General features: G+C 38.2%; 1 protein-coding gene and 1 long non-coding RNA gene across 3 annotated transcripts in view; both read left to right on the top strand.

The window, feature by feature from the left end:
- The first annotated feature begins 7,639 nt into the window (after positions 1-7,639).
- Positions 7,640-84,522, top strand: CAAP1 (caspase activity and apoptosis inhibitor 1). Of its 2 annotated transcripts, none has more exons than XM_015093251.3 (6): positions 7,640-8,044; positions 11,552-11,752; positions 13,157-13,241; positions 14,401-14,476; positions 34,684-34,757; positions 83,099-84,522. In XM_015093251.3, the coding sequence occupies exons 1-6, from the start codon at positions 7,739-7,741 to the stop codon at positions 83,443-83,445; spliced, it is 1,089 nt and encodes a 362-aa protein (XP_014948737.2). In that variant the 5' UTR covers positions 7,640-7,738; the 3' UTR covers positions 83,446-84,522. The 2 variants fall into 2 exon arrangements, with proteins under 2 accessions (XP_014948737.2, XP_060266997.1); XM_060411014.1 differs by lacking the exon at positions 83,099-84,522 and adding an exon at positions 35,039-52,978.
- A 30,724-nt stretch (positions 84,523-115,246) lies between these two features.
- The window catches only part of LOC121818661 (uncharacterized), a 346,398-nt gene continuing 332,347 nt past the window's right edge, over positions 115,247-129,297 (top strand). The window contains exons 1-8 of the long non-coding RNA XR_006058681.2: positions 115,247-115,460; positions 115,712-115,888; positions 118,560-118,684; positions 121,275-121,367; positions 121,993-122,061; positions 122,238-125,520; positions 126,071-126,562; positions 129,184-129,297. The exon at positions 129,184-129,297 is cut by the window's right edge and continues 11 nt beyond it. This is a non-coding gene — a long non-coding RNA (uncharacterized LOC121818661). The remainder of the gene's footprint in view (positions 115,461-115,711; positions 115,889-118,559; positions 118,685-121,274; positions 121,368-121,992; positions 122,062-122,237; positions 125,521-126,070; positions 126,563-129,183) is intronic.

Below are 129,297 nucleotides of genomic sequence, written 5' to 3'. Positions count from 1 at the left end.
CATTTTTTTAAAGATTTATTTATTGTCTGTGGTAGGTCTTTGTTGCTGACACAGGCGAGCCGGGCTCCTTTCCAGTTGCAGTGTGAGGCCGCCTCGTTGCAGAGCACGGGCTCCTTCATGTGTGGACTTCAGTAGTTGCAGCACATGGGCTCATTAATTGCGGCTCATGGGCTTAGTTACCTCACGGCACGGCACGTGGGATCTTCCAGGACCAGGGATCTAGCCAGTGTCCCTTGTTTTGCAAGGCAAATTCTTAACCGCTGGACCACCTGGGAAGCCCTCCTTTTTTTTCCCCTTCCTCTTCTTTTTTATATAATTGACTTTAAAGTGTGTTGGCCAATCCAGAATGTGACGTACTCCTGTTTTATATTTGTAAAAAATGTTATTTAAAAAGAATATATTTATTTGACTGCACTGAGTCTTAGTTGTGGCTTGTGAGATCCTACCCGCAGCCCCTGCACTGGGAACTCAGAAGCTTAGCCACTGGACCACCAGGGAGGTCCCAGTTTGTTAAAAAAAAAAAAAATTTTATAACCCTCTATTGCTTATTAATAAATTACTCCAGTACTGAATGGCTTAAAGTAACACACATTTGTTATCTCAAATTTTCTGTGAGTGAAGAATCCTGCCACAACTTAGCTAGTTCCTGATGAGGCTTCGGTCAAGGAGCCCACCATGGCTGGGGTCTCATCTGAAGGCTGGACCGAGGAAAGATGTATGTTTTAAGCTCCCTTGCACAGTGTTCCGTTCTTTTTAATTAAGGATCTCAATTCCTAGCTGGCTGTTGGCCAGAGGCTGCCATCAATTTTTTGCCTTGTGGACCTCCCTGACATGCCCAGTCATTCATGTTTGTTCTTTGCAATGCTGCTCAACTGGTTGTTGAGAGAGAGAGTGCTGGCAGGACCAACAAGAATCTTTATAATTTAAGCACAGACATAACATCCCCTCAACATCAAGATACTCTATTAGTTGGAAGTTACTCAAAGAAGAGTGGATTACACAAAGCTATGAATACCAGGGAAAGCGATCTCTGGTGGCCCTCTCCAAATTTGCTTGCTACACCTGTTTCCTGTAGATGGAAAGCTAAATCCAAAGGCTTGGTTAAATTGAAATTACACTTTTGTGGCAAGAATATTGAGAGGTGATGAGTACTTGCTTTTTGTTTGTGGGAGTTTTCTTTTTTTAACTTGATAGCATCATAACTGAGTTTCCTTAATGATGTTTGCTTCCCTTAACTAAGGCAGGTTAGGAGAATAAAAATGGTACAATTACCATTCTAGTTACCATCTCAACAAAAATGGGGGAATATTATTTTTTTTTAAGTTTTCCTGTTCTTAAATATTTTATTTTTCCCCTTGGAAAAACAAAATAGTTTTCAGATTTTATTTTTTTTAATGTTTAAGTTTAGGATGCTTGCTTTCCACGGATACTAAGAAAGATATGATCTTGACTTTGAGGGCAATAAGTAAAGCACTCTGGTGCCTGTCACTGAGGAAACTAGCCTTCAGAATAAAGCAGGTAATGGAAGTTTTAGAGGAGAAAGTTTACAGCATCCTTCTGTAAAGTTGGCAGGCTGATATTGATCCTAGGCCTAAGATGAAGTCCTGGGACTTAAAACTTTCCCTTGGGTTTCCTGGACACATTATAATCAGTAATAGTTGGATGGCAATGATATTTTCATTAGATATGCTCTGATAGAGATAGTATCATTCTACATTTAAGGCATGTGATATAGCAATGTTTACTCATTGGTTTGCAACTGAATTTAAAACCAACCAGTTGAGCAGTGTTGGAAAGAACAGACAAATTTAAGTAAACTGAACAGCATTCATTAAGCAATTACCTTATGCTAGTTCCTAAGATTATCATTATTCCCATTACTGCTAGTAATCTTTTACAGGTGAAGATACTGAAAAAGATCAAGTAAACCTTTATTTGACAAGTCAGTAGTAACAAAACAACAAAACATATTTAATAAATTGACAAAATTGGATATTAATATGGAGAAAAATCTCAATTTGTAGTCGCCACTTTGCTTGATCGTAATAGCTACCGTGATGGTTGGTAGTGGTATGTAACGTTGATACATAGATACAGGTTGATACACAGATACAGGTTGATACTGAAAAAGGTGGCCTGAAACAATCCCTCAAGCCACATTTCTTTCATTCTTGTGTCTTCAAAGGGACTAATAAATTCAAGAAATATTTGCTCACATCTACATCATTTAAATCTTCAGTAGTAAAAGCAAACAAGATGCAGTGTAATATAGCAAGAGTGCTGGCTTTGGAGTTAAAAATCCATATAGTTCAATGACTTTTCCACCACTTACTAATAAGTTAGGGCAAGTTGCTTAAATAAGTCCCAGTTTACACATCTCTACACTGAGATTTCATAGAATAGAATAATAAGGTATTTGTGTAAAAGCCTAGTAAAATATCTGCTATATATAATGTGTTTACCAAGCATTCCTTTCAAAGATAACCAAGCAAGTCTACTATCTTCCTAACAATGAAAATGACTGCTATATACAAAGAATATTCAAAAGGTAAAGAAAAAGATTAGATTTTATTGCTATAGGGAGAGAATGTGCCCACGTAGGTGGTAGGGGTAGGGTGGGGGGTGTTGTCCTGATGATATTTTAATAAAAGCAATTGGTTGGAACTCTAAACACAAATATCCTTACACTTCTTTTTAACACCACAGAACCTCACCATGAAATACAAAGGTGTATCTGTTAGAATATAAAAATAAGTGGCAGTGCAGCCGTTGAGACTCTGTGCTTCCCCTGCAGGGGACACGGGTTGAGTGGTTAGAGAACTAAGATTCTGCATTCCACACAGCATGGCCAAAAAAAATTTTTAAACCCCACAACTATCCATTTTACAGCTGTGGCACTGAATAGTGACTCATTTGATATCAAATCAGCTTTGAAGTCTCTTCTAATAACTATCAGAGAAATATTGTGATTGATCCAACGTTTCGTTTGGCTTTTTCTGCAATATCTTATGGAAAAACACAAACTGATTTTTTTGTCAACCTCACACAAGGAAAGGGGATGTCTAGAAAGAAGATGAGGTGGTTGGATGCCATCAGTGACTCAATGGACTTGAGTTTGAGCAAACTCCGGGAGACAGTGAAGGACAGGGAAGCCTGGCATGCTGCAGTCCCTGAGGTCGTAAACAGTTGGACATAACTGAGTGACTGAACAAGAAGAAAGTATGCATATAGGTTAACTATACCCACAGTAATATTGCACAGAAAACAATTACAAAAATTATCAGCATTAATTTAGCCAGGAGTTTGGGGTTTGGCTGATCCTGGGTAGGCTCATTCATGACTCTGCCCTAGTCTGGACTTGACAGCTTAGCTGGGACAGCTGAGCTCTGTTTGTCTCATCTTTCTCCTGGGACCAATGGGCCAGTCTGAGTATATAACTTTCAGGTGATGGTGGAAGTACATGCATGGACCATCCTAATGGCCCAAGCTTTTGTTGAGATTCTGGTGCCCATCTGCTTAACATCCCCTTAGCTTAAGTAAGTCATATAGCTGATTCCACTCTGCAGGAATTATGTCGCTAGTTGTGGAAGAAGGACACTATCAAATTACATGGAAAAAGGCATAACTACAGAGAGAGGTGAAGACCTGGAGCCATGAATGCAATTTACTACAGCGGTGATACAGAAAGAAGCTGTGTGTGGATCCACCACTTCTCAATACAGAGTTTAACAAGCATGGAGTCTCTAGCGTGTGTCAGATACTGTATTATATGTTGAGACTACAAAGATATGTAATACTTGGCTTATGTTTATGAGAACTAACAACATTTTGAAGAAGATACTGAGCAAGAGCCTGCAGTAGTGAGTTTTGGTTGCTCGTAGGGAAAACAGTAGAATACAAAGGAAGAAGCTGATAATCTTAGCAGGATTCAGAATGGAAACACGGATTCTTTACTGTCTGAGCTACCTGGCAGATGAAAGACAGGCTTCCCAGGTGATGCTAGTGGTAAGGAACCCGCCTGCCAATTCAGGAGATGCAAAAGAAGTGGGTTTGATCCCTGGATAGGGACGATTCCCTGGAGGAGGAAATGGAAACCTGCTCTCCAGTATTCTTGCCTGGAAAATTTCACGGACAGAGGAGCTTGCTGGGCTACAGTCTGTGGGGCCGCAGGGAGTCAGACACGACTGAGCAACTAAGCACGCATAAGATAGAGCAAATTTCTCACCTAGTGAATCTTTATAAAATTCCAGAGAAGTACTGATTGCCTCTAGCACTAATACATCCTATCCCTAGACAACCACAGTGATTCATGCTTACTGAGTTGCTGAAGAGTAGTTACAAAAACACATGTAAATCCCACTCTGTCCAGCCTACCATGTATTTGTCTTCGGGCAGAAAAACAGTCCTTTGTTTGCTCACAGAGCTTTAAGTTCATAACATTATTCAGTGCTGGGCCTCTTAACTTCTTTAATATTGGGTTGAACCATATGAAACTGCCAACATACAATCAGTTTTGACCTACAACATAGGCAATTCCATCGTGAGGCAGGAGATAGATGGGCTCCAGGCTAGACATTCACAACTAGCTTCTTGTTTACATTTCCTGAGGAAGAGGGCAGGTGAGCTCCAGGTTAGATATTTACAATGAGCCTCCTGCTTGCACTTCGAAGTAGAAATAACAACAGAAACAGGGTAAATAGCCAGATTTTGCCTCTTGAAGACATTTTAAGATAACAGTCAAGGCAGGAACAGAGAAGGGCTAAATCCTGTTTGAGTCAAAGATCAAGAGATCATAACATTTCCTACCTTTGGGGCAAGGGAGACTTCACACATGCACAGAAAGTCTCCCTGGGGGTCAGAAAGGAGGGACAACACCCAAGAACAGGTGATAGCAAGTCCACCACCATAGCCGATTAACAATGTTGTGATAGTTTCAGGTGAACAGCAAAGAGACTCAGCCATACATACACATGTATCCATGTGGGCGTGTGTGCTCAGCTGCTTCAGTTGTGTCTGACTTTTTGTGACTTCATGGACTGTAGCCTGGCAGGCTCCTCAGTTCATGGGATTCTCCAGGTAAGAACACTGGAATGGATTGCCACGCCTTCCTCTAGGGGATCTTCCTGACCCAGGGATTGAACCCACATTTGCTATATTTCCTGCATTGCAGGCAGATTCTTTAACCGGAGAAGCCCGTACAGATATCCATTTTCCCCCAAACTCCCAGGATGTCACATAACATTGAACAGAGTTTCATGGGTTGTAGGTCTTTGTCAGTTATCCATTTTAAATACAGCAGTGTGCAATGTCCATCCCAAACTCCCTAACTATCCTGTCCCCCCATCGTTCCTTCTGGCAACCATAAGCTTGTTCTCTGTGAGTCTGTTTCTGTTTTGTAAGTAAGTTCATTTGTATCATTTCTTTTTAGATTCCACATATAAAGGATGCCCTATGATATTTCCCTTCTCTGTCTGAGTTACTTCACTCAGTAGGACAATTTCTAGGTCCATTTTGTTGCAAATGGCATTATTTCATTCTTTTTAATGGTCGAGTAATATTCCATTGTATATGTGTATCATATCTTTATCCATTCCTCTGTTGATGGATATTTAGGTTGCTTCCACGTCTTGGTTATTCTAAACAGTGCTGCAGTGAACACTAGGGTGCATGTATTCTTTTGGATCATGTTTTTCTCCAGATAAGGAGTGGGATTGTAGGGTCATGTGGTAGCTCTAATTTTAGTGTTGTAAGTAACCTCCATCCTGTTCTCTGCAGAAGCTGTAACAGTTTACATTCCCACCATTAATGTAGGAGGGGTCCTTTCTCTTCACCATTTATTGTTTGTGGATTTTCTGATGATGGTCATTCTGGCTGATGTGAGGTGATAGCTCATGGAGTAATATTTTATTTATTCATTTTTGGTTATGCTAGGTTTTCACTGCTTTGCTTGGACTTTCTCTGGTTGCCATGAGAGAGGGCTACTCTTCACTTAGGCACAGGATTCTCACTGTGGTGACTTCTCTTGTTGCGGAGCACAGGCTCCAGGGCACGCAGGCTCAGTACCTGTAGCAAGCAGACTCTAGGATGCTCAGGCTTCAGTAGTTATGTCTTAGTTGCTCTGTGGCACGTATCCAGAGCAGGGATCGAATCCGTTTCCCCTGCAGTGTCAGGCAGATTTTTATTCATTGTGCCACCACGGAAGCCCTTGATCTCTGATTTTAAAACCAGGTTTGTGTTTAGATCCAAAATACTACAGGGCAGCCTGCAAAGTTAACAGTGATAAAACTCTGATCCATAATCTATTTTCACAAACTCACTTGTCCCTCACGCACTCTATGCAAGAAATACATAATCTCCAGAGGTACGCCCCAAATTCGCTCTTCCACTGCTGCCCTCATACACTTCTCTTTTTCTTTTGCACTTCTTGCCTCAAATCCCTTTTAAAAATGGCCTTGGATTCTTTTACTGGTCACCTTCACTCCTAAACTCTTCTTGCTTTCCTCCCTTTCAAAAAACCAAGAACTAGTATGAAACAGCAGTTTATGAGGAAAGAAGGGAGAGAGAAAAGGTAGGAACATTGATATGCCAATAGTATTTTATTCCTGCTCCCCGTTCCTCAACAGAAAGAACTAATTTACATTTAAAAGATCGATATACTTATTTTCGTAGATAAATGGTACATCAGAGTATCCATCATGAGGAAATAGCGTTCTAATCAGTGGAACAGTATTCAACATTGTAAGCCAAGAATCCAAGTTAAAACTAATCTTATCATATGTTAGAACTTACATTTAAAAAGATTTCAGGTGACATTTTAAATTGCCTCAGCCTTTCTTTTTCAAACAAACTCGATTACATAAAACAAGAAAAATAACGTGCCAATAACTTTTGATCAATTTCTTTTTTGGGGTACAAAATAATGTAATTTTTTTCTTGTTATTTACGGCGGTATTTTTCTGACATGTGCCGGAAGGTCAATAACCAAGACGCCAGTATTTGACTATTAAATAAATTGAGAAAGGATAAATAAAAGCGCCAAGTGCCTTCAGAAGTGAAAAGGAATCATGCCTAGAAAGTAGTGTTAATGGGTAAAAACAAAGAAGCAAGAAACTGCTCTTGTACAACTTCTTGCTGCTGCTGCTAAGTCGCTTCAGTCGTGTCCGACTCTGTGCGACCCCATAGACGGCAGCCCACCAGGCTCTGCCGTCCCTGGGATTCTCCAGCAAGAGTACTGGAGTGGGGTGCTAATGCCTTCTTCATGTACAAATTCTTAAAACACATTAAAAAAAATCGTCCATGTGATGATGATAATGAGTTTCTCCTAAATTTGCCTCATTGTTGTTGAGTCAAACAAAAATTGAAAGACAAAGGAAATCGGAAGATCAAACAATATACCTTCAGCTTACTGTGTATTGCATACTGACAAAGATTGAAAAACAGTATCAACAAGGCAAAAAGCTATTGTAACGCTCCATCTATGGTTCTTTGTATATGGAAACATACAACAAAAGTCCTCACACACCGCTCAACCGCGCTCAAACTCTACAGCCAACCTCCGCAGTAGGCGGAGGCAGCTTGATTGGCCCCCACCCCGCCTTCAGAAACGACTCTAGACGTTTGCGGCGCGACCGGAAGTGACGTCAAGCTGCGACGCCAGCTCCTGCAGCTCGCCGCTGCGGGAGGCTTTTGGTCCATCAGGAGACGGGTTCTCTCACCGGATGGTTGCTGGAGTGGGATCATGACGGGGAAGAAGTCTTCCAGGGAGAAGCGGCGCAAACGAAGCGGTCAGGAGGCGGCGGCGGCCCTCGCAGCGCCGGACCTGGTCCCCGCCGTAGGCAGCAGTGGCAGTGGAAGCACCAGCGGCTGCGGGAGCGCAAGCGGTTGCGGAAGCGTCACCTGCTGTGGGAACACTAGCGTGAGTGGAAGTGTCACCGGCGGTGGGAGCGGCGGCAGCTGCTGGGGTGGCAGCGGCGTGGAGCGCGGTGAGCGTCGGAAGCGGAGAAGCACTGACTCATCTTCCAGCGTCTCCGGCTCCCTGCAGCAGGTGCGTGCGCGTCTTTCTCGTCGCTTCTCGAAGCGGCCGCGGTTTCAGAAGGCGGGCGAAGAGCAGAATGTGACTGCGGGATGCGGAGCCTGCTGTCGCTCCTGTTAAGGCTGCGGTCTTACGGGATCCAGTGTCTGAAGTTCACGTTCCTAAGTTCCCTTGAACCCCACACTCCCACGACTTGAACTTAAAATTTCTGGGTTTGCTGATCGTCTGATGATTGCCTTTAGCTCCTTCCACTCCTGTGGTCACCTTAGTCTCCCTGAAAAGTCTGGGTCAGGAACTAGCCTTCAGTGCCCTTGCAAGCCCCGCTTTACTTCTCGTCATCTACTTTATACAAGTTGAGAAAATTGAGGAGCAAAGAGATTAAGGAAGTTTATTGGTAGTTACCAATTTGTTAATAACACCTACATTGGAATCCAATATCTGATTATAAAAGCCCTCTTTACTGTGGTACATGTACACACGGAATATTACTCAGCTATTAAAAGGAATACATTTGAATCAGTTTTAATGAAGTGGATGAAACTGGAGCCTATTGTACGGAGCGAAGTAAGTCAGAAAGAGAAACACCAATACAGTATATTAACACATATATATATGGAATTTGGAAAGATGGTAACGATGACCCTATATGTGAGACAGCAAAAGAGACACAGATGTAAAGACTCCGTGGGAGAAGGCGAGGGTGGGATGATTTGAGAGAATAGCATTGAAACATGTATATTATCATGTGTGAAATAGATCGCCAGTCCAGGTTCCATGCATGAGGCAGGGTTCTCAGGGCTGCTGCACTGGGATGACCCTGAGGGATGGGATGGGGAGGGAGGTGGGAGAGAGGATCAGGATGGGGAACACATGTACACCCATGGCTGATTCATGTGAATGTATGGCAAAAACCACCACAATATTGTGAAGTAATTAGCCTCCAATTAAAATAAGTTAAAAAACAAAACGAAATAAAACCCCTCTTTATGTGCCTTCAACCTGGCAAAATAATGCCATTAAAAAAAAAAAGTTTGCTCACATTATAAAACAGATGCAGGAAAAAAATAAAAACACAAAAAAACCAGTTGCAGGACTGCATGCTTTAAATATATACAACACACATGATGGGAAATGGAAGGCTTTCTTTATGCTTCCTCATTAATTGTTTGATACGCAGCCCCTTCATTGACTCGTCAGCCTTGATATTTCTTATTTTTTTGTTATTTTGCATTATCTAAGGCTTTTTTCTTTTCTTTTCTTTTTTTTCAATCATTTAGTGTAGTGTTGAACACAGGCATTCATAGCAGGCATTCTTTTCCCATTCCTTTTTGTAGTAGAAACAGTTTTTAACTTTTATATCAGTAAATCTATTTGTCATAGGTTCTGAAAGATATCTGATCAAATTAAGGAAATTTTTAATTCTGGTTTTTCCGAGATTTTGTGGAGTCTTATCAGTTACCTTTGGGGCATTCTGTTGAGGGGTCATACAGTTTTCTTTCTTTAATCTGATAATGTAATTTTATTGATAAATTGTCCTTGCTTTTTGAGATAAATCCTATTTGATTTGTTGATTTGGTGGTTCTACTCGACTGTAATTCAGTATTTTTATTAAATACGTTTGTGTTTATGTTAAGTTAAATCAGATTAAGGTTTTTATTTTTGTAGTTACCCTGTTTTGTTTTAGTATTGGGCTATGGATTGAGTTGGGAAAACTTAACATTTTTTTTTTTTTTCACGTATTCCAGAGTACTTTATACCTTTCTTTCAAGGGTGTACTTGACTGTTGGACCATACAGCTCTTTGGGTCTGGTGGATTTTTCTAGGGGTAGTGTATTTTTCCTTAATGCCTCTCACCTTTTTTTCTCCCCCACTTTCTTTGATGGTTATAGATATATTGAGTTTTTCTATTCCTTCTAGATTTAGTTTTGGATCAGTTCAGTTCAGTCACTCAGTTGTGTCCGACTCTTTGTGACCCCATGGACTGCAGCATGCCAGGCTTCCCTTTCCATCACCAACTCCCAGAGCTTGCTCAAACTCTTGTCCATCGAGTCGGTGATGCCATCCAACTGTCTCATCCTCTGTCATCCCCTTCTCCTCCTGCCTTCAATTTTTCCCAGTGTCAGCGTCTTTTCCAGTGAATCAGTTCTTCACTTCAAGTGGCCAAAGTATTGGAGTTTTAGCTTCAACATCAGTCCTTCCAATGAATATTTTGACTGATTTCCTTCAGGATTGACTGGTTGAATCTCCTTGCAATCCAAGGGACTCTCAAGAGTCTTCTCCAACACCACAGTTCAAAAGCATCAGCTCTTCGGTGCTCAGCTTTTTTTAGGGTCCAACTCTCACATGCATACATGACTACTGGAAAAACCATAGCTTTGACTAGACGGACCTTTGTGGGCAAAGTGATGTCTCTGCTTTTTAATATGCTGTCTAGGTTTGTCATAGCTTTTCTTCCAAGGAGCAAGCATTGTCTGATTTCATTTTTGGATATCACCATTCTTATCTTAAATAGTTTGCATATTTTTGGTACTCTGTTATTATGAGAAGACCAGTAATAAGGATTGTGTAAGCATTTGCATACAGAACTAAACTGTATTTTTATGAGAAGTACTTCACTGGGAAGTCTTACAAATAGGGAGGATGATTATGTGTGCGTTTTATAAAATCCATTTTGGTGACAGTATACAAAACAGATTGGCGAAACCTTTGATTAGATATAGGGAGTCCAGTGTGTGTGAACTCAGTCACTCAGTCCTGTCTGACTCTTTGTGGCCAGGGACTGTAGTCCACCAGGCTCCTCTGTGCATGGGTTTCTGCAGGCAAGAATACGGGAGTGGCTTGCCATTTCTGACTCCAGGGGAATCTTCTCCATCTGGGGATCGAACCTGCATCTCTTGGCAGGCAGGTTTTTTACCACTCATGCCACCTGGAGGTAATCTAGGCAAAGAGGATGTTGCCTTGAATCAGCATTCTGGCAGTAGACTTGAGAGACTGGATAGATTTGGAAAATAGGAGGCAAAGTTGATTGAATTGTCTTAAATTACTTGCCGGCTTTGAATATGATTGGATATTTAACAGTTTTAAAAATGACAGTAGCTTCTGGTAAGCAGTGGTACTTTATTATATATGTGATTTGTAACATTTTGCTGCTATCCTATTTGTTTTAAGAATTAAGAATGACCATACATACATAAAATTCTTGGGTGAATGGTCTACTGGAGGAGTATCATATTCTTCAGAAGTCTGAAATTGTAGAAAATTATTCAATATTGAGTATATTTTCATTTGCGTGTTGTAAGATATTATTATTTCTTCACTTTTTATCAATTTGCTGATGATTACAGCCTGGAGAGTAATGTCAAAGAATACTGAGCAATTAAATAGTCTTTTTTGTGGTTTTAAATAATTGATTTATGCAACCAAAGCATTTGAAAATGTTTAGTAAAGATTTTATTAAATGATGTATGATGTTATAGACATATTTTTATTGTTTAATGGTTCTTTATGTCTTAATTTTAGGAGGCCAAATATCTTTTGCCACCTCTGGAAAAAGAGTTATTCTTGGCAGAGCACAGTGACCTTGAAGAAGGTGGATTAGACCTGACTGTGGCGTTAAAACCAGTTAGTTTCTATATATCAGACAAAAAAGAAATGCTTCGACAGTGTTTCTGTATCATAGGAGAGAAGAAGTTACAGAAGATGCTTCCTGATGTGTTAAAGGTACTTCATGACATACACTAGCAGGTTCCCCACTATATAGAGATATACAAAAACTTTCTTTGTAGCAGTCATTTTACTTAATGGAAATTATAATTGTATGTTTTCAACTAAGCTACTTCAAAAAGATATAGGGATTTTGCAGAACCATAATGGCTTTGTGTCTTGAAAAATTTGCCAGAAAGAAATGGGACACTTAACTGTATTTAGGTAAGGAATTTTTTGACCTTCTGGGAATAATTCTATTAAATATTGGCAATTTAAGTAACTAGATTAGATATACACTGATTCTTTTGCTTTAAGAAGTAGTATACTAATGTGTAACAGTATGTAATAAAAGAAAGAAAGTGAAAGTGTTAGTCACTCACATGTCAGACTCTTTGTGACCCCATGGACTGTAGCCCATCAGGCTGCTCTCTCCATGGAATTCTCCCAGCAAGAATACTGGAGTGGGTTGCCATTTCCTTCTCCAGGGGCTCTTACCGATCCAGGGATTGAACCCCGGGTCTTCCACGTTGCAGGCAGACTCTTTACCAACTGAGTCACCAGGGAAGACCACAGTATGCAATGATAGTTGGTAATAGCCTGTATTTCATTAAAGTCTTAAATATTTTTGTATGTTTATTTCTGAAAATTACTCAGAAACGTATGTGGTGTTGTAATTTTACTGATATGGAAAAAAGACTTAGGCAAGTTAAACCCAACAGCATATATATCTAAGATGAACAGAGCCAGGGCTAGAATATTTAAGCCTTTAGTGGTATTCGCCTAACATAAATAGGAGAAGACTCTTGAGAGTCCCTTGGACTGCAAGGAGATCCAGCCAGTCCATCCTAAAGGACATCAGTCCTGAATATTCATTGGAAGGACTGATGCTGAAGCTGAAACTCCAATACTTTGGCCACCTGATGTGAAGAGCTGACTCATTTAAAAAGACCCTGATGCTAGGAAAGATTGAGGAGAAGGGGACGACAGAGGATGAGATGGTTGGATGGCATCACCGAATCAACGGACATGGGTTTGGGTGAAGTCTGGGAGTTGGTGATGGACAGGGAGGCCTGGCGTGCTGTCGTTTATGGGGCCGCAAAGAGTCGGACACGACTGAGCGACTGAACTGAACTGAAATAGGCTACTATTAACAATATCTGGTCACCTGACTCACTCTTTAGTTTGTTCTTTCATAGTTAACATGACTTTATATGTTCCAATTAAAACTATAAATTATAATGTTTGCATGTTAACTGGCAGGTCTTCAGATTTTATCCTATAAAAAAGATATATGTGACTTTTCTTTGGTTTGACTGCACAACTTTGCTAAGCAAGAATTTTTTTTAATGCTTGCTGTTTTCTAGTTTACTTTCGTGCTGTATTATATAAATGCATTTTTAAAAATATCATTTTCTTTAGAACTGTTCAATAGAAGAAATTAAAAGACTTTGCCAGGAACAGCTAGAGCTCCTGTCTGAAAAAAAAATTTTGAAGATTCTTGAGGGTAAGAATGCATATTTCTACCTTCTGGTAACTTAGTATAGATAGTTAATACTATATTTAGCATAAATCATGAGGTATTTTTACTTGACTTCAGCTTTATTCTTAGTCATTAATTAATGTTTTTACTTCTCTTTATAGAAAATTATAGTTTATATCGTAGAATAGCATCTCAGGAATGGACTTTTTGATGTATGTGTGGTTTTTCCAAATCAGTTATGTAGGTAAGAACATTGAAGTTTGTGTGAAAAAAGTTTATCCAAAATTCTATAAAAAATTATTAAGAAGGCAAAGACTTCTCTTAAGATATTTTTTAGTTTTTTGCTTTCTCACTGCTTCTAATTATCCATTGAGTACCATTTCTGCTCTGCTGCTAAGTCACTTCAGTTGTGTCTGACTCTGTGCGATCCCATAGATGGCAGCCCACCAGGCTGCCCCGTCCCTGGGATTCTCCAGGCAAGAACACTGGAGTGGGCTGCCATTTCCTTCTCCAATGTATGAAAGTGAAAAATGAAAGTGAAGTCCGACTCCTAGCGACCTCATGGACTGCAGCCTACCAGGCTCCTCTGTCCATGGGATTTTCCAGGCAAGAGTACTGGAGTGGGTTGCCATTGCCTGCTTTAATAAGAGCCAAATGCAGAGTTAGAATAATTTCTTGCAAATTCCTGACATTTGTCTAACTGCCTAAAGTAAGACTCTTCTTTGCCATACATTACCTGTAGAATTTTGGATTTTTAAGCTGCTTTTTTTTGACTCTACAAGGATTTTAGTATTAGCGTTACAAGAGAAGGAACAAAAAAATGGAGACTTTCAATTTCTAGAGATAACACCTCTTTAAAATGTAAAATGGTTTAATGGAATCTATAATTGGTAAAAGATGTGTACATGTGTGTATAGTCTGTAAGTATATATATGCATATATATATATATATATACACACACATTCTCATTTATATACATTTTATGCATTTATAGAATAGGTAATAGGACAGATACCCAAAAAGGCATTTTAAATATAAGAATTAAAACTGTCATCTTTCAACAAGTGTCACGTTTCTTAATCTGTCACTTTATAGATGAAACTTTCTGTATAATGATATGTTGCTCTGACTTTTTGTCTTATAAGTGTGTTTTCAATTTTTTTTTTTAATGTCATTCACAAGGTGACAATGGTATGGACTCTGAAATGGAAGAAGAAGCAGATGATGGCTCTAAGACGGTATCTGATTTAGTTAATCAGTAAGTTAAAAGCATTCATTGTAATTTCAGAATTGCTTTGTTATCTCTGGTATTTTTTTACCTCAAGGATGTGATTGTTTTTCTATGTAGTTATATAAAGAGATTCAACAATGTTGGATTGATTTTTTTTTTTTACTTGTAGTGATTGGTCCTTTTCATTTGTGAGGATGGAATTAATTGCTTTCAGGATTAAGATGATTTTATTAAATTACTACTCAGAAATAGGACTATAACAGTGCCAACACTGAAGCAGAATCACATCTCTCATTTGGAATTTGAATATATATACTACTACTGATACCCACTGTTTATTAAGTACTTACTGTAACAAACATGTTAGTAGTTTAGAAGACTTTATCTCACTGAATTCTTCTACATACGTCTTAATGTTTGGTGATAATAGCTTCTTTTCATGGATCAGATAATAAGCTGGTTCATTTGATGTCAGTTCAGTCAGTTCAGTCACTCAGTGGTGTTCAACTCTTTGTGACCCCATGGACTGCAGCACGCCAGGTTTCCCTGTCCATCACCAACTCCCGAAGCTTGCTCAAACTTATGTCCATCGAGTTGGTGATGCCATCCAACCATCTCATCGTCTGTTGTCCCCTTCTCTTGCCTTCAATCTTGCCCAGCATCAGGGTCTTTCCCAATGAGTCAGCTCTTTGTTTAATATAGGTACATTTAATTTGATTATTGTGATGATGGAGAATAGCTGAAGTTTTGGAATGCCAGCTAATGAAGAAGTGACATGCTAATTTTCTAGGCTATTCTGCTCTGCCATGGGCTCATTAAACTTTCACCCACTAATTTTATCACGTGTTCTGATTTTTGAGTAAAATGTTTTTTTTTTTGGTTATCACCAAAGACTGACTTGCATCTCTGTTTGCAAAGTTTGGCTATAGGCAGTAGCCCAAATAAAAACATAACCAGAGAGAGTGACATAAATCAGTAGCACATATTTAACCTGAAACCTGATTATATTCTCATTTCTAATACAGTGCTATTGGGTAAATATCACTGGAAAATGACAATTTAATTTCATATTATAACTATAGAGAGCATCAGCTAATCTACTTATACTGAAGCACTGAAGAAACCATTGTATTTTGGCTGCCTCATAATTAGTAGATTTTTGGTCATCCCATTCATCTTGCCTCGGAATGTCATAGGATGATTTATACTTACCCACAGACTATAAAACGTACACATTTCTACAGTCTTGTTATTGACTTTTCTTCAAAATGTTGGTGGGTGGGTTAGTCGCTTAGTCGTGTCCGACTCTTTGTGACCCCACGAACTGTAGCCCCTCAGGCTCCTCTATCCATGGGATTCTCCAGGCAAGAATACTGGAGTGGATTGCCAGTCCCTTCTCCAGATGATCTTCCTGATCCAGGGATCGAACTCAGGTCTCCTGCACTGCATGTAGATTCTTTACCATCTGAGCTACAAGGAAGATCTCAGCCAGGGTGAAAGTGAAAGTGAAGTCGCTCAGTTGTCTTTACGACCCCATGGACTTTAGCCTACCAGGCTCCTCCGTCCATGGGATTTTCCAGGCAAGAGTACTGGAGTGGGGTGCCATTGCCTCCTCCTTTCTTCAAAATATGTAGCTTTAAATTGCTTATATATATGCTAGTCTAGTTTAGATAGTTAAAGCCTGTCACGTTTTACTTTTACATTTTAGTTTCTTGAATAATCTAAATTAATCATCCTGTTTCTTGACGCTTTTTACAGAGCATCAACTTTTGCTTGATTACTTTTGTTTTGCCTTTGTTTACATGTGTTTATTTTTCCAATTTTTGAGGTGTTTTCAAGGTTAAGTCCTTTTTTGTTCACACCCGAACACTACTGCTACTTTTTTATGTTAGAAGCTGTTTGCTGCTAAGTCACTTCAGTCGTGTCTGACTCTGTGCGACCCCATGGACTGCAGCCCACCAAGCTCCTCCGTCCATGGCATTTTCCAGGCAAGAGTCCTAGAGTGGGGTGCTATTGCCTTCTCCAAGAAGCTGTTTAATGGATAGCTAATTAGATTAGAAATTTGTTTCTTTTTTAAAAGTTATAACAAAGTACAGAATTTGACTTCTGAACTTTTCTAATGAAAAAAAAAAAAGGTGATTAGATTCAAAGTGACTATTGTGGAGAACTGAGTTTTACAATGTTACCATGAGATGGGTCATGTTAGCTTTTAAATGCTACAGTGAGTAGGTTAAGCAATCAGAAATATGACCCCAAATTGTCATTATAGCCACTTGTGGATCTGATAAGTGTCAGATCATTGAGATTCTTTTGAATTATTTGAGTAAAAAATCATATTTGTAAGCTACAGGATGCCAAATAAATAATAATATTAGGAGCATTGTATGCCAGACACTGTTCTAATCACTTTACTTGCCTTCATTCACTCACTGGGTTTGTATACTAGCCTTGTGAGTTAGGTGGTATTAGTATCATCATTTTACAGATGGACAGATAAGGCCTAGAAAGATTTATGTGCCTGAGATCACACAAATGAATGTGGAAGTAGAAGGAATGTTAGTTATGAAGAGACTATAAGTGTTTATGTAAATAGACCTGGCTTTAAAACACTTAACTTTCTCTAAAGTCACCTTGTACCTTTGTAAAATATGGGTAATACTTGGCCCCAATAGGATTATTGGGATAAATGGTAGTGGAGTGGTAAAGAATCCACCTACCAGTGCAGGAGATGCAGGTTTAATCCCTGGGTCAGGAGGATCCCCTAGAGTAGGAAAGCAATACTGAAGCAATCTGCTTCAGTATTCTTGCCTGGAGAATTCCATGAACAGAGGAGCCTGGCAGGCCATGATCCATATGGTCGCAAAGAGTCAGACATGGCTGGCAACACTAATGTGACTTGTTTGTTATTTTTAAGAAATTTTTACTGTTTTGTTACTAATCGTAGTTATGAATAGGGAGATACACTGCACTGTGAAGTAGTGAAGGTAGGACAGGGAAATAATGTGGGAAAATGTTGACCTTAGCCCACATTGCTGACTTGACAATTTGCTGCTTGCTTTGTGCTCAGAGGTCAGTGCGGTCCTATTAATTTCTGTTGAGTTGAACTGAACCTGGTGGGCACGCTCTTATAAACTTAATTCCAGTGCTCCAGCAGAGGGTTAAGTTAGTTAACATGTTTGGTACTTGGTGCTGAAAATTTTCATGTTTTTTATTACCTGCTGTTTTTTTCCTCTAATAGATAACAGTAGTCTGACCTATCTGGATGCTGAGGGAACAGTTATGAGTAGGGAAGAACCTTCAAGGAATTCAGCAATTTGGGGAAGGAAAATAAGGCTGAGTACATTGAACAGGTAGCTTCTGTGGAACACAGGATTAATAGGCAATAGGAAAAGAAACTTTTGCAAAGTAATGATAACTGTCAAAGAAGTAGAGTTAGAACACAAATGTAGTTTCAGGAACTAAAACAATTCTGAATTCTTAAATTTAGGAGACAAATTGATAAAGAGATTAGCCATGACTGGAGGCTACATCATTGTGCTAAAAAATTAACTTGAATAAATAAATACAGAATAGTAGAGAGAAACCACACACAGAAAGTGTAAATCCTTACGTATAACTCATGGTTACCTGGAAGACAGGTTTAGACCTATCTTGAAGGTACTAGAAATCCTGAAAGAGAAACAAATGGCTAGAAAAGAATTAAAGAAATCATAGACTTAACATTCTTTGTTTAAAGACATAAGACTGTAAGGACAAGGATAACGATCTGGTTATGAGCTGAATTGTGTCCCTCCAAAATTCAAACATGGAAGTCCCTAACCCTTAGCACTTCAGAACATAATCTCATTTGGAGATATGGTCTTTAAAGAGATGATTTGTTTGTTGTTTAGTCACTGAGTCATCTCTCATTCTTTTCTGACCCCATGGACTATATAGCTCACCAGGCTCCTCTGTCCATGAGATTCTCCAGACAAGAATAAGGGAATGGGTTTCCATTTCCTTCTCTGGGGGATCTTCCCGAGCCAAGGACTGAACCTGTGTGTCCTGCTTGGCAGGCAAATTCTTTACCACTGAGCCACCTGGGAAGCCCAAAGAGGTGATTAAGTCAGTCCAGTCTGATTCGTGTCCTTACAAGAAAAGGAAATTTGAGTGTACTGAGAGACACCAGGGCTGGGCACACACAGAGCAGAGCCATGTGAAAGCTGTCTGCAAGTCAAGGAGAGGCCTCAGAGAAAACCGAACCTGCAGACACCTTGATCTTCAGCTTCCACCTTGCAGAACTGTGAGAATACATTTTTATTGCTTAAGCCAGCCAGTCTTGGTATTTTGTTATGACAGCTCTAGCAGACAAATACAAACATATATATATGTGGGTACGTGTGTGAATTTCTTGGTGAAATTTTTCCCCTGAACTTTTCATTTTGGAAAACTTCAAACTTCTATTTTGGAGAAGTTTAAACTTATGTAAAATTGAAAGAATGATATGGTGGACATCCGTATACTTTCTACCTAGATTGAGCAACAGTAAGGTCTTGCCAGTTTTACTTTCTCTCTCTCCTTATATTTATCCTTTTTCCCCAGGAACCATTTGTATTAGGTTGCTAGAGCTGCCAGAACAGAGTACCAGAGACTGGCTGGCTTAAACAGCAGAAACTTATTTTCTCACCGTTCTGGAGGATGAAAGTCCAAGATCAGGGAACTGACAGGGTTCTTTTCTCTGAAGCTTCTCCCCTTGACTTGCATATGGCTGCCCTCTTGCTGCCTTTTCACTTGGTTGACTTCCCTTGTGTGTTTCCCTGTTGTCTCTCCCTGTGTTCTGTACTCCCCTTAAAAGGTCACCAGTCACACTGGGTTAGGGCCCACCATTATGGCCTTCAGTCCGTTCAATTCAGTCCCTCAGTTGTGTCTGACTCTTTGCGACCCTGTGGACTGCAACACACCAGGCTTTCCTGTCCATCACCAACTCCTGGAGCTTGCTCAAACTCATGTCCATCGAGTTGGTAATGTCATCCAACCATGTCTTCCTCTGTCATCCCCTTCTCCTCCTGCCTTCAGTCTTTCCCAGCATCAGGGTCTTTTCCAAGCAGTCAGTTCTTTGCATCAGGTGGCTAAAGTATTGGAATGTCAGCTTTAGCTTCAGTCCTTCCAATGAATATTCAGGACTGTTTCCTTTAGGATTGACTGGTTTGATCTCGTTGCAGTCCCAGGGACTCTCAAGAGTCTTCTCTAATACCATAGTTCAAAAGCATCAATTCTTCAGTGCTCAGCTTTCTTTATGGTCCAACTCTCATATGCATGCATGACTACTGGAAAAACCATAGCTTTCACTAGACGGACCTTTGTTGGCAAAGTGATGTCTCTGCTTTTTAATATGCAGTCTAGGTTTGTCATAACGTTTCTTCCAAGGAGCAAGTATCTTTTAATTTCATGGCTGCAGTCACCATCTGCAGTGATTTTGGAGCCCAAGAAAATAAAGTCTGTCACTGTTTCCATTGTTTCTCCATCTATTTGCAATGAAGTGATGAAACCAGATGCCATGATCTTCATTTTTTGAATGTTGAGTTTTAAGCCAGCTTTTTCACTCTCCTCTTTCACTTTCTTCAAGAGGCTCTTTAGTTTTTCTTTGCTTTCTGCCATAAGGGTGGTGGTATCTGCATATCTAAGGTTACTGGACTTACTTTAACTTAAATTAGCTTTTTAAAGGCCCTATTTCTAAAATGGTCACATTCTCAGGTACTAGAGTTAGGGTTTCACACACAAACTTTGTGAGGAAATAGTTCCGTTCATAACCTATTAAAAACTAAGTTGCAGATGTCATAACATTCCATGCCTAAACAATTCAGTGTGCACGTCTTAAAAATAAGGCCAATCATCACTCTTCAGAAATAATCAGTATTTCAAATAGTATCATTTATTACATGTTCATATAAAATTTGCCCAATTACTAAAATAAATTTATAGCATATTTATTTTAATTAATTACCTGGTTGATTCTGATCCAGAATCCAGTGGAATTCATGTGTGATGTTTGATTGTTAGTATTACAAAGTTGAGTTTTCTTTTTGTTTATCTTTGGGTTTGTTGTTGTTTTGTTTTAATTTTGGCTGTGCTGAGTCTTTGTTGCATCACGTGGGCTTTCTCTAATTGTGGCACACAGACTGCTCTTGTGGCACACGGGCTCTAGGACATGTGGGCTCAGCAGTTGCAGGTGCATGGGCTACTCTGGTTGTGGTGCACCTGCTTAGTTGCCCTGTGACATGTGGGATTTTAGTTCTCAGATCAGGGATTGAACGTACACCCCCTGCATTGCAAGGTGGATTCTTAAATCAGTGGACCAGCAGGGAAGTCTGAAAGCTGAGTTTAAAGAGAAGATATAGATAGATAAAAGCTTAATGAATAGTCCAGGAACTTAGTTCACATCTTAAAGGAACTTAAAAAATAACAAACCAAAAGAAAGTAGAAAGAATTAACAGAGGTAAACATTAAAACTAAAGACATAGAAAATAAAAGGATAAGTAAATTTATAAACTTGATTTTGTAAAGACAAGAAAATAAGATGAATTCTTCTTAGATCTGATTAAGGAAATAAGTTGAGAGCAATTAAAATTGAGATTAGTGAGGAAGAAGAGAGTCATGCATTTTATGAGTTTGAAAGAATAGAAACTGCATGTAGCATTGTATAAACAAATTTGAAGCTAGCAAATGGATATTCTATCAAAATACACATTAACCAAATTAACTTCTCCCTAAAATGGAATACCTGAAGAGATTAACAAGCAAGAAATTAGAAAGATGAATAGAGATCTGTTGAAAAAGACAAGGTGAATCCACAGCATTATTTACAAGACTCAATACTTGTAACGTGTTTATAGCTAATAAAATGTTCAATAATGTTATCTGTTATTAATTTCAAATAGATTAGACCTGTGCTACTTAAATTAGTCCGAGCCCTAGAAAAAGATGAAAAGATCTTCACTTTACTTTATGACTTCTCCATAGTTTTAATATCACAAATTTCATACATAGTGTCAAAAAAAAGGTGGGCGGATTATAGGCCTTCTCACTTGTGAATATAGATGCAACAATTATAAGTACAACATTAGCATATAGAATCCAGCAGTATATTAGTGAATAATTATACTACTGACCAAGTATGATTTACTCTAGGAATTTATAGAAGACTTAATTAGAAAGTTTTTTAGTGTAATTCATTTCAATAAAGTAAAGGAGAAAAGTTCAGATAAGTAGATGCTAAAAATGCCTTTGATAATACCCAGCAGTCGTTTCTAATATAAGCAATAGGTAAAAAAGATATAGAAAACTATTCAGATACAGTAATGACCATTTGATCAGACTTAACCACTCACTTGGTGAACTAAAACGAGGAATCAGACAAGACCATTCGTTTTCAACATTTCTTGAAGGTTCAAGCAAATGCAGTTAGACTAGAAAAAAGCAAAAAGCCACACACACGCAACATGAGTGGTAGAAAGTAATTAACTGGTCAACGGCAGCTAAAAAGATGAGATGATGGAGGCCCAGAGATTGGAGTGATATACTTTGAAGATGGAGAAAGGAGCCAAAAGCTAAGGAATGCAGATAATCTTAAGCTGGAAAAGACAAGGAGATGAATTCTCCCCTGGAACCTGGAACTGCCCTGGAGCTACCTTGATTCTAGTGTCCCAAGACTCACTTGGGATTTCTGACCTCCAGAACTATAAGGAAATGTAAGGTATGTTGTGTTAAGCCACTCTTGCCTCTGTAATTTGTAACAGAGGCAATAGAAAACTAATGCAGAGTACTTGACATAAAGCCTGAGTTACAGATTGTTGCCTATAGCCATAGAGATATTTTGCTCAAAATTTAAATATGTAAAGTTTCAGGTGGTTTCCAGCGTTTAAAATTCAGGTGATAGTTCACCAAAATTTGGATTTTTGAATTGCTTAAAAATCAGATCAGCTTTTCCTGAGGGGAGCCAAAAAAAAAAAAAAAAGAAAAATTAGAGCTGAATGTAGGTACTCTCTTTTTGTGTGGCATGTGTATGTTTCACTGTGCCACATAGTACTACATTTGCCTGTATGTTTAAAGTACAGAATGTCTAGAAAAGGAAGCTCTGGTTCAAGGGAAAATGCATAAAGACCAAAGGTTTGCCTTGGAACCAGTTCTATCAGTTTTTCAGGGTCTTATCAACTGGGGCACATACCTTTACCTCTTTATCCCTGTTTTGATGAACACAAAGAACTTTAAATAGATCTGGATAAAGCAGTCTTTATTATTAAAAGCACACGGAAATTTTGATATTTTCTTTTAATGAGCAACTTATGTGCTTTTGTTATAGTGCTTATGGCAAAGGAGATAGTATTAAGGATTCTTAGGATTGCCTAAGAAGCTATAAAATGACAACTTTCAATGGAGGTATTTATGTATATGGTATTTAATATGCTTTATGTGAATTTTCTCATAAACCATTAAAGTTTGAAAATACAGTACACACAGATGTTTATGCACAATTTAAAAAAATTTAAAATGAGATTTTCAGTTTTATATGATTCATATGTTTATAAAACAAACAGCTTTATATGTTTTAGTCTAAGGTCAGCTTTCAAATACATTTTTCCCCTCCAAACTCTTGATTTCTGCTGCTTTTTGAAATTTTGATTGCTTACTCGTACTTAATTTACAATAGTTCTCTTTCTTTCTTTCTTTTTTTTTACGATAGTTCTTTTTTACTTTCAAAAGTAACAAAAAATAGTTATAAGAAAATTATGACAGTGCACTACTTTAAAACTTGAAATTAGTGAGTGTTATAACAATTTTAATAGAAATGAGATGTATTAACTATGAAGATAGGACATTCATGGTTTCTAAATACCTTCAGTTTTAGAAAGGTGAGGGTTGAGATTGTCACTTTTGTTCACCTTAGGTGAATAAGTGAGCAATTTTATGTTATATTGAGATGGTGTAAAACCTTAGCATGTATCATTTTGCAGTGTTTTAAAACTTAGATATTGTCACAAGAGTTGCAGTGCTACCAATTGCAAGTTGCTTACCAAGAACATCTGTTTTAAGTAAATAAGATAATATGCCTGCATGCAGAGTGCTATCTTCATTTGGAAAAGAAGCTTTATTGTAGCTCAAGTAGCACTAAAAATGAGAACAGGTATTAACTTGGCATATACTGTGAGATGATTGCACTAAAGAATATGTTTGTAATGAAATTTAAGTCTTGAATAGTGCAATAAAATAATCAGGATTGTGGTTTCACATAAAAATAAAAATACAAGCACTTTAGGGAAATCTTAGCAATGTTTTAGTATTCTCATAAATACTTTTATGAATTTTAAATTAATATGCTTTCAGTGAATGATATTGAGGGAAATGAAGCTGTATTTCTCTATGGATAGTAAGCAATGTTGAGATACTATCCCAGTTCTGGAAGGTAGAGAAGTTTAAAAACCCAGCTTCTCAAACTTAAGGTATACTGCAGAGTAGATTTGCTAGGAGTGTTCTGGAACTCTAGTCACTGCTCCTTAGTAGAGGATGGGCATGTTCTAAACTTCAGTTACTGAATTCTAGTTCTGGATACTTAACTTTTTGAAAAAGTAAGATACTCCTAAACAGGTCTTAGGATAGGAGATTTTCCATTATACATATAATTTAACAACAACTAGAATTGTGTTTATGACCACTCTTGTATTGTGGACCTGTAGTGATATGTGATAGAACTCTGATGCTGTTTGTTGGTTGAATAAAAGAAAACATTAATTTTTCTTCTGTTTTTGGTAAGGGGAAAGCATCCATGCCCTTTTTGATGAAGTATAGCTATTTTGTGGGTTCAGCTCACTGTCAGAGTACTCAGAGTTTGATTTGTTCCAATTCAGGTCACTTACATTCCTTGAATATGTATGTATAAGTAACTTTCCAAGGGGCAGGAGTACTCAGCCAAATGCTGAACTCTCAATAAGTGTCAGTAAAACTGAACTGATTGGGAATAAAAGACTATTGCTTCATAAACTGCTGTTATTAAGCTTCAATGGGATAAAGTATTTGAATAAAGTTTATAGTGCTCTGAAAGTGAAAGTGAAAGTTGCTCAGTCGTGTCTGACTCTTTTGCGACCCCATGGACTATACAGTCCATGGAATTCTCCAGGCCAGAATACTGGAGTGGGTAGCCTTTCCTTTCTGCAGGGGATCTTCCCAACCCAGATCTCCCACATTGCAGGCAGATTCTTTACTGTCTGAGTCACCAAGGAAGCCCACAGTGCTTTGGAGCATTGAATTAATGGGCAGCATGAATCTACAGTACATGATTAAGTGAGCATTTTTATCAGTGGATACAAAAACGGCATCAAGTAAACCCAAGACCAAGCCTTATTAGGAATAATACCTTCAGAAATTGACCTGTGATTCATCAAACTCACATAAACCGCTCTGGAATGTATGAAGTTGTTTTGTAACAGTTATTTAACAATTTATTTGTTTATTTAACTCTACCTTGAATACCTATTATTCAGTATGTTCCCTCCCATATTGTTGGAAACCTCCTCCTTCAACTTCTGCCAACTTGATAACTTTGAAGCAAATCTTAACCCAGTTCTTTTTAAATATTTAGCAGATGGCCACCTCTCTGAAATCTTTGTATATATTCCTTGAAATGGGAAGGCCTGAGCTTCTCAGAGGTCCTGGATAGGCTTGAATTGTAACTGTTTTCCGTTGGGGAATTTTGAGGGTCTTCAGAAGCATTTCTGATTTTGTAAGTGTCTACACACAAAAAAATTGTATTCTTTGTGTTACAGAAACCTAAGTTTTAAACTATATCTGTTGTTTTTTCATCAGTCGTTTTAGTGCCTTGTCTTGCTGCTCAAGCACTGGATTAGATGTAAGCAAGTAGTTTTCCTATTCTCTGCTCTTTCATTATCAACTTTTTAAAAAAATTTAAGATTTTCTTAATCACTTACCTAATTCTTTGTATTAATTGTCTTTTCTATTTCACTTGAAAAATCTACTGATGTTCAGTGCACTAAACTTGTTTGTTAATGCCTGTTCTTTATGCCAGTGCACTTTTCCCACCATTTGAAGGTTTTACTTTACCAAGAGTCACTCATATTTATTTCCAATAAAATTACTGTAATTTTATAATATAGTTAAATATAAAAACTGATGAAATAGCAGTATGAAAAGATCAGTTGATCACATTGAATGCTTTGGAAAAACTCAAAGTACAGTTAGCTGTGGGATAACAGCAGTAAAAGTTTGGGTGGCATTGTGTGTGTGTGTGTGTGTGTGTGTGTGTGTGTGTGTGTGTATATATATATATATATATATATATATAAAAAGGGTTATCTTTTTCTGCACTCAGAGTTTTCTGTTTTAAATAAGCCAAAAGCAGAGATGTAGACAATGGCTTATGTGAGTAGGATGAGCCTGAACTCTTTTCTGTGGATTCTTATCCAAAGATTGGTAAATGAAGATGCATCCCTGTTTTATGTTAACCTAAGATGCTTAAATTATATATGTAACTTTTAAGCATTTCCCTGTGTAAATTTTTTCTTTTCCAGTAAAGTGATACCACCTGTCTGAGTTAGAAAAAAGTGATTTCACTGTATTAGATTGTTTTTACTCTTTTATTATGAAAAGTGTCATCTATCTAGAAAAGTAGAGAGACTAGTGTAATGAAACCCCCAAATAACTATTTCCTAGATGTAACAGTTATTACCACTTTTCATATTTGTTTCATCTGTTTTCTTGAAGTACTGTAAAGTAAGTTGATTCTAAATGTTTATGTTTGAAATTTCAGAGAATAAGGACATTTTCCCACATAGCCATGTGTCTTGTGTCTGTTATTTAACAGCTTGTTTATTTGAATGGTAAATACATGCACTTGTACATAGTATAATTTTTGAAAGTATACAGTGAGAATTAGTCTCACTCTTTTTTTTCTTTCCCATTCTGAATGCCTTCCTATAGGCAGCCACAATAAACCAGTTTCTTGTATATCCTCCCCGAGATATTCTATACATTTACAAATGTATAAGTGTATATATATTTTTTCTTCTCACATAAATTGTAGCATACTATGCAGATAGATTGTTCCGTACCTTTTTTTATTAAATCTTTTCCATTTAATAGTATGCCTTTTCTTTTCTTTTGTTTTACTTAGTGCATATAAGGCTTACTGTACGTGTGTGTGTGTCTGTGTGTGTATACATACATATATATACATATATACATACATGTATATATGTATATACACATGCATCTGTGTACTATTCCATTATTGGATATAGCAAAAGTTTGTCAATGGCCATTTAAGTGTTTACTATCTTTTGTTACTGCATATGGTATGAATATATCTGTATGTAAGTAATCATGTTTTTCAGTGATTATATAAATACCTGTAAATTAATTGTTGAATTAGATGCTTGGGCATTTGAAACTTTAAAAGGTAACTGCCATAATTGACTTTCACAGAGTTTAAACTAATTTATACCTGTCCCCACAAATGTGGAGTATATGTTTTCATATACTTTAGCTAATATGATGTTATCTGACGTTTTGATGGTTGTTCCTCTGTTAGGTAAAATTCTCACCAATACCAGCGCTGCACTGGGGATTTTAATCTACAATCTCGTGAAGTGAAGTGAAAGTCACTCACTTGTGTCCGACTCTTAACGACCCCATGGACTATACAGTCCATGGAATTCTCCAGGCCAGAATACTGGAGTGGGTAGCCTTTCCCTTCTCCAGGGGATTTTCCCAACCCAGGGATCGAACCCTGGTGTCCCGCATTGCAGGCAGATTCTTTACCAGCTGAGCCACAAGGGAAACCCAAGAATACTGGAGTGGGTAGCCTGTCCCTTCTCCAGGGGATCTTCCTGACCCAGGAATTGAACCCAGGTCTCCTGCATTGCAGGCAGATTCTTTACCAACTAAGCTATCTCTTACTGTGAGTGGATTGACTGTCTTTCTGTATGTTACAGAGCTGTTTGAACTTCCTTTTCCTCTGAGCTCTTTGTCATTTTTTTACCTTTTGTGTGTATGTGGGTAGAGGGTTTTGGTCTTTTTTAATAGTCCATTGTTTGTGATATGGGTTGCAAATTTTTTTTTTTTTTGCTGTTGCTTAACTTTACTTATAGCTTTATTTATTTATTTATTTTTGCACATGTATACATATTTCAGGTTTATATAGTCTGATTTTATCAAACTTTTATGGTTTTCAGGTTTTATATTTAGAAAAGGCCTTCTCCATTCTGAAATTATACAAAGTATTTTTCATGCTTCCTTCTGGTACTTTATGGTTTTTTAAAATATTGAAATCTTTGATTCATTTGGGATTTATTCTTGGTTACCAGTTGTTATTGCTCTTGTGTGTCTTTTCATTGAAAATTTCCATTATAAAATAATAATTCCATCTTGGTTTAATAGCATATCTTAGTTTTGCCAGTAGAAATAAGTATTTTCCTGTGAGGCTTGGGGTCAGTTTTGAATGAAAACTGACTTGATACTTTGAGATATAGATACTGACCCTTACAATTTTTAGTATTACCACTTGGAGAACTAATATCTTTACGCAGAAGAAAGTCTGCATAAATGTGAAAAACGAAGGTTCTCGAGTTAAACTAAACCTGCATTTTTAACAGCAGACCTCCACAGCTTACTATATCTCTGACTTTTGACAAGTTACTTAACCTTTCTGGGCCTGAATTACTTTGTTTGGACAATAGACGTAACATCAGCACCTACTCATATGATTGTGATGATGATTAAATCAGAAAAAAATTGTAAAGTGCTTAGAATAGTACTTGTTGAGAAGCAGTGAAAAATGTTCCTGTATTTGCTGTAGAATTTTTAACTTTGAATTTGTAACAATCACCATTCTTAAAATTCCACTTTACATTGATGAATATTGGGGATTCCTCTCCCCAAATTCTTTTTATGAAACCCTAAAGAAAGCAAAATAACTCATCGTTATTTTTAATTATTACTTTTTACTGTTACTGCCTTTTTAAAAAACAATTTATTACTTAACAAGTTCCTAACTTTTTCATTTATTAAAAATATAGTTTAAGAGAAAACTATTGTATACATATTTTAAAGCATAGAAGGATTTTTTTTTTCCCAACAAATGCGATCAATTTCTTAAATTGCCATTACTCTATGCTCAGTTATTTATTTATTTATTTGTACAGTCCAGGTCTTTGTTTTCTTTACACCCATCATTATGCTCAGTTATTTTAAACTCAGTATGTATTCTAAAGAGCATTGATTACCTGTACCCTACTTATGTCCTTATGTCCTTTTAAGTTGCTATTAGGCTGTGATCCTTAGGCAGACTATCAAAATAACAGGATAAATTTTTCAGAAAACCTTAACAGAAAATGCTACTAATCATTGACAATATTGCAGCTTAAAACTTGGATAGGACTCCAGGTTTAGCGTTAGTAGAATGTTTGCATATCCTACTTGTACCCTTTAAATAAAGCACTTACAAAGTGATCTCATACAACTTAAAACTGGAAAGGCTTGAAAGCAGGAGTATCGGGATAGAAGAAAGAGGAGAACCTCTGTTTCCTTTAGTCATTTTTGTATAGAATAGAGCCCCCCCATTTAGAGAATTGCCTTATTTACAAAAACTTATAATTGTAGAGAGGCAATTTATAGAACAAATTCTTAGAGAATCATGGATCAGAGAAATTGGAGTATGGTAACTCATTTTTAGAATTACATTATTTGGGGAATGGAAATGGAAACAAGGGTTGAATTTTGCTATCTTGAGTAATGAACTTGCTGAGGGAAACGTTAGAGGTATGGATTAATTTGCTGTTTGGAAAAAGCCCTTTGAGAAAAACAGTTTTGCTCCATTCCATGGTGTTCGAGGGTTACATTTGAGTACTATGTAATTTCATTTTTGTGAACTTGTTCTAAGACTTGGCAGTAACCTATTTGAAAAATATTAAAAGTGTAATTTAGAACAAAATTCATTAAAAAAAATTATATAGTTATGTGAGTTTGGATAAATTTATCTACCACAATAAGACCCCTTCCGTCACACTCAGAATTTCCCCCATGGCTCTTTGTAGTCCACTCATTCTCCTGTCTCCAGCCCTTGACAACCACTGATCTGATTTTTGTCCTTATACTATTTCTTTTTCCAGAATGTCATATAGATCAGTACAGTATATAGCCTTTTGAGCCTGGCTTCTTTTACTCAGCATAATGCAGTTGAGATTTGTTTATGTTGCTGTGTTATCAGTAGTTCCTTCCTTTTCCTGGATGGGTAGTTGGTGTTCCACTGTGTGGATGCACCATAGTTTGTTATCCTTTTTCCAGTTGAGGCCATTTAGTAGGCAGAAAAATGACTCTGGGGTCTCTAGAACCTGAGAATGTCTTACTTTTGTATACTGACAAAAGGGATTTTGCAGATTTGGTTAAGGTTAAGGACTTTGAGATGGGGAGATTATTCTGAATTATGCAGGTTATCCCAGTTCTCTTCACACTTAGTAATTTAAAGGGAAAGAAGAGTAGGTTAAAGAGATGTGCCATGAGAGGACCTTGACTGGGAGCTGGCAACCAGCAAGGCAGCAGGGACTTTGGTCCTAGCATATCAGGGAACTGACAGCCAAAGTGAGCAGGGAATGAATTCTCCCCTAGAGCCTCCAGAAACAAAGGGAGTGTGTAGGGACTTTGATTTTAGTGCAGTGAGACCCCCCCAGACGTCTGACCCACAGAGCTGTGGTATACATTTATGTTATTTTCAACTATGGACCATCTATATATGTGTTAGATCTGTTTCTGGACTCTTCTTCTGTTTTGCTAATCTGGGTGTTTATCCTTTCTCTAATACTGTCACTGTCCTAATTACTGTAGCCTTTAGTGCGCATCCTTAACCTTTGTTACTCTTTTTCAGAATTGCTTTGGATACTCTAGTTTCTGCCTGTGTCTCATTTTTAATAGTACAGAACTCAGAAGTTGGTAGACTGGCTTCTTTCAGCCTGTTTTACTCCTAGGATAGTGCAAAGAACCAAGGGTTATACCTATTGCTAGGCTAGTTTGCCTGATTGATAGCTAATTTTTGCCAGAATGGGAAGAATCCTGATGCGGCTCTCTTTCTTTATCATTTTGTTGAGGTCTCTTCCCAGTATTTTTCTTTTGGACAGGAAATTGATTTTTTTTCTTTTAGAAATATAAACCTTAGTAATTCACACGTGTGGTTCTTTTTGGTTAAGTCATGCAGATCTCCCCAGTGTATTACTCTGATTTAAAAGCAAACTCATTCGAGTTACAAGAAAGAATCCTGCCTAGAACTGTATTGGAGGTAAAAGAAAGAAAGGTGGACTGATGTTGGTTTGAGAACTTAAATCCCAAGGATAGACATAGGGCTCTTTTATAATTCAGAGCCAAGACTGTAAATTAAGCTGTTTTAAGGAGCACTGCAGATGGTAGAAGAGAATTGGGAAAATTAAAACTGCCTTTCTTTTTTCTTAATGGGAAAGAGTACAAGAAGCATTGTGCGGTTCTTAAACGCACGCTAACCATGTGTTCCTTCCCTCCCTCCTTTACCTCTCCTCTCTCCAGTTGTTATAAAATTCTGACAGTTTTAAAGTGTTTGATAGAAATATTTAAATATTATTTAAGTATAAATTGGAATTCCTCTAGTTTTCCTACCTCTGACACTTAGTATGTTTTATCATCTGGGGATGACATTTTTTATTTTCCTAAAGCTGGAAATAAGATGTATGTACACATAATTTTCTTATATTTTAAGACATTTCCTATTTTGTTTCTATCTTGCCTTCCTTTTATATTCTTTAGTGAAAATCTTTAAATTGTATTGCAGAACTCTGAATGTATATGGTAGCTTTAGTTGTAAATATGTGAATGGAATTTTTTTCAGCTTCAGATGATACTGATGTAAAAGCATCTAGCTTTTCACTTTTCAGCCACAAGGCGGTGTACTGCCTCTATTGTCTGCAGTTTTTTTTTTTTTTTTTGGTGACTTTCTTCAACAACCAGGTCAAATCCAACTTAAGAAAAAAAGAACATTATAAAAGTACACTTCAGGCAGTAAAAGAGATTGTTTATGACAGCAGATAGTCTTTATAGAGGGGTCTAGTTTTATCTGAAGGTGATTCAAGGAGCTTTCACAGAGAAAATGAAAAATGAAATTAAAATAATTCATAAAATATTTCATTGCTTTATTAATTTTTACTTGGAAAAATTTAAGAGTTATTAAAATGTTGTAGGAATAAGAATAATAATAGAAGTATACGTGAATGCTTTACCTAGATTTATCTGTTTTTAATATTTTATCCCATTGCACATACTCTGTTTATATACTTGTGTATTTCTTTCTGAAACATTTAAAGCTGAGTAACATACATCATGACATTTTACCTCTAAATACTACATTGCATTTTTTCCTAAGAATAGTGATATTCTTTTTCATATAACCACAATACATTGTTAACTTCAGTAAATTCAGCTTTAGTAAATTTAACATTGATAAAATAGTTTTGTTGAATCTGCCATCAGTATTTCCATTTGTCTCTTGACTCAATAATATGCTTTATAATGTTTTTCCACTTTAGTTGAGGAGCCTCACATCAGTTGTAACATTTAATTGTCACTACTCTTTAGCTTCCTTTAACCTGGAATGTTTCCACAGCCTCTTTGTATTTTACAACATTGAATTTAACTTTCCTCCCCACTTTTAATAGAATATTACTCATTCCCACTTTGGCTTTGTCTGATGATTCCTCATGATACAGATTATACATTCTCAACTGTAATTTTGACCGCTTCCAATTTGCCTCGATTCATGGACCTGACATTCCAGGTTCCTATGCAATATTGCTCTTTACAGCATTGGACTTGCTTCTATCACCAGTCACATCCACAGCTGGGTGTTGTTTTTGCTTTGGCTCCATCCCTTCATTCTTTCTGGAGTTATTTCTCCACTGATCTCCAGTAGCATATTGGGCACCTACTGGCCTGGGGAGTTCCTCTTTCAGTATCCTATCATTTTGCCTTGAGCTGTTCATGGGGTTCTGAAGGCAAGAATGCTGAAGTGGTTTGCCATTCCCTTCTCCAGTGGACTACATTCTGTCAGACCTCTCCACCATGACCTGCCTGTCTTGGGTTGCCCCGCAGGCGTGGCTTAGTTTCATTGAGTTAGATAAGGCTGTGGTCGGTGTGATCAGATTGGCTAGTTTTCTGTGATTATAGTTTCAGTGTGTCTGCCCTCTGATGCCCTCTTGCAACACCTACCATCTTACTTGGGTTTCTCTTACCTTGGGCATGGGGTATCTCTTCATGGCTCCTCCAGCAAAGCGCAGCCGCTGCTCCTGTCCTTGGACGAGGGGTATCTCCTCACCGGCTGCCCCTCCTAACCTTGAATGTGGAGTAGCTTCTCTTGACCCTCCTGCACCCGTGCAACTGCCACTTCTTGGACTTGGGGTTGGTCCTCTAGGCCACTGCCCCTGACCTCGGGCGTGGGGTAGCTCCTCTCGCTACATGAGTCGTGTTCTATTAAGGTCTTGTGTATACCTAAGGTCCTTTTAATGGTGATGTTCCTTTATGTTTTTGTTCAAGTCATTTTTAAAAAATTTGGTGTATGTGTTTAGAAGAGAAATAAATTCCATTCAAGTTTAAGAGCAAACAAACATTTTCTCTAAAGGAATATACTTAGAAATAAGGTTCCCAGTTCAGTTCAGTCGCTCAGTCGTGTCCGACTCTTTGCGACTCCATAAATCGCAGCACTCCAAGCCTCCCTGTCCATCACCAACTCCTGGAGTTCACTCAAACTCATGTCCATCAAGTCAGTGATGCCATCCAGCCACCTCATCCTCTGTCGTCCCCTTCTCCTCCTGCCCCCAATCCCTCCCAGCATCAGGGTCTTTTCCAATGAGTCAACTCTTCACATGAGGTGGCCAAAGTATTGGAGTTTCAACTTTAGCATCAGTCCTTCCAGTGAACACCCAGGACTGATCTCCTTTAGAATGGACTGGTTTGCAGTCCAAGGGACTCTCAAGAGTCTTCTGCAACACCACAATTCAAAAGCATCAGTTCTTCGGCACTCAGCTTTCTTCACCAGTAGATAAAATCTAATTTGACGTAAGACTTAAGGTGACATATTTTAACTTTATTTTTGCAAAGCTTTTAATGTAGTGTATTGGCATTTAATCTGTCCCTAAACTACCAGGGAGTCTTGTTGATATGCTCTTTGGGATCTGCTTGTCATTCTGGTGAAAGAATAAAATCAACATTAGACCAAAAGAAATAAAAAAAATTGAGATATCTCAATATTAAATCTCTAACATGTCACAACACCAGATTAAAATATTTTTATAATCTCTATTTGAGTTTGTGCTTGTATTACTAAAATTTCAATACAAAACAAACTTAAAAGTTCCAAATGTGTTGGCTGGAAAGAAAATTGTAAACTTCTCAAAGAAATAATCACATCTTTATCCTTTAGTTATTTGAGGAATTTATTATTAAGGGAATATAAAGTTTTGTGAATAGGTAACTTTCCTAGATATTTTTAGTTTGTTAGTCTTAGAGTGTGCATAAAAATTCTCAGAAGGTGATAGACACATATTTCAAAGAAAATAGTCATTTTGAGTATTCATAATAGTTAATTTCTTGACTTTCTGAAAAGTGTTTGTAACATCAGTATGAAGATGGTACAGTGCTCTCTAAGAAAAAGAAATAGTTGAGCTCTTTTGCAGAACATAGTGAATCAAGAACTTTTTAGTGGCATCTTAAACATAATCCATTTCTTTGATTACATATGTGTATTACAAATAAAACATGTATTTCCCATGTACTGTAAACATTAAAGCATTTGAGGTATGAAATTAGATGGCTGTAAAATGATTTGAATGCCAAAACGCCCATTAAATTTAACAGTTGAACTTGAAAAATTACTGGATTCTTCTGTGAGTTAAGATTTCTCCCATTAGCTACCCTGCAGAGTATAGGAAAGGAGAAAAAATTACCCTGGTATTCTTTACAGGTTTGCTCTTTGATTTTACAAAGAAGTAAACTACTTAAATTGTAGTAGTTTGTAGCCGCTACTTCTGACACTTGTATACATGTTTCTGTCTCCAGAGTGTACTGAATGGTACCCTGGGGACTGAGAAGGATTCATTGTGTCTTTTCAAGTGTATAACTTAATTCTAGGACCTTGAATATTCTTTAAAAAGTTGTTTTTATTTACTTTCATTCCTCAGACAAGACAGCTGTGTAGATTCTACTTCATCCCTGAGAGAGAACAAGCAACCTGAAGGTTTGGAATTAAAACAAGGTATGGATCACATACTTGACTTTTTCTGAAACATTTGCCTGAAAATCGTAAGCATTTTACCAATAATAAATTTTCATAGTCTTCTAGTTTTCCCTCATTTTATAAATAGGGAAAGAAGATAATTTATTTGGTCTGAGGTCAAGAGTCAGGAATACATCCTTTATTTCATGACTCCTTCAGGTATTGGAGTGGTTCTGCCTTAGTAATATATGGTTACAAATGCCACCACCAAGGTATCATTTTCAAAAGTTTTAATTCAATAATCTATTATATACTCTTAGCTGCAGGATCGGAGAAGGCAATGGCACCCCACTCCAGTACTCTTGCCTGGAATATCCCATGGACAGAGGAGCCTGGTGGGCTGCAGACCATGGGGTTGCTAAGAGTCGGACACAACTGGGCGACCTCACTTTCACTCTTCACTTTCATGCATTGGAGAAGGAAATGGCAACCCACTCCAGTGTTCTTGCCTGGAGAATCCCAGGGACGGCGGAGCCTGGTGGCCTGCCGTCTGTGGGGTCGCACAGAGTTGGACACGACTGAAGCGACTTAGCAGCAGCAGCAGCAGCTGCAAGATACTGTAGATATATTGACTGGATAACTGTGGGTTTTATGTGGAGGAAAAAAGTTTTATAGGATTATTTTTCTCTTTTTTTTGTTTTTTGCTTGATGTTTTGTCCTCGTTTACTTTCTTCCTTATGTATTGTTTTCTACAAATCAGTAACTTTTGTAACACAAGTAAATTGGTATTCGTTATTTATTCCAGCCAGGTAGCTCAGTAGGACTACTCTATTAGATGTCTCTTTGTTTGCTTTTTCCTCATGCCTTGTAGGGAAAATTGAATGTAAAAATAAGTTTTTATTAGTTCCTCAAAGACTACCTCACATTTTTCCATTTTCCTGATAAAATTACTTCAGAGCCATGAGAGTCTGTTGCGGCCAAAAGGGTTATCTTGTTTATTTCATAGGCAGCTAATCTTTGATGGCTTAGAATAGTTTCTCTAAAACTTTGAGTCATAAGAACTTCCTTGGTAGAGAGATACAGGTCATCAGTTTATTCAGGCAGAATTTCTTCTTTCAAGCTGCGACCTGTATTACCAACACTTAATTAAGAAAGGGGGAAAAAAGTTGGTTAATTTGTGATTCTTTCAGTTTGTATGTAGAGAGAACAAAGTCTAAGTTTTCTATAATTCTAATTTATGTTCTCTGGCGTTTATATATATTTCTGATGATTTTGAGAATTCCAGTGCTTTTCAGAAGTCCTGCTGTGTTAACTTCTTCAATAGCCAGACAAAATTATATCTTTGTATTCTTACTTCTTCTCAGTATATTCTTGCTTCTTTTTAGCATCCCCAGAGGCATAAACTCAGATTCATAGATTTATTTATTATTGTCATGTATAAATACATGCTAAGCATACATCATTTTCATATAATGTAGTCATAATCATTTATCTCTTGTACCCTGTGTGTATTTTGACAGCACTGCTCTTGTTTCTGCCTTTGTTTCTGTTTTTGCATTTAATCAGCAGGTGGTGTAGAGACTGTTACTAGATTATCTGTGGAGAGAAGAATGCCATATAAGGGATGGAAAAGTTCAGAATAGACAGGTTGATTCTCGTTCCCAGGGAGAAAGGAATGGAGACCCCATTATACAAATTAGCTAGTGCTGCTCTCTAAGGGGAGAGGTTTTTCTGCTCCCTTGTTCCGGCACCTGGAGCTCTCTTCAGAATTTCCTTCTTGGTGCCAACAGCCTGTTTTGCTGTGACTTTTTTTTTTTAAATGGTAACTTCAGTCATTTGAAAATTAGTGATGGAGGCAAAGAAGGAGAGAAAAATAACTCAGTAGCCAGATACCGCAAAGCCCAGTTTTTAATGCTCAGGAGCCTTGATAGACACTCTTAGGTTCTCACTTCAGCATCAGAAACGTCAGGAACACAGTCATCAGTAAGTGACAGCCAGCAGGGGTGAGGAAACAGGAGATCCAAGCACAGCAGTACCACTGTGCAGTACTGTTCATGTGCATACTGTGACTGAATTTATAGAAAATGGTTACTTTTCAGCTCCTTTTGGAAAACAGGAAACTTTTCCTGTTTAGACAAATGCCTTTGAAATGGTTAAAATTTTAAATTTTGCTGCATAATGGGGTATATTATAAATTATTTAGAAGATTCAATTATGTGGAACACCTTACAGACGAATGTTAGTAACACTGAAATCCGAACCAGAGAGTAAGTAACTTTCTGGGAGTTACCCGAGAAGTTGAGGTACCCCAGGAAACAGAAATGCTGGTAGGCTCAGTAAAGATTGCCTTTTTTTCTAAATGGACTAATACTATTTTTAGTCTATTTTTAATATGCAGATTTTAAAATTGATTTATTGTTATCTCTAACTTTCTATTTTTGCTCACAGTCGGTTAATAAAAACAGAACGTAATTCTCCTTGTGAATGCATTGTCATTTTATGTAATGGCTTGACCATTTAAGAAAATTCACTGAAGCTTAGTTAGTATTAAAGTAACTGTTCAGTAGACCAAAATATAAAGCAGCATCGAATTTTCTCTTTGCTCTTTCAGGATAAAATAAATCTTATTATTATGCCCTATTAATAGTATATGATATTGGCAAGTTATTTAAATTATCTTTTTCAGTTTTTTCAGCTTCTGAAATACTCAATATTGAGAAATAGTAACTATGTATTAGGTAAATTGAAATTGGCATTTCTTTGTCGAATACTGGTATTATTTATCTTGTTGATAGGAGATTCATTTATGAAACTAGCTGTGCTGAAGATGAGTATCAGACTGTACACTAACTTCTGCCTTCACTGAGAAAACATTTAAATGTAAATATAATCCGGTTGATTGATACTGTGGTAAAACAGCATTAGGATCAGTGTTGTAAATCATTTTTAGCAAAAGGGTAGAAGAGTGGTTTATATAAATTTTCTAAATTGGTCATTTGTGCTACAGTTAAAAAAAGTGCAACTGCTATTTGTCAAAGATATTTATTTTTCAGTTTATGTGCTTTATAGTTTCTTTTTTTGCCTTTTTTAAAATTGGGGGATAATTGCTTTACAGTGTTGTGTTGGTTTCTGCCATATAACAGCATGAATCAGGCACGAGTATACATATATCCCCTCCCTCTTGACTCTTGAACCTCCCCCGGCCTGGGCTGTCGCAGAGCACCAGGTGAGCTCTGGTGTTACGCAGCAACTTCCCACTAGCTCCGTGTTTTACATACGGCAGTGTGCGTGGTTCAGCGCTACTCTCTCACCATCCCGTCCTCGCCTTTTCCTGCTGTGTCCATGAGTCTGTTCTCGGGTCAGAGTTATTTAATACATTGAAAATATTTTTAAAATATAAAACAAATCTTTGCTAATACTAATGAACTCTCATATATTTATCTATAAATAAATGCATTTAAGACATTCAGTAATATTAAAGCAATTTAAATTGTTGCTTTAAAGTTTATAACTGGAGTATGTGTAATTTTGCAAATTATTCTCCTTTGTAACTTTAAGAATTAAGCTCTTATGTTTGTGTTCCTTATTGGAAGTTGTTATGAGATTTTTTTTTTTAACTCTACATGAGTAAATAGCTGAGTTAAAGTTTTATACTTAGGATGAAGAGAAGAGTTGAGATTTATAGTAGTACCTTTAAAATATTTGAAGGGCTGCTATCTAGAAGACTGATTGATTAGGTTTGTTCTAATAGAGAATAAAAGTAGAGCTAGTAAATAAGGTTGTTCTTAGATATGGTTGGTTCCGTTTGTTTATTTCAGATAGTCAGATGTGTCAGAAAATGCATTCTGCTTGCTGATACATCCATATTGCTGAAGGTGTTTTCACCCAAGTTACACAAACGGCCACTTGGTGGTGCTGCTGTAGAGAAGATTCAAGTCGTGTTTAAATATTTGGATGTTTGACCTTAATCTTGAAGTTCCTTTCCATCAGATTTTCTAAAGACCAGTGCCTAGTGCAGTGTTGGCACTTGTGAAGAGTGTTAATAACTGTTTTATTAAATTGTTTGCTGTAAGAATAATGAGATATGCAATCTTTTCCCTCTCTCCATTTTTCTGTTAGAGAAAAAGATGCTTGATTTTTAGCCTTTTAAAAAAGCTCTATGATGGTTTGCAAATACATTCATTTGAATACAGTAATAAAAATAGGTAATGTAACCACATGGTATATAAAATGATCAAAATTAATAAGACATTGACGGCATTTTCCTCTGCATCTTTTACACCAACTTTCTCATGTGAAAATTATTCCTCTTATCTATTAGAGAAAGACATGCAAACACAAAAAAATGCACACAGACTTTTACTATGATTAGACGCAAGTCTTGTCCCTTTTTTTAAAAAAAAATTAATGTAGTTGCCTCACACAATTATATTTTGGCCTTCTAATTCAGGAGTTAGTGATTGATAGCTTTAAGAATTTACCTTGTTGAGAGCTTCAAGGATTTGAAAAGTAGAATTTAATAGGGAAAAATTATTCGCAGTGGTTAACTCATGTGATGAAATTTAGATACTTTCAGCCTTTCAGACTGCTGGTCAACAAAGTATAATTATTACACACTCCCTGAGAATATAAAATGAAAATACTAGAAATTTTAAAGTGAATAAGTACATTAAAACTATTATGTAGTTTTTATATATTTTTAATAATATATTTAAATTTCTTCCTTAAAAATTTTCAAATAGGGTAATTATAATATATCATGTTAATTATGTATTAATTTATAAGTAAAAATAAATTTTTTGTGTGTGTAGTGGGACAGGTACTTAAAAATGTTTTCAATGATAGGTTTATGTAAACAATGAAGTTGAGAGATGACTCTTTCAGACTGTTATTAAGGACTGATGGTGACCATAAATGTTCATTTATTACTTCTAAAAAATTAAATGTGATATAAAATTTTTCCATTGTTTAGCAAAGATAGTAAACAAAGAAACTGTATGAGACTGTTTGAATCCTTAAGGTGAGAGTAGATAGAAAAACTCAGCTAATTTTTGTTCTTACTGCTTTTGTTGTTATTGTTGTTCTGAGGTAATACTGCTCTAGGGTAAGCGAAGGTAGGTACGGAGGGGAACTAGAATAAAAAAGAATGAAGAAATGAATTTGCACTTACAAAGGGGTTGATTTTTGCTGAAAAGAACTTCACAACCGTGGAGGAATAAGTACAAGTTATAAAAAACTGAAAAGACAATGAGAAAAGTGTGATCAGACTTATTGCTCAGTAAAGGAAGAGAGAAGGGAGATCATCAGTTAATTAAGTAGCATTTATAGGCCAGAAGCTTTATGTGAAGAAATCCCTGGTTTGGCAAATGAACTCTGCACAGCCTCTTCATTTGAAGACCACAGTTGCAGGCAGGGGTGTTAGAGAGCTGAGGGGAGACTGAAAGGAAAGTGTTACAAGCCTATTGTGGAGCTGAAAGCAGAAAGCATGTGTACACTTGGACTGCTGGTTTGTTTTCAAAGTTGGAGTCTAATTTCTTTCCTCCTAGCCCTTGATTATCCCCTTGACTGGCTCTAACAAATAAGTATTCACAGAATGTGGCTTCTCAATATGAGTTAACTTCTTTAAAGATTAAAAAAAAATTTTTGTTCTGGGGAAATGATATCCAATTCAGTGATTGGTGAAGTAAGAAGAGATTGTGGTGTAACCATCAGTGTGGCTTAAGAATTTACATCTCTTCTCATTCCTTTGAGCTTTTTCACAAGTTATTACCAAGAGTGACACCAAACATGATCCTCCCTGCTTTTTAATTTGTCTCTTTCTGTGAGTAGTAGTTAAATGAAAGGGTGAAAATTACATTTTATATGGCAAATTAGCCCATACTCTTCTGGTACCTTTTGAAGGCCCCCTGTTGAATTTAAATGTGAGACTTTTCTGTATTTCTTTTCTTTTTCTTTTTTTTTAAGTAAACTGACAAGGTTTTGGGATGTGTAATGCTCTGTGAGTGTTTTATTGAGAATGAAATTATGAAGACTTGGATTCAGTATTTTGATAGAAATGTTTGTTTCCATGTTTCTTTAAATTGTAAAGCATTATATCTCATTTTAAGCATTATATCTTGTGATACATTTGATAGTATCCTAGACACACTGTGAAAAAGTGTATCTCTCCAGCTGCTTTGGAGTTCACATATGCCAAACCTCCTCAGATGTTTGAATCCCCTTTGGATCCTCTGTGCTTTTCAATCATTATGTTCTCATCCAGCTTATTGGAAAAAGTACCTCCTTATGTAAAAGCTCTCCTCCCAAAGGGAAGATAGTAAATACTAGGCTTGAAATCAGATTTTGTCAGCAGGTTCTGAACTTTTTATGTCCCTAGCATCCATAGCCTATGATATAATTAGCAGTTTTGGTTGCTATATCATATAGTTAATACATAATAAGCTTGTAGTTAACAAACTTTACTTTTGAAAAGTAATACTTTAAAAAATTTTTGAATGTATTTAGATACACAAAAAAATTGAGTGGAAACTACAGAGTTCCTGTATACCCACTGACCAGTTCTTCCAGTTTCCCATATTATCTTGCATTAGTGTGGTAAATTTGTTACAATTGATGCAGCGATATTAATCCATTATCACTAACTAAAGTCCATAGTTTACATTAGGTTCATTCTTTGTGCTGTACCTGCTGTGAGTTTTGGTAACTGACAATAAGGTATCCCCCATGATAGTATCATGAAAGTATCATACAGTATAGTTTCACCTATTCATTCCTTTTTTCTCTCTCCCCCCTAGACTCCTGGCAGCCACCCACCTTTTCACTGTCTCTGTAGTTTTGTCTTTTCTGTAATGTCATTCAGTTGAGCTCATATAATAAGTAGCTTTTGCAGATTGGCTTTTTTCACTTAGCAGTACACATTTGAGATTCATCTGTGTCTTTTTATGATTTGATAACTCATTTCTTTTACTGCTGAATAATCTTCCATTGTATGAATGTACTGCAGTTTGCTTATCCTTTCACCTACTGAAGGACATCTTGCTTCCAAATTTGGCAGTTGTGACTAACGCTGTTATAATCATTTGTATGCAGGTTTTTGTGTGGACATAAGTATTCAACTCCGGGTAAATGCCAAATTTAGTTTTGTAAGAAACAGCCAAACTGTCTTTCAAAGCTCTGTACCATTTCACATTCCCATGAATGAGAGCTCCTGATGTTTCACATCGTTGCTAGCATTTGGTGCCTGCCTCTTGGCCTGTCTAATGGGTGTCTAGTTTTACTTTGCAGTGCTCCCTGTAATGGTCTGTGATGTTGAGCATCTTTTCACGTGCTGCTTTGCCATCTGTATCTCTTCTTTGGTAACTTGTCTCTTCAGATCTTTTGCCCATTCAAAAATTTGGTCCTTTGTTCTTTGATAGTTGACTTTTAAGAGTTCTTTATATATTTTGAATACCAGTCTTTTATCAAATGTGTTTTGCAAATATTTTCTCACAGTCTATGGCTTGTTTTTTATTCTCTGAATTTCTATCCACATTTAATAAATACTTTTTGGGTCTTTGTCTCCCTCATATTATATTTATTTAGGTGGGTTTTAGGGACCTAGAAGATACGTTTGCCTGAACCAGCATTCTAATCTGTGAAGGTTTTGTGGTCATTGTGACTTTGTTAAGATCTGAGAGGCAATACGAAAGATTTAAAGGCATAGATTTTCAAAATATATGTGGGTTTGAATGTTGGTTCTGCCACTTAAGTTGCATAAACTGGGGAAAGTTACTTAACTTCTCTTTTCCTTAGTTTCCTCATTGGTGAAATGGAGATAATAAATGAATGCCTGTTCCACTACGTTGGCATAAGGATGAAATGACTAATACTTATGAAGTTCTTTAGAGAAATAAAACGCTTTGTACAAAGTAACTGCTCCATAAATATCAGCCCATTATAAAATTTTTACCATTATTATCATCATTAATGTTTTCTGTTGCATCCCCTCGGTATCATCCTGGCTGTCTCTAACGGGTAAAAGTGTCACTGTGTTGGATCACAGTCTGCCTTTATGTAGCTTCTGTCCTCTTGGTCCTTCTGTGTCCTTTGGGTTATAGTCATTGAATTCAATATCTCCCTGAATGGCATCTCTTCAAATTTTAAGGCTGATCCCTTCTTCCCACAAACAGATTTTTGTTTTGTGCTGGGAACCAGGGATAGAAAGATAAATACAGTGTGGCCTGGCTTCACAAGAACTTATCTAGTCAAGGAAAACAGATGTGTAAATTAAATTTTCATATCTATTTGTACCTGAACTTATATATTCCCCTTTCTTCCCATTAAAGTGCTTGAACTCTTTATGTTGCTGGAACTAGCTCCTCTTTTTGTATAGTGGCCACATTCCCTTCTGGGACTTGTAGTTGTTAACTCTCTTTTATCAGGGTCCTACCCTCTAGTGAATCCTTGCCAGCAGCTATTTCTCTGGTCACTGCAGAGTCCTCATCTTGACCTACCAGCCGTGTGTGATACCTTTGATTATTTCTCATTCCCTGACACTGTCTTTGTTCTTAGTCCCTTGGCACTATACTCCTCTCTACTTGACTTCTAAAGGCTGAGTGTCTTGGTACTTTTTTCTACAGTCCCAGCTAGTTTTAGTTTTAGTACTGGCATCTACAAATTTATTTCTTCAATCAGAACTCTTTCCAACATTTGTATATCCAGCTTACTTACTCGATGTTGAATATGCATCTTAAACATTAATATGTCCCATAATAAATTCTAGATCCTTTCCTAACCCTCCACCTCTTGTTTGCTTGCAGAGCAGCAAACAAATAAAACACAAACGTTGAACTCATATTTTTTTGTGGCTGCATCACGTGGCCTGAAGCTCAACCAGGAATAGAACCCATGTGCCCTGCAGTGGAAGCTCAGAGTTCTTTTTTTAATATAGCTCAGAGTTCTAAACCCTGGACCGCTAGGAAAATCCTGAACTCATTCTTGATGAGTCCTTCTTTCTCCATCAGCAAAACTTGTCAACTTTGCTTTCAGAATATTCAGAATCCAGCCAATCCAAACCCCTCTTCTTAGCCATTATTCTGGTACTGATTCTTAGAGTATCCTGATCCCTCTCTTGCTGTCTATGCATTCTTTTCCACACAGCAGTCTGCATGATTGTTTTAAACTGTAAGAATGGTCATGTCACTCTTCTCAAAGTCTTCCAAAATCTTTCCATCTCAAAACAAAATCTGGAGTCCTTCCTTCTCTCTGGTGGCTGGCGCCATATGGTATGGTGTGGTAGGGACAGGGCCACGTGATGTGACCTGTCACCTTCCCCCTAACTCCCTCTTCTTCCTTCATCTTGGTTTTCCTGTCCACTCTAAGCACTCTTAAGTCAAGGACTTGCTTTTGCTATTCCTTACAGCTGTGTGCTCCTCCCCAAGAGAACCATGTCGGTTTCCACAGAGCGTTTAGATCCCTGATCAGATGCTACCTGGTCTGTCTAAACTAATTAGCACTACCTTTTTCATAGTTCATAAATCTCTTAATCTAGAGATTTACTGGGAATTGAAGTCAGACTTACTGTACTGTAGTCTTGGAGAAGTCATCTTTTGAAAGCCAGAACTCTGTTGCTGTGTCATGTGCCCAGTTCACAGCATATCTCACAGTATGAATGGAAATCTATCACTGTGACTAGAAGTTTTAATATCTGTCTTGCAGTTTGTTGAAACCTGAGATTTATGCTTGTTCACACCAGAGGTGTGCTCTTATTTAGGTCAAACTACTTGTTCTTTAAGATTGTTGTTTAGTTGCTAACTTGTGTCTGACTCTTGCAACCTCGTTGACTAGGCTACCAGGCTCCTCTGTACATAAGATTTCCCAGATAAGAATACTGCAGTGGGTTGCCATTTTCTTCTCCAGGGAATCTTGCTGACCCTGGGATCAAACCTACATCTCCTTCATTGCAGGCAGATTATTTACCACTGAGCCACCAGGCTCTCTTTAAGCTCAGACATCTCCAGATTGGTGAGGCCTTTCTTAACCTATTTATGCTTACCTCACTTTTTTTCCTCATTCCCCTTACTGTAGAATTATCACCTCATTGATACCACTACTGCCTATTTTATTTGCTTCTGTTACAGCACTGCCCAATAATTAGTAATTGTTTTTAATTCAATATGCATTTATGGATACCTAAATTTAGATACTATAAGGTAAAGGATTCGGAGAAGGGAGTGGCACCCCACGCCAGTACTCTTGTCTGGAGAGTCCTAGGGACGGGGGAGCCTGGTGGGCTGCCGTCTGTGGGGTTGCGCAGAGTCAGACACGACTGAAGTGACTTAGCAGCAGCAGCAAGGTAAAGGATTATATCTTAGAATTCTTTCACTGATTGTGTATAGTGGATACTCATATTCTTTTGAATAAGTGGATGGATAGCTGACTAAAAGAATTCCTTCTTTCTCTTCTACCCTGTCCAGTATGTACAAGTTCTTAAAAATAAGATAGAAGTAAAATAGAATATTAGTTATATTTGTCGTTTAATATTCTACCACCTACCACAAAGAGTGAGTTGCTTATAAGCGTGTTTTTCTTTCTGGTTTTAACAAAACTGGGTTAAATTTTGGTTCATATCCCTTAGCCTTTAGATTTGTTTATATTACTTGTATAGATTCATATCAGTCTTTTATATTAAGCATTGATCATGTACCCTTTTTAAAATATGTGGTCCTCATAGAGGTTCTTTTTTTTCTTTTTTGTCCATTTTTTTAAATTGGCTTACCTGTGTTTTTAAAAATTAATTAATTTAGTTTATTGAAGGATAATTGCTTTACAGAACTTTGTTCTTTTCTGTCAAACCTCAACATGAATCAGCCATAGGTATACATATATCCCCTCCCCTTTGAACCTCACTCCCATCTCTCTTCCCATCCCACCCCTCTGGGTTGATGCAGAGTCCCTACTTGAGTTTCCTGAGCCATACAGCAAATTCCCATTGGTTGTCTATTTTACATATGGTAATGTAAGTTTCCATGTTGCTGTCTCCATACATCTCACCCTCTCCTCCCCTCGCCCCACGTGTGCAAATCTGTTCTCTATGTCTGTTTCTCCATTGCTGCCCTGGAAATAAATTCTTCAGCACCATTTTTCCAGATTCTGTATATATGCATTCAGTTCAGTTCAATTGCTCAGTCATGTCCAACTCTTTGTGACCCCATGAATCACAGCATGCCAGGCCTCCATGTCCATCACTATCTCTCGGAGTTCACTCAAACTCAAATGTCCATCGAGTCGGTGATGCCATCCAGCCATCTCATCCTCTGTTGTCCCCTTTTCCTCCTGCCCCCAATCCCTCCCAGCATCAGAGTCTTTTTCCAATGAGTCAACTCTTCACTTGAGGTGTCTAAAGTACTGGAGTTTCAGCTTTAGCATCATTTCTTCCAAAGAACACCCAGGGCTGATCTCCTTTAGAATGGACTGGTTGGATCTCCTTGCAGTCCAAGGGACTCGCAAGAGTCTTCTCCAACACCACAGTTCAAAAGCATCAATTTTTCAGCACTCAGCTTTCTTCACAGTCCAACTCTCACATCCGTACATAAACACTGGACAAATATAGACTTGACTAGATGGACCTTTGTTGGCAAAGTAAAATGTCTCTGCTTTTGAATATGCTATCTAGGTTGGTCATAACTTTTCTTCCAAGGAGTAAGCGTCTTTTAATTTCATGGCTGCAGTCACCATTTGCAGTGATTTTTGGAACCCCCCCAAAATAAAGTCTGACACTGTTTCCACTGTTTCCCATCTATTTCCCATGAAGTGATGGGACCAGATGCCATGATCTTCATTTTCTGAATGTTGAGCTTTAAGCCAACTTTTTCACTCTCCTCTTTCACTTTCATCAAGAGGCTTTTGAGCTCCTCTTCTCTTTCTGCCATAAGGGTGGTATCATCTGCATATCTGAGGTTATTGATATTTCTCCTGGCAATCTTGATTCCAGCTTGTGCTTCTTCCAGCCCAGCGTTTCTTATGATGTACTCTGCATATAAGTTAAAGAAGCAGGGTGACAATATGCAGCCTTGACATACTCTTTTTCCTATTTGGAACCAGTCTGTTGTTCCATGTCCAGTTCTAACTGTTGGTTCCTGACCTGCATATAGGTTTCTCAAGAGGCAGGTCAGGTGGTCCGGTATTCCCATCTCTTTCAGAATTTTCCACAGTATATGGTATTTATCTTTCTCTTTCTGACTTACTTCACTCTGTAATAGGTTCTAGGTTCATCCACCTCATTAGAACTGACTCAAATGCCTTCCTTTTAATGGCTGAGTAATATTCCGTTGTGTATATTGTACCACAACTTCTTTATCCATCCATCAGTGGACATCTAGGTTGCTTCCACGTTCTAGCTATTATAAATAGTGCTTCAGTGAACATTGGGATACATGTGTCTTTTTCAGTTTTTGGTTTCCTCAGGGTTTATGCCTAGGAGTGGGATTGCTGGGTCATATGGTCATTTTATTTCTAGGTTTTTGAGGAATATCCATACCTTCTTCCATTTGGCTGTATCAATTTACAGTCCCACCAACAGTGCAAGAGTGTTTCCTTTTCTCCACACCTTCTCCAGCATTTATTGTTTGTAGACTTTTTGATGATGGGCATTCTTACCGGTGTGCGGTGATATCTCATTGTAGTTTTGATTTGCATTTCTTTAATAATGAGCAATGCTGAGCATCTTTTCATGTGTTTGTTAGCCACCTGTATGTCTTCTTTGCAGAAATGTGTGTTTAGGTCTTTTTCCCAGTATTTGATAGGGTTGTTTGTTTTTCTAGTATTGAGTTGTATGAGCTGCTTGTATATTTTGGAAATTAATCCTTTGTCAGTTGCTTCATTTGCTATTATTGTCTTCCATTCTGAGGGTTGTCTTTTCATCTTGCTTATAGTTTCCTTTGCTGTGCAGAAGCTTTCAAGTTTAATCAGGTCCCAGTTGCTTACTTTTGTTTTTATTTCCATTGGATGGGTCATAGAGGATCTTGCTTTGATTTATGTCACTGAGTATTCTACCTATGTTTTCCTCTAAGAGTTTTATAGTTTCTGGTCTTACATTTAGGTCTTTAATCCATTTCGAGTTTATCTTTGTATATGCTGTTAGGAAGTGTTCTAACTTCATTCTTTTACATGTAGCTGTCCAGTTTTCCCAGCACCACTTTTGAAGAGGCTGTCTTTGCCCCAATGTATATTCTTGCCTTCTTTGTCAAAAATAAGGTACCCATAGGTGCATGGGTTTATTTCTGGGCTTTCTATCTTGTTCCATTGGTCTCTATTTCTGTTTTAGTGCCAGTATCATACTCTCTTGATGACTATATCTTTGTAGTATGATCTGAAATCAGCAAGGTTGATTCCTCCAGCTCCATTCTTTCTCAAGACTGATTTGTCTATTCAGGGTCTTTTGTGTTTTCCATATGAATTGTAAAATTTTTTATTCTAGTTCTGTGAAAAATGCTGTCAGTAATTTGATAGGGATTGCATTGAATCTGTAGATTGTGTTTGGTAATATAGTCATTTTCACAATATTGATTCTTCCTACCCAGAAACACATAATATCTCTCCATCCGTTTATATCGTCTTTGATTTCTTTCATTAGTGTCTTATAGTAATCTGTATACAGTTCTTTGTCTCCTTAGGTAAGTATATTCCTAGATATTTAATTCTTTTTGTTGCAGTGGTGAATGGGATTGATTTCTTAATTTCTTTCTGCTTTTTTCATTGTTAATATATAGAAATGCAAGCGGTTTCTGTGTATTGATTTTGTGTCCTGTGACTTTGCTAAATTCACTGATTAGCTCTAGTAATTTTGTGGTACTATCTTCAGGGTTTTCTATGTACAGTATCTTGTCACCTGCAAAGAATGAGAGCTTTACTACTTCTTTTCTGATCTGGATTCCTTTTATTTCTTTTTCTTCTCTGATTGCTGTAGCTAGGACTTCCAAAACTATGTTGAATAATAGTGGTGAAAGTGGACACCCTTGTCTTGTTCCTGATCTTAGGGGGGATGCTTTCAGTTTTTCACCATTGAGAATAATGTTTGCTGTAGGCTTATCATCTGTGGTCTTTGCTGTGTTGAGGTAGGTTCCTTCTATGCCCATTTTTTGAAGAGTTTTAATCATGAATGGGTGCTGAATTTTGTCAAAGGCTTTTTTGCATCTATTGAGATGGTCATGTGGTTTTTACCTTTTAATTTGTTAATATGATGTATCACATTGATTGATTTGTATATATTGATGAATCTGGGCATCCCTGGAATAAACCCAACTTGGTCATGGTGTATGAGCTTTTTGATGTGTTGCTGGATTCTGTTCGCTAAAATTTTGTTGAGGATTTTCTCATCTATGTTCGTCAGTGATATTGGCCTTTAGTTTTCTTTTTTGGTATTGTCTCTGTCTGGTTTTGGTATCAGGGTGATGGTGGCCTTGTAGAATGAGTTTGCAAGTGTTCTTTCCTCTGCAGTTTTTGGAAAGAGTTTTAGGATGATAGGCATTAGCTCTTCTCTAAATGTTTGATAGAATTCACCTGTGAAGCCATCTGGTCCTGGGCTTTTGTGTTTTAGAAGATTTTTGATCACAGCTTCCATTTCAGTGCTTGTGATTGGGTTGCTCATAATTTTTATTTCTTCTTGTTTCGGTCTTGGAAGATTAAACTTTTCTAAGAATCTGTCCATTTCTTCCAGGTTATCCATTTTATTGCCATATAGTTGTTCATAATAGTCTCTTATAATCCTTTGTATTTCTGTACTGTCTGTTGTAACCTCTCCTGTTTCATTTCTTAATTTGCTGATTTGATTCTTCTCTCTTTTTTCCTTGATGAATCTGGCTAAAGGTTTATCAATTTTGTTTTCTTCTCAAAGAACCAGCTTTTTGTTTTATTAATCTTTACTATTGTTTCTTTCATTTCTCTTTCATTTATTTCTGCTCAGATCTTTATGATTTCTTTCCTTCTATTAATTTTGGGTTTTTGTTTGTTTTGTTTTTCTTTTCCCAGTTGTTTTAGGTGTAAAGTTAGGTTGTTTATTTGATGGTTTTTTTTTTTAATTTCTTGAGGTAGGATTGTATTGCTATAAACTTCCCTCTTAGGACTGCTTTTGCTGCATCCCACAGGTTTTGAGTTGTCATGTTTTCATTGTTGTTTGTTTCTAGATAATTTTTGATTTCCCTTTTGATTTCTTCAGTAACCTGTTGGTTATTTAGAAAGGTATTGTTTATTCTCCATGTGTTTGTGTTTCTTACAGCTTTTTTCTTGTAATTGATATCTAGTCTCATAGTGTGGTTGGAGAGGATGCTTGATACGATTTTAATATTCTTAAATTTACTGAGGTTTGACTTCTGATCCAAGATGTCGTCTATCCTGGAGAATGTTCCATGTGCACTTGAGAAGAAGGTGTATTCTTCTGCATTTGGATGGAATATCCTGAAGTTATGAATGAGATCCATCTCATCTAATGTATTATTTAAGACTTGTGTTTCCTTATTTTCTGTTTTGATGATCTGTCCATTGGTGTGAGTAGGGTATTAAAGTCTCCTAATATTGTGTTACTGTCAATTTCTCCTTTTATGTCTATTAGTAATTGTTTTAAATATTGAGGTGCTCCTATGTTGGGTGTATAGATATTTACAATTGTTATGTCTTCCTCTTGGATTGATCCCTTGATCATTATGTAGTGTCCTTCCTTATCTCTTGTAATCTTCTTTATTTTAAGGTCTATTTTGCCTGATATGAGGACTAAAGCTGTCTATTTTGTCAGCTTTCTTTTGCTTCCCATTTGCGTGGAGTATATTTTTCCATCCTCTCACTTTAATTCTGTATGTGTCTTTAGGTCTGAAGTTTGTTTCTTGTAGACAGCATGTATATGGGTCTTGTTTTTGTATCCATTCAGCCAGTCTGTGTCTTTTGGTTGGAGCATTTAATCCATTCACATTTAAAGTAATTATTGATATATATGTTCCTATTGCCATTTTCTTAATTTTGGGGGGTTGATTTTGTAGATGTTTTTTTTCTCGTATTTCTTGAGTATATAAGTCCCTTTAACATTTGTTGTAAAGCTGGTTTGGTAGTACTGAATTTTCTTAACTTTTGCTTGTCTGAAAAGCTTTTTATTTCTCCATCAATTTTGAATGAGATTCTTGCTGGGTATAGTAATCTTGGTTGTAGATTTTTCACTTTCAGTACTTTAATTATATGCTGCCATTCCTTTCTGGCAGGCGGAGTTTCTGCTGAAAGATCAGCTGTTAAACATATGGGATTTCCCTTGTATGTTACTTGTTGCTTTTCCCTTGCTACTTTTAATATTCTTTCTTTGTGTTTAGTCTTTGCTAGTTTGATTAGTATGTGTCTTAGTGTGTTTCTCCTTGGGTTTATCCTGTATGGGGCTCTTTGTGCCTCTTGGACCTGATTGACTATTTCCATTTCCATGTTGGGGAAATTTTCAACTATAACCTCTTCAAAAATTTTCTCATACCCTTTCTTTTTCTCTTCTTCTGGGACCCCCTAGAATTAGAATGTTGGTGCGTTTGATATTGTCCTTAGGTCTCTGAGACTATCCTCAATTCTTTTCATTCCTGTACTTTATTCTGCTCTTCAGAAGTTATTTCCACCATTTTATCTGGCAGCTCACTGATTCATTCTTCTTCTTCAGATATTCTGCTATTGATTCCTTTTAGAGTATTTTTAATTTCAGTAATTGTATTGTTTGTATGTTTATTCTGTAATTATTCTAGGTCTTTGTTAATTGATTCTTGCATTTTCTCTATTTTGTTTTCAAGGTGTTTGATCATCTTTACCAGCATTATTCTGAATTCTTTTTCAGTTAGTTTGCCTATTTTCTCTTCATTTGTTTGAATTTCTGTGTTTCTAGTTTGTTCCTTCATTTGGGTAGTATTTCTCTGCCTTTTCATTATTTTTTTTTTTAACTTAATTGTGTTTGAGGTCTCCTTTTCCCAGGCTTGAAGGTTGAATTCTTTCTTCCTTTTGGCTTCTGCCCTACTGTGGTTGGTCCAGTGGTTTGTGTAAGCTTTGTATAGCCTGAGATTTTTGCTGAGTTTTTTGTTTGTTTTTCCTCTGATGGGCTAGGCTGAGTCAAGTGGTAATCCTGTCTGCTGATGATTGGGTTTTTTATTTTTGTTTTATTTATTGTTTAAATGAGGTGTCCTGCACAGGGTGCTACTGGTGGTTGGGTGGTTGGATCTTGTATTCAGGTGGTTTCCGTTGTGTGAATTTTCACTATTTGATACTCCCTAGGTTTAGTTCTCTGGTAGTATAGGGTCTTGGAGTCAGTGCTGTCACACCAAAGGCTCAGAGCTTGATCTCTGGTCAGGAACGAAGATTACGCAAGTGATTTGTTATGGCGTTAAGTGAGATTGAAACAAATACCCCAAAACAAGAAACCAAAGATGACCCCCCAGACAAGTGGCAGTTACAAAATCAGGCAAACAATAATTAAAATAATGGAATGTACACGTATACATATATACCCATAAGCAAAGTCAAAACAGTCCAACAAAATAAAGTACAATAGATTGACCCAGTGAACAAAGGAAATAAAAAATTCTATTTACCAGTAAAGAACAAAACTAACTAAAGCACAAACTGGAAAACGAAACTGAAGCAAGGTGCCAAGGGGAGAGTAAAGCAATGAAAGCAAAACTAACAAATATGTTGAGAGGAAAGAAAAGAAAGAAAGAATAGATAAGCAAAGTTAAATAAAGGTAGGTACGGAAGATTTATGTACATTAAAGAGTAACTGCAAGGGGAAAAGAACAATAGGAAAGGCAAACAAAGGAAAAAGTGTAGAAGAAATATAATAGCATTAAAAAAATGAAAAGTTAAAATTATAAAAAAGAGAAGAGGAAAAAAAAAAAGGGAAAACTCCACAGAACTATAAAAGCCCAACCTAGAGGCAGAGGTTTATAACAACAATAAAAAGTGTAACTGAATATGTATATACATACTCATAAGCAAAATCAAAATAATCCAACAAAAATAAAGTACAGTAGATTCACCTAGCAAACAAACCAAAAATTATATCTACCAGTTAAGAATAAAACTAACGGGTGGTCCTAAGATGGCTGAGGAATAGGATGGGGAGACCACTTTCTCCCCTACAAATTCATCAAAAAATCATTTGAATGCTGAGCAACTTCCACAAAACAACTTCTGATTGCTGGCAGAGGACACCAGGCACCCAGCAAGGCAGCCTATTCTCTTCAAAATGAGGTACAACAAAATATAAAAGACAAAAAGCGAGAAAAGAATTAAGGATGGATACCTGTCCATGGGAGGGAGTCGTGAAGGAGGAGAAGTTTCCAAAAACACTAGGAAACCCTCTCACTAGCGGGTACGTGGGGAGTTTTAGAATCTCAGAGGGCAACATAACCTGGAGGAAAAAAAACCCCCACAGAATACATGCCTAATCGCAACTCCCAGCGAAGTAGCCCAGACACTTGCGTCCACCACCAGCAAGCGGGGGCCGGACAGGGAGGCATGGATTGCATGCTTAGGGTAAGGACTGGGCCTGAATCCCCCTGAGGACAATCTGAGGGAGCTAACGTGGGATAGCAACCCAGACTGTGGGATAGCCACCCAGACTGTGGGATAGCCAGAGAGAGGAAAAAACAAATGAACAAACCGAACTTTCCCGTGAAAAGCTCTAAGGCCCAGCCTGGCCTGCTCACAGAACAAAGGATTGAGTGAATACCAAAGGAGAGCTAGCCTGCTGAGGACAAGCCCTTCCCCCTGCCAGAGGCAGAGAGGCAGGTGTGCAACAGCCAGAGCCGGAAGGCAAGGGGTAATTTCAGCCCCAGAGATGGGCTTCCTCCACCAAACTGTGAGCAGGCTCCCAGTTGCTAGCCAAGTCTTCCTGGGATCCTGGATGGTTGACATCTGCCAGGAGGGTCACAGCCAGAGATCAGCTCCCAAGAGGAGGACACACATGGCATATCTGAGATGGCGCTCTTGCAGTCCACCCGGGAAACTGAGTGGCTGGGATCAGGGAGGTAATTAAGATGCACAGCCCACCTGGGACAGTGTGCTCACCAAGCACCTGGCCGCCTGAGCTGCTCGGACCTGGGAATGGCACAAAATGAATGCCCAACTGAGTCTGTGCCCTTGTGGAGTACCCAAGAACCTGAACCTGAGCATCTTAGACCTGGGAAGTACTCAAAACACAGGGCCCGCTTTGGACAGTACCACTGTAGAGCAACCTGGAACCTGAGCAGAGTAGACCAGGAAAGCATACACTGCTGTGAGCTAGGGCAAACCATGTGGTCCATACACTGTGAGCACTCCCCACACACGCCAGTGATATTTGTTTGCAGTGTTCCTCCCTCCCCACAACACAACTGAACAAGTTAGCCTGAATAAGTTACCACCTTTGCCCCCTTGTGTCAGGGCAGAAATTAGACAGTGAAGAGACTAGCAAACAGGAAGCCAAAATAAACAAGGGGGAACCGCTCTGGAAGTGACAGGTGCAACAGATTAAAATCCTGTAGTTAGCGTTGAGTAAGCATTAGAAGGGCCTATAGACCTTGAGAAGAAGTATAAGCTGGAACAAGGAACTATCTGAAAGTAAACTGAACCCACACTGCCCTCAACAGCTCCAGAGAAATTACTAGATATATTTTTAGTATTATCACTTTTTAATTTAAAAGATTTTTAAGTTCTTTATTACTCCTTTAACTTTCATTTTTATAACCTATTATTTACCTTGAAAAAAAAAAGACCCTGTTTTTAAAGGAAATTTCATATATATATATATATATTATTTATAACTTTTGTTATTTATTTTGTTTTGTATTTTTAATATTGTATTTTTGAGAGTCTAACCTTTACTCTAGATTTTCAGTCTTTGCTTTTTGGTATTATCAATTTTGTACCTTTAAGAATCTAGTCTTCAGTTCCCATTTTTACTTAGGGGTGTGATGACTGGCTTGATTGCTCTCTCCCCTTTTGACTCTCCCTTTTCTCCCTCAGGTTACCTCTATCTCCTCCTTCCCCCTTCTCTGCTTAACTCTGTGAATCTCTGTGGGTGTTCTGGGCTGTGGAGGACACTTAGGGAGCTGATAACTGGCTAGATTGCTCTCTCCCCTCTTGACTCCCTCTCTTGTCCTCCTGATCACCTCTATCTCCCTCTTCCCTCTTCTTTTCTCCATGTAACTCTGTGAACCTCTCTAGGTGTCCCTCACTGTGGAGAATCTTTTCACCATTGACCTAGATGTTTTATCATCTCTGCTGTATAGATGGAGACCTCTTGAGGCTACTGTAAGAATAAGACTGAAAGCCAGAGGCAGGAGGCTTAAATTCAAAACTTGAGAACACCAGAAAACTCCTGATACCAGGGAACATTAATCGACAAGAGCTCATCCAAAAGCCTCCATACCTACACTGAAACCAAGCTCCACCCAAGAGCCAATAAGTTCCACAGCAAGACATACCATGCTAATTCTCCAGCAACGTAGGAACACAGCCCTGAGCATTAAAATACAGGCTTCCCAAAGCCATGCCAAACCCATAGACACCCCAAAACTCACTACTGGACACTTCATTGCACCGCAGAGAGAAGAGATCCAGCTCCACCCACCAGAACACAGACACAAGCTTCCCGAACCAGGAAACTTTGACAAGCCACTTGTCCAACCCCACCCAGAAGGAACAACCTCCACAATAAAGAGGAACCACAAATTTCCAGCCTACAGAAAGGTCACCCCCAAACACAGCAATCTAAACAAAATGAAAAGGCAGAGAAATATTCAGCAGGTAAAGGAACATGATAAATGCCCACCAAACCAAACAAGAGGAGGAGATAGGGAGTCTACCTGGAAAAGAATTCAGAATAATGATAGTAAGGATGACCCAAAATCTTGAAAACAAAATTGAGTTACAGATAAATAGACTAGAGACAAGGATTGAGAAGATGCAAGAAAGGGCCTAGAAGAAATAAAAAAGAGTCAGTCAATAATGAGTAATGCAATAACTGAGATCAAAAGCACTCTGAAGGGAACCAACAGTAAAATAACTGAGGCAGAAGACAGGATAAGTGAGGTGGAAGATAGAACGCTGGAAAGAAATGAAGCAGAGGGAAAAAGGAATTAAATGAGGACAACCTCAGAGGCCTCTGGGACAATGTTAAACACCTCAACATTTGAATCATAGGAGTCCCACAAGAAGAAGACAGAAAGGGCATAAGAAAATACTTGATGGCATAACAGTTGAAAACTTCCCTAAAATGGGGAAGGAAATAGCCACCCAAGTCCAAGAAACCCAGAGAGTCGCAAACAGCATAAACCCAAGGTGAAACACCCCAAAACACATATTAATCAAATTAATGAAGGTCAAACAGAGCAAATATTAAAAGCAGCAAGGGAAAATGAACAAATAACACACAAGGGGATCCCCATAAGGATAACAGCTGATCTTTCAATAGAAACTCTTCAGGCCAGAAGGAAATGGCAGGAGGAAAGAGAAAAACCTACAACCCAGACTACTGTACCCAGCAAGGATCTCATTCAAATATGAAGGAGAAATCAAAAGCTTTACAGACAAATAAAACCTGAGAGAATTCAGCACCACCAATCCAACTCTTCAACAAATGCTAAAGGATCTTCTCTAGACAGGAAACGCATAAAAGGTTTATAAACTTGAGCCCAAAACAACAAAGTAAATGGCAATGGGATCATACTTATCAATAGTTATCTTAAATGTAAATGAGTTGAATGCCCCAACCAAAAGAAAAGACTGGCCGAGTGGATACAAAAACAAGAAAGACCCCTATTATACTGTCTAGAAGAGACCCCTCTCAAAACAAGGGACACATACAGACTGAAAGTGAAGGGCTGGAAAAGATATTTCATGCAAATGGAGACCAAAAGAAGTAGCAATACTCATATCAGATAAGACAGACTTTGAAATAAAGACCGTGAAAAGAGACAAAGAAGGACACTACATAATGATCAAAGGATCAATCCAAGAAGAAGATAGAGCAATTATAAATATATATGCACCCAGCATAGGACCACAATATGTAAGGCAAATCCTAACAAGTATGAAAAGGGAAATTAACAGTAACACAGTAATATTGAGAGACGTTAATACTCCACTCACACCTGTGGATAGATTGACTAAATGGAAAACTAGCAAGGAAATACAAACTTTAATTGATACAATGGACAAGTTAGACCTAATAGATATCTATAGGACATTTCACCCCAAAACAATGAATTTCACCATTTTCTCAAGTGTACACAGACATTCTCCAGGATAGATCCCATCCGTGGCCATAAATCTAGCTTTGGTAAATTCAAAAAAATTGAAATCATTTTAAGCATCTTTTCTGATCAAAATCTGGTAAGACTAGATGCCAACTACAGGAAGAAAAGTATTAAAAATACAAACAAGAGGCTAAACAGCACACTTCTGAATAACCAGCAAATCACAGAAGAAATAAAAAAAGAAATCAAAATATGCATAGAAAATAAAAACACTACAACCCTAAACCCCCCCTATGCTAGGGGACGGTTCATAGCAATACAAGCCTACCTCAAGAAACAAGAGAAAAATCAAATAAACAACCTAACTTTAAACCTAAAGTAACCAGAGAAAGAATAAATGAAGAACCTCAGGGTTAGTAGAAAGAAATAAATCATAAAAATTAGGGCAGAAATAAAAACAAAGGAGACTATAGCAAAAATCAACAAAACTAAAAGTTGTTTCTTTGAGAAGATAAATAAAATTGACGAACCTTTAGCCAGACTCATCAAGGAAAAAAGGGAGAAGAATCAAGTCAACGAAATTAGAAATGAAAATGGAGAAATCACAACAGACAACACAGAAATACAAAGGATCATAAGAGACTACTATCAGCAACTGTATGACAGTTAAATGGACAACTTGGAAGAAATGGACAAATTCTTAGAAAAGTATAATCTTCCAAAACTGAAGAAGAAATAGAAAATGTAAACAGACCCATCACAAGCACAGAAATCAAAACTTTTATCAAAAATCTTCCAACAAACAAAAGCCCAGGACCAGATGGCTTCACAGGTGAATTCTACCAAAAATTCAGAGAAGAGCTAACACATATCCTACTCAAACTCTTCCAGAAAATTGTAGAGGAAAGTAAACTGCCAAACTCATTCTATGAGGCCAACATCACCCTAATACCAGAACCAGACAAAGATGCCACAGAAAAAAAACTATAGGCCAGTATCACTGATGAACATAGATGCGAAAATCCTCAACAAAATTCTAGCAAACAGAATCTAGCAACATATTAAAAAGATCATACATCATGACCAAATGGGCTTTATCCCATACATCATGACCAAATGGGCTTTATCCCAGGGATACAAGGATTCTTCAGTATTTGCAAGTCAATCAATGTGTTCACCACATGAACAAATTGAAAGATAAAAACCATATGGTTATCTCAATAGATGCAGAGAAAGCCTTTGACAAATTCAACATCCAATTATGTTAAACTCCCCCCCCCCCCAGAAAGCAGGCATAGAAGGGATGTACCTCAACACAATAAAAGCCATATATAATAAACTCCCAGCAAACATTATCCTTAATGGTAAAAAATTGAAAGCCTTTCCCCTAAAGTCAGGAAGAAGACAAGGGTGCCCACTCTCACCACTACTATTCAGCATAGTTTTGGAAGTTTTAGCCACAGCAATCAGAGAAGAAAAATAAAAGATATCCAGATTGAAAAGAAGTAAAACTCTCCCTGTTTGCAGTTGACATGATCCTATATATAGAAAACCCTAAGGACACCACCAGAAAATTACTAGAGCTAATCAATGAATATAGCAAAGGTGCAGGATATAAAATTAACACACAGAAGTTCCTTGCATTCCTGTACACTAACAATGAGAAAACAGAAAGAGAAATTAAGGAAACAGTTCCATTCACAATTGCAATGAAAAGAATAAAATACTTGGGAATAAATCTACCAAAGAAACAAAAGACCTATATATAGAAAACTATAAAACACTGATGAAAGAACTCAAAGATGACACAAATAGATGGAGAAATATACAATGTTCATGGAGCGGTAGAATCAATATAGTGAAAATGAGTATACTACCCAAAGCGATCTATAGATTCACTGCAATCCCTATCAAGCTACCAACGTGATCTTTTCAGAGAACTAGAAGAAATAATTTCACAATTTGTATGGAAATACGAAAACCTGGAATAACCAAAGCGGCCTTGAGAAAGAAGAATGGAACTGGAGGAATCAACCTGCCTGACTTCAGGCTATACTACAAAGCTAAAGTCATCAAGACAGTATGGTACTGGCACAAAGATAGAAATATAGAACAGTGGAACAAAATAAAAAGCCCAGAGGTAAATCTACGCACCTATGGCCACCTTATCTTCGAAAAGGAGGTAAGAATATACAATGGAGAAAAAACAATCTCTTTAACAAGTGGTGCTGGGAAAACGGGTCAGTTCAGTCACTCAGTTGTGTCTGACTCCTTGCGACCCCATGAATCGCAGCATGCCAGGCCTCCCTGTCCATCACCATCTCCCAGAGTTCACTCAGACTCACGTCCATTGAGTCCCCTTCTCCTCCTGCCCCCAATCCCTCCCAGCATCAGAGTCTTTTCCAGTGAGTCAACTCTTCGCATGAGGTGGCCGAAGTACTGGAGTTTCAGCTTTAGCATCATTCCTTCCAAAGAAATCCCAGGGCTGATCTCCCTCAGAATGGACTGGTTGGATCTCCTTGCAGTCCAAGGGACTCTCAAGAGTCTTCTCCAACACCACAGTTCAAAGGCATCAATTCTTCGGCGCTCAGCCTTCTTCACAGTCCAACTCTCACATCCATACATGACCACTGGAAAAACCATAGCCTTGACTAGACGGACCTTTGTCGGCAAAGTAATGTCTCTGCTTTTGAATATGCTATCTAGGTTGGTCATAACTTTTCTTCCAAGGAGTAAGCGTCTTTTAATTTCATGGCTGCAGTCACCATTTGCAGTGATTTTGGAGCCCAAACAAATAAAGTCTGACACTGTTTCCACTCTTTCCCCATCTATTTCCCATGAAATGATGGGACCAGATGCCATGATCTTCGTTTTCTGAATGTTGAGCTTTAAGCCAACTTTTTCACTCTCCTCTTTCACTTTCATCAAGAGGTTTTTTAGCTCCTCTTCACTTTCTGCCATAAGGGTAGTGTCATCTGCATATCTGAGGTTATTGGTATTTCTCCCAGCAGTCTTGATTCCAGCTTGTGTTCTTCCAGTCCAGCATTTCTCATGATGTACTCTGCATATAAGTTAAATAAGCAGGGTGACAATATAGAGCCTTAGCGTACTCCTTTTCCTGTTTGGAACCAGTCTGTTGTTCCATGTCCAGTTCTAACTGTTGCTTCCTGGCCTGCATACAGATTTCTCAAGAGGCAGGTTAGGTGGTCTGATATTCCCATCTCTTGAAGAATTTTCCACAGTTTATTGTGATCCACACAGTCAAAGGCTTTGGCATAGTCAATAAAGCAGAAATAGAGAACTCTTTTGCTTTTTCCATGATCCAGCGGCTGTTGGCAATTTGATCTCTGGTTCCTCTGCCTTTTCTAAAACCAGCTTGAACATCAGGGAGTTCACGGTTCACATATTGCTGAAGCATGGCTTGGAGAATTTTGAGTATTACTTTACTAGCATGTGAGATGAGTGGAATTGTGTGGTAGTTTGAGCATTCTTTGGGATTGGAATGAAAACTGATCTTTTCCAGTCTTGTGGCCACTGCTGAGTTTTCCAAATTTGCTGCCATGTTGAGTGCAGCACTTTCACAGCATCATCTTTTAGGATTTGAAGCAGCGTAACTGGAATTCCATCACCTCCACTGGCTTTGTTCATAGTGATGCTTTCTAAGGCCCACTTGACTTCACATTCCAAGATGTCTGGCTCTAGATGAGTGATCACATCATCATGATTATCTGGGTTGTGAAGATCTTTTTGTACAATTCTTCCGTGTATTCTTGTCACCTCTTCTTAATATCTTCTGCTTCTGTTAGGTCCATACCATTTCTGTCCTTTATCAAGCCCATCGTTGCATGAAATGTTCCCTTGGTATCTCTAATTTTCTTGAAGAGATCTCTAGTCTTTCCCATTCTGTTCTCTTCCTCTATTTCTTTGCATTGATCGCTGAAGAAGACTTTCTTATTTCTTCTTGCTATTCTCTGGAACTCTGCATTCAGATGCTTATATCTTTTCTTTTCTCCTTTGCTTTTTGCCTCTCTTCTTTTCACAGCTATTTGTAAGGCCTCCCCAGACAGCCATTTTGCTTTTTTGCATTTCTTTTCCATGGAGATGTTCTTGATCCCTGTCTCCTGTACACTGTCACGAACCTCTTCCATAGTTCATCAGGCACTCTGTCTATCAGATCTAGGCCCCTAAATCTATTTGTCACTTCCACTGTATAATTGTAAGGGATTTGATTTAGGTCATACCTGAATGGTCTAGCGGTTTTCCCTACTTTCTTCAATTTGAGTCTGAATTTGGTAATAAGGAGTTCATGATCTGAGCCACAGTCATCTCCCGGTCTTGTTTTTGTTGACTATATAGAGCTTCTCCATCTTTAGCTGCAAAGAATATAATCAATCTGATTTCGGTGTTGACCATCTGGTAATGTCCATGTGTAGAGTGTTCTCTTGTGTTGTTGGAAGAGGGTGTTTGCTATGACCAGTGCATTTTCTTGGCAAAACTCGATTAGTCTTTGCCCTGCTTCATTCCGCATTCCAAGGCCAAATTTGCCTGTTACTCCAGGTGTTTCTTGACTTCCTAGTTTTGCATTCCAGTCCCCTATAATGAAAAGGACATCTTTTTTGGGTGTTAGTTCTAAAAGGTCTTGTAGGTCTTCATAAAACCATTCAACTTCAGTTTCTTCAGCATTACTGGTTGGAGCATAGATTTCGATAACTGTGATATTGAATGGTTTGCCTTGGAGATGAACAGAGATCATTCTGTCGTTTTTGAGATTGCATCCAAGTACTGCATTTTGGACTCTTTTGTTGACCATGATGGCTTCTCCATTTCTTCTGAGGGATTCCTGCCTGCAGTAGTAGATATAATGGTCCTCTGGTCAACCGCTTGTAAAAGAATGAAACTAGAACACTTTCTAACCATACACAAAGGTAAACTCGAAATGGGTTAAAGATCTAAACGTAAGACCAGAAACTAAAACTCCAGGAGTTTTAGGAGTTTTATGTTTTATAGGCAAGACACTCTCTAACATAAATCACAGGAGGATCCTCTTTGACACACCTCCCAGAGTAATGGAAATAAAAGCAAAAATAAACAAATGGGACCTAATTAAACTTAAAAGCTTCTGCACAACAAAGGAAACTAAAAGCAAGGTGAAAAGACAGCCTTCAGAATGGGAGAAAATAATAGCAAAAGAAGCAACTGACAAAGAATTGATCTCAGCTCACACAGCTCAATGCCAGAAAAAGAAATGGCCCAATCAAAAAATGGGCCAAAGAACTAAACAGACATTTCTCCAAAGACATACAGATGGCTAACAAACACATGAAAAGATGCTCAGCATCACTCATTATCAGAGAAATGCAAATCAGAACCACAATGAGTTACCATCTCACGTCAGTCAGAATGGCTGCTATCAAAAAGTCTATAAACAGTATATGCTGGAGAGGGTGTGGAGAAAAGGGAACCCTCTTACACTGTTGATGGGAATGCAAACTAGTACAACCACTATGGAGTACAGCATAGAGATTCCTTATAAAACTGGAGATAGAACTGCCATATGACCCAGCAATCCCACTGCTGGGCATACACACCGAGGAAACCAGAATTGAAAGAGACGGGTACCCCAGTGTTGACTGTGGCACTGTTTACAATAGCTAGGTCATAGAAGCAAATTAGATGTCCATTGGCAGACAAATGGATAACAAAGCTGTGGTACATATGCACAGTGGATTATTACTCAGCTATTAAAAAGAATGCATTTGAGTCAGTTCTAATGAGGTAGATGAAACTGGAGTCTATTAAATGGCGTGAGGTAAGTCAGAAAGAAAACCACCAATACAGTATATTAACGCATATATATGGAATTTACAAAGATGGTAATGATGACCCTATATGCGAGACAGCAAAAGAGACACAGATATAAGGAACAGACTTTTGGACTCTGTGGGAGAAGGCGAGGGTGGGGTGATTTGAGAGAATAGCATTGAAACATGTATATTACCATATGTGAAATAGATCACCAGTCCAGGTTCGAAGCATGAGACAGGGCACTCAGGATGGGGGCACATGTATACCCATGGCTGATTCATGTCAGTGTATGGCAAAAACCGCTGCTGCTGCTGCTGCTGCTAAGTCGCTTCAGTCGTGTCCGACTCTGTGTGACCCCAGAGACAGCAGCCCATCAGGCTCCCCCCTCCCTGGGATTCTCCAGGCAAGAGTACTGGAGTGGGTTGCCATTTCCTTCTCCAGCAAAAACCACTATTGTAAAGTAATTAGCCTCCAATTAAAATAAATAAATAAAAAGAACAAAAACTACAACACAAATTGGAAAACAAAGCAAGGTGCTAATTGGAGAGTAGAGCAATGAAAATAAAACTAACAAATACGTTGTGAGGAAAGGAAGGAAAGAAGGAATAGATATGCAGAATTAAATAGAGGTAGATAAAGAAGATTTATATCCATTAAAGATTAACTGCAAGGGAAAAAGAACAGTAGGAAAAGCAAACAAAGGAATAAATGTAGAAAAAATAGGTTTAAAAAATTAAAATTAAAAAACAGAGAAAAGGAAAAGAAAACAAAAAACCTCTACAGAACTGCAAAATCCCAACGTAGAGGAAGAGGTTTATTAGAACTATAAAAAGTGTGAGAGGAAAAAAAGATCAAAAAGCTTAATTAGATTTCATAGTGCCAATAAAATCAACAGCTGCAACAGAGGGGAAAAAATAAAAGAAAAAAATCCAGAAGAATCTACAGAACAAGTCAAAACATAATAATAGTAAATGTTTTTCTTGGGTCACTGCTGTCAGAGTCCTTTCCCTCGCTGGGAGTCACAGTCCACCTCACCCCCCTAGGATGCCCTCCAACACTGTGCTATCTCTGGACCTGCTGTGGAGGCAGCTCAGATTCTAATCTGGTCCTATTCCTGTGTGTTCTTGTCTCCAGTGTCCACAGCTATCAGAACTAGTGCATTTTCTTTTGTGGGAGTTCTCAATGTCCTTTTATATGTTTCAAAGAGAGTCTGCCTAGTTGATCATGTGGATTTAATCTGCAGCTTATACAGCTGGTGGGAAGGTTTTGGGTCTTCTTCTTTAGACACACTGCCCCAGGGTTTCAATTGTGGTTTTATTTCCATCTCTGCATGTGGGTTGTCCACTGGGGTTTGCTCCTGAGGCTGCCCTGGAGGACTTGGGTTTGCTCCTTTGAGGGCCAGGTGTGGAGGTGGTGCAGCTGCTTGGCTCACAGGGGTCCTGGCAGCAGCAGGTACTCAGGGGAGTTGTCAACTAGGGCAGCAGGAAATACAGTGCTCTTGAAGGGTATGGCAACCAGTATTGGCCAATACACTCCAGTATTCTTGCCTGGAGAACCTCCCGACAGAGAAGCCTGGCAGGACACAGTCGACAGGGTCACAAAGTGTTGGACATGACCGAAGCGACATTGTGCACCTAGATGCAAGACTTTCTTTTGCCTGTGGCAGCTCTGTCCCAGTGAGAGTTGAGCGTGAAGGTGGCGCAGCTGCTTGGCTTGTGGGGACCCTGGTCGCGCCAAGTTGGCAGGGACATGGACTGCATCCACCGCAGGAGTTATGGCCCTATCAGAGTCTTTTTTCAAGGCTTTTGTAGCTGGTGATCAGAAGGCCTGTTTGGCCGGTCTTTTCCCATTGCTCCACCCATTCAGGCACTTAGAGGGCTCCCTTGCCTGGAGTCCTTCTCTGTTGTTTGGTGTGTCAGGCACATGGAGGGACCCCCTTGGCTGAGGTCCTGCTCTGTAGAACGGCGTGTCAGACACCCCTTGAAGGGGCACCCTAGGTGGGGTCCTACTCTACAGTTCAGTGCCTCAGGTGTTTGATGGGCCAGCCTTTCTCTCCTTCAGCTGCCGATGCTGGAGTGTGGGGAGGGAGAGCCTTTGGTGATGGCTCCACCCCCTACGTGTGACTCTGCAGTATCACCTTGCTTCCATGGCTGCCTGACTTTCCTCCACAGTCATTTCCCACCATAGCCTCCTCCCTCACATCCCCTCTATCCGTCTCTAAACAGTCAGCAGCAGCCCTTGCCCTGGGATTGCTCCACAGTCTCTAAACTCCAGCTACCAGCTGCTGCGCCTTCCAGGGGACCTGTGTCCCTGTCCGGGGTATGTATGTCTGCGGCATAGACTGTCTGATTCTCATTCCATTTAGGCTGCTACAGATCAGCTGTTTCAGTCTCAGCCTTAAATTTTCTCCTTTAGCTCAGACAGTTGCCCCAATGTGGGATTGGACCCCTGCTTCAGTTCCCCCACCTGCCAAGGGCAGGTCCAGTCCTACTAACACTCCTATTTTTCCCTCTGGTTCCTTTGTCCTACTGAGTTTTTGTGTGGTTCTGTATATTCTTTTCCACTGGTCAGGTACTCCTGTCTGTTCTCAGCTGGTGTTCTGCATGCACTTCTGAGTCTGAAGGTGTATTCCTGATGTATCCATAGGGAGAGATGTACTCCATGTCCACCTACTCCTCCATCTTGTTTCCCTTAAAAATTTTTAAATGTGGGCTGGAATCCCATATTTTAGAGAGTTCCTTCTCTGCAGAAACCTCAGCTCTACTTTCCCCTGCTTTTCTGAGCCTCCTCCAGGAAACTTTTTCAGGCAATGAGAACAGTGGGAATTCTTCTGTAGCTTGTATTGCTTTTGATATTTCCTCATTTGGATAATTAATGTTTGGATAAAGTTTATTTTTTAGCATCTTTTAAACTCTTTAACTATCCTTCCCCATGAGATTATACCTTTTCTCCAACCATTCTGAAAACATACAGGGCACTTTTTACTACATTTTCCACCTTCGGTACCAGAGTTACTTTCCCAAAGACTCTCACTACTTACTTTATGGAAAGAATAAGAAAAATAACAAAACTGACAGGTTTGTTTATTTTTCGTACTTCTTTAATGAAAGTGTTTTCAGTTTTAGGGTAGGATTTCTTTCTTTCTTTTTTTTTTTTTATGTAATACACTACCACTTTTTTTGCCATACTGCTAGTGATTGGCTGCTTTCTACATGACTATATATATAATAGATGCCTTTACATTATATAAAATTAGAATCAATAATTTGCTTAGTTGTGTCTAACTCTTTGAGGCCCCATGGACTATACAGTCCATGGAATTCTCCAGGCCGGAACACTAGCTGTTCCCTTCTCCAGGGGATCTTCCGAACCCAGGGATTGAATCCAGGTCTCCCAGCATTGCAGGCAGATTCTTTACCAGATGAGCCACCAGGGAAGCACGTATAAAAGATAACTTTATGTTATCTAAAATTAGAATCAAGTTTTTAGTGTCTCTTTCTAAACTTTAACAAACTAAACAATTTAAACATACTGAAGCAGTGCTGCGGAAACAGCAGATGAATAGATGATGCGTTTGAGCATACCTTCCTTGGATAGGCAGCTTGTAAAGCATTGAGATGTTTGTTACTAGCAGAGAATATTGGAGTGTGATGCCCTTTTAAATTAGTAAGTTCCAACGAATTTTGGGGGTGAACAGTTGCCTGATTTTAAGCATCAGTGCTTGGAAATATGCTATTCTGTCTTCATTTTTAACCCTTTTGTATGTTTTCATAATTTCCTAGATTTTGAGATCAAACTTTTTATTCAGTAGACTTTTAGTTCAAGTCTATTTAATCAAATGGTAGGAGAGATGATGAATCATATTTAAAAATATGTTCTTCCTACCTCCTTTAGATAACTAGAGGAAAGATAGGCATCTCTTCCATTAGCCTGTTATTGTACTCCAGTGCAACCCCGAAATAACCACTACCTGATCCGTTGTAAAAGGCTGGCAGGAGGTCCTATTGTGCATTTTGTCCTGGATTGGTGATGTCTTCAGAGGCAATAATTTTGAATACTACCCTTTTGTGTATTCTCATATGTGCATTTTATTCTGTTAGACTCAGCATGTACTGAGTTTAGATCTAATACTTTATATCTTTGTCCACCCTGTCCCTCACACTTGGAGTTCCTCCCCTGTCCATATCACTTGTTAGGTTTTAAGACCTACTTCATAATACATGTCTGTAAGATCTCCTTGACTTTTCCCCATTGCCTTATATACTCTGAAATTCTGTTATACTTCATTTTGCACAGTTTATCACTTTAAAGTGTGATATTCATATTTTAAGCATATACAAGCACCATGAAGGCAAAACTTGTGTCTTAAATCCTGCCACACACACACTACCTGTGGCATTTTGTAAAGCCTGCTTCTGTGGCCTTTACAGCTCATATGTGATAGATACTGAATGGATGTTTATTGATTCTTGGAGTAATCTCTGGATTTGTGGTTCTATTATCTTTTTAATTTATTTTTAATTGGAGGATAATTGTTTACAATGTTGGTATTTGCTGTACAACAGGGTAAATCAACTGTAAGTATACGTATATCCTTTCTTTTTTGAAGACTGGATTTGTGGTTCTTAGAAGTTAGGTTTCCAGGCTATTAGACAGTCACTTATCCAGAAGTTCAATGGATGGTTCAAGGGGTTCGGTAGAATACTAGACAGTTTTTCTGTACTAAATTGTTTGCATTTTATTTTTTATGAAAATAATTGATTAATTTTGAATATCATGGTTAACATGATACAGTTAAACTTAATTCAGTAGTTTAAAACACTGCATGAAAGTTTGTTGGTTTTGCTAAGAGAAGGATTGAAAGCTTCTCTGAAAAGATTATTCTTACATATTAAAAGAACAGTTTGGTTTCTTTTTCGGAAAGAAACATTTTGGCTTCTTGAAAAGGCTGAAGCTCACTAAAAATGTTAAAAGTTATCAAACTGACTTTCTACATTTAGAATATATTAAAAATGTGTTCTTTATAACTTAAAATGTTTTAAAACCAAAGTTATCTGTAGTCTAAGAAAAGAAGGAAATCCATGGAGGCACAGCACTGCTGTCCAATATATCATTGGCTTTGTTACTAATGAGATTCCAGCAGATTGATAATGCCAGAGGCCTTGGAGAGTTAAGATTCTAGAGGGAAGGCTTGTAAAATGCGTTGTTCTAAATGGCATAACCACTAAACATGAATAACTTAAACTTAGATGAGAAAAACTTATTAAAAGACAAAACAAAGTAAAATAGTTTAACCCTTCTAATAACCAACTCTGTTTGCTTGGTAGGAATATTGGATTTCAATACTCTCATTTTCTTCTCTGATATATATATATATATATACACACACACACAAAGGACTTTGTGACTGAAAAAAAAATAAACATATTTTAAACCTGATGTTTGGTTCCTAAATAAGAATTAACTTAAAAACCTTTTTTAGAAATTTTCAAGCATAAATAGAAAATAAAGTAGGAATTTTAACTTCCATATACTCAGCTGCATCTTCAGGAATTATCTGCAGTGTCTTATCTTTTTTCATCCATAGTCCTACCTGCTTCTTACCTGCTATATTATTTTAAAGCAAATCCTATATTTTTTCAGTTCATTTGTAAATATTTTAGTAACAGTGTATCTCTTAAAGATAAGAGCTCAGTTTTTAAACATAATCAGAATACCTTAAAAAGTAGCATTTCTTAAATATCAGATGATATTCAGATAGTGTTCAAATTGAACCTAGTTGTTCGTTGGTGGATATTGTGATATTAAGATCAACCTGTTGGGTCAGGTGTTATCAGCCTTGCATTAATGGTTTTGTGCTGTACTTACTCACTCAGTCGTGTCTGACTCTTTGCAGCTCCTTGGACTGTAGCCTGCCAGGCTCCTCTGTCCATGGGGATTCTCCAGGCAAGAATACTGGAGTGAATTGCCATGCCCTCCTCCAGGGGTCTTCCCAACCCGGGAATTGAACCGAGGTCTCCTGCAATGCAGGTTCTTAACCAGCTGAGCTACGAGGAAAGCGCCATTAATGGTTTTAGTAGCTATTTAGTATTGTCTTTTTCCATTATTTCATTAGGGGTTACAGAACAGTAATAATGTAATTTTAATCTTGAGATAGCCAATGTTCAAATTTCTCTAATTGTCTTATAGTATTTTTAATTTTAAATTTATTTTTTAAATAATTTGAAGTTGTCTTTATTTTATCCTTATTCTTTTTAAAATTTATTAATTTTTTAATTGAAGGTTAATTGCTTTACAGAATTTTGTTGGTTTCTGCCAAACATCAACATGAATCAGCCATAGGTACATAAACTATGTAAGAATCAGTATCCAAATAAGGTCTCTACATTGCAGTTGGATAATATTCAGCCTCTTTTTAATCTGTATGCTCCCCCTTTTCTCCCTCTCTCTGCAGTTTATTTCTTGAAGAATCGGGATTGTTAGAGTTTCTCCATTTGAATTTGCTGATTGCATCTCAGTGTTTCTTTTAACATTGTTTTTCTGTAAATAGGTAATTAGAGTCTTGAATCAGATTCATGTTCAGTTTTTTTAACAGCAATATTTAGAAGCAATGTTGTATCCTTAAGGGAGACAGTATATAGTTCTTCCATTTTTTGTGAGCATATTGTAGCCTTGGGAATCTGTTGTCCACAATGGCTGTTAAGAATGTGCTTGATTTCTTGAACCTATCTTTTCTTGGAAATCTATTTCTTTCCTGCCTCTGGGAATTTTTAAGATTTTTTTTAACCCTTGACTTCTGATATTTTACAGGATGTGTCTCAGGTGTTATGCTCCTGGGAGACCCTTTCAGTGGGAAAGCCTTTTTCATTTCATAGCAATTTTCTTCTCTTATTTCTTCATTTTCCTTCTTCATTCCCTCTCTTCTTGCTTTCTGACTTGCTGTTGCTCTAAGTCTGCTCAGCTGTTACTGTACCAAATCAAAATACTGACTGTATGAAAGCATTCTGCTGCTGTCTTTATTTTTTAGTTGGAGTATAATTGCTTTACAGTGTTGTGTTAGTTTCTGCTGTACAATGAAATGAATCAGTTATAAGTATACATATATCCCCTCCCTCCTGACCTGCCTTTCACTCCTGCTCCCACCCTTGTCCCACTCCTCTAGGTCAGCAGAGAGCACTGAACTGAGACCCCGGTGCTATGTGAGTTCTGATCTGATTTGCCTACCCTCCCCTTATCTGCTCTGTGCACACGTCCATTCTCTATGTCTGTGTCTCTGTTCCTGCCCTGCAAGTAGATTCATCTGAACTGTTTTTTTTTAGATTCCGCATATGTGTTAATAACGATATTTACGTCTCTCTTTATGCCTTAGTTCCCTTTGTATGACAGGCTCTAGGTCCTTCCATATCCCTACAAATGACTCAGTTTCGTTCCTTTTCGTGGCTGAGTAATATTCCATTGTATATATGTACCACGTCTTCTTTATCCAGTCATCTGTCGATGGACATTTAGGTTGCTTCCATGTCCTAGCTGTTGTAGAGTGTGCTGCAGTGAATTTTGGGGTGTGTGTGTCTTTTTGAATTACGGTTTTCTCAGGGTATATGCCCAATAATAAGATTGCTGGATTGTATGTAGTTCTATATTCAGTTTTAAAAGGAGCCGCCATGCTGTTCTTTATAGTGGCTGTTTTGATTTGCATTTCTTTAATAATTAGTGATGTTGAGCATCTGTTCACGTGCCTCTTGGCCATCCTTGTCTTCTTCGGAGAAATGTCCGTTTAGCTCCTCTGCCTGTTTTCTGATTGAGTGTGTGTGTGAGATATCAAGCTGCGTATGCTGCTTTATTCTTTTCATAGCACCTGATGTTGATTTATAATGTCTTTCCAATGACTTGATGGTAAGGCAGGGACTTTTTAAAATTCACTGCTGTTTTCTCAGTGTTTAAAACAATGTCTTATACATAGTAGGTGCTCAGTAGTTGTTGAAAAGATGAGGTTGTTGGACTTGTGAGTCATCCCCATTTCTTGACTTCTATTGCATTTTTTAATAAATTTTTTATTTCTTTTCTACATCTTGAAAGGTTTTTTAAGTCTATATTGATTTTGTTACAATGTTGTTTCTGTTTTATGTGGTTTTTTTGCGGGGAAGGGGGCAGGAAGCATGTGGGATCTTAGTTCCCTGACCCAGGATTGAAGCCACACCCTCTGCGTTGGAAGGTGAAGTCCCAATTACTGGACCACCAGGGAAGTCCCTGAAAGTTTTTTTTTTTTTTTTTTAAACATTATCTTCCAATACTCATTGAATGTTTGCTCTTGATAATTGTAATTTTAAATTTTAGTATTTCTTTTCTCTGGCCCTTTTTCATTGCATCCTGTACTTGTTTTATAGTTGCAGATCTACGTCAGGCTCCATAAGGATACTGACTAGACTTTCCAACCCCTCATTCTCCTCCAGTAGAGTATCTTCTGATCTCCACATTTTCTTTGTCTTCCTTTGTTCATCTTGGTCCTTCATTTATTTTAGTTTTTCTGGTAGCTGGTTTGGGCTTCAGTAACTGTTTAGTTATATTTCGCTACCAGATCTCTCTAATGTAAGTGCATGGGGTAGGCCTCCCAATGTAGAGTGCTTGGGCCTGTGGCAAGGAAGGGGAGGATAAGAAAGAAAGGTTCATTTGGCTCAGCTATTCAGAGTGAGTTTAGTTTTCTCACTCTTTGTTCCAAAGCCATCTCTTCCTTGCTTCCAAGACTCTAAGAAAGAATTACACCTCCCTGTATGTCTTTGGCTGTGGTTTTGCTTTGCTTTTATTTTTGTGTCATTTTCATACCACTTACTTACGTTTTATAAAAATCCAGCAAAATTTCTTTCTAGATGATACCCTTTCTTGTTATCTAATATTATAATTTCTTGGTTGAAGAAATACATTATGTTCATAGAGGGGAATTGGAAAACTCATTTTCTTCTCATCCTCTTCTACTTGTATTCCCCTCTCTGGAAGGAAGCCATTATTAACAACTCTTTAAGTTACTTTCTTGACTTAACAGTATGTCTTGATCATTTTTGCACCTTGCCAATTTATTATTTTTTTCTGCAGATGGGTGAAAGTCCTTTTTTAAAATCTAATGAGTCAAAAGAAGTATCTTAATGTTTTAATTTGTATTTCCCTGATTAGAAATTATGTTGAGTATTTTTCATATATTTACTGCATTTTTGTATTTCATATTGTGTGAAATCCTAGACCCATTTCTATCCTTTACTTGTGTTTTAACTTGTTTCTAACAATACCCATACATTGTATACATTCTTACATTTGTTTTCTTAAAAAATGTATTTTGCTAATATTTTCCTATAAGTTTGCCCGGTCTTATAATTTTATCTGTAGTCTATATTTTCTTTCTCAGAGGTCTCACATTTTCTCACATTTTTTTCCCTTTGTGGAGTCTCTGTCTTGTGCTTTACTTAGGAAGGACTGATGTTTGTTAGTTTCACCCTCAGTTAATTTACAATTTTTAGCTATTATTTTTAAATATCCTCTCTTCTGTCACTTAAGTGGATTCTTGATAGGGAAGGGGATTAGATATGTGTGCTCAATTTGCCATCTTTAGCAGAAATTCAGACAGATATTTAATTATTCCATGTACTAGGGTTTGTCTCTTGGCTTAATTTAATAACTCATTATCAAAAAGTTACACAGGCATGTAGTCACTCATAACATTAGATACAGTTTCATTTTATGCATTAAAAGTATTCTGGTAAGTTGAATTATTTGCACATGGAATATTATGGGCCCTATCAAGATGTAAAGCAAAGGAAAAAAGGAGATAAAAGCATCTGAATGAAGAGATGCAGAAAAGGAAAAGAAGAAATAGATATAAGAAGAAATAAGAGATAAGAAAGCCTTCCTCAGCGATCAATGAAAAGAAATAGAGGAAAACAACAGAATGGGAAAGACTAGAGATCTCTTCAAGAAAATTAGAGATACCAAGGGAACATTTCACACAAAGATGGGATCGATAAAGGTCAGAAATGGTATGGACCTAACAGAAGCAGAAGCTATTAAGAAGAGGTGGCAAGAATACACGGAAGAACTGTACAAAAAAAGATCTTGAAGACCAAGATAATCACGATGGTGTGATCACTCACCTAGAGCCAGACATCCTAGAACATGAAGTCAAGTGGGCCTTAGAAAGTATCACTATGAACAAAGCTAGTGGAGGCGATGGGATTCCAGTTGAGCTATTTCAAATCCTACAAGATGATGCTGTGAAAGTGCTGCACTCATTATGCCAGCAAATTTGGAAAACTCAGCAGTGGCCACAAGACTGGAAAAGATCAGTTTTCATTCCAATCCCAAAGAATGCTCAAACTACCACACAATTGCACTCATCTCACATGCTAGTAAAGTAATGCTTAAAATTCTCCAAGCCAGGCTTCAGCAATATGTGAACCGTGAACTTCCAGATGTTCAAGCTGGTTTTGGAAAAGGCAGAGGAACCAGAGATCAAATTGCCGACATCCGCTGGATCATGGAAAAGCAAGAGAGATCCAGAAAAACATCTATTTCTGCTTTCTTGACTATGCCAAAGCCTTTGACTGTGTGGATCACAATACACTGTGGAAAATTCTTCAAGAGGTGGGAATACCAGACCACCTGACCTGCCTCTTGAGGAACCTGTATACAAGTCAGGAAGCAACAGTTAGAACTGGACATGGAACAACAGACTGGTTCCAAATAGGAAAAGGAGTACATCAAGGCTGTATATTGTCGCCCTGCTTATTTAACCTACATGCAGAGTACATCATGAGAAAGGCAGGGCTGGAAGAAGCACAAGCTGGAATCAAGATTGCCAGGAGAAATATCAATAACCTCAGATATGCAGATGACACTACCCTTATGGCAGGAAGTGAAGAGGAGCTAAAGAGCCTCTTGATGAAAGTGAAAGAGGAGAGTGAAAAAGTTGGCTTAAAGCTCAACATTCAGAAAACGAAGATCATGGCATCTGGTCCCATCACTTCATGGGAAATAGATGGGGAAATAGTAGAAACAGTGACAGACTTTATTTTTTGGGGCTCCAGAATCACTGCAGATGGTGACTGCACCCATGAAATTAAAAGATGCTTATTCCTTGGAAGGAAACTTATGACCAACCTAGATAGCATATTGAAAAGCAGAGACATTACTTTGTCAACAAAGATCTGTCTAGTCAAGGCTATGGTTTTTCCAGTGGTCATGTGTGGATGTGAGAGTTGGACTGTGAAGAAAGCTGAGTGCTGAAGAATTGATGCCTTTGAACTGTGGAGTTGGAGAAGACTCTTGAGAGTCCCTTGGACTGCAAGGAGATCCAACCAGTCCATTCTATAGGAGATCAGCCCTGGGATTTCTTTGGAAGGAATGATGCTAAAGCTGAAACTCCAGTACTTTGGCCATCTCATGCAAAGAGTTGACTCATTGGAAAAGACTCTGATGCTGGGAGGGATTAGGGACAGGAGGAGAAGGGGACGACAGAGGATGAGATGGCTGGATGGCGTCACTGACTCGATGGATGCCAGTCTGAGTGAACTCCAGGAATTGGTGATGGACAGGGAGGCCTGGCGTGCTGCAATTCATGGGGTCGCAAATAGACACGACTGAGCGACTGAACTGAACTGATCAAGGTGTAAACATGCTAGCATAGCTTAACAGAGAAGGCAATGGCACCCCACTACAGTACTCTTGCCTGGAAAATCCCATGGACGGAGGAGCCTGGTAGGCTGCAGTCCATGGGGTCGCTAAGAGTCTGACACGACTGAGTAACTTCACTTTCACGCATTGGAGAAGGAAATGGCAACCCACTCCAGTGTTCTTGTCAGGAGAATCCCAGGGATCGGGGAGCCTGGTGGGCTGCCGTCTGTGGGGTTGCACAGAGTCGGACATGACTGAAGTGACTTAGCAGCAGCATAACTTTAAAGTGTTTTTTAATTTTTATTACTCAAAATGTTTAAAAACTCTTCTATGTTTGTTTACTTTCATTGGGTAATTAAAACTTTTATTACAATAGAAAGCAAATCTAAAACATAAAATATTTTCCTTTATCTAGCTTAGGGGATCTCTGTAGCGCTCAAGTATTGAGAATTGTCACAGATGATAATAAAAATACAAGTATTGTATTTTAGCTTTTTTTATTATGTAGTATGTTCCCTTTTTAAAATACTGACATTTTAAATGGATGGGTCTTTCATAGTTGTGATTTTTCTCCTTGTCAGTAAAATATTTAGAGTGGTAGGTGTTTTATTTAGTTGCCACATATTTTTCCCTTTATGGTTTTATCCCATGTTTGTATTGTTGTTGTTGTTCAATTGCAAAGTCCTGCCTGACTCTTTGTGACCCTGTGGACTGTGGCACGCCGGGCTTCCCCATCCTTCACTATCTCCCAGAGTTTGCTTAAACTCATGTCCATTGAGGGCGTCCCTGATAGCTCAGTTGGTAAAGAATCCACCTGCAATGTGGGAGACCTGGGTGCAATCCCTGGGTTGGGAAGATCCCCTGGAGAAGGGAAAGGCTACCCACTCCAGTTTCCTGGCCTGGAGAATTCCATGGACTATATAGTTCATGGGGTCAAAAAGAGTTGGTCCAGAGTTTGACTAGAGTATGAATCAAGTTGGTAGCAAAGAAGATAGCAGGAAAACAAAAGAAAAGTTGAACATACACAGATTGGAAGAAAATGGAACGCATGTAAGAATTAAAGATTTTAAAATTAAAAAAATAAAAAACTAAAAAAAAATCATTAAAAAATAATAAAGAAAAAAAAAAAGAAAATGGAATAGAATTTATATTTGTGAGTAGTTGGCTAGGGGATTAACCATAAGAGATGAATGCTCAATAAGTCCTTGAACTCTTTATTGCTTTTTCCTTGAAAAATATCAATATTTTAACTCTTTGTCTTCCTATAACTTTTGCTTAGCCAAGTTCTTAAACTTGTTTGTCTTTTCCCTTAGGTTATTTGGTTCATTTCTTCAATTATATTGCTTTTCTCTAAAATTCTCTAAATAATATTATTTTAGGGGCCACCTATGTTACTAGATTATATAAAGGAGCAGAATTAATGTAGGTAATTCTGTAATGTCTCTTGTTTCTTTATATATACTTATTTAAAGTATTTTAATTTTTATATATTTAAAATATTTTTATTTTATATATATATTTTTTAAAGTATTTTTATTTATTTGGCTGCACCAAATCTTAGTGTTTATTTATTTGACCATGCTGTGTCTTAAGATGCAGAACGCAGGATCTAGTTCCCTGAGCAGGGATCGAACCTAGTTCTCTGCATTGAGAATGAGGGGTTTTAGCCACTGGACCACCAGGGAAGTCCCTCTTTGTGTATATTTTAAAGTTACTTTGTTTTACTTAAAAAGTTTTTAATTTTATTGGAGTGTAGTGGATTTATAGTTGTTTTAGTTTCAGGTGTACAGCAAATGGACTCAGTGACGCATATATGTATTTACATATGTTCATTCCTTTTTAGATTCTTTTTAATTTAGGTTATCGCAGAATGTTGAGTAGAGTTTCCTCTGCTATACAGTAGGTCCTTGTTGGTTATCTGTCTTATATATGGTAGTGTATGTATGTTCATTCCAAGCTCCTCATTTATCTCTCCCCTCCAAGTTTTCCCTTTGGTAACCATCTGCTTGTTTTGATGTATGTAAGTCTTTTTCTGTGTTGTAAGTCAGTTCATTTGTATCTTTTTCTAAGAATTAGAGTCCACACATGAGTGATACTGTATGATATTTATCTTTCTCTCTCTGACTTACTTCACTTAGTATGATAATCTCTAGTTCCATCCAGTCAGTTCAGTTCATTTGTTCAGTCGTGTCTGACTCTGCTACCCCACGGACTACAGCACATCAGGCCTCCCTGTCTATCCCCAACTCCTGGAGTTTACTCAAATTCATGTCCATTAGTCTGTGATGCCATCCAACCATCTCATCCTCTTTCATCCCCTTCTCCTTCTGCCCTCAGTCTTTCCCAGCATCGGGGTCTTTTCAAATGATTCAGTTCTTCGCATCAGGTGGCCAAAGTATTGGACCTTCAGCATCAGTGAATATTCAGGACTGATTTCCTTTAGGATGGACTGGTTGGATCTCCTTGCAGTCCAAGGGACTCTCAAGAGTCTTCTCCAGCACCACAGTTCAAAAGCATCAATTCTTTGGCATGCAGCTTTCCTTATAGTCCAGCTATAGTTCAACTTTCTTTATAGTCCATCCATATATGACTACTGGAAAACCATACTTTGACTAGATGGACCTTTGTTGACAAAGTAATGTCTCTGCTTTTTAATATGCTATCTAGGTTGGTCATAACTTTTCTTCCAAGGAGCATCTTTTAATTTCATGGCTGCAGTCACCATGTGCAATGACTTTGGAGCCCCGCAAAATAAAATCTGTCACTGTTTCCACTGTTTCCCCATCTATTTGCCATGAAGTGATGGGACCAGATGCCATGATCTTAGTTTTCTGAATGTTGAGTTTTAAGCCAACTTTTTAACTGTCTTCTTTCACTTTCATCAAGAGGCTCTTTAGTTCTTTCTCACTTCCTGCCATAAGGGTGGTATCATCTGCATATCTGAGGTTATTGATATTTCTCCTGGCAATCTTGATTCCAGCTTGTGCTTCCTCCAGCCCAGCTTTTCTCATGATGTATTCTTCATATAAGTTAAATAAGCAGGGTGACAATATACAGCCTTGATGTACTCCTTTGTGATTTGGAACCAGTCTGTTGTTCCATGTCCAGTTCTAACTGTTGCTTCCTGACCGGCATACAGATTTCTCAAGAGGCAGGTCAGGTGGTCTGGTATTCCCATCTCTTGAAGAATTTTCCAGAGGTTGTTGTGGTTCGCACAGTCAAAGGCTTTGGTGTAGTCAGTAAAGCAGAAGTAGATGTTTTTCTGAAACTCTTGCTTTTTTGATGATCCAACAGATGCTGGCAATTTGATCTCTGGTTCTTCTGCCTTTTCTAAATCCAGCATGAACATCTGGAAGTTCATGGTTCATGTACTGTTGAAACCTGGCTTGGAGAATTTTGAGCATTACTCTACTAGCGTGTGAGATGAGTGCAATTGTGCAGTAGTTTGAGCATTCTTTGGCATTGCCTTTCTTTGGAATTGGAATGAAAACTGACCTTTTCCAGTCCTGTGGCCAGTGCTGAGTTTTCCAAATTTGCTGTCATAATGAGTGCAGCACTTTCACAGCATCATCTTTTAGGACTTGAAATAGCTCCACTGGAATCCATCGCCTCCACTAGCTTTGTTCATAGTGATGCTTTCTAAGGCCCACTTGACTTCACATTCCAGGATGTCTGGCTCTAGGTTGATGATCACACCTTCATGATTATCTAGGTCGTGAAATTCTTTTTTGTATAGTTCTTCTGTGTATTCTTACCACCTCTTCTTAATATCTTCTGCTTCTGTTAGGTCTATACTATTTCTGTCCTTTATTGTGCCCATCTTTGTATGAAATGTTCCCTTGGTATCTTTAATTTTGTTGGAGAGATCTCTAGACTTTTCCATTCTGTTGTTTTCCTCTATTTCTTTGCACTGATCACTGAGGAAGGCTTTCTTGTCTCTCCTTGCTATTCTTTGGAACTCTGCATTCAGATGCTTATATCTTTTCTTTTCTCCTTTGCCTTTTACTTCTGTTCTATTCACAGCTATTTGTCAGGCCTTCTCAGACAGCCATTTTGCCTTTTTGCAGTTCTTTTCCTTGGGGATGGTCTTGATCCCTGCCTCCTGTACACTGTCATGAACCTTCATCCATAGTTCTTCAGGCACTGTGTCTATCAGATATAATCCGTTGAATCTATTTGTCACTTCCACTGTGTAATTTAAGGGATTTGATTTAGGTCGTACCTGAATGGTCTAATGGTTTTCCCTATTTTCTTCAATTTAAGTCTGAATTTGGCAATAAGGAGTTCAGGATCTGAGCCACAGTCAGCTCCTGGTCTTGTTTTTGCTGACTGTATAGAGCTTCTCCATCTTTGGCTGCAAAGAATATAATCAGTCTGATTTTGGTATTGACCATCTGGTGATGTCCATGTATAGAGTCTTCTCTTGTGTTGTTGGAAGAGGGTGTTTGCTATGACCAATGCATTCTCTAGGCAAAACTCATATAAGCCTTTTCCCTTCTTTGTATTGTACTCCAAGGCCAGATTTGCTTGTTACTCCAGGTATTTCTTGAGTTCCTACTTTTGCATTCCAGCCCCCTGTAATGAAAAGGACATCTTTTTTTGGTGTTATCCATGTTGCTGCAAATAATGTTGTTTCACTCTTTGTTATGGCTGAGCAGTATTATGTTGTGTATATGTACCATGTCTAAGTTAGTTATTTTTCTGCTTTATGACTTCAGTAATTGGTCTAATTTTATGCTTGCTCTCTTCCCCCAGCCATTTTTTGTAGTAATGTTTTTAACAGCAATAGTATGAATTCTTAATATTTTAAATTAGATTTGTATTATTTTACCTCAAACCCCTATGTCTTTTATTTTTCTTGGTGGATTTCAATGACCTTACTTTAGCATCATGAATACATTGAAACTATTTTTATTTCTCTTAGAGGAGTACAAATAATTTCCCTGAGATTGTTTTGTTACTGTCAGACTCCTAAGTGTGTATAAAAGCTTGAAAATGCTCCTTTGTAGAATTCTCTTAAAATTTAAATGGGTACTCACTCCCCTGAACACACTTGTGCACAGATGTGCATGTATGTGCATGCACACTCACACACTCACTTTCACAGATGCAGAGTGGGGGTGCAGAAGGACAGAACCATGATTGCACTGATATTTTGAGGACTTGGAATAAGGCATATTAGGTTAAGGTTCGGAGAAGGCAATGGCAGCCCACTCCAGTACTGTTGACTGGAAAATCCCATGGACGGAGGAGCCTGGTGGGCTGCAGTCCTTGGGGTCGCTAAGAGTCGGACACGACTGAGCGACTTCACTTTCACGTTTCACTTTCATGCATTGGAGAAGGAAATGGCAACCCACAGTGTTCTTGCCTGGAGGATCCCAGGGACGGGGGAGCCTGGTGGGCTGCTGTCTGTGGGGTCGCACAGAGTCGGACATGACTGAAGCGACTTAGCAGCAGCAGCAGCAGGTTAAGGTTACTGTTTTAGAAAGAGTGTACAAGTTTTCCCCTTCTGATTGGAGGATCATGATTGGTAACAAAAGACCATACAGTTTTCTGACACTGACGATGAGAGTAATTTATCTTTGAAAATGTATTCTTATGTTTGCAGATTATATCTTAAAAATGAGTCAGTAGAATGAAGAAAATTAAGAACTAGTGAAACAACAACAGTATGATCTTAGACCTTTAAATAGTTTGTCAGGTTACATTGCACAAGTCACTTATCTTGTTGTCACAGTTGTGAAGTGAAGTACTTTTGCTGAATTATTTCAAGTACAGATTCTACAACGCTTTGGCCTCTACAGTGCAGGTGTAATGGGCAGATAGGACGTAATGAATGCTTTTACCTATACTGTGCTACAGAGAACTCAGTCACTTGGATTTTGATAATTTTAAATGTAAAAGAGAACAGCAAATTCCTAGAGAACTGTTTCTTCTTCAAGTACTATGTATACTACTGTTTCTGATTAAAAAAAAAAAATGTAAAGCAAGTTCCGACTCTGCTCTCTAAAAACATTTGAAACAAACCCATAGAAAATATAAATGAAAAAAGTTTTTCATCAAGATTTTTCTCCTTTGAAACATTGGGAGCATGTATATAAACATTTTGATCCTGAATCTCTAGTGCTGATAACTTTATGAACTTGTTTTTTAGTCCATTAAGTCATGTCTCTTTTGTGACCCCATGGACTATAGCCCACTAAGGCTCCTCTGTCCATGGGATTTCCCAGGCGAGAAGACTGGAGTGGGTTGCCATTTCCTCCTTTTGGGGATCTTAAGTTTATGGCAGAGGAGCTCCTTAGCTGTGGCTGCGTTTTGAGTAGTTTATATAAATAGGCTTAAAGAGTGATCTGAATTAAGTGAGAGTATGTAGCTTAGTAGATCTTAGCCATTTCAGAAGTGTTTGAAACAGGGGGAGAAAAGGATGAACATAATGGACCTTCACTTAGAAATATTTTTACATACTCACATATATCTCTGTAATCTCTTTTGAGAGCAAATATAGGCTGATGATTTGCCATGTAAACATCTACAGGATCTACTAAAATAGATTCTCCACTTATTTAATGAAAATATCTAAGTTTCACTCATTCATTTATTTAGATTGAAAGCAAACTGATTTCATAAAAATGCAGCTGCTTCAACATTTGTGATTTAACGTATAAGAGATTCCATAGTTGTTGATTAATTATACGTTGATCCCTAAGGTAATATGTGAACTTCAGTTATAATGCCTGAACTTTGTAAATGTACTTCTTTTCACTAGAAAGCTGTTGCCAATAAAGAGTTTTTGGTCAAAAATTTTTAGTAGAGCAGGATTTACTGACTTGTTACTTATTTTTCATTTGCTACTTTCATTGGCTTGTAGGAAATTCTTTTGGATTATTATCCAGCTGACAAATATATTAAGTGAAATATAAGTGATACCTGAATCTTATGGGGAGTAAAAAGGAAAACAGTTTAAAATATTGTCATTTTATATATTTTTGTATATACAGCTTACTGTGTAAAATTAGGCTTTTGGGACATCCTAAGACAATCTACCTTAATTTTTACAGGAGAGAACCTCTGAGAAGGTAAGGGATTTTCCCTTAATTATGTGATTAAAAGCAGAGTAAGGGTTAGAATTCAGGTATTCCAACTTTGAGACTCTCCCTTTCTCCCCAGTCATCCATTACATTCTGCTCCTCATTCATTATCAGGCAACAACTTCTAGCCTGAAAAAACAAATCACATTTTTCTAAAAGCTTGTATTTTAAAATCTTTTAAACAGGCGCATATTTTCACTCAGAATCAGTGACTACAGGTTTAGAATTCTGGAGTAAAGCCTGTTAGGCCTGAAAATTAACTTTGAGACTATGAACAACTTAGCAGCACTTTTTTTCTTAAATTTGTTTTGTCTCACATTAGAATACTTAGATGTAAAGCATTATTTATTTATACAAAAGGCTATATTCATTTTTTTCTGTCACTATTTGGAAATTTTTTTGCTCTGGATAGATATATAAAATATTCTTTGGCATTAAATGATTAAAATTGGAACTTTATTTTTACAAGTTCTATTTGTGGACACATAATTTGTTAGCTCATTTTCTACTTTAATTTTGGAATGGAAGTAGTTTTTTAATAATTAGGATGTAGGAGAATCAGTTAAGGTCAGTAAATAATTTACTTTAAAATCCGTGGAGTAGAATTTTTATACGTTATATTATCAGAATTGTCCATCTGTTAGTCTGTTTTGTAAATGTTTTCCCTACCACAGGGAAAGCTAACAATTGGGGGATCATTACTTTCTTTTTAAAAGACATATCAGGAATTTAAAATATAAATAGATTGGAGGTATAGAGGGGCACTCAAAGTTGTAACTAACTTGTGGACTTGAGTAATGGTCCAAGACCATAGTGGTTGAGGGCTACAATCTGTGTTTATATGCACGTTCCTAGCATCAGTTACAGAAGCCTTATAACAAATGCATTTTTTAAAAATTATGGCTTACTAACTTCATTAATTAAAGTCCTATTGATGAAAGTTATTTTATCTTATAAAGTAGCCTTAGGCATTCTCCTTTAATTTATTGATTTAGAACAAAGTGTTTGAAAAAGCATATGAAAAGCTTTGGAATACCTGCAGTGCACATGGTGTCCAGCTTACTGGTGATATTTTTCTGTTTATACAGTTTATAAGGCAGAGTACTTTAAACTTCTTTTTGAGTGGAATTTTACTTCGGTAATAAGCAGTATTCTGTCCAGAGGGTGTCAGCATTTTGTAATGTCAAGGCTTCATTGTGGTCTAAAGTGGTACATTTTAATTTGGAAAGTTGGTCAGGGACATCCATATGATGGTATACATTTCCCAATGCTTCCATGTTCTACTAAATTGGGATGAAAAATACATTAAGATTTACATTAAATTAGGTGTTTTCAAAGTTGATGGGGGAATTCCCTGGCAATCCAGAGGTTAGGACTCAGTGGTTTCACTGCCAGGGCCTGAATTTGATCCCTGGTCAGAAAATTAAGATTCTTCAGGTAAAAAAAAAAAAAAAGGTTGAGGAGTCAGGGGAAAAGGGTTTGGAATGAGGCTTATGAAATGTGGGAGGTGGGGGAGGTCAAAGCAGCCCTTACTTTATAAATGGAAGGAAAATTTTGATCAGAACCTTTAGGTCACATGATTCTTTCCCTTTTTGTGTGTGTGTTACAGGCAAAGGGGAAGATAGCGATGTACTCAGTATAAATGCAGACGCATATGACAGCGACATAGAAGGCCCCTGTAATGAAGAAGCAGCTGCTCCTGAAGTCCCAGAAAATACAGTCCAGAGTGAAGCTGGTCAGATAGATGACCTGGAGAAAGACATTGAGAAAAGCGTGAACGAGATTCTGGGACTTGCAGAGTCCAGTCCAAAGGAGCCCAAAGCTGCCACCCTGACTGTTCCTCCGCCGGAAGATGTTCAGCCTTCCGCACAGCAGCTGGAGCTGCTCGAACTTGAAATGAGGGCCAGAGCTATTAAAGCCCTGATGAAAGCTGGTGATATAAAAAAGCCAGCCTAGTTTATTTAAGTTGTGTCTGAATATTGGATGTGTTTGAACAATGCCACACTGTATCATTTTGTATCTAATGTTTATTTGGGGGTCTTACCTGATATTTCTCATATAACTCTTACTAGATAAACTCATCTTAGGTCTAAAATACATGTTATTGTTGTTGTTACTTTTGTATTATGTAGTTGTCTTTTGAACTCATGACACATATCATTGGGGACTCTAGATACTTTGTTAGATGAGTATTTAGTATTTCTGCAAATTAATATCTGAAAACCCATTAGCTAAAAAGTCATGATATTTTTTCCTTTATTTTGAAATATTTTGGCATCAAACCAAAAAGTTTATGAAAGATTGACCAAGCATGTTGCCTTCAGGCTATCTATATTTTGCAATAGAATATTAAATTATTGCTCCTAGGTATATTAACAATTTAAGTTGAGTTATATTTATATGCACTTTTAAAATATGTACCATTTTGAAGATGGCTTTTATGGGTATGGACTTAGTAAAAACTGAACAACATTTTTGTTACAAGGCAGAGATTCAAAATGGCTGAGCAAAGCTTTTTTATAAAAAAGGGGAAAAAAAGGACTTAGTTTAAAGCATTTTTTAACAATGTCGAATTAATTGTCCAACTTTAATTCCAGCAGACAAACCATTCTAACAGGTATTTGATACTGTCGAACTCTTAGTTCAGTTTTTTTCCTTCAATAAAAAGGGCACACATTCCCATTTACATTCCAGGCAGTTAGGAGAAGGAGACTATTTCATTGTACAGGCTTTCATATGATGTTTTTGCTTGAAAATCTTACGTGCTATAATTCCATGAATTAAAAATCATTAAGACTATCATTCTGGATCTGAGGACTTTTGATAGATTTCCAAAAATGAATTTAATTTCAGGAAGTTTTGATAAGTGGATGTAATAATTAATCTAATTTTGTATAGTTTTTGTAAATAGATTAACATGCTGCCACAATTATGAATGCTTTTTGTCCCATCACTAATTGTAGTTGTTTGATACCAAAATAAATTTAGGTAGAGACTCTTAACTTAAAATAAATTTTTTTTGTAAAATATAAATCTGAAACTGTTGTTTTTATATTTGCTAACAAATATATTTATAAGGCATGTTCTGTTAGTGTTGGAGGATTTTCCTTACACACAAAAGAACTTAGAGGGATTGTGTCTTTTTAGCTGGCTTAATTATATATAAATTTTAGAGAATCTCTTATGGAAATAGTACTTGGGCCTCCCTGATAGCTCAGTTGGTAATCTGCCTACAGTGGAGGAGACCCCAGTTCGATTCCTGGGTTGGGAAGATCCGCTGGAGAAGGGGTAGGCTACCCACTCCAGTATTCTTGGACTTCCGTTGTGATTCAGCTGCTAAAGAATCTGCCTGCAATGTGAAAAACCTGGGTTCAGTCCCTGGGTTGGGAAGATCCGCTAGAGTAGGGAAAGGCTACCCATTCCGGTATTCTGGCCCAGAGGATTCCATGGATTGTATAGTCCATGGGGTCACAGGCAGACATGACTGAATGACTTTCACTTTCTTTTTCACTTATCGAAATAATATATATGAAACACTGGAGTAGCAGTTACAAATTCATTTTTGTTGTTCCTGAACATGCCTTTAAATAATCCTGTCATTTCTTTTTTCTTGCTGAATTTTTATAATAAGGCACAGAGGCCTGTATCATTTGAAATGCTTCTCTTAGGCTGATAAACACGGGTATGATTTAAATAGTTCTCATAGTTACTGCTTCAAGATGAAAAAAATCAGTTTCTATTTCTACTTATACTAAAAGTTAAAATGATAACAAAGTAGTGCAGAATAAACTTTATTGCTACTTACTAATTATGAGATGCAGGAGATGACTTTTGTGTGATCGAACACAGAGGAGGAGAAAGAGGTCTGAGTGCCTTGTAGCTGATTCAAGTCACCACCTTCATGAAGCATTGTGTGCCTGCTGTATTCACTGTGCAGAATGCTTTAAAGTACATTTGACTAGAGTTGGGTGTATGTGAGGAAGAATGAGTTGAACACATTAGGCTACTTAGATTACTACCTTGGAAAATCAACTCTTTTTTTTTTGTAATGTTAAAAGACATGAGAGGTTTTTGCAAATGAGTGGCTTTAGAGAATAGGAATAAGGTTATTTTAGAAATGCCTAAGTAATGAGAAAATACCATATATTGATCTGATGCTGTCATTTAATCATCAGCTCACAGGTATTTATTGACTACATTTAAGGTGTTTAGTCTTGTTCAGAATCTTAAACTGTTATGGTGTAGGAATGTTATGGTGTAGATTTTAGCACAGAATAGACTGATTAATAAACATATGAGTGCTATTTCATTTTATGCCTAATCTTCCATTTTGCCAATGTAAAAAAAAAAAAATTTAGTTCATGTTTAATTAGTGACTAAGAGGAAAAAAAATGGCAGTCGAATTTTTCATCCCAAGTCAGGTAATACTGATATTTGACTAGGAACTTTACCTAAATCTTGAGTGATTGATGGTATCTGGTATAATGGGTCCTTTGCAGTAAGCCTTGGCCCACTTTTTGATGTTCCTACTAATCCTCATGCTCAAGATATATCCTGATAACCTATCACTGGATGACCAGTGTAATATACTAATTATGAAAAATCACCTAAGCCTCCCAAATCCTTTTGTTGAACACCATAAATTCCTTGAAACTATAGGGCAGTATATGTTTTCCTTATAAATCTTGTTGCCAAAACCTACTTTCAGCAAATCATTAGATCCTAGGGCATGATTAGCTATCTGAATAAAAGAATCATTTGGACAGTAATACAAATTGCAATAAAATACATTTTTCAATGCCATTTCAAGATAGATAAAACAGGAGTTAACCCACAATTTAGGCAAAATATAGATGGCAGCTTGAAGGTTTTAAAAACTATCAGTTTTATGTCATAAAAAGTAGGAAAAGAGTTTGGTTATAGATACTTTCCTTTTGTTGTGTCTGTTTAATTGTTTAAAAGGCCAACATGCTTTACCTTAAAACAATAGATATTTTTATATATTTTTATCTTCAAGTAGACTCCCTTGAAAAAAAAATCCAAAAAAGTGCTGAGACTCAGTTTCCTTGATATTAAATTATTTTAAAATTATATTTAGTCATTATTTTATCATTTTTTTGTGATAAAATGAAAAGGGTATGAGAGTTAAAAACAGGGTTCTGAATCTGCCCCAACCAGCTGTGTAACTTGGGATAAGTATCTATTAACAGGAGAGATGAATCATTCACTGATATGTAAGATTCTTTCTGCTATAATTGGGCTTCCCAGGTGGCTCAGATGATAAAGCGTCTGCCTGCAATGTGGGAGACCCGGGTTTGATCCCTGGGTCGGGAAGATTCCCCTGGAGAAGGAAATGGCAACCCACTACAGTACCCTTGCCTGGAAAATCCCATGGATGGAGGAGCCTGGTTAGGCTGCAGTCTATGGGGTCACAAAGAGTCGGACATGACAGCAATTTCACTTTCCTTTCTGCTATAACATCCTGATTACAATAGAAAATGCCATAAAATTTGTAAAAGTTACCAAGTATTTTTGCTTTCCAGGTGGCTCTAGTGGTAAAGCGCTTGCCTGCCAATGCAGGAGACTTTGGAGACATAGGTTCAATCCCTGGATCAGGAAGATCCCGAGGAGGAGGGCACGGCAACCCACTCCAGTCTGGAGAATTCTGTGGACAGAGAAGCCTGGCAGGCTATGGTCCATAGGGTCGCAAAGAGTTGGACACGACTGAAGCGACTTAGCACATCACAGCACCAAGTATTTTGAGTTCAAGTATTTCTTAGGGCTTCCCTTCCCCTTTCCCCTTTTCAAAATGAAGCAATCTAAACTGTCCCATATAGTTGCTAGATATGAGCAATAATCAAGTGTTTTTTCCTTTTACCTAGGCTTTATTGTCAGGGTCACTTGGTAAGTATACTGTCTAGAATTTTTCACTTTGGCCTATAAACTTAGGTTGCTATCTTTAACTTACTGCTTTATTTTATTTCAAAATAATATGTAGATAGTTTTAAATTAAAAAAAAATTTTTCCCAAGGCTTATAACAAAAAATAGTCCTCCCCTATTTTTTGGTTCCAACTCTTGCTACTGAGAGGTAACCACTCAAATCTTTTAGCCACCTTACAGATTATCTTTGTATTTCTAAGTAAAATAATTTTTTGCCATTCCTTAATATTGCAGTCTTAGGTTTTATTTATTGATCTATTTTGGAATGTGAAAATTAAGCTATATTCCTTCTCTCTCTCTTCCCTGAGAATGTAGCTTCCTCTCTCATTCTCACAATACAGTGCAGTTATTGGGTTAGCCAGAAAGTTCTTTTGAGTTTTTTCTGTAACATGGAAAATCCCCAACGAACTTTTTGGCCAACCCAATACATGATGGTTTTGGTTGAATTAGCATTCAATATTTATACTATTTAGACTCTGTAAATATTATTCACAGCTGGGTTGTATGGTACCTGTCATTAGATTTCCTTTTTTTGTTCCAGTTTTTGGTTTTGGCTTTTTGGAATTCTTTTATAATGACCTTATTCTTTCGTTTGCTCAGTGTTCTCTATAGTAGCTTTTCAATTATACCCTGACTACCCTCCAGGAGCTTAACTTTGTTGGTAGATTCAAACATATCATATGATCTTTTTTTTTTTCCTTTAAAGACATTCCTCCTGGGACTCCCTGTCCTACGCTACTCTGGATCAGTTGGTCTTCACCTCTCTCATGCTAAGTATCCCATTTCCTGAATCTTGTCTTTCTTCTTTAGTTTATTCCCCCATTTTGGTGATGTACCTCTTCCAACTGCTTCCTGTGAAAACCTTCTTAAATGATCAGTTGTTCTGATTCGTTGCTGTGACTCAGCATGTCTCAATTCTATCCATATCTCAAATGAAACAGTGAGTGTTGGCATTAGGCTGGAAATCATTGTCCCTTTCAGTTTTACAGCATTGCGTGGTGCCTTTTAACTTCAACCCATGGACTGTAGCCTGCCAGGCTCCTCAGTTCACAGAATTTTCCAGGCGAAAATATTGGAGTGGGTTGTCATTTTCTTCTCCAAGAGATCTTTCTGACCCAGGGATAGAACCCGCATCTCTTACATTGCAGGCAGATTCTTCACTGCTGAGCCATCAGAGAAGGCCTCTTTTAGCTTCCACTGAAAACTGTCGAGAAAGTGAAGTGTCAGTCGTGTCCGACTCTGCAACCCCATGGACTGTAGCACACCAGGTTCCTCTGTCCATGGGATTTCCCAGGCAAGAATACTGGAGTGGTTAGCCTTCTCCAGGGAATCTTCCCCACCCAGGGATTGAACCCAGCGTCTCCTGCATCACAGGCAGATTCTTTACCATCTGAGCTATTGATAAGTCATTTGTAATTTTGATTCTTGATACTTAATTTGTGTCCTGCTTGATTTGAAAGCTCTTAGGGTCTTCTCTTTATTCCCAATATTCTGAAATTTCTTGATAATGTATTATGGGATGGATCATTTTTCATTCTCAAGTTGATCATTGATAGACTCTTTAGAGGGGAAGTTCATATCATTCAGTTCTGGGAAGATTTTTAATACTACTTGGAGAAGCGCCTTCCCTCTAAATTTTTAAATCCCTATTTCTAGAACTCCTTTTGTTAAGACGTGCCTATGTCACGTCCAGCTCTTTGTAACCCCATGAGCCTTAGCCCGCCAGGCTCCTCTATCCATGGGATTTTCCGGCAAGAACACTGGAGTGAGTTGCCATTTCCTCCTCCAGGGGATCTTCTCAGCCCAGGGATGGAACCCATGTCTCCTGCAAGTCTTCTGTATTGCTGGCAGATTCTGTACTGCTGAGCCCCTGAGGAAGCTTCCCAAGATGTGGCTATCTAGGCCTAATTTTTAAATTCTTATTTCTCATTGTCTCTTTTCCATCTTCTGCTTTCTCATATATTTTATCAATATTCTCTTCCAGTTCTTCCATTGATTAATTTTTTTCTCCTATCATTTTTAACATCTGAAAGATTTTTTGGGGATTCTCTGAATATTCCTTTTTAAGAGTAGTGGTATGTTGTGTCTGTGGAGCCACGGTTCCACCCTGGTGTGCTGGTGAACTGCCTGTACCCTGGTGGGCTGTGCAGTCAGAGCTTGAACCTCGTGGCCTAAGTCTTGGTGCAGTGGTGTGTGTATGATCCTTCTGGAGTGTGGTCAGACCGTCTTGTGGGGAGCCATCACAAGAACATTTCCTTATCTGCCTTTTCTTGAGGGAAGCCCTCTATCTTGTGGACGGATATCTTAAGGCAGTTTCCCCATCTGCCTCCCTGGTTTCTTAGAGACCTGAGGCCATCCTGCCCCGCTTAGGGCACAGCTGTAGGCTATAAAATTGCGTAGGGACAGCCTGACGTTAGTGGCTCAGCTACAGAGTGTCCTGCCAGTTTTGTTTCTTTTACTTTGGTGTTAGCCTACCTGGAAAAGGGAGTGGCAACCCACTCCAGTATTCTTGCCTGGAGAATTCCTTGGACAGAGGAGCCTGGTAGGGTACAGCCACGGGGTCACAGAGTCGGACACGACTAAGCGACTATCACTTTTAGCCTACCCAAGGGCCATGGCGGCTTGGCACCTTTGGCTACAGGTTTTCACTGGGTAAGTAATACACTGCCTGAGTCTAAAGAGACTTTGCTGTTTTTCTTTAACAGCTAAATCTGTCTAGTCTTGCTTGGCCCATGTCTTGGCCTTGTGCTTGATGGCTTCATGGATGTAACATTTTACCTCTCCGAGGATGTTAATTTTAACTTGTTTTCAAGTTTTCATCTGCTTTTTGCCTTCTAGTTCCTTCAATTTAAACATTTTTCTTGTTTGTTTTGCTCTCTATCTGATGTTTTTTCAGATTCTCTTAAACCTGTGCTGATGTTTAACTGCTTTCATAAGTTAGACACTAAAAAACTGATTGGAAGCCCTTTTTATGAAGGAGGCTTGTTAATTGGTGGAATTCGGCTTTTCCATGAACCCTCCTGTTTCAGTAGGCTCAGCCTGCCCTTTGCTCTGCTTGGTGTGCCTGGGTGTGGAGTCTCATGCTTGAGCTTTGCCAGTCCTCTGTGGCATTGGTGAGTGAATGGTTGCATATTTGTGAGACCAGCTCTCATGTTTTCCCCTCTGCACTCTATTCGGAGGAAACTGGGATCGTCATTACCAAGCACTACTTGGGTTCTGCTTAGAATCAAGTTGCTTCTTAGTTTTCTACAGGCCTTTAGGTTGCAACCTTCTTCATCCACAAAGTCAATTCCACTCACTTATTTGTGCTTCAGCTTTCAAAATTTCCTTGTCACTTTGGGGGACTTTCATGAGAGAGCAATGGCAAATGTGGTGTTTAGTGTCCTTTTAAGCAGATATTACTTGCATTTTTAACTTGTCTTTGCTTTTTTTCAGCTCTTAAGTCTTTTTTTTTGTTGTTTTTGCTAAGTGCGAATTTAGGTTAATTGATTACAAGTGGAAGAGTGTGAAGGAAAGTAGACAAAGGTGAGGGCAGTTTACAATCAGTGATACCTGCTGCTGCTGCTGCTAAGTTGCTTCAGTCATGCTCGACTCTGTGCGACTCCACAGGTAGCAGCCCACCAGGCTTCCCTGTCCCTGGGAGTCTCCAGGCAAGAACACTGGAGTGGGTTGCCATTTCCTTCTCCAATGCATGAAAGTGAAAAGGGAAAGTGAAGTCGCTCAGTCGTGTCCGACTCTTCACGACCCCATGGACTGCAGGCCCACCAGGCTCCTCCGTCCATGGGATTCTCCAGGCAAGGGTACTGGAGTGGGGTGCTGTTGCCTTCTCCAAGTGATACCTGAGGCTGGCTTATATCAATCATCATGTGTTTTTCTTCCTTCTTTCACTCCAGTAAATTTTGGTAGAGTATGTGTTGGTGTTAGTTATTATGCTGATAGTTTCAAATACGCTGTGTATTCTTTTGTCATGTAATTTCACATTCTTTTTAATTTTACAAATATTTGCTTGAATTATTGTATTTGTTCTCTTGCCCTTGCTTTTGGTTTTCTTCTGGATTTCCTGTTATTTGTCATGTGTCTTTATCTTCAATATATGTCACTACCTAACTTTTTTTTAATCCTCATTTTGAATTGAAAAATTTTCCCTTTTCACCTATTTCTCTTAGGCATTATCTGTTTATTCATGCCTATATTTATTCTATTTTCATTTTCATTTCTGGAGTGATATTTTTCCTTTTAATTCTTTCCTGAATTCTATCCCCTCATACCTAATTCTGATTCATATTTTCTTTTATGGCTTGTATTAATGTACTTTTCTTAATGACTATAATCTCAGTTTACAATACAAGGTAATAGTCTGGATATGTTCCGTGGGTCTTTCTTGGTATACTTTTATTGTCTGGAGGGGTTATTCTGTTCCTTATTCTTTATCTCTCTGTTTTATTTATAACATTATAGCATAGATTTGACCGTGATATATTTGTCATAGTGAGACTTATTTTTCTGAACTTTCACAAGAAACCTAGTTCAGATTAGCTTTGCTATCTTCATATTCTGCTATTTTTTGTTCTCTAATGATGTTCAAAATTATGGTGCCTTGCTTTCAGAGATTTCCTAGATCTGTTCCCCTCTCTCTCACATTTTCTTGAATTTCTCTTTCCATCTCTGTGCAGATCATTTTTGATTCTGCAACCAAGTGATTCTTTTGAGTGGACCTCTCTCCTAGAAGGGGGGCTTCCCAGGTGGCTCAGTGGTTAAAAAAAAAAAAAAAAAATCTGCCTGCCAGTGCAGGAGACGCAGGAGACACGGGTTTGATCCCTGGGTGGGAAAGATCCCCTGAAAGAGGAAATGGTAATCCACTCCAATATTTGCGCCTGGGCACCCCCATGGACAGAGGAGCCTGGTGGGCTACAGTCCGTAGGGTCATAGTCTATAGGGTCACAGAATCTGATACAAATAAGCGACTGAACACGCAGGCTCCTAGAAGGGAGCCCTGGCTGGTTCCTTTTTGGAGTGCTTAGGATCTGACTGCTCCTTTGAGACATTATTGTCCTCAAACTCACCTGCTGTTATTAGAGGCAAAACCCCTCCCACCTTCATTTGCTGCCTCAAGTTGTCTCACCTGACGTCACCTTATTTGGGGCGTCTCCTGGCTTCCCTTTATTTTCTCCTTCTGAAGTGCTGATATTATGAAGGTCTTAAGACTTGTTAGTGGTTTGTTCTACTTGCTTATATTTTGAGGTTGTGTCATACCTCTGCTTAGTCTTGTTTTAAATGTCCATGGGTTTTGGTTTTTTCTTTTCATTGTTCTACCTGGTTTTATGTAGAGATGCAAAACCTTCTGCTTTTGTCACCATTATCTTCCCAGGGTATGCCTGTGTTTTTGTTTTAAGATATATAGGCAGTCTTCATTATATACAAATGACAAAGTACTGTATATCAAGGAGAGCTGATATATATGTAAAATATCTTACTGATTTATTTCAAAGTATTCTTAAAATTATCTTGTTAATTTTGACAAAGTTATTTTTAATTTTAAAACCACAGCTTGTTATCTTGTTTGGTAGAATCAGCTGTTAGCTAAAATGTAAAACGTATTTGCACTGCCCCTTAATAGCAAGGGAATTAGCTTTACTAGGTATATTCTTATAGTAGTAATTGTCAGTTGAAAGATTTTTTTACTCTCTTAAGATTGAAAATCATTTGTATAAAAATAAGGATATGACAGTATAGATTAAGAGAACCAATATTCGAATGTGAAATTTGGGGGGAGAGAATTGAAGTCACTGTGTCACTTCTAAAAGATAATTTTTTTCATTCTTTGAATAATTAATATTTATCCATTACTCTTCTGTATAGCATCTCTGCCTGGCACGTATTTTCTCAGAGTCCAAGAGACCTACAAGTTTTGGCAACTGATTTTTTTCCCTCTCTAAATACATTTGGTATAGGTTTTTAAATAAGATTCTATTTTTAGTATGATATTTAAAATCACAATATAAATGGAAAATTGGTGGTATTGTATATGTGTATCAACCAACCTATTATAACATCACAAAAAGCAAAATAACTCTGCCTGAAAAGAGATTCAGAAAGTATCCATTACCATTACTATATAAAACTTTTCTCTCTTTTAGTTTAAAAGATAGCTTGATGTGGTTGATTGCTATAACACAACTGTTTTGGTATGAAATATCTGTGTAATAGCTTACTTGTGGAATTTTCCCATTAGTAAGCATGGAAGAAGAGACTATATCAAGAACACTTAAAATATCAAATTAAAATCTAATTGTCTTCACTATTCACAATTATATAACTCTTCAGATATATGCCTGCATCAAATATGCAATATAAAAAGAAAAAATGTTTATTATGTTCATCTTATTTACAAACATTAAAAGTTTAAAATACTGCACTTTTTATCAAGTTTCATGTTTTATAGTTCTTTTTTATTAACATTTAAATGCATGAATGGAATTCTTATTCATTCTGAAGCCTGCAGAAGGGTTTTTGCTGCACGCTGGCTAATCAAACGGCTGCTGTTGTTACATGAGAAAGAACCAAAGATGATAACTGTTAATGCCATACATTTATGAATCTGTGTAGGACAAACAGTATTCCTTTTTTAAAAAAAATTATGTTCATACAATTCACCATTCTCTTTTAAATATACCTTCACATATCTTTTTTTCTACCTAATCTTTAGACTCTTTTGTCAGAACTTGGTGTGAATTTTAACCTCTGATAAAAGTCAGTCTTATATAAATACTTGTTGTTTTCTGTGTTGAGGAAATAAAATCAGTCCCTCCCAGTATGGGGCATGTTTACACCAACATGTGACAACTGTAAGAACTTTGTTTTCATATTTCTACTTATATATTAAGTTAATTGATTTTTTAAAAATAAAAAGCCTGCTAGTCTTTAGTGAAGGATAAATAATTCGCTGGTAGTTTTTCTTTTTTAATCTCCAAAATGAAATATTATTAGATGCATTGATTTGGAATTTAGAAACTTTTAAATTGTACCTTTTCCTCAAAGTACATAAATGTCGTGAGTTGTCGATCTTAAGCACATTTTATTGTGAATTACTTTGAAATTATTTGTCCTTATTTGCTATTATCAGGAAATAGTTTTGGTAAGAGAAGGGACTTTATCTTTAGAATTTATGGATCTAAAAGATGGTTAGGAGACCATGGGCTGCAGCTACCCACAGTAGCTTGGTTGGTGGGTTTGTTTTCTACCAGCTCCTCCTGACCAACGTTTTAGTATATCTTTCTGTCCTCTCTCCTTTTTCTTCCACCTTCCTATTAATATTAACTCTTTCCTTTGCTTTTTTGTCATTTTCCTCTTCCACATTTTCTTTCTTTACTGATGATCATTTCAGACAGCTTTAAAAATCCTTTGTTGTATTCTCAACCTATATGTTAAAAGAAAATTCATGTCAAAACTTTGCTTAGGGACTTCTCTGGCAGTCCAGCTGTTAAGACTCTGAGCTTCCATTGTAGCAGGGTGGGTTTGATCACTAGTAGGGGGAAAAAGATCCTATGCACCATATTAACAAAAATTTTAAAAAGAAAAGGAAAAAAACTATGTTTAGAAACCTGATTTCCTTTAGGTAATTGAGAATTTTATCATCACAGAGAATCAGATGGGATATTGAAGATCTAATTCAAAATAGCAACAAATTCAATGTCTTTTTTTTAAAATATGATTTTCAAAAAGTTACACTTTTGGATTAATGTTTTTCCATTATAAGAAAAGATTAAAAGTATTTGAGCCCATTCCCCACAATCATTTCAGTACGTATGTCACTTAAATATTAATTATCTTCCTCCTGTCCTTTCCCACTTTTTCAGTTTAAATTATCAAAAGGATATGAACACTGGATGCTTTTAAGTTCAAAGGTTTATTTTTTTTTAAGCTCTGTTTCCTAATTTCTCATCTGCAGCATTAGAACTTTATTACAGATAAATTGAACAGAAGAGAAAAGTACAGAGAGGAATCTCACAGACTAGATGTAGTCTAGTGGGTGTTTTGCCTTGTTCTCCATCATTCAAAATCATTGTTTGTTGATCAAATTAATAATACACACACACACACAAGATACTCAGTGTTGTGAAGAGTACAGAGTTTCCTTGACTTACAATGAGGTTACATCCTAATAAACCCATTATAATCTGAATATACTAGAAGCTGAAAGTTCACTTATTAATAATATACCTAACCTACTGAACATCAGAGTTTAACCTCACCTACTTAAACATGCTTGGAACAATTAGACTGGCTTACAGTTGGGCAACATCAATTTCACATAAAGCCTATTTTACAACCAAGTGTTGAATATCTTCTGGAATCCTGAATACTGTACTGAGGGTGGAAAACAGAATGGCTGGCTGGGTACGAAATGGTTGTAAAGGTATTGGTAGTTTACCCTTATGATCGTGTTACTGACTGGGGGCTGTAGCTCTCCACCGCTGCCCAGCATCATGCAAGAGTGTCATTCCACACACCACTATCCTGAAAGATCAAAATTCAAAGTATAGTTCCTACTGAATGCATAGATTGCTTTTACATCATCATAATAGTTGAAAAATCCAGAGTCAAACCGTCATAATTTGGGAACAATTTGCATCAGGAGTAAAAGGATAAAAGGCAAGCAATCTGGAGGAAAAAGAGCGCTTGTATAAATGGAAGCCACAGAGTTGATATCCTTAAGAAAGAGAAACTTCTTGTACTGTGGGTGGGAATGTAAATTGATGCCAAGAACAGTAAGGAAGTTCCTTAAAAAACTAAATGACCTAGCAGTCCCTCTAAGGGGTATATAGCCTGAGAAAACCATAATTTGAGAAAACGTGCACCTCAGTGTTCATTGCAGCGCTATTTACAATAGCCAGGACTGGAAGCAACCTAAATGTCCATTAACAGAGGAATGGATAAAGAAGATGTGGTGTCAATACGTATATTCAATGGAATATTACTCAGTCATTAAAAGGAACGAAATTGGGTCACTTGTGGAGATGTGGATGGACCTGTAGATTATCATACAAAATGAAGTCAGAGAAAAGCAAATATATATTAGAACATATATGTGGAATCTAGAAAAATGATACAGATGAACCTATTTGCAGGGCAGGAATAGAGACGCAGATGGAGAGGACAGACCTATGGACATGTGTGGGGGTGGGATAAATTGGGAGATAGGGACTGATGTATACACACTACCATGTGTTAAACAGCTAGTGGGAAGCTCCTGTATGTCTCCGGGAGCTCCGCTTGGTGCTCTGTGATGACCTACAGGAGTCGGGTGCGGGGTGGGGTGAGAGGGAGGTCCAAAAGGGAGGGGATATATGTACCCGTAGAGCTGATTCACTTCGTTGTACAGCAGAGACTAGCACAACATTGTAAAGCAACTGTACTTCAAGAAATAAATCAATCCTGAATATTCACTGGAAGGACTGATGCGGAAGCTGAAGCTCCAATATTTTGGCCACCTAGTACAAAGAGCTGACTCATTGGGAAAGACCCTGATGCTGAAGAAAGATTGAAGGCAAAAGGAGAAGTGGGCAGCAGAGGATGAGATGGTTAGATGGCATCACCGACTCAATGGACATGAATTTGCGCAAACTCCAGAAGATAGTCAAGGACAGGGGTGCCTGGCATGCTGCAGCCCACGGGGTCAATGAGCTGGACACAACTTAGCAACAATTCTTCAGTAAAAAAAGAAAAAAGATGTAGTACATATAATCGAGAAATTATAAAGTGTCAGCATCGTAGAACTGTATGTAAAGTGTGGTTGGTGATTCCTAAAGCTCAGAGAATATTGGAGGGGAGGGAGGGAGCACTGGGGAATGTATGGAGAAAGCACGTCCAGGAGGAGAAATGACAGCTCACAATGAAAGGAGTGGTTATGCTCTGATTATGTGGTCCTTGGAGACCATTTAGTGCAGGGCAAATAGTCTCACTCAGGAGGTTTTGTTTGCCCTTAGTATCACACTATGGTGTGAAAATGGATGAATCTGCATCTGTAAGAAGTGAACTTCATGTGGTGGTGTTTGCAAATTTTTTTGTAAAAAGCAGATGTTTGTGTGTAAAAAGAATATATGTTTATGTATTGGACAGCTTCATATATATTGGGCAGCCAGGCTCCCCTGTCCTTCACTATCTTCCGGAGTTTGCTCAAATTATTGTCCATTGAATAGGTGATGCTATCTTTTCTTGATTTACTGGATAAATGAGGCATTGTCTTTAGGCAACTATTTGAAAACACCCTGTTATGTCATCTCAGATCTGCTTTGAGCCCTAGTTTCTGTCAAACTCTCTAAGTTTGTCAGAATATATATAATTTCTGTTCACTGAAACAACAGAATAAAGAAAATGGACTTGTGTATTCCTTGGTGGATGGCCCCATAATGTCATTTGGAGCTTGAGACATGGTTTCACTGAACACTGAAATTAGCCCCAGAACTATGGCCTGTGTTTTTTTCTTTAAGGGTATAAACTCAGTGAGGAGCGTAATTAGGGATAACAGGCTTTTATGCGTGGCCGGGGTCGGCGGCGCATACATTTAATATACAGTGCTTGATATTACTCTCTTGACAGATTCCCCAAACATTGTGCTTTTCCATGGCAATGCGTGTCCCCCATGTATTTGATATAGTAAGATTTTTAAAAAGAGTTTGATTGTAGTTAAATGATGAGAACTCTGTGGTATGGTCAAAGTGAAATATCGTATACTTTGTATGTAACAAGTATGAATATTGTAATCTATCTGAAATATATCAAGTCAAGAAATCCAGCTTTTTAATAGCTGTGAGTTTGCTATATCTAGCTTCCTGGCAATTCAGTGCATGCTGCAATGTACACTTTCTCTGAGAGCCTTGTTTTAAATGTTTGTTTTTGTATTATCCTCAAAGGAGAGCTTCCAAATTATGTTTCCATATCCAGACCCTGTAAACGTTTAAATTTAACTAGTCAAAGCAATGAATAAGTCTTTCCTTTGTTGCAGAATAAGTCTGCTCCTTTCCAACAAAGGAAAATAATAGAAACACAATACATTTAAAGTGTTCTTTTAATGTTTTAATTTTGTGTCTTTTTAAAAAAAGAGATGGGAATGGGGAAAAAAGAGAATTTAAGATTTTTGTATTTAATTGAACTAACAGCATGTGCTGACAAGTCATAAATAACAGCAGTCCAAAGTGACTAAATAAATTGGTTTGCACAAGCAATGATTTATCTTCTGTCTTTCATTGCCATCAGGCTAAGAGACAGCTTCTTTTTGTCAGCCTATAGGAAAAATACTTGCTAGTATAACAATCCTGTTTCTACACCTGTGGTAGAAGCTCATTATCTTCTATAGAAGATGCATGTTAAAATATTTAAATACAATAATTAAGTCTACATTTGGTTGTCCATTTACCTAAAACTGTAATGCTCTAATTGCTCAGTCTTTATCGAAATTTGTAATATTTCTATAGGATCATTTCCTCTTATTTTTGTCCTTTGACTCATGGATTACTAATTAATAGATATGTTTCTTGCATGTGTGTGTGCTAAGTTGCTTCAGCCGTGTCTGACTCTGTGTGACCCCATGGACTGTAGCCCACCAGGCTCCTCTGTCCAAGGGATTCCCCAGGCAAGAATACTGGAGTGGGTTGCCATGCCCTTCTCCAGGGGATCTTGCCTATTCAGAGACAGAACCCGAATCTCTGGCATCTCCTGCGTATCAGGTGGATTCTTTACCGCTGAGGCATCAGGGAAGCTCGAATGTTACTTAGGATCCTAATATTAGGAGATTTTTGAAATCTTTCTGTTACTGATTTTTAACTTAATTCTACTTGGTCATAGGACATATTTTGTATGACATGTCTCCTTTTAAATTTATTGAGATTTGTAATATGGCCTAAAATAGGGTCTATGTTGGCAAGTATTCCTTGATCACTGAAAAAGAATGCATATTTTGCTGTTGTCTGGTGGGGTGTTATATAAGTGTCAACTAGATCAGGTTGGTTAATAGTGTTGTTCAAATCTTCCATGTTCTTACTGATTTTTTGTGTGTATTTTTTACTTATCAGGAGAGGACATATTAGTTTTATATTTCCACATAACAAATTACCACAAATTGGGCTTAATGTTAATGTATAGTAATAAAGTGTCAAGAATACTGGAGTGGGTTTCCATTTCCCACTCTAGAGGTTTTTCCCAACCCAGGAATCAAACCCATGTCCCTTGTATCTCCTCATTGCAGGTGGATTCTTTACCAGCTGAGCTCCCAGGGAAGCCCATGGAGTATCTTATCCTACCTTTTAGTCTCCTTCTGTCTTTAAATTGTGCTTCTTGTAGGCTGCATATGGTTGGGTCTTAATTTTTTATCCAATGTTTCAATCTCTGCCTTTTATTTATTTTTTGAAATTTCCTCATGGTTTATTTTTTATGAATAGTATTTGTACATAGCATACCATATGTAACCCTCTCTCTCAGCTTTTATAGATCTTCTATAATATATTTCTATCATTTCTTTTATTTTGATGGTTTTGTTGATATATAATTCACATACCATAAAGTTTACTATTTTTTTTAATGTACAGTTTAGAGGTTTTTACAGAGCTATGCGTTCATGTTATTGTTTTAATTTAGTTGTTAAGCTGTGTTCAAATCTTTTGTAACCCCATGGACTGTAGCCCACCAGGCTCCTCTGTCCATGACATTTCTCAGGCAAGAATATTGGAGTGGGTTGTCACTTCCTTCTCCAGGGGATCCTCCCAACCCAGGGATTGAACCTGTATCTCTTGTTTTGGCAGGTGGATTCTTTACTGTTGAGCCCCCAAGGAAGCCCATTTATCAACATTATGTAATTCTAGAATATTTTCATCACCCCTTCTGAAGAAACTTTTTACCTATTAGCAGTCTCTCCGTGCCCACCTTCTCCAAGCCCCTGGCAAACACTAATAAACTCTTCTGTGTAGAATTTGCCTATTCTGGACATTTCCTCTCAATAGAATCTTATAATAGGTGACTTTTTCTATCTGACTTGTTTTCAAGATCCATCCATATTGTAGCAGATGCCATACTTGTTTGGTTTTTATGGCTAAATAGTTTCCCATTGTGTTAGTATATCACATTTTGTTTATTTGTTCATTAGTTGGTTCATTATTGGGTTATTTCCAATTTTTTGGCTATTGTGAATAATGCCTCTATGAATATTCATGTACAAGTTTTTGTGTGGACAAATGTTATCATTTCATTTTTCTTGGCTATATACCTAAGAGTAGAATTACTATATCATATAGTAACTCTATGTTTAACTTTTCAAGGAATTCACAAATTTTTTCCAAATGGCTAGACCATTTGACTTTCCTACCAGCAATATATCAGGGTTTCATTTTCCTTCAATACTTGTTATTGTCTGTCCTTTTTAGTATGTGAAAGATGTTGCTTCATTGTGGTCTCATTTGCTTGTTTCCAGTGAGATATCTCTGTCCTTATTATCCCTCTGTGTAACATGTCTTTTCTGAGTGCATTGTACTGTTTTATTGCTAATTTTGAGAAATTTGATTACAATGTGGTTTTGTGTAGTTTTCTTCTTGTTTCTTGTGCTTAGAGTCATTGTTGTTCTTGGATTTGTGAGTTTTATTATTTTATTTTCATAACGTCTGGAAAAGTTTCAACCATTATTACTTCAAACAATTATTTATTTTTCAAAATAATAATTATTATTACCATTATTACATCAAATAATTTTTTTATCTCCCTCTTTTTCTTTTGGGGGCTTCCTTTACACATATGTGGTATACTTTAAATTTTTTATCATAGCTCACTGCTGCTCCATTCATTTTTTAAAATTCTCTTTTCTGTCTTTCAAATTCACCAATCTTTTTTCTGTAGTTTCTAACCTGCTGTTAATCCCATCTAACATATTTCTCATATTTTACATTGTAATTTTCAATTTAATCAGTTTAATTTCCATCTTTTAAATATTTTTCATATCTTTGCTTATTATTTTGAACATACAGAAAATAGTCACAATGACTTTTTAAAAGCGCTTGTCTCCTTTTTCTGTGTCAGTTCTTGGTTAGTTTCAATTGATAAAATTTTCTCCTAATGATGGGCCACATTTTCTAGTTTCTGTACAGGCTTGACAATTTTTAATTGAATACCAGACAATATGACTTTTGCTTTGCTGGGTGCTGGATATTTTCATTCATGTAAAATGGTCTTGAGCCTTTTTCCTGGGACATAGTTAAGTTATTGTAAACAGTTTGATCCTTTCCATTTTTGCTTTTAAGATTTGTTAAGCCCAACTGGAACATGCTTACTGTAGGTGTAATCAGTCCCCCTTGCTGAAGAAAAGCCCTCTCTGTGTACTTAGTCAAGTGCCCTGTGGGTCATGTGGTTTTCCAGTCTGGCTTTTGTGCACAAGCACTGCTCTTAGCTTCATGTCAGTGCTGAGCACCATTGCCTCATGTGCTGATGGTGGTTTTTCTCTTGGCCTGGGCAGTTTCTTTACCTGCATTCTCTGTTCAGTCTCAGCGCAGTGATTGGGGAGGCCTCGAGACTTCCCTGGTGGCTCAGACGGTAAAGCGTCTGTCTACGATGAGGGAGATCTGGGTTCGATCCCTGTGTCGGGATGATTCCCTGGAGAAGGAAATGGCACTCCACTCCAGTACTCTTGCCTGGAAAATCCCATGGACGGAGGAGCCTGGTGCAGGCTACTGTCCACGGGGTCGCAAAGAGTCGGGCACGACTGAGCGACTTCACTTTTGCGCTTCTACAGAGCTTCCATGTCGCTTTCTCGTCTCTCGTTCAGAGTTTGCCTTCAGTGTAATTTGTCTTTGGCTAGTTTATTCTGACTTCCTTTCCTTAGGGTGTTTCCTCTTTTTGTTAAAAAAGTGATATTTAAATAAATATATATACATATATATATATAAATACTTTTTTTTTTGGATGTTCTGGGTCTTAGCTGAAGCACATGGGTTCTTTTTTTTTTTAAGTTGTGGCACGTGGTATCTTCTAGTTGTGGCAGGTGGGATATAGTTCCCTGGCCAGGTTTCCACAGCATGTGGAAGTCTTAGCCGCTGGACCACCAGGGAAGCCCCAGAGTGTTTCTGTAATCTTAATAAATCTGGATTTATCATATTCCCTTCAGGAGATCTTAAGCCTTATCTCTCGACCTCTGTTTACCCCTATTTTCCTCTATTTCCTTCCCTTATATAGCAAAGAACTGTTTTTTTTTTAAACATCTGGAATAAATTTTAATAAAACTATTAAAATGAGTATTAATGCTATTTCAGTACATGCCACATGGATCACGAAGATATTAGTAGCTTTTCTGTAATAGTTTGCTATACGGCAGCCATAACAAAATACCACAAATTGGGTAGCTTAAACAACAGAAATGTATTTTCTCAGAATTCTGAAACTAAAAGTCTGAGCTCAAAGAATTGTCTTTCCATAGGACTTATTGTCTGATTCTGCAGGCGGACTCATTTCTGTGTTTCGCAGAAGCGAAGAAGTAAAATGTTAATTTGTTTAGCCATATTTTGTTAGTATGCAGTAGGATACTTGCCTGTGTAAGACTATTAGTGCACCTGTCAGCTGGACACCCTCGTTTCCTTTAACAGTGTGAGTTATAATTTAGATTGTCATTTCCCCCTCTTAACTGTTTTCTCAAGAGGAGATAATTGATACTGCTAGTGGGTTTTTTTCTTGTGTGTGTGTGTGTGCTGCACAACTTATGGGGTCTTAGTTCCCTGACCAAGCATTGAACCCGGGACCTTGGTAGTAAAAGCACAGAGTCCTAATCACTGGACTGCCAGGGAATTCCCTGTACTGCTAATAAATTTTTTAAAACAATCTCTTTTAAGCCTTCTTTATTTGCAATGAAATAATTGTATTATCATCTGTTTTTCTTAGTATTATAGGTAATGATTTTTAAAAAGAGTTGACATGATGGTAACTCTAAGCCCTTATTAAAGTGGCAAAGAAGAATTATTGGGGAATAAATGTACAATTCTATGAACAACTGTTTTCTGATTATAAAAAAAGGTTTACTTGTATAATGTTTAAATAATGCAAAGGCAGATGGTTAATAACTCCTATCTGCAGCCATAAAACTAAAATAAGTTTGGTTAAAAAATTTTTTTTATCAAATGGACATGTGGGCAATAAATCTGTTGCTATCTTTCCATTGAGAACAAATTTAAAATGGTATAAAAATATTCATAAACAATTTCTCAGTTTCATGGAACATACTTTGTTTTACTAGTCTTCGGTACTTCTCTGTTCTTGTTGGAAATGCTGAAGTTTTGAAATACTTCAGTAAAAAATGGTGTCGGGGCGGGGGGGAACCTCCCTTTCATCCAGGAATATGTTGTGTGGCAGATTACTGAGTCAGCAGTTATTTTGACTTTCCCTGAAAGATATAAAGTTGCCAAGAATTCATTATATATGTGTTTTGCCACTGAGTGAGCAAGAAAAATACATACCCATCAGTGCTGACTGGTTGGTAATTCCTGAAACATGATGCCACGTTCCTCATAAATAACAGAGTAACAGAATCAAGGAGAATTCGGCAGAGATCAATCTCTAGATGGATGAGTTAGGCTGTAAGCAAATAGCTACTCAACTTCTCTTGACTTTTAAGAATGCTCTATGGGTTTTCTAATTCAGACCCTTGGATTTCAGTGAGTCCCAGAGACTTTTACAGACTAACAAAGACTAACAGGTTGGCAATTGAGCATTGGTGTGTGGAGGTATTTTGTAATTTCAGTGGGAGACACCCTGTGCTGCTTCTAGAAACTCTACTCGTTAACTTGCTATCATGGAAATCTGCCATGATTGTTGAATTTGTCTCTGGCGTCTTGAGCTGAGAAAGTATAGATGTCATCAGTGAAAACCTCATCACAGCTGTGAAAACCTGCTAATAAAATATTTGTGTGGCCTAGTGGTTTTATTTTTGGTGTATTTTATGAGGCTGGGTTATGCAGGCTCTTAGAGATTATCTATTTATCTATATGTCAATTACCTTGTATAAAAGTATAACCTTGATAGCTAAAGACATTTCCTGCCCTTGCTGTGTGTCTCTAGTAACTATGCTACAGGGACTATAAAGTTGTAGTTGTTTGATAGGTATGTTGCCTAATAGCTCCTGTTTCCCTGTTTGGAACCTGGAAACATTCCCTGGCTCTATAAATGAACAAAGGGATGATCTAAAAGCAAGTGAATATGATTTGAACTTTCAAGTGAGATGTGGGCCCATGTAATCCTTTATACATCTCTGTAAATGAGGAACGAGAAGGCAGGGGAGGCCTGGAAGTGGTCCCTAAGTTGCCATCAGCTATTATCTCAGGCTTTTGGCAGGTATCAGCAGGCAGGGTGGTTAGAAGTTTGAAACAGAGTGTAAAAAATTATGTCTAGATGGATGTCACATTTTAAATAACCTTCATATACAGCGTTTGCCTCATTGCATTGCTTCTTAGTGCCTTTTTACATTTGGACAGACTTTTTTTTTTAAGATTTTTGTTTCAATATGGCACTTGGCAAGGACAAATTTGCTGTATGGGGAATGTTAACTCTTTGGGATGGATGGCCTTAGACACAGCTGTGAAACAGGCCAGGTGCCTTTCTGCCAACCCACTGCCTCTTTTGAAGTGTCCTTCCTGCGGAAGGGATTCATGCCATCATTGCTGCCTGGGCCCCAAAGAGGAAAGAAATCCCATCAAACAAAGACAGTGTGGACTTCAAATGTCAATGCTCTGAGTGTGGGTAATATATGAAGAGAGAACCCAGGGAAATGGCAATTCTAGCAATAAATGTAATGATAATAATGAGTTACCTGTGTGTCAGGCACTGTGCAAAGTCCTTTATATACATTGTCTTCCAGCATGAAAACAGTGGGGAGTGATAGTTCGCCCCACTTCTTAGATACCATGCCCACAACAACCCAGGAAGACAGAGCCAAGTTTCGTTTTTCTGATGCCAAAGCCAGACTCTTTTCTTTGTCCTATGGTTTTCCACTATGAATGGGTGATAACTGGACTTTTGCACATCCCAGTGGGACATCATTTTAGGATAGGGATCTTAACTACCTCCAGTTATGGAGAGACAAAGTTAATTCCGGAACCAGAGACTCTTTCACACACCATACACGTGTTTTTGTGGCTCCAAGGATCTGAATAGATTAAAACCTATGAGGGAGCTAGAAGCCAAGAAAATAAATAAAGTGCCTTGATGGGGACAGGAGGTTTTGTCTGATCATCGGATACCATCCTGGGAAATTGCGGCACCCACAGACCATCAACTACTTTGCCCCTGTTTGTTCCTAAATGCCGTTGGTGCCCTTCTCTGAATGTCAGGCGAAGCAGCATCTCCTCACTTGAGTAGTTGCACGCAATGGGTAAGAGCATCATTAATCATTGATAGAGGCATTTTACATTTTCAAGCTATGTTCCAACAGCATAGAAGTGACTGATTATAGATGGTGCATGAAGAGAGTGCCAAATGGGCGTTTTCATTTAATGGGAAAAGTAAGGGCAGGCAATTGGTAGCTGTAGATACATCTCTATTTTTAGTCAGTGGTCTATTTTATGTGGGACTTACCAGGTGGCTTAGAGGTGAAGAATCCTCCTGTCAATGCAGGAGATGTAGGCTCGATCCCTGGGTTGGGAAGATCCCCTGGAGGAGAAAATGGCAACCCATTCCAGTATTCTTCCCTGGGAAATCCCATGGACAGAGGAGCCTGGTGAGCTGCAGTCGTGGTGTCGCAAAGTGTCAGATATGACTGAGCAACTGAGCATGCACGCACAACTGTTTTATGTTTGAGGGGTAGTATGTTTCTCACGTATCAACTCCAAATGACAGTAAGGTCTGCTCTGAGCTCTACAGTACAAAGGATTCTGAGAACCCACCTGGAGGCCACCATCTACCAATGAAGTCTGTCGAAGACTCGGGAGTGGATAGTGAGTCATGAGTTTACCACCTCTTCTTAGAGCAATAAAATATATTCTAAAAAAGACCCTCAAGTATTGGGTAGTTTTCTCAGAATAAAACTAAACATTCTGCTCTGGTGTCAGCCTTCTTGGTTCTAATCCTGGTTGTGGCACCTCTGGCCTCAAATTTCTCTGGGCTTCAGTTGTCCTCATCTATAAGAAGGGGGAAAAATAATAGTATTAACCTCAAAGAATTGTTAGTTAAATTAGTTAATATATATACATTTTTTTAGAACCTAGAAACAGCATGAGAGAGAGAGAACTAAAGCCCAAACAGTTACTTCAGCAACCCAAGAGGGAGGTATTAATAGCAATTTACTTTAGACCTTGGCCAAGAATTTCTTATTCTAGCAGTAAGGTAGATGAGAGTTTGCCTAGGATGTGTTCAAATGGTGAAGAGCTAAAGGCTATTGTTTTTGTGCATGAGACAGAGGAAGACGCAGTATTTAATTTGGGACATTACTTGGAGAACTCTGAGGATCTGACGTGGAGCAATCTAGGTTTAGAAAGAAGTGAAGAATACAAATCTAGAACTCACTCTCACTCCCTCCAAAGATCTTCTGGAAGCTGTATATAAGGGATCACATCGGCTGCTCTTTTCCATTGATACTGAAACGAGACAGAGGCCGGGATTATACCAATGGGCATTTAAGTAATAAATTAAGAATTTGCTGCACAGCATTGCAGCTACTAATGCCAGATGAGAAACTTTAACTTTAACTTTTCTCATCTGTTATGAAAAACTTGCTCTAGTGTGACAGCTTTGTAGACACATCCAGCTTCAAATCCTGTGTCCTCTATAGTTTGTTGTTGATTAATCACTACGTTGTGTCTGACTCTTTTACAATCCCATGGACTCAACCCCGCCAGGCTCCTCTGTCCCTGGGATTTTCCAGGAGTGGGTTGTCATTTCCTTTTCCAGGAGATCTTCCTGACCCAGGGATCAAATGTTGTTTCCTGCATTGGTGGGAGATTGTTTACTGCTGAGCCACCAAGGAAGTCTCCTCTATGGTTAGCTATAATGAACTAAGACAAAGTTACCTAACATTGTTGTTATTGTTTTTCAGTTGCTAAGTCATGTCTGACTCTTTGCAACCCCAAGGGGTTCAGCATGCCAGGCTTCCCTGTCCTTTACAATCTCCTGGAGTTTGCTCAGATTCATGTTCATTAAGTTGCTGATACCACCCAACCATCTCACCCTCTGCCACCCTTTTCTCCTTTTGCCATCAATCTTTCCCAGCATCAGCATCTTTTCCAATGACCCTGAGATGGATCTTGGCCTAGTCTCAATTTTCCAAACTGTAAAGTGGAGTTAATCATACTCACCTGGAGGGGTTGCTGTGTGATCACAATGAGATAACAGAACACAGTGACTAGTATGTAAGAAAATGAAAGTGAAAATCATTCAGTCGTGTCCAGCTCTTTGTGCCCCCATGGACTATGCAGTCCATGGAATTCTCCAGGCCAGAATACTGCAGTGGGTAGCCATTCCCTTCTCCAGGGGATCTTCCCAACCCAGAAATCAAACCAGGGTCTCCTGTGTTGAAAGCAGATTCTTTACTAGCTGATGAGGAAGCAGCCAAATAAAAGTTACTTCTCTTGCCATCATTTTGGAAGATATATTTGAAGTAGTTGAAATGAACAAGATAATTGATTGGCAAGCCTACATATGCTCTAAAATTACATGAGGACTTAAAAAAAATACTTAACATTGAATCTGAATCTCCAAATTGTAGCCTCAGTTCAGTTCAGTCGCTCAGTCGTGTCCAACTCTTTGCGACCCCATGAATCGCAGCACGCCAGGCCTCCCTGTCCATCACCAGCTCCTGGAGTTCACTCAGACTGGTGTCCATCGAGTCAGTGATGCCATCCAGCCATCTCATCCTCTGTTGTCCCCTTCTCCTCCTGCCCCCAACCCCTCCCAGCATCAGAGTCTTTTCCAATGAGTCAACTCTTCACATGAGGTGGCCAAAGTACTGGAGCTTCAGCTTCAGCATCAGTCCCTCCAGAGAAATCCCAGGGCTGATCTCCTTCAGAATGGACTAGTTGGACTTCCTTGCAGTCCAAGGGACTCTCAAGAGTCTTCTCCAACACCTCAGTTCCAAAGCATCAATTCTTTGGCGCTCAGCCTTCTTCACAGTCCAACTCTCACATCCATACATGACCACTGGAAAAACCATAGCCTTGACTAGACGGACCTTAGTCGGCAAAGTAATGTCTCTGCTTTTGAATATGCTATCTAGGTTGGTCCTAACTTTTCTTCCAAGGAGTAAGCGACTTTTAATTTCATGGCTGAAGTCACCATCTGCAGTGATTTTGGAGCCCAAAAAGATAAAATCTGACACTGTTTCCAGTGTTTCCCCTATCTGTTTCCCATGAAGTGATGGGACCAGATGCTATGATCTTTGTTTTCTGAATGTAGCCTAGAAAACTATAATTTTTCTAAAACTCTCAGGTAATTCTGATGCCAAATTCAGCTTTAGATCGATGAACTACATGAACTCTTGAAAATGTTTGTATTTTATTCCCTCCCATAATCATTTAAAAATCAATTTAATTAGGCAACTAATATTAACCAGTGTTAGAACCGTCTAAACTGAGTTTAGGAATACTTCTGATCATGGGCTGCATTTTAGAAGACACTTGAATTGCTTGTATGGTTAGGAATTATATGTGAGGGACTTCCCTCGTGGTCCAGTAGCTAAGACTCCATGCTCCCAATGCATGGGGGCCCAGGTTCGATCCCTAGTCAGGGAACTAGATCCCACATGCTGCAGCCAAGATCAAAGAATCACATGCCATAAGTAAGAAGCAGTTCAGCCAAATAAGTAATTTTTTTAAAAAAGAATTATATGTGAAAAAGTCCATCCACAAATATTTATTTAGCACCTGCTATATGTTAGACTGAGGACTTCCCTGGTGGCTCTGATGGTAAAGAATCCGCCTATAGGAGACCAAGGTTTGATCCCTGGGTTGGGAAGATCACCTGGAAAGGAAATGGATCCCCATTCCAGTATTCTTGCCTGGAGAATCTGATGGACAGAGGAGCCTGGTGGGCTACAGTCCATGGAGTTGCAAAGAGTTGGACACAACTAAGCCACTAACTCTTTCTTTCATATGCCAGCCAGACTAGGTACTTCTAATAGTTAAACAGGCAAAGTGCCCTGCTTTGTGGAGCTTAATAAAGTTAAGCTTGTTTGTGTGTGTCTTTAATTCAGTTCAGTTGCTCAGTCGTATCCTACTCTTTGCGACCCATGGACTGCAGCAAGCCAGGCTTCCCTGTCCATCACCAACTCCCAGAGTTTGCTCAGACTCATGTCCATTGAGTCAGTAATGCCATCCAACCATCTCATCCTCTGTTGTCCCCTTCTTCTCGTGCCTCCAATCTTTCCCAGCGTCAGGGTCTTTTCCAAGGAGTCACTTCTTCGCATCAGGTGGCCAAAGTATTGAAGTTTCAGCTTCAGCATCAGTCCTTCCAATGAATATTCAGGACTGATTTCCTTTCGGATTGACTGACTGGATCTCCATGCACTTCAAGGAACTCTCAAGAGTCTTCTCCAACACCACAGTTCAAAGTCATCAATTCTTTGGTGCTCAGCTTTTTTTATAGTCCAACTCTCACATCCATACATGACTACTGGAAAAATCATAACTTTGGCTAGATGAAACTTGTAGGCAAAGTAATGTCTCTGCTCCTTAATATGCTGTCTAGGTTGGTCATAGCTTTTCTTCCAAAGAGCAAGCATCCTTTAATTTCATGGCTGCAATCACCATCTGCAGTGATTTTAGAGCCCAAGAAAATAAAATCTCTCACAGTTTTCATTGTTCCTCATCAATTTGCCATGAAGTGATGGGACCAGATGCCATGATCTTAGTTTTCTGAATGTTGAGTTTTAAGCAACTTTTTCACTCTCCACTTTCATTTTCATCAAGAGACTCTTCAGTTCTTCTTCACTTTCTGCCATAAGGGTGGTATCATCTGCATATCTGAGGTTATTGATATTTCTCCCGGCAATCTTGATTCCAGCTTGTGCTTCATCCAGCCTGGCATTTTGCATGATGTACTCTACATATAAGTTAAATAAGTAGGGTGACAATATACAGCTTTGATGTACTCCTTTCCCGATTTGGAACCAGTCTGTTGTTCCATGTCCAGTTCTAACTGTTGCTTCTTGACCTGAATACAGATTTCTCAGGTGACAGGTCAGGTGGTCTGGTATTCCCATCTCTTGAAGAATTTTTCATAGTTTGTTGTGATTCACACAGTCAAAAGCTTTGGTGTAGCCAGTAAAACAGAAGTAGATGTTTTTCTGAAACTTTCTTGCTTTTTCAATGATCCACGGATGTTGGTAATTTGATCTCTTGTTCCTCTGCCTTTTCTAAATCCAGCTTGAACATCTGAAAGTTCATGGTTCACGTACTGTAGAAGCCTTACTTGTAGAATTTTGAGCATTACTTTGCCAGCATGTGTCTTTAAGACCTGAACAAAGAAGCCTTTTTCTATAATTATAATTTGAAACATAATAAATGACCAAATAAGTTACTGTTGTGTATATTGTAGTTTGTATTTATTTTTTCATGTTTTCTAGTATTTTGATGTGAAAATTTTCAAGCAAGTAGCAACATTGTAAGAATTTTGCTGTGGGACACCCACATACCCAGCTCCTAGATTCTACTATTAGCATTGCTGGACTTGCTTTATTACATAGTTATCAAGGCATTAACCCATCTTATTATTTGGGATTACTTCAAAGTAAATCAAAGACATCAGTATACTTCCCCTAAATACTTTAGAGACATATTATTAATATTAGCATTTAAAATCTACAAGGAAATGTACCATCTTAAGAGTATGTTCAATGCATTTTGACAAACATATACACATATAAGCTATCAAGATACAAAACACAGAAAGTTCTCTCACTCCTATTCTTAGTGAATCTCTCCTCCAAGGCCCAGTGGTAACCCCTGTTCTGAATTTTTTCCACTGTAGATTAGTTTTGTATATTATGGCATCATGTCAATGAGATCATGTGATGTATACTCTTTGGTGTACTAGACTTCTTTCACTGGGCACAGTATTTGTGAGAGTTATCCATATTCTTTCATGTATCAGTCATTTGTTCTTTTGTGTTGCTAATTTCATTGCTTACCGCCATGTAAGCATCTGTTTTTCTGTTGATGGGCACCGTGAACCTTTCTAGTTGTTGGCTATATGAGTAAAGCCACTGTAAACTTCACAAGTATTTTTTGTGAACGTGTCAATATTTTCATTTATATTGGATAACTACCTCAGTGGAAGTGCTGGTCATAGGGTGCACATATGCTTCGTTTTAGAAGAAACTGCCCGACTGGTTCCCAGCGCAGTTGCGTCAGTTACCCTTCCATGGACAGCGCTGTTTCAGGTGCCCCATCCCCACTTCCATTGATGGCTGGGGTCAGTTTCTTTGACTATAGCCACTCCGGTGGGTGTGTAGTCTTGTCTCCTTGTGGTTTTAATTTGCATTTTTGGATAACAAGTGATGTTGAGCATTTCTTTCATTGTGCTTATTGGCCATTCAGGCATATATACTTTTGATTCTTCAAATCTTTTGCCCATTTTTAATTGGTTGTCTTCTACTGTTGAAGTGCCATAGTTCTTTGCATACCCTGGATAATAATCCTTCGTCAGATATACGTTTTGCCAGTGTTTCCTCCAAGTCTATGGACTGCCTGTTCATTTTCTTAATGGTGTCTTTTGATGAGCAAAAGTTTTTCATTTTGATGAAGTCTGTTTTTGTCTTCTTTTACAGTTATTGCTTTGTATGAACTAAGAAATCTTGACTCATGAGTCATGAACATATTCTCCAATACTCTCTTGTAAAAGCTTTATAATTTTAGCTCTTATGTTTTAGGGTATTTATTTCACCTTTTCACTAATTTTCACAATTTTTAAGAATGGACCTCCTAAACTATCTAAAAAAATATCCAGTTAAACTTTCTTTTATATATAAACAAATAAATGAAATTTATTCAGTGTCAAGGAAGGGGAAATTTGCTCTTCTGCCCCTTGAGTTCTTCTGGCTGGACTAATAATAAAATTGACACAAGACAGATTCGTAGGAGGAATAAATTTTAACTCATGCCCACAGAGATCTTATAGAAATGGACCTAAGAACTGACAACAAAGAAAACAATATATATTTTTTAAATTGACATATAGTTGATTTATAATGTTGTGTTAGTTTCAGGCACACAGCAAAGTGATTTAGTTACATATATTTTGTCAGATTAGTTTCTATCATAGGTTATTACAAGACATTGCATATACGTCCCTGTGCTACATGGTAAATCTTTGTTGCTTATCTATTTTATGTATAATAGTGTGTATCTTTTAATCCACACTTCTCATTCATCCTTCCCCACTCCCTTTCCCTTTTGGTAACTTTAAGTTTGTTTTCTATGTCTGTGAGTCTATTCCATTTTATAAATAAATTCATTTGTATTATCTTTTTATATTCCATATATAAGTGATGCTGTATAATAGTTGTCTTTTTCTGTCTGATTTACTTCACTTGGTATGATATTCTCCAGGTCCATCCATGTTACTGCCAGTGACAATATTTCATTCTTTTGTATGGCTGAGTAATATTACATTTTACAAATATACCTCATCTTCCTTACCCTTTCATTGATTGATGGACACTTAGGTTGCTTCCATGTCTTGGTTATTGTATGTAGTGCTGCTTGAGGTGCATGTATCTTTTTGAATTAGTGCCCAGGAGTGGGATCACTGGATCATATGACAAGTCTACTTTCAATTTTTTAAGGAACCTCTGTACTGTTTTCCATAGTAGCAGCTCCAATTTACATTCCCTTCATCAGAACAGGAGGGTTCCCTTTTCTTCGCACCCTCTCCAGCATTTATTACTTGCAGATTTTTGATGATGGCCATTCTGACCTGTGTGAGATGATGCTTCATTATTGTTTTGGTTTGCATTTCTCTAATAATTCCTGATGTTGAGCACCTTGCAGGTGTCTGTCTGTTGGCCATCTGTATGTCTTCTTTGTAGAAATGTCTATTTAGTTCTTCTGCCCATTTTTTGATTTTTTTTTTTTGACATTGAGTTGTATGAGCTGTCAAAGAAACAATTAATGAGGAATTGACAGGATAAAGAAAATTAGATTTGGTATGTGTAATTTGTAAAGAATCTAAATAGAGTTTGGGTTTGGGGTAGTAAACAAAAAAAGTAACAGGAGACTTCCCGGCTGTAATTCTCTGTCTCCACTGTAAGGCCATCTTACTTTTGGATGCAGGAAATGCACCTTTTTTGGGCTGTGCTGGATTTTCATTGCGGCATGCAAGCTCCCTAGTTGTAGCATGCAGGCTTAGTTGCCATGTGGCACATGGGATCTTAGTTCCCCGAGCAGGGATTGAACCCACGCCCCCTGCATCAGAAGGTGGATTCTTAACCACCAGGCCACCAGGGAAGTCCCTGGGAATGCACTTTTCACATGAGAGATTTATTTCCTGCTCTTCAGGGAGATAGAAGAGGGTCAGAATTTTCTTCTTGGGTTCACTGCTTCTCAAGCAGCTTCAATTCAAAATAATTAATATGCCATTGTAGCATATTTTGGGGTGGCCAACCCTCAGCCCCAACATCATGTTCCAAGAAACCTATTACAATGTCTTTCTAGATAAAATGTGTAAATATGGGATCATTGAAAAGATCAGACTATCCTCCATATACGTGCTTTGCTTTCAAGCATTATCATTTAAGAAGAATAGAGGATTCTCTAAGTAAAGAGCAACCTAGACCTAAAGAGGTATTTTACAATGTTATGCTAGTTTCTAAAGCAATTATATTCCAATAAAAATAATAATAAAAAAAATGATGGCTGAGGTAGGTGGTCCATTGGGGAGGGGCTTGAAAAAGTTTATTTATAAAGATTATTATAATGATTTGGTTATTGTTTCATTTTTTGAATAATGAAATCAGGTATGAAAGTAAAAAACAATAGAGGTGTTTTAAACAGATGATTGTTCAGTTGAGAGAAAACAGACTGCTTACGCATTTATAAGGGCTTTCCCAGGCACTCAGCAGTAATTTGCCCACAATACAGGAGCCGCAGGAGACTCAGTGACATTCTCCAGAGCCAGGCTTTGATCCATGGGTGGAGAAGATTCCCTGGAGGAGGCCATGACAACCCATTCCAGTACTCTTGCCTGGAAAATCCCATGGAAAGAGGAACCTGGTGGGTTACAATCCACAGGGTCGCACAGAGTTGGACACGACTCAAGTGACTTAGCCTGCATGCAGGCATGCGTTTATAAGTAACAGCTGGGGACACGTGGGGGAAGGTTGAGAGTAGGGGGAGACAGAAATAGCACTCACACTCTAGGCTTTGTTGGCTCGCATGGAATTTGGGAGGAAAGTGGGAGCAGAAAGCACATCCTCCTTGATGACACAGCAGAGAGGAGCTTACTCCTCCTGTTCCCAGCTGTCCTCATGACAGGCTCTTTTCTGTCTCACACACTCAGCCCTGAGAGTCAGGTGATGACTCCGGCCACCCTGCTTCAGGCAGTGTCACCCATGTTCCTTTACAAGGCCTGGCTCCCAGCTGTTACATGGTGGAGGAATCTGACACTCTGATAAATGAACAGGCCATCGGATATTCTTTCCAACAGAGGGCAGTGGCTTACTGAAACTCTCACATAACGTTTGCTCTGAAAATAGATTTTTCTTAAATAGCTGGGGATTAACTTTCAGTGAGGCCAACCTAGGGGAACTAAGCGAGCATGTAACCCCAGATGGTTGGGCAGACACATGTGGTCACAGTTCTGCCTTAATTTGCTGCTGATTACTTCCTTTGAAATTTGCAACCAGATTCTAAACTCTTCACCTTTCAACATCTGGAAATGCTGAGCGCATTTGGTCATTTGTTCATCTTGTTTAAGCTGTACACCCGGGTTGGGTAAGAGTGTATTTGCCGAAGCAAATAGAATAGACATTGCTGAAAGATCAGCCCTTCTGAAATGCTCTTCTAACCTAGACAAGCCATAGAAGGTTAGAGATTGTGTTTCTATGCAATCCTATTAGTGATAGCATTCCATATGATGCTGCCTCCCCCAAAGCTTTTTTTATGAAGTTAAAAAAGTTTCTAATGTAAAGGTTGTATTATCAACAAATGCTAGTCTGAAAGAATCAAATAGGATTTCGAAGATTACCCTTCTTTAACAATGCCTTAAATTTTTATCTCCTTATCCATTCCCTTGCTTTCTTTCTCAAGACATTATGGTTTATTGTGTCTCCACTAGGTGCCTTGCATGTGATTTACACAGTGAATGGCCCTGCTTTTGGAGCAAGTTAATGATATAATATCCCCATTTATATTCAGAGCAGTCAACACTTTCTAGCTCTCAGAATAATAAAAGCACCTGCATTTAATATACATGGAAGAATGGGAAGGCAAATAGCAGATAAGGCACAATCAGGTAAGTGTAATCAGATAAAATATCACAATATTATAGTCGATCAGCATCTGGTAATGACTTGAATTTTGAAAGACTGACAGACAGCATGGCCTAAAGCAGCCAGGCATACCACATTCAGAGCACCTCTTCCCAGGGCTGATTGCTCCTCTCCTGTGTTTTCTGGCAGATTAAGCAGGTAGGGTTTCTTATTTTAACTCTTCTAGAACTGTATTGTGCTACTGGAAAAACACTGGCAGCATTCCTCTCAGAAGCCAGATCAGAAACAAAAACAAACGATGTAGCTAAAATAAAACCTGGCATCTCCCAGCAGTTATCTCAAATTGATCCAAATCAGTTTTATTAAAAAAAAAATAAAGCTTGCGGTGATAGGCAAAGCTTTCATTTCCATCTCTGTACTTGCCTGCGCGGTGTTGACATTTTATTCATTTTTTTTTTAAAGCAAGTGAAAACTTAGTTTATTAGAAACTTACTTGTCTCTGAGAACTTCTGCAGTTTTGATCCTTGGCAGCTAGTAAACCTAGCCCTAGACCTAGTAAACCAAGGTCTCTTTTGACCTTGCAGGAGTCTTAATGTAACGGAGCCATAAGGAGTCAAATAGAAAGCTTCAGATTTGTAGAAGTCAGAAAGCTGAACAACCTGGTTGGTATAGGAGAATTTAGCAGTTTACTTCTCCTTTTAAAAAATTTTTTTAAAAAATGAAGTATAGGGAGATAGTGAAGGACAGGGGAGCCTGGAATGCTACAGTTCATAGGGTTGCAAAGAGTCAGACATAGCTTAGCTGACTTGCAATGTGTGTTAGTTACTGCTGTAAAGAGAGGGCTGTTTAGCCTACGTTAGCCTGAGGGGTGGCTCTCTAGTGGGAGGATCAGGAAGCGCCTTTGGTCACGTGTGCACGCATGCTAAGTCGCTTCAGTCGTGTCTGACTGTTTGCAACCCCGTGGACTGTAGACTGCCAGGCTCCTCTGTCCACGGGATTCTCCAGGCAAATATACTGAAGTGGGTTGACATGCCTTCCTCCAGGGAATTTTCCCCAAGAATTGAACCCATGTCTCCTAGGTCTCCTGCATTGAGAGGTGGGTTCTTTACCACTAGCGCTACCTGGGGAGCCTGTGTTTGCTCATGCCTGCTGCAATTTGACTAGATGTTGAATGTAGGAAATGGCATCAATTGCCCCATCATTTGAGAAGGGCTGAATTCAGCCTCTTGTTCCTCAGTTCTTATACTTTTGATTGTTGTTCTCAGAGTAAGAGCCCTGGGCACTGGCCAAGAGATGTCTATTGCAATGAAATTTCATAAAATATGAGTACAAAGGAGATGAAATCATTGTTGCATTTAGAACAACCATTTTTTATGGAAATCACTCTTTCCAAAATGTCTCTGTCTCTTTACCTGGTTTAGTCAGCTTGGGCTGTGATAACATGGGCACAGAAATGGATTCTTGTACAGCTCCAGAGGCCGTGAGTCTGATAAGGCTGTTGACATGGTTGGCTTCTGGTGAGGGCTCCTTTCTTGACTTGTACACCGTGGCCCTCTTCACATGTGCTCACTTGACCTCTTCTCTAAACACCCACAGGGAGAGAAAGCGTGGGCTCTCCGGTGTCTCTTTTTATGAGGACACTAATCCCGTCCTGAGGGCCCTACCCTCATGACTTCATCTAAACCTGTTTCCTTCTCAAAGGCCCCATCTTTAGGGGTTAGGGCATCCGTACATGAACCTGGTGTACCCCAGATCATAGCATCATCCAATTGTATCGCTGTGGCAAAGTCACTAAGGTTGAGACAAAGAGAGCCATTGTGTGGCCAACAAGGCTGGCATGAAGGATGTGAGCAGTTCAGTCCTCGATGGAGCAAAATGTCAACGAAGTGGGGCCCTTGATGACAGTATTCTTTATCCGTTCTTTCACATACACCCATGCCCACACTCACTCATTCCTGCCACACCCACTGTAGACTCTGGTGAAAGAGAAAGTGCACGTGTCAGGAATGAAATGGGGAAGCCACAGCTTCAGGATATTTATGGTGCCAACATTCTCTTGCCTTGTCCATCACCCTTTTTACCCTTGCAGTGATAGGGACTGATCACTGATTTCAGAATGATAAATGAACCCATTCAGGAGCCTCAGTCACCCGAGAGTGTTCAGTTACATTCTGCATGTGGAGGATGGAGCAAGAACTAATTTTTCAGATGTCTAATGACAGGAGTAGAAAGGAAAAAGGAGATTGTGAAGAATCATGGGTTGATTTCAACACCCTATTTTCAGAACATCCAAGTCTATATAATGTTTTCTTTCTCACAATTCATTATTCAGTGCTTTGGGGAGGTGGGCTGAGATTTACATTTTACGATTGAAAAACTGTGAGCTTCTTCAGGGTGATGAGAAGAGACCTGGGTTGTCAATTTAAACATGAACTGTACAGTATTGAAGATGGAAAACACCTCCTTCAACAGTTGGTTGGTTGTTTTGTATTTTAGTTGTGGCTCGAGCAGACAAGCAAAGCATTCTGTTGTTCTTTTAACTTGTCATCTAATGAGTCTGGACCATGAAGAGCCACAGCCATGTCAAAAAAGAGACATACCACTACCTGATTTGTGATAGAGACAACCTTAGACAAAGCCCAGCTGAGGCTATTTCATCCTCTGAATCGAAAACCTTTCTGTTTCTGCTTGCAGCCCCATTAAGGGATATTTTGTAAATAGTGATGGTGATATTGCAACCAGGCAAATTCTTCTTTGGTTCCAACTGTGTTCCTCACCCTTTCATCAGAGCCATGGTCCTGGAGAGCCAGGTTACTGCAGTAAGTAACATAGTTGTCTGAAGTATGGTATGAGCTTGGATCCATCCTGGGTGTTTTGATGTTGTTGTGCTATATGTAATTGAGAATAAAGCATGAGTCTCTCTGACTAAGACTGTGGCTTATACGTTTTGCTACCACCATCCCTTTTGGAGGCAGATAAAGGACTAATCTTTTAGAAGTGATGGTGGGAATAGGTTGAGGAGAATAAAAAGACTGGAGAGACATGGTTATGGTGACATTCACCCACGAAAAAAGGAGAAGAATCATTACTTGCAGAGATAATTTGTACTGTAGGTAACAAAAAATGACTTCTTATTTAGGTTTTCAATTATATTTGAGTTGTCTACTCTGACCAGGAGAGACACTTGAGTTTCTCTTTGTTAAGTGCACATCCCAAATCTAAGCTTGGTACATTTCAACAGTTATTGAATAGAAAAGATTAGATCTTCGTGCTTGTTAATTCTTAGGAACTCATTTAGCTTTATGCTTCAGCTTTCTCATTTCAAGAGCAGAAACATATTATTTTTATGCCACATTTCATAATCGACTCATTTCTTAGCTAAATTCTCCAGGTATTTTTCAGAAGACTTTCTTTCCTTCTATGATGGGGGCGCAACAATTGTTTAATAAATTGTTGCTATCAAGACATTACAAAACACATATATAAATAGATTTATAAGGAACAAGTGTGGATAGTTGGATATGACAAATTGTTAAATATTGAAAATGACTAGTGGAGAAAAACCATCTGAAAAAAATGGTAGCAGCTGAGTAATGAGTGTTCTGATTAACATATTCTACAAATCTATCAATACTATGGCTCCGCATGTCCTTGTTATTCTCTAAAATTAATAATGACAGATACCAAGACCCTATTAATATTTTAATAGTCTAATAGGTCCAGACAAAGCAGAGAAGAATGCAAATCTGTGGTCAGGGTTGCCGGGCAATCTCGAGAGTCTGCCAGGTAGGAGAGCTAAGTCCTCGTAAAGCTTTCTTGACTTCTCTCTTGGTTCATTCTCATCTCAGGACCTGGTTTCAGAAAATGTACTCATTTTGAACAGAAGGATGTGTTAGTACAAGGCAAAACCCGCAGAATATTTAGCAATCCTTTTGCCCACAATGTATTTTAAGAAATACTGATCATGTCAGTATGTATCCTTACATGCTCTGTCATCTGTAAACTCGGTGAACTCTTACAAAGAATATACATACATAGGTTTGAAGAAATAGGTTTTCTCTGATTCTAGCACTAGAAATCTCCTTGTTCTCATCATCTCCAAATTCATCTTTAGTAGAAATGATAAAATGTGATAAACTATTGAGAGATACTTGAAAGTATAAAATTGAATGAAACAAGAAGTATCTTTTCTTTCCTTCCTCCTTAATAAGTATATTTTAAAATGTTATTGAATAATAAGTGTAAAGTACCCATGGTGGTGCCCAGCACAAAGGAAGTACACATTTAGCAGTGTTGGTTTTCTGCTCTTTTTTGCTTCCAAGTGGTCCATTTCCCCAGGAACTTTCGCTTCACCTTCCTGTGTGGCCTGCATTGTATTTTGCAACTCTCATAAAATTTTCCTTGGAGTAGACTTTGGATTATAGGCTATATTGAAAGTTCCCCCTTGTAATCATATGTCTGTATAATTTGATGCCCACTGATGTCGTTCTTTAGAGAAGGAGGGTCTACCTATTGAGGGTTATCAACACTGGATGGTTTTGAAGCATCATTTGTTGAAAGTTGTACAGGTCCACAAAGGAGAAACCAAATATTTCTCAGTTGGAATTTCTATTCTAAATGCTGCAATGGATCTCAAGGGGGAGAGTAAAGGTGAGGGTGGAGGGAAGCCAGAAGAAAAGGGGCCAGATTCCAGAAAAAAAAAGAGAATAAAGAAGTTTTTGCCAGGAAGCCAAAATCTGCCTGCGCACCCAAGGACTCACACCCCGAGATATAGGTTTGGTGGCAGCTGCTGAAATCTGTCCAAGACCAGAATTAAATCTGTTCTTGGAGTCTTCTTATACTTCAGCTGGCCATGACTCACTTTGAATCACCTGATTATACTTAGGGCTCAGAGACAAGAAATGCGTTCTTCTCTCTCCCTTTCTTTTATATTTCCTTACAACTTAAAAAGAGGTTGGCTTTTACTTTGGTCCTGACTCTGCTGCCAGTTTTCCTGACTGATTTTTCTCACTACCCAACTCTGACTCCTGTATATGCTTACTGTATTTTCTGGTCATTTTCACAGTTTCGGTCCTTATCTCCTTTCACTAAGTTACTGTGTCAGGCCACCTTCTTTGTCCTTGCCTTTTTTAAAAAAATTATTTGGCAGCTCTGGGTCTTAGCTGTGGCATGTATGATCTTTAGTTGAGGCAGGTGGAATCTAGTTCTCCGACCAGGGATCGAACCCAAGCCCCCTGCACTTGGAATTCAGAGTCTTAGCTACTGGACCACCAGGGAAATCCCTTGTCCCTGCCTTTTGACTTCATTCATTCATGCTCAGGGCCTCCTCCAGCAACACCTGCAATGAAGTTTTCTCTTCCCTCTCTCCCTTCTCAGGTCTAATGACCTCTGCCTTCCTTGTTTCCACAGCACAGTGAGCATTACAGCCTGGCCCTGCAGGATTATGCTTCTATGCATGCGTGCTTGCCTTCTTCACTGGACTGTCAGTTCCTCGGCGACAAGGTCTGTGCCATTCATTCTTGTATGCCGGCTACCTAGTAGGTGCTGATGGAAATTTTGCTGAACAAACATTCAATACAGTCTCTTTGGTTTCATGCAACAAAATAATCTGAAGTTAGCAGGAAGTTTTTGACATGTAGGATATTAATGAAGAGAATAAGTGCTTGTATTTTATTGTTTGTTGGAGACATGGAAAGCTATGTATGTTTAATAAATATGGGAAAGAAGATTGACTTGGTGAGGTTATGGTACAAACCATCCTGGAGACTGGCCTGATGAGGTACAATAAGGGCACTGGTCTCGGGTTCATAAGCCAGCATCCTAGCCATAGCTTTGCCAGAGAATCTTGCCATTGTCTCCTGAGGCTTCCCTTTCCTGGACGTAATTTTCTCATCTTGTATAGTGGAGAGATAGGATGAGGCACTTTTCTAAGAATTCCAGGTCATTTAAGCCCTGAAACTCTGTAATCTATCATCATAATCAAAGTTAGGGACTGCTTGTTAGTGCCAAGAAGTCCCACCTCTCTAGCCCCATATAGAGGCAGTTAAACATTTCTTGCACCTTATTCAGACTTGGGGTCCTCTAGGTACTTTTTCTTTATTCCCTCCTTTCCTTCTCCTTCCTCTAGAACTACAGTTTGGCCTGGAAGCTGCAGGGTAGTCTGAATGTGCTGCTACATGGTTCTCCTGATGCTCCTGTAGGTAGACTTTCTTACCTCATGGCCTCCTTTGCCTCATTATACTAGCCCCTCGGACAAGCTTTGGCCCCTCTCCAGCTCCAGATAAAATTTTAAAACCTCCTTGAATTTTGCCCTACCTTCATTAAAAAGAAATTTGTTTTAATGATTTTTTTTTGTCATACCTCGTCATGCAGGTTCTTGGTTCTCCAACAAGGGCTTGAAGCCGCAGCCCTGGCAGTGGAAGTGATGAGTGTTAATCACTGTGCTTCCAGGCGAGTCCCTGTCTTCATTTTTTGTGTAAAAGCCACACCACCATGAAAATCTGTGGCCATGCATCCTCAGCCCCCTTCCCTTTCTCCTTTTTGTTTACAGACCTCTCCTCCAAATGTCAAGAACTCTGGCATGTTTTTATTATGACAGTAGTAGTAAGCATTATTTACAGAATGTTTACTAAACAATAGTAGTAAATACTGTTTATAGCATGTTTACTATATGCCAGGTATTATGGTAGATACTTGCTTGCATCTCTAATCCTTGTAGCATCCCTAAAGAAAGTGTGTGTGTGTGCGTGTGTGTGTGTGTGCATATGTGCATGTGTGTACACGAGTGCGTGTGTGTGTGTGTGTGTGTGTGTGTGTGTGTGTGCATGCGCTCAGTCATGTCCACCTCTTTGCAACCTCCTGGCCTATATCCCCTGCCAGGCTCCTCTGTCCATGGGATTCTCCAGGCAAGAATACTGGAGTGGGTTGTGACGCCCTTTTCCAGGGGATCTTCCTGACCCAGGGATTGAACCCACATCTGATTTTCCCTGCGTTGGCAGGCGGATTCATTATCACTAGCGCCACCTGGGATTTAGTAAAGAGCAGTTATTTCATATCAGTTTCAGCGATGAGAAAACTGATTCTCAGATAATCCGAATTGTCCATATTGTCTAACTCCAAAGCCAGTGCTGTCTCCACTGCAGCAGGTTCCATTTCAGCATATGCAGCTCCATGTCCACTTTCTTGTTCTTTTGTTCGTGTCAGTCTTTTGTTTCAGAAACAATATTATATCACTGGAAAGAAAAACATTTCATCCCTTTATGACATATCAACTTGATATTTTGTTTTTCTTTTACACTTGTCTCTTCTTTGTTTATATTCACACATATTTGAAAGAGTTGTGATTGTAATGTGGATGTAGTCCTTATTCTAAAAATAATAATTCCATAACCATTTTCTTTGTTGCTCACTTCTGTATTGTCATCCTAATGGCTGCCTAATTTTCATCAGATTGGTTTATCATAGATTAAACTTCTTTTTTCTCCTATAGAACATTTAGATTATTTCCATTTTGTACTGCACTAAACTATGTTGTAATGATACTTAAGTACTTTTTTGATCAGTGATAATGCATTGGCTTTTAAAACCTTTTTTTGTCATGAAAAACTGTGAAATATTCATAAGAGACCAGAAAGGACCTGCATCTACCAACCCCACTGCTTCAACAGGAATCAACATTTTGCCCATCTTGTTTAATCTACTCCCCAACTTTTTTCTTGAGAACATTAAAGAAAATTTCATTTGTAAGCTTATCATTTCACTTGTAAATACTTCAGGATAGATTTATAACTGATAAAGACTTTTCCCTAATGTCATCTAATACTCAGTCTAGTTTAAACTTCCCTGGTTATCACAAGTGACTTTTAATATTTGGTTTGTGTACATTAGGAGCCAAATATGGTCTACAAGTTGCAACTGGTTATTGCATCTTTAAAGTTTTTATTCATTCTAAATAGTATACACATATTTTTTAATGGTATCAACTTATTAGAGAAACTATGTGAGAAGTCCTATAGAGTGTCCCACATTCTGAGGTTGAGTTGTTCTTATGGTTCGTTTAATTTGTTTCTCTATCTACTACCGAAGTCTCTTGGTATCCAAAAGTTGTTGGTTCCAGCCCTCCCCACAGATATCAGCACCCATGAATGTTCTAGTCCCTTATATAAGAAGGCATAGTATTTGCATATAACCTATGCATACCCTCTCTTACACTTTAAGTTTTCTCTAGATTACTTGTCATACCTAATGCAATGTCAATGCTATATAAATAGTTTCCAGCCATGGAAAATTTAAGTTTTATTTCTTGGAATTACCTGGAAAAAATGTTTTCCCGTCAGCAGTTGCTAAAATCCACAGATGGGGAGCGTGCAGATTTGGAGGGCTGACAGTATACTGTTTTGAACTGGTATTTAGATGTTGAGAGCCTAATAAGACTGACTCAATCTTTAAGAAAGACTGCTTTGCAAATAAGGTCCTTTTCAATTTGAGGTCAAACTTAGCATACTTCTCAGAACATTTTGTTGGATCATAAGCTTCTTTTCTATCTTGTTCTGTTAGAAAGCCTCTTGTACAGGCAGTTTGTTGAAGTGAAATGCACCTTTTATATCACCTGCAGGGAACTAGAGCCCTGCTAATCTTAGCTTATTCTGCCCTGGGTATTGGATCCAGTGTTAGCATTAACCAATTTCATTTTAGCCCCTTCAACCTTGGTAGAAAACTAGGAGTTACCTGAAATAGTTTTGAAAGTTGTTAGAAGCCGAAGAAAAACCTGGATTTGAAAGAGGAGTAGTTGAGAGATGGCTCAGTGGTGAAGAATCTGCCTGCAGTGCAAGAGACGCAAGTTTGATCCCTGGGTTGTGAAGATCCCCTGGAGAAGGCGATGGCCACCTGTTCCAGGCTTCTGGCCTGGGAAATCCCATGGACAGACAAGCCTGGTGGGCTACAGTCCATGGGGTCACAAAGAGTCAGACACGACTGAGCACGCACCTATCCAATTAAGAAATGACGAAGGATGGTTCAGTTTTTGACAATGAATGTTCCATTCACAGGTTAAGTTCAAGGAGATTGGGCTAGGCCATCATAATGATGCCTTTGCAGGTTAGACAAGGCCTTAGACACACACCTGTTTTTCTGCTTCTGTACTCTGAGCTTAGGTGGTTTAAACGAATTTTCTTTCCTTTAGAGTGTGACTGTTGAATGTCATCATAAAATAGTAAGTTCTTACGAGTCTAATTCCGGTATCCTGAATCCCTGGGTGCAATGAGGAAGCCATGTCTAGAGCAGCGGAGTGCGGCACGCCCCTGTCTCGCAGTAGTGGTTTAGATGTGGGCTTTGAGGCAGCTCTTCAGGGCCACGTGATACCTACTGTCCCACCAAACAGAGCAAAGGGATGTCCAGGAATTGGGAGAAGAAAAGCAATTCTCCTTCCTCTCTGGTCCCAGCAACCTGCAGCACATATGCGGCTTTCCCTTCAGGTCACGAGGCAAAGTCAGATCTCCTGCATCCCGGTTTGCCTGACTGTTCCAACCCACTTCATCTTCACACTCTACACACTCATACTCCATAGGTGAAACCCAGCGTTCCTGGGCAAGAAGACACGCGTTCCCACTGCAGCCTTCTCTGCTGGATTACCCACAACTGAAAAGGCGAGGTTCAGGTACTATTACATTTTTCACCCGTGTGCCAGAGGCAGTTATGCTCTTGTGTTAATGGGAACAGGGGTGGAAAAGCTCATGACAATAGCTTCAGCGAGAGGAGGACTGTGAAGCATTTTATTTAACAGGGTGACTTTTCTTTGGGGACTAAATTCAAGTATCTGAATTTTTTTAATCTTATAGGACAGGTTACGGAATGGCTACTTTGTATTTTAACTTTGAACTATAAGTTTCCTCATTCTTTCAGCTTCTAGGTGCTCATTTGTTTTCTTTATTACCATTGGGTGGTATTGGCAACCTCACTGGAAGGAGTCAGAAATTGCAACTCTGAAAATGGAAAAAAAATAAAAAGACTCAACATTAGATTGTTTCATCCTATATATTTCTGTTTAAAATTATATTCAGCAACTTGTTCTTTTCCCAGTTTAAACTTAAAGTGTTAAACATTTTTCCTCTTTATATATCTTAAGAAATGGTTTTGGTGTGTATTCAATATTACTGAGAATCCTCGTTACTCTTCTGTTTTGCTTTTTTTTTCATAATTGTCCCCAGGTATGCGGCCATCTAGTCAAGGCTATGGTTTTTTCTGTGGTCATGTATGGATGTGAGAGTTGGGCTGTGAAGAAGGCTGAGTGCCGAAGAATTGATGCTTTCGAACTGTGGTGTTGGAGAAGACTCTTGTGAGTCCCTTGGACTGCAAGGAGATCCAACCAGTCCATTCTGAAGGAGATCAGTCCTGGGTGTTCTTTGGAAGGACTGATGCTGAAGCTGAAACTCCAATACTTTGGCCACCTCATGGGAAGAGCTGACTCATTGGAAAAGACTCTGATGCTGGGAGGGATTGGGGGCAGGAGGAGAAGGGGACGACCGAGGATGAGATGGCTGGATGGCATCACTGACTCGATGGATGCGAGTCTGAGTGAACTCGGGGAGAGCGTGATGGACAGGGAGGCCTGGCGTGCTGCGATTCATGGGGTCGCAAAGAGTCGGACAGGACTGAGTGACTGAACTGAACTGAACTGAACTGATGCATCTTTGGCCACAGTAAGCAGTTTTTTCTTTTTCTTATTTAAACCTTCTGCTATTTAGAGGCTTTTAAATTGCCCCTGGGGCAAACTGCACTATTTGCCTCATTTGTTCTTTGATCATATGACTCATTACTCTTTTGATAATCCTATAGTGTGTGTGCAGCAAGTGTACAGGTGATATACGTGCAGGACGTTGTGTGAATATGAGTAATGTGCATGCAATCGAATATTGAACTCCCCTAAATGAGACGAAAGATCAGTGTCTGACTTCTTTTGGTTTTGAATAAGTCGTGTAAGGAATAGAAATGAAGTTGAAAGGACGATGTTGCTTCAGGCTGTCGTTTATACAAATAACTAATTTAAAAGATCTCTTTCAGGGACTTCCCTGGCGGTCCAGCGGTTACGACTTCGCCTTCCAATGCAGGAGAGCTAAGATCCCACAGGCCTCATGACCAAAAAACCGAAACATAAAACAGAAACAATATTGTAACAAATTCAATAAAGACTTTAAAAGTGGTCCACATTAAAAAAAAAATCTTCAAAAAGGTTTCTTTCAATATTATGACCTAGTATTTCTAAGAGTAGTAAGACCTAAACTAGTAGGTGGTGTATTTTACAAGGTTAGCCAGTAATTGGGCTTCCCTGGTGGCTCAGCTGATAAAAAATCTGCCTGCAATGTAGGAGACCCAGGTTTGATCCCTGGATCAGGAAGATCCTCTGGAGAAGGGAATGCAACCTACTCCAGTATTCTTGCCTGGATAATCCCACGGACAGAGGAGCCTAGTGTGCTGCAGTCCATGGGGTCGCAAAGAGTCGGACATGACTGAGTGATTGAACAACAGCAGCCAGTAATTAGTTCAGCATACTCAAAAGTCAGGAACTAATGTATGAGATTCTGTGCTGAGTGGAAGGCAACAGTATCCTGGCTAAGATCAACCTTAGAACTTTATAGCTAAAGGAGAACCTAAGAAATCCTACTGTTTCATTCTCTTCCCTTGTAACTGAAGCTCTTGAGTTTTTCTTGGATCACCTGGTTACTTAGTTGTGAACCTAGTTAAGTTTTTCCCGCAATTGTGGTGCTTTGTTTAGTCAACACTGGAGTAGGAATGACCTTAAGAGCTATTACCTTTCTTTTGCATTTTTTAAGCCTTTCTATTATGAATTATTTCTCATTTTTACACTAAATGTTACTTTGATGTTCAACATTGTAACTTATTATTCTTTGGGAAATACTGGACAAATTACGATGCCAACTACGAATCCTTTTCTGACCACTCTAAAACTGTAAAATCAGTGACTAACTCCATCATGCTGTTTTCCCTGAGTGTTCATAAGCGTCTAAAATATATATGTTCACCAATGGAGGGAGGACAAAAATGAGTCAAGTAGCAAATTAAGAATGTTGTTAATCATTTCCAAAGTCAATGACCAATCTTTCACCCCTGAAGCTCCCAGAGGGAAAATGTAAATAAGGCCGCACCTAAAATGGAGAATCAGTTTCTGACGTGAGACCTGGTGTGAATTTAATTCTTTGCTAGAAAAGGAAAGTATTCCTTGCATTCCTCCTCTCTGCAGTTATCTGAATTTTGTCTTTTCCTTTAAGTGTCTTCCATTTATTTAATTCTTTTGTTTGTTTTTCAAACCACTATTGAGGTATTGACATACAAGAAGCTACACACATTTATGTATATAACTTGAAGAGTCTGGAAATGAGTATATACGTGTGAAACCATCACTATGATCTGGGCCTTAAACCTACCATCACCTCCAAAAATTTTCTGCTGCTCTCTTTACTTTTTTAAAGATATATTTAATTCTTATCTCCTGACACTACATTTGAAAAGGATCTTTCTGCAATCCATGGACACCATTTGCTTTCTGTTTTATAGTGTTAATTTGCCGTATCCTAGGCATTCCCTGTATGTGTTACCTAGCAATGATTGGTCTACATTCATTTCCTTCTGTTGCATAAGTAGTTCTGACTTTTAAGCAAATTAAGGAGTAAATGTCTGCATATATGGATGAAGCTAAAATGAAAAGAATCTTAACTATCAGACATGAATCAAATATGCTATACAGACTAATCCATTATTTGAGTATATCTGAGACAGCATGAATTAATCTTTACCGTGTTTATTCTTTAAAAAAATCAACAGTTAAAAATTGCATATCTTATTATTAAAAATGGTTTTGGAGCTGAGATGTAATCTCCTAAATGAAGGAATAAAAATAAGAGCAGGATGATCCAGCTAACCATTTTTCTTCCTAAAACTTGAAATAAATGGAGATAAGAAATGTTAGACATCTTTAAATAAATCAGAGGTCTTATGACATTTCTAATATTTTATTAACAAAATTTTGATTTGATTTATCTATTTAAAATAACTAGCAAGGTATTCTCTAAGTGCTGAAACATAAATTACCAACACGAAACCTTGATTTATGTTAATGGTGGATCATATGTGAGGCATGCCAAGTTATCACAGACTTTGCAATATTCCTTTAGTCGGGGGATGGAATCACAGAAAAGTCGTGAAGAAAGTGCTGCCTTAGGCTCCGTCTGTTGATATATAGAAGATGGCTGTCTTCTAAGAAATGATATAAACTTGACGCCGTGAACTTTCACTTTTATTCCAGACACCTCCAGGTTTTAGTGAAATCTGCTCGACAGTTCTGAGTGCCTCTGTGTCTCTGTGATGAATCAGAAACATTCAGACCTCTGAGAAGGATGGCACAGAAGCATTTAAAAAG

Source organism: Ovis aries, chromosome 2, assembly GCF_016772045.2.
Source record: "Ovis aries strain OAR_USU_Benz2616 breed Rambouillet chromosome 2, ARS-UI_Ramb_v3.0, whole genome shotgun sequence".
In the NCBI taxonomy this organism is placed as follows: Eukaryota; Metazoa; Chordata; class Mammalia; order Artiodactyla; family Bovidae; genus Ovis; species Ovis aries.
Note: the sequence above shows the minus strand (reverse complement) of the source record. Positions and strands in the feature narration are given on the sequence as shown.

What these genes read in the sequence shown, in the direction of transcription:
- CAAP1 (XM_015093251.3), top strand. Translation starts at nt 7,739, where the DNA reads ATGACGGGGAAGAAGTCTTCCAGGGAGAAGCGGCGCAAACGAAGCGGT. An exon ending in GTATCTGATTTAGTTAATCA is followed by an intron (nt 14,477 to 34,683) that starts GTAAGTTAAAAG and finishes TTCATTCCTCAG; the next exon opens with ACAAGACAGCTGTGTAGATT. An exon ending in AGGTTTGGAATTAAAACAAG is followed by an intron (nt 34,758 to 83,098) that starts GTATGGATCACA and finishes TGTGTGTTACAG; the next exon opens with GCAAAGGGGAAGATAGCGAT.